Here is a 114,044-nt window from a genome sequence, read left to right on the forward strand (position 1 = left end):
ACCTCAGAGTCATACAGCAAACAAGCAGCAGAGCAGGGAGAGGTCGCGGGTCTTCTGATACCTGATTCCGTCCTTGTTCTGTTACCCCCTGCAGTCTCCCTTGTGCATCTTCCAACTTCCCAAACCTTCTGAATGGCAAGTGACAATCAATATTTGTTGATTTTATAATCTCCAGTTTCAACCCCTGGATACTGTCCTGCTACCATAGGGACCTGGTGTTGCCCTGCCTTTTCCATAGGCAAGAACACGTTGTGTTGGAAAGAGCTGGGTGGGAAATCACATGCACCGGGCTCCAGTGAGCCTCTGTCTTCCACCAGCTGTGTGACCTTGGGGAGTCACCTCCTCCCGCACATGAAGGACTGGGCAGCATTCTGTGTCTCTCAGATTAGGTGCTGGGTTTTTGTTGTTGTTGTTTGTCTGTTTTTAACTTAGTAGGCCCTCAAGGCTTTGTGGGAAATGTAATTTGTAAAAGTTAAATAACTACACGGCAGCCCGCCATCCCAGTGCCTGGGCCTCCCTGGTTCTCCCCCCACCATCCCCCCACCTTGCAGTAAGGGAGGTGGCTGCATTCCTGAGCAGGGACACCGCAGGCCAGCTTCCTTCTCCAAGCTGCTGCCAGGACTCCTTCATTATCCCCTCCCCACTCACAGCATCTGTAGTACCAACTGAAGAGAAAAACGTGTTTACCTGTTTCTAAGACTGAACAGGACCTCTGCCAACCTTGGGGAAGGACTCAGTCTTTTTTAAAACTCAGCCACGTCAAAACTAGTGCAATTCCCCATGTTAAATCATTAAACATTCCCATAGTCTTATGTTCTTCAGCCAAAGGACAGGAACATCCATGCGGGGCAACAAGGTGGGTGAATCGTTTGTTACCTAGAAGGAGAATGCGCCTGGGACTTTAGGGCACTGGGTGCCTTCTGGGTGACAGGTCTGAGGAGGTGGGCTTTGCTCTGGATTGGATGCTCTGAGGAAGGGCAGGTGATTCTGTAACCAGGTGTCTCAGTAAACCTTGTCTACAGGGAGTGGAGCCTGGGGCAGGTACGAGCAATGATTGGTGAAGTCAGTCCTGTGGCTGGGACAGGGCGGGGGGAAGCTTGGTCATTTTGCGGCTTGGACAATGTTGATGCTGCCATTCAGGTTCAGACACGAGGATGGAAGGATTCTGCCTTGATGATCAGTTACACACTGGCCTGGTCTGATGCTGATGGTCTGTGCGATTATTTACATTCCACAGGAGAACACCAAGCTGCGGGGACCAGGCCTGCTCTTGGCTGTCGGGACTGCTTTCTCTTCCTCGGGGACGATGTCAGCGGACAAAGCTCAGCACTCGTGGGACTTCCCTGGTGGCGCAGTGGTTGAGAGTCCGCCTGCCAATGCAGGGGACGCGGGTTCGTGTCCCGGTCTGGGAAGATCCCACGTGCCGTGGAGCGGCTGGGCCCGTGAGCCATGGCCGCTGAGCCTGCGCATCCGGAGCCTGTGCTCCGCAACGGGAGAGGCCACGGCAGTGAGAGGCCCGCGAACTGCAAAAAAAAAAAAAAAAAAAGGAGCTTGGAGAATGGCCCTGAATCAGACACCAGAGGCACGAAAGCCCCAGGGGCATGTGGGCTTGCATTGTACCAGCAGAGACACCACACCGCAGCCATTGCTGTCCTTCAGGCAAGAGGGTCACCCACAACCTACATCAGCATAGCAATCACATTTGCTGAAAAACCCAGAAAACTTGGGCTTTCTCTGAAGCATCTGACTCAGGTGAGAGAGGAACTAGAGAACAGGGGACAAGCACAGCCAGGCCCGGGAACTCAGGAGGGGAGGTCGCGGAGGCTTGGGCTCTGGGGAGAGAGAAGGCACGGGTGTGATGCTTCTTCTCCGAGAACAGACGTGGCCAGCCCAGCGCTGCCGAGTCTGCAGGGCCTTCGTAGGGAGTCTGAGCAGGACTGAGAGCTGGGAGCGGTGGAGCAAACCTGAGAACCAGGTGGTCACCTGTCACCAGTCGGCCCTTCGGTCGAGGGCCAATTCCTTGGGGCTGTCTCTGCTGTTCACCCACTGTGTTCGTGTCCTAGAGCTGCTGGAAAAAATGACCACAAACTGGCTGGATTAAACAACAGAAACTTATTCTCTTACAATTCTGGAGGCCGGAGTCTAACATCAAGGTGTCAGGGGTGGTTCCTTCCAAGGGAGGATCTGTTCACGCCTCTCTTCGAAGTGGCAGCCGGCAACGCCTGGCTTGCTTGGCTCAGGGCGGCGTCTGCCTCTGTCTTCACACGGCCTTGTCCTCTGTGCCTGTGTCCTCTCTTCTTCTGAAAGGGACACCAGTCATGAGATTTAGGGCCCACCCCAAATCCAAGACGGTTTCACCTTGAGACCCTTAACTAATTATATCTGCAAAGACCTATTTCCAAACAAGGTCACATTCTGAGGTTCTGGGTGGACACGAGTTTTGGAGGGACACTGTTCAACCCAGTATACCCACAAAGAAGTCTGGGGTCATTGGTGTCCCACAAGGTTGAGGTTCTGAAGGTGATGCCCCTGCAGAAGTAGACCCAGGGGCCGAGTTCAAAGCCCTGGCTGGCACTGGAGGCTACTCAGTGGGTGTCAAGTGCTCCAAGGAAATTGCTGCTGCCACCCACAGGGCCCATCCTGGCCAAGCTTCCAACCTCCCGGTGTGGAGGGCCACTGGGAACAAGGCCAGCAAGGCCCCACTGGCCCCTCTGCCACGGCTCTGCAGCTTGCCTGGTCCCCCTGCCCAAGCTGCTGCTAACGGCCACAGCCACCTGGGCAATCTGCCAGGCCACCTTCCATGTCCTGTCCAAGCTACAGTGTCCTCACCGCTAACTCCTGGAAGACTTTGCTCAGAATTTGCTCTCTTAGACCCACTCGAGATCCCGGGATGAGAACCCAGACTCCAGATATGGGGCTACCACGCAGCATTATCATATAAGAAAAATCAAGGGAATTAAACTTGAAAAAGAAAGGGGAAAAAAAGGACAATCAAGGGGCAGGGAAGCCCATGGCTCCCTGCAGGGGACCCTGCGGACCCTCAGGCTCCCTTCTGCTAAGGGAGCACGGCAGCCACGGAAGAAATGAGCACGAGATGGAACGCTCGGAACCCTCTAGGCACAGAAGTACGAGGATGCTACCTTCACCTTAAAAGCATACGAGGAAATCCCCTGGAGGTCCAGTGGTTAGGACTCTGCTCTTTCACTGCCGAGGGCTTGGGTTCGATCCCTGGTTGGGGAACCAAGATCCCGCGAGCCACGTGGCGTGGGGCGTTGGAGAGGAGCGTATGAGACACAGTACGGTTCAGGCTGAGACAAATCAGAAGAGACATAAAAATACCTCGTCTGCTTGAATGAGAAACAGGACACAAAATCTGATGGTGCTCCTGTTGCCTCACAGGTGTCCTGAACTGTCCCAGGGCACCCCACTTGGGCACAGCTCCTGTTAATGTTAGTGACCTTGTGGTCACTGGGCAGTGCCAGGAGTCAGGCGAGAGGCCGGCTGGCCGGGGTCCCTGCAGCGGACACTCACCTGCTTCCCTGGGCCACAGGAGGCTGATGGCCTGACGCTGGGGAGACCAGAGAAGCTCCTCCGGGGCTGGCTGGAGAGACAGCAGAGCTGGAAAGTGGACCTAGAGGGATGGTGGAAACTGCCAGTCTCCTGGGGTTAGAAAATCAGGTGAGTTTGGGGCTGGTGGACACCGTGTATGGAGGGCCTCCAGGTCCCCCCAAGCACAGGAGGCTCTGTGGATGGCGCTGAAGAACCACTGTGTGCTGGGAGAAACGGCCACAGGTCAGAAAAATCCTCTGGGCCAGAGGGTGGAACGCAGTTGCATGGGGTGGGGCTGCGGGCCGAGACCCAGTGATCCAGGTGGGAGGCCCACTGAGGAGCCTGTCACCAGGTTTGGGGACTGCCGGGCTGTGAGAGGGGGAACCTGTAGGAAGAGTCCTTCATCCTGGGCTTGAGCATCTGCCAAAGAATACTGAGGGAGCAGCCCATTCAGGAGGCAGGCAAATGATGAGTTCACTGTGTGAAAACTCAAACAAAAAGAATCGCTGAAAATGACCAGATGCTACAACCCTCAGACTTCGGGAACCACCCGCTCCTACCCCATCAAACGGAAAAAAGTAATGGGAGCTGATAAGAAAACAAAAATTGTCATCCTGGACGATTCCAAATGGGGACACCACTGCCAAGACCTGAGCCGAGTGACCCGACAGTCTGTTCACAGCCCAACAACTTCCCAAGGCCTCTTCACACATCGCATACTTCCTACTCCTGCATGTTCTAGAAATGTCCAGAGGAAACATCTGCCCCAGAACATGACATCACTAATGTCACAGTCCATATTTGGCATAAATCTATTTAGCAGACACTCGCTCTCACCTAGTAACCTGGTCACTGGCAAACTATCTTCTTTCCTCCGTGATTGAACTGCCCTCTGAGCTCAGCCTGCGGTCACATTCCCAGCCAGGGACTTCACCCTTTCCCAGACACATCTGAGAGGTAAAAATAAAGCAACATAACGGAGAACCTGGGTTGTGAGAAGTGGTGGGTGGAAAAGCCGTGTGCAGAAGCTGAGGGTGGAGGCCAGCCACGTGGATTCTGTCCCCTCCTGGGGAAGAAAACCCCGTCAGAGCTGGAACTAGAGCAAGGTGGGGCAGGCAGTGACACTTGTTATTTCTAAGGCAAATATAGGTCATCCCCTTCTTACACACTGGGAAGCAGAGGTCCAAAGAGCCGCTGTCAGCCTTGGGACAAACTAATAAATAGCAGAGCCAGGCCTCAAGCCCAGGTCTGATTCAGAGGCTCGAAGCCACACCTGCCATCCACAGCGGGCCTAAATATTAAGGAACACACGAAACGCCTCGATCCAGGAGCTGGGGCTGTTTCAGGCTTAGCGTGAACACAGCAGACAGATCCCTCCAAGTTGCAATTTCTTTGGACTCTGGCTAAATGCCATTTGTATTACATTTCGTTCACTTTGTACTGTACCAGATCCATTTAAAAGGGCCTTTTCCCCTAAATGGCCGTGAAGCATCATTAAATATACGTGAGCACGTGTATACACACGCGACATGTAAGCGCGACAGGTGTTCGCACATGGGTACAGGAAAGACCTCTATCTTCTATGTCCTTGGCGTAATTATGTTAACAACAAAATCCTATTCCTAACGTAGTAACCAAAAAGAGGTGGGGAGTTGAAAAAGAAACTCAGGACAGTGAATGAAGCATCCGTGAAAAATGTCACCTGTGACAGTAAAAGGTTCTTACTAAGAGGAACACCCCCATGGGTTACTCGGCCGCATCAGTCGCTCTACAGAGGGACACGGGCTGCCTCCCCATATTTTTCTGTAGGTCAGTGGCGACCAGGGTGGCTTGTGGCTAAACACATCACATCAAGAGCTTATCCCGCCGCCGACGGCTGCGAACAGCGCTTACCTCTGCGTCTGTGGCAAACCCAGATGCTGATGTCATATGAGCCACATGCTGGGAATTGCCTGGGCTCATCGGACAGACAGACTCACCTACAAAACCCAGGTGAGTTGTCTGAGAGCATCAAGACAAAGGACTTTGTAACGATAAATGCTGAGGAATATTTCTAGTCGCCTGTTTTCCTCCAAATCGCAGTCAAGCTAAAAGGAATGAAAGCAGCTGTCAGATTAAATGTTTTGCTTTCTCACGGCGGCATGATTTTGTAAGATATTCAGGTTTGGGGTTTGTTTTTAATTTAGTGCCAAATTTTAAAAACGTGAATACCTTATAATAAACTAAATCACACGCTGAAGCTGTTACTCTCTGTGGAAAGAGCTCGTTTCATACATTTGTGAATCAGTTCTTACAGCCCTTATGAAATAGACTGTGAAATTGTGATTTACAAGAAATATATATTTGGTCTCCAACCCCTTTCCTGGCACACAGCTCCTAAAACCCTTGTAATTTCCTTTCTAAGAGCTACAGGGACATCTTTGTTATATTTAGTTTTGTTCCCAGTTCCTGAAATTGCTACAGAGCATAAAGGTGAAATGGGTATCTTTTGTTGTTCCTAACAAGTCCCTTTCAAGCAAGCCAGAGTTTGCGCTACTGACTGGGGGCTGGGGCTCCTGGGTGGCCTCGGATGTGAGCTGGCTGCCTGGGGAACCAACCACGTGATTGGAGGGGTGGGACTTTCAGCCCCACACCTCAGCCTCCAGGAATGGAGAGGGGCCGGAGGTTGAGTCAGTCGCCAATGGCCAATGATTTAATCAATCATGTCTGTGTAACGAGGCCTCCATAAATATTCCCGGACTATGGAATCTGAAGAGCGTCCAGGGTGGTGTCCCCAGAGAGGACATGGAAGCTCCGTGCCCCTTCAGTCACACCTCGCCCTGTGCATCTCTCCCATCTGGCTTTTCCCGAGTTGCACCCTTTATGTAAACCAGTAACCTAGTAAGCAAACTGTCTTCCTGAATTCCGAGAGCCCCGCTTGCAAATTAATTGAACCCAAGGATAGGGTTGTGGGAACCTCCAACTTACAGCCAGTTGGTCAGAAGCACAGTTAACAACGTGGGCTTGCGGTCGGCGTCTGAAGTTGAGACGGTGGGGGCAGTCTTGTGAGACTGAGGCCTTACCTGTGGGATCTGACTCCAACTCCAGGCAGACAGCGTCAGAACTGAGTTACACGGCAGGACACCCAGCGCCGCAGCAGAACTGCTTGGTGTGGGAAAATCTCCATACATCTGTTGTCAGAGTGTCGTGTGAGCGTAAAGGAGAAACAGGGACTTTTCCCCAATAATGGGCTCCTTAACCTTCCAAAGAAATGCCTTTATTTATTTACAGGGTTTAGGAAAGGAAAAAAGCTCTAGAAAAAGGAAGTTTCCAAAATAGGTCTTCAGCAAGGGTGGGTGCAGGCTGGAGTTTTGCTCTCACTGGTGGTCACTTCCAGGTTGTGAGGACGGTCCTCCCGGAGTCTCTCGATCGGCCCCCTCTGGGCCCCAGCGACTGGCCTGGCCGACTCCTCAGCTCTCGGTCAGCCCCGTCGCCCTGTGCCAGCTCCTCGTCGTACCTAGAAACAGAGAAGCATCTCCAGGGCTCAGCGGCAGTGTCGCCATGGCTGCGGTGCGGCAAAGGCCTGTCACCCGGAGAAGCAGCCTGGCCCCGTCCCACACGCCTCCAGCCCACCAACCACTGCCCCAGGCCATGGAACACAAGTACAACTGCCTCAAACTGTTACTGTGGGCGGTCCCCACCCCTGCAGCTGACATTTTATACAGGCCACCAGACTGAACTTGGCAATGACCCCAAGGAAAGGAATGAGACCTCAGGGTAGCGAGGGAGAGAAGTGAGGTCTGGAAATACTTTACACGCAGCATCTCACTCAGCATCTGTGGGGCGAGGATGACTAACCCCGTTTCATACAGGGCACAGGGTGTGGGTGGCCTGCCCAGGAGGAGGCCAGGACAGGGAGAGGCCCTGCAGCTGGCTCACAGGCAAGGCCAGTGCCGCCTCCACCAGCTGTGACCCCCCACCCCTCCCCCCCACCAACGTTCCTGCGTCAGGCTGGCGCGGCGCTCAAGCACGGCCTGGACAGAGAGTACAGCCTGGACTCTTTTGCATCAGAAAGAACTGGCCTAGAACCTCAGCGTCCCTGACCGTTTTGGCATCTGGGTGATCCTTTCTTGCCGGGGTGGGGCCCCTCTTTTGGGGGTCCCATGAGGGTGGTGAAACCCGCAGGACCTGTTGTGGACCCTGGCACCAGGCAGGCTCCAGCAAACAGGGTCTCCTACCCACCCCCGCCGTAGCTTCACAGCACCCTCCTGACTCAGACCAGGAGGCATTATGATTCCCACTTCCTGTTTGAGGAACGTGGGGCTCAGAGGGGTTGACTCTGTGCTCAAGTCACACAGCTGGTACACGGCAGAGGCAGGATTAAATAAAACCCAGGAGTCCGGATTCCTAATTCGGAACTTTTTACCCTGTAGCTCAGAGCGTGAAGTTCCTGCCACTGTTGAAGTGTGTGCGTAGGTATCACTGCTGACCACACCCTGACCGAGGAGCCTCTGTGACACGTGTGAAGACGTTCACATCAAACGTAGACGGTGCTAAGATGCTCAGTTATGTTGCGTTAGCTACATCTTGCTGACTTCTGGGAGAGCGTGTGCTTCCGTCATAAGCTCATTCCCAGAGCCAGAATCCGTGGGTTGAGTGTGGGTTAGAGGCTCTGAGGTTGAAGAACACATTTCTGCATTGGGCTTCTGGTGGCAAACGGGGCTGAAAGGGGAGGGGAGGGAAGAGGAAGGCCAGTCGCCGAGTGTTGTCTACGCGGCAGGTACGACGGGGTTTCCCTCTGCCAGACGTAGATGTCAGACCACAACACATGGGCCCCCCTCTCCTCCCCGTCTCCCTACAGAGAGACGAAGCTGGACAGAGGACTCCCCAGGGACACTGGCGGTTCTGCCCGTGGGGGGCTCTCCTGGAAGCCACCCTGGCCCCTCCCCTCCCCCAGGGACTCCCGTTCATATGTCATCACTCTATTGCCTGTGCGCGTCTGCAGTACCGACCAAAGGGCTGAGTGACCCCTCCCCACCCCACCCCCCCGTCTGCTTCACGGTCGTCCCCAGCATCTCACTCGTGGGGTGGTGTGCAATAAGAATCTGCTGAATAAACAGAGGGGAGACCCACAGGTGGGCTCCCAGTTTCACTGGGTATTTGTGCAGCTTAACAACAAAATGAACTGAAATGAGCGTTTGGCAAGCAGCTGGCAACCGGGACTCCCAGGGATGGTGTGCCCACGGACAGAGCGGGTGTGGAGCAGAGTCAGAGACCGGATGGCTCTTCTCAGGCCCCTCCTGTGCTGGTGGGCTGCTCCCCTGGCCTTCTGACAGGCAGAATCCACTCACTGTCAGGCTTCAGAGCATTTCTTTTTTGAAAGGCTGTAAAAGTAGAACGGGGCCCTGGAGGGAGCAGATGCAAGGTGCCAGGCCCTGCGGCCCCAAGGCCAGGACGGCGAGCTGGGGCAGCGGCAAGAGCGCCTGTTTCTGGGTGCCACACCCGGGGCGCCGGCACCCTGGCTGGGATGCTCTGAAGGGCACTTGGGAGCACGCAGCGGAATGCAGAGAGGCTGGCACGGCAGGAGGACAGGGCGGTGCCTGTGACGTCAGGGCCCACCCCACGCGGCCCCAGGGCTGTAAGCCCACCCGGGACTCTGACAGGTCGTCTGAAGCACCGGGAACAGATCCCGAACGGAAGGATTCAGAACTGTCGCCCCGCGCTGGGGCTTTCCTTATCACCTCATCTGGGGAGAGGGTGGCTGAACGGATTGAGGGGGGCCCACCTTTTTGTCTCTCCAAGTAAAAGCACTGAGGCTTTGGACCACTGCGTCTTCAACTGGAAATGGAGCGTCTGCCCACTCCCTCAAGGAGGCAATGGGTTGATGGGGGCAGAGCGTCCCACAGGGCCCTCACAGCCCGCCTCCCCGCCACCCTCAGCTGGACCAAGGTGGACCCACCAGACCCTGGCCAGACTCCTTCCCCACACAGCCCCCCATCTGTCTCAGGACTGGGCCCACGAGGCCCTCCATCACAGTCTGATGTCCGTCACCCGCGTGTCACCCTGCACCGCCCACAATGCTAACCTCCGAGGCTCTGGATGGGCCCCATCCTGGCCCCACCAGCAAACTCTCCCTCCCTCTGCGCACTGAGAGCTCTGTCCATCGTCAGCAATGGACACAGCACCTCCCATCCTCCACCTTATCCTGGAAGGTCCCCTTCACCTTCCTGCTCGGCAACCTGGCTTCCCCTGCAGCCCCTGGAGTGGGCCTGTTTTCCCTCCCACTCTGGAGGAGACCCTCCCACCGCAAACCTCCTTCCCAGGTCGGCAGAATTCACCACGCTCACCCGGCCTTGTTGGTCACCTCTAATCCTCCGTGTCACTGCCCCTAATTCCTTAAGATTCAGGCTCTCGGCTCACTGTTGCTGGTGACCGCAGTGACCAAACAGATGGGACCCCGACTCCCTGACCTACTGCCCTCTCCGATGACCTTGTCCTCCACCCCAGCTCAGCCCCGTTCCCAGGGCACCCGACCTTGCCATGTTTGGTGACCGCAGCCCCTGCAAAACCTCGGCCGCCAGCCTCACTTTGACCTCTGCCCCTTCTCTTCCCAGTTCACTGTCCTACAGCCCTGACCCCATGATCCCTACCCACCCCCGCACTGTCCTCATCTGCTCACACCCTCATGCTTCCTTGCCCTTCTCCCGCACCTGGCGAGCACCCCACCCCGGGCACTTCCACCCTCTGCCTACTCTCTACCTCACCTACGCAGCAGAAGCGCTGGAGGACACAACCGACCGGCCAACTGGTCGCCCTTTCGGTTCCCGACCACCCTTCCCACGCTGCACACTTATGTCCACATGGCAGCAGCGCTACCAGCCAAGAGCCTGGGATCTGTGCGCTGTGTAAAGCTCACTCACCACTTCTCCATTTTTTAAAAATGTTAAGTTAAACGCACATGTTTACTTTTACAGGATCATGTAATGTGATCCTAACATATTCAGTCCTACGGGTTGGGTGCTGTTCCCCTCTCTTCCTGGCTCCCCTTCCCCGGCCCACACCCCTGCAGCAGTGGTGTCCATGCTGACACCCTAATGCATGTCCCTCCACGCCTCCGGGCCCGTCCACTCTCAGAGCAGCCACCACACGTGGAAATGCCCATCACACCGAGGGAGGAGGCACGGGACCACTGCCCGTTTCACGTGGATCACATCAGGCACCCTTTCCTGCACTTGCTTTCCTCCCGGGCCCCCGGCACAGCCCCAGGTCAGTCCTCTTAACGTCCACTCACTCTTCTATGGTGAGAACGAATTGGACTTGCTCGACCACTGCCCTCCTGATGGGTTCTCACTTTCCCCCGCTTTATGTCACTACCAACGTGCCACGTAACCCCTCTGAGCCTTTGCTTCCACACGTGTAAGATGGAGCCATTGACAACCTCACCTCACAAAGTTGCTGGAGAAATGAAATGTGTGTCAAGCCCTCAAATGCTACGCTTCTTTTCCTCTTACCACCATAAGACAGATTGTATCATCCTCATTTAAGAAGATGTACACACGGAGACTCAAAGAGATCGATTAGTTCCTCAGTGCCACACAGCTCTCGGGGTGGGCCAGGGCGTGGCCCAGGGCGTGGCCAGCCTCTGCTCCACGGCCGGTGACCAGCTCCCGCTGCCCCAGCAGCAAACGTGGCAAATGCTTCATTAATGTTTCTCAGGCACAAGACCAGACCGAGGCCTGGTTCAGCACGAAAACGCTTGTCTGCTACAAGATCTATCCCATGACACCAAAAAACAAAATACTCTACCCGATAAGGTGAGTCCACATATACCTAGAAGATCCCAGGTGGGCCCTGGTACCCCCCAATCTGACACACACGAGGCCAGCTGCACAGACACACAAACTTACAGAATTTCATAATTGCCAAGGACTTCCTTTGGGGGTGACTTGTTCCATTTACAGTCTGGAATTTCGCCGTTAGGGACGGCGATGTTGAGGGTGTCATTAATCAGGTTATACTTAAGGATTCGGTCGTTGGCCGTGCTGGAGGTGAGGGATGGGGACGCGTTCACCTACGAGAGGAAAGAGAACACAGCCTTTGGCTGGACAGGAAAGAGAACACAGCCTTTGGCTGGACCACTTACTCGCCTGGAGCGAGGGCGCGACGCAGATAAGGTTGTGATTCACACTGTTCATACCTAACACCTTCAGGGAGCATTTTGTGATCTATTTCATTAGCTGTTAGGTGAAATACAAACGGTATTTAAGGACAGGATTAGGAACAGAAGCTACAAATCCGTCACCACGCAAACAAAAGTCGTAGGTCAACGTCCATCACAAACGTAATTTCAGCGTATACCTGTGTGATGAGCTCTGTCCTCAGCACCAAAAGCTGCCCAGAGCTTTGCTGGAATCAGTAACCCAATGACCCTGACCAGGCAGCATCGTGGGTCGAGTAAAAGGAAAAGGACCCTTTCTGCTGAGAGAGTAAGTACTAGCTCACCAACAAAGCAACATTCTGACCAGGCCTCTGAGGAGGTCAGCCAAGTCACAAAATCCACGTGTTAAAACATGGCCATTTACTCCGCCGAGAGTCCCACGGGCCCTCAGTCAGTACCTATTTACCCTTATTTTAGGCACAGTTGTAATGACTTTGGTGGGCTGTTTTCTCAGGCCGTGAGAGAGAAGAGACAGCAAATGGGCAAGTTGTTCAGGCTTCCCCGCCCAGTAGTCAGACTGTGTCTTTGTGCCGCCAGCAGGGTGGACCTCGGTTGCCCCTGAAATTACCACTGTGGTTGATCGTATAATACTGTAATTCTTATTACAAATATGCTACAGTTAAGACCTGTTATTATTTTAGAAGTAATGTTCGCAATTAAGATCCTAGTTCATCAAGGAAAGCTTGAGTTCCATTCAAGTTATTTACTCTGTTTAAGATGGAGGGGAAAAAAGCATAAATGTGTTATATCTAAGGACTGACCTACCTGTCTATCTATACGCACATTTATCTACACACACACACACACACACACACACACACACACACACACACACACAGCTCGCCCTCCCGTAACCTGTTCTCCTGGCAGCTCCCTGCAGGGCCCCCACTGACTTCCCTACAGGGGACCACTCACTTGCTCTTGTGACTCAGCTTCGCCTGCAAACAGGACTGAGCTAAAGGGCCTGAGCCGTCCCGTCCACATGGGTGTGGTGAGAGGACACGGCACTCAGGGGCACTAGCGGGGAGATGAGTCACCAGAGTGGAAGCCTGCACCCTTTCTGCCCGTCCAGCCCTGCGCCCCTCAGAGGCCTGAGCCCCTCTTCCTGGCAGCAGAGCAAAGCAGGACCACCCGGCAAGGTGGGCTCCGTGTCAGGGCCTCAGACGGGTGTGCCAGCGCCCGCTGCCACTGTCATCAGGAAAAGGGTGTATGAACCTTGCCCTTTCTAGAACAGCCATCACTACATCCTGTCTACGCCTTGAAACGGGCATATGAGTCCACTTCCAAACTGCGCCTTCCTCCCAAGAGGATAGCGTTCCTTATTTCCAGACAGAACGCTACGGCCTCCCAAGGGCTTCCGGGTCTGTGAGCTCCTTTCCTGAATGGGAACAGTGTCCGACAGGGCCAGGCCCCAGGACCTGGGCTCACCCGGAAGCACCCATTCGGAAGGGGGAGGATGGCTCGGGCTCTGTGGGCTGGGCTCGCCGGAGGTGACAGACCGGGAGTGTGTATTCCCCAACCATCAGCAAACCGTCAGACCTGGACATCTGCCCCCCCATCCTACCGCGCCCACCGTGGCCTGGGAAACATCTAGCTGGGGCCGCGGAGCCTGAGGCAGAGGCACCGGGAGGGTGTGGGGCGACCAGGCACGCGGGCATGCAGCGCGTGGGTACCTCGATCAGCCAGGGCTTCAGCTTGTCGTCGATGATGATGTCATAGCCGTAGCACTCAAAGCAGTGTTTGTCGTTGTTCATCACCGGCTGCAGGGAGAGGACCGGCGGGTTACAGAGCCAGAACTGGGGGGCCCAGCCGAGACCCACATCATGGAGATGCGGGATGTTAAAGCGGCAGGACCCTACTCACGGTGGTGATGCCAGCGGCTCACTCCTGTGACCAGCGGCTCCCCATCTCCGCCCTCTCCCCTCCCCCCTTCCTCTCCGTGTTCCTCCCGCAAGGTCAGGGATGGAAAGGGGGTTCGTGAAGCAATCATCGTCTCCACGTCTCATTCATCAGAGGCCTGACGACCAGCAATGAAAGTCTCCGTCGGCACAAGACTTTCCTCAGAGTGGACAGAAGTCCAGCTCCAAGCCCAGGCACCCAAAGTTCAGGCCTGTGCGTCTTACACACACACACACACACACACACACACACACACACACACACACACACAGCCCACCAGGCTGTCAGTCCCTTCACAGACCCCTCGAGATGCAGCGTACGAACCTCTGTTCTCTGTGACAAAAGTCAAAAGTCAAATCCACTTACTTAAAATTTTTCGATTGGGCTTCCCTGGTGGCGCAGTGGTTGGGGGTCTGCCTGCCGGTGCAGGGGGCGCGGGTTGGTGCCCCGGTCCGGGGGGATCCCACGTGCCAGGGGGTGGCTGGGCCCGTGGGCCATGGCCGCTGGGCCTGCGCATCTGGAGCCTGTGCTCTGCAGCGGGAGAGGCCACGGCAGTGAGAGGTCCACGTGCCGCAAAAAAAAAAAAAAAAAAAAAAAAAATTTTGGATTTTCTTAGGTTTTTTTTCTTTAATTAATTTATTTATTTTGGGGTCTTCGTTGCAGTGCACGGGCTTCTCACTGCGATGGCTTCTCTTGCTGCGGAGCGTGGGCTCTAGGCACACAGGCTTCAGTAGTTGCAGCACGTGGGCTCAGTAGTTGTGGCGCACGGGCTTAGTTGCTCCGTGGTATGTGGGATCTTCCTGGACCAGGGCTCGAACCCGTGTCCCCTGCATTGGCAGGCGGATTCTTAACCACTGTGCCACCAGGGAAGTCCCTTCTTCTCAGTTTTTAATTCCATTTCAAAAACTGTTCTCCAAGTGCATAAAAAAGCCACCAGCGGCTTGTTTACAACACAGATTTCCAGGCTGCCCAAGCTGCCTGGATTAAACCCTCCAGGAGAGGCCCAGCCAGCAGCAGTGCTACGTGCTCCCCGGGGACTCTCATGCACCCCACAGCGAGGGGAGCACACAGACGCGACTGTGAGGATGGTGAGGCCTATTCATACGTTAGTGGATGCCTGGACTCTCCCTAAAACACTGGATTTAGAACAGGAAACGTCTAAGGGGGAGAGAGCCCAGTGCAGCCCCACTCACTGGAGGAAAACCAGGCTGGGGGGCTGTTTCATCACGTGGAAATTTAGCGGAATTGTTGCATTTCCACTGAAAGCCTGGTGTCCTAACCAGGCCAGCGTACACACCACTGTCCCCCAAAGCCTCTGCAGCACAGAGGGAACAGAGGACAGTCACTCACCCTCTGTCATCCCCCAGCCCCCCTGTCTCTGGCCCTCTGAGCATTCTGCTCCCGAGCTCTGCCTCTCGGCCTCTCCGTGGGCCCCCCACATGGTCCACACCCTGCACCAGGCCCTCCCCACGAGTTACCGCAGCCTCCTGTTTCCCTGCCTGCCTCTCCCCTAGATTCCCCGAAGGCAACAACCTGGTAAAAACAAGGTGACCAAATATTTGCTAAATTAATAAAAACTGAAAAAATAAATCCCTGCTCCCCAAAGCCTCAGAGCCTTAGAAATCCAACAGCTTCTCAGCTCAGGAGGCTGAGGCCCAGGAGAAGACGCTCAGAGGCGCCTGGCGGATCCAGCCTCGAGACAGGCTGTGTAGCCGGGGCCAGGACACAGGCCTGTGGGAGAACTCTTTCTCAGAGTTCTGCCCATCAGGCCAGGACGGGAGCGGAGGCACTGGTTTAATCAGGCACTGAGGCTCCCACATCGCCTGTGTTACAGCCGCTGCCATTTACCTTCCCAGCCCGTATGTTAGCCTCCGCGGAGCGCGTTCACACAACCAGCCTGAGACACCAGGGTCGTGATCCCAACTTCACAGAGGACACCCCCGAGGCCCACGGAGGGCAGGCACTTGTGCCACGTCGCCAGGAGGCACATGGTGGCTTCGGCTTGAAACCTGAGCCCAGGCCTCCCCACACATCCGCATCGTGACCCCTGAGACACCTCTCTCCAACCGCTAACTAGACTAACTAGACCCTGGGCTCTTCCCCGCCGAGTCCTCCCTGGGGGCCCGAGATGCAGACTGAAGGCACAGGCAGGGCTCATCAGCGCTTGGTGACACAGGAAGAGCTCGATTCAAGGCACAGCAAAGCCAAGGTGTCCACTGAAGGGTCACCTTTCCTGTCCATAATTTTCTTTACACAGTTGTTTCAACAAAGCTTTTCACGTACAGGGGAATTAGTATAAGTTGGCATTTTCAAAGATAAAAATGGGAGAGCAAATTCCCCAGCGGTCCAGTGGTTAGGAACTGCCGTGGCCCAGGTTCAATCCCTGGTCGGGGAAGTAAGATCCCGCCAAGCCGCACAGCACGGCCAAAGGGGGAAAAGAAAAAGTGGGGAGAGAGGGCCTTAATCTTCCACTGAGAAGGTTTCACATAAATCTTTTCACACACGTCCACCTCGCTGCCAAACCCACATCACACTTTCTCCAGAACAGCAATCTCCCCGCGTTTCCAACTCCAGCAAGCGCAGCTCTTTTCACAGCCCCTCAACGCCGGTGTGTGGGCACTACTGCAGTCTGCCCACCGCTACCTGCACCAGAAATAGCGGCCTGCGTGCTGGTGCTCCAGGGTTTATCCTTTGCTTTCCCTTTGAAAATAGATGCACACCTGCTTTAGAACGGTGAAACGAAACACAAAACCTTCAAACCAGACAACAGATATGAGACTTGAGTAAAAAAAAAGGGAGGCTCTCTCCAGCCCTAAATGTCTATGAAATAGCAAAGCAGGAAGCCTAAAAATCGGGAGGCTGCTGAAAAGTCCATCTCCAAAGCATCAGCTTATGACAAAACACTCATTCTCGACTCAGTGGGCACAGAAGAGCCGACGATGACGTCACGAGGTCCCTGCCCTTCTGTAGCGGTTCCAGGGCCATGGCTGCAGCAACGCCAGCCAGGAGCCAGCCCCTCTCCCTTCCCGAGACCACCCTGGCCTCTGGCAGACGTGTAGGAGGTGAGACCATAAGAACAGCTATTTTTAACAAAAGAGCCACCTGCACCCCCAAATCCCAAACTCTTGCTAGGCCTGCGTGGTCTCCTTCGCTCCCTCTGCTCCCAGGGCGCCCCGCCCCGCCCCCAACACCCCTGGGACTCACCGCCACAGCCTTCAGGGACTGCACGATGATCCAGTGGATCTCGTCGAACAGCCTGCTGGTCACCTCCTTGCCTCGGGTGCTCTCCAGGTAGAGTCGCAGGTTGTGCACCGTCCACTTGCCCCCGTGGATGTGGTTGTAATCCTCCTGGCCACAGAAAAGGGGATGGGGCCCCAGGCAATGCTCCCAGAGGAGCCCAGCGCTTGCTCTCACCCTTGTGCATTTCCTGGTGCCCCTTGGTGTGCGGGGGAGGGGGGCGGGCGAGCACCCGGGAACAAAGCGGATGCGCCCTGCCCCTTGGGGATCTGGGCCTCCTACACATGCGATTTTTTAAAATACAGTTGTCCCTCGGTATCCACAGGGGAGTGGTTCCAGGACCCCCCCTTGGATGCCAAAATCCTTGGACGCCTAAGTCCCTTATATAAAATGACATTGTATTTGCCTGTAACCTACACACATCCTCCCCATCTCCTGTGTACTTTAAATCATCTCTAGATTCCTTATAATAGCTAATGTGATGTAAATGCTATGTAAATTGTAAACACAACATAAATGCTACAAAAATAGTTGCCACTGAGCAGCAAATTCAAGTTTTGCTGTTTTGGAAATTTCTGGAATTTTTCTTTTTTCTGAATTCTCTTTGTTTGGTTGCTTCTCGCAGCTGGCAGGATCTTACTTCCCCAACCAGGGATGGAACCCACGCCCCCTGCGGAGGAAGCGCAGAGTCTTAACCACTGGACTGCCAGGAAAGTCCCTTTTCGAATATTTTCAACCCACGACTGCTTGAACCCACAGACGTGGAGCCCTGGGATATGGAGGGCCAACTAATCAACTCTGCAGTATTCTCATAATCAATGCTTTATCCCTCACAGTGCGTGCTGTGGAGGGAGTGCCACCCAGACACCCCTTCAAGATCAAGGCGCTCCTCCTTGCAGCAGAGACCCTTTCAGGGAGCTGCCCTTGGTTAAGAGGACCTGCCTAGTCCAACCCCTCCTCGGGCAGCCCACAGCCAGTGAGGGGTTGGTGCCTGGGTATTGGCCCCTGTCTCCGTCTGGGACAACTCTTCAGGGGCACCCAGCTGCAGAGCGCGCTGAGGTTGGCTGGGGCCCCTGCTGCAGCTGTGTCCCCACTTGACCCCCCTCTGCCCGATCCGGCTCCCCCCAACTCCTGGCGTTGCCCATGACATCGTGCCCCATTAAACCTCCTGCACGCTCATCTCTGCCTCTGTTTCCTGGAGAAGCCAACCTGGGACACACCGTGCCCCGGGCACGATGGTTTAAGAGACCCACACGTGAACCTCCCTCACAGCATCCCAGCTGTCTGAGAGACTCGGGCTCAGAGAGGCCCCGTTACTTGCCCAAGCTTTCATCCTGGCTGTGACAGAGCTGGGACTTTAGCCCAGGGTTTCCAATGCCAGTTCAGTGCTCTTTCTACTTCTCTGACTCTGAACATTAATTCTCCACACACTGCCCCTTTGGAGGCAAAAAGCTAGAAAATACTGACGTGTATTAGAAAGTTATGAGACGGAGATTTCATTTTCTAAGTAGAAAGTTGGTAACTGTGAACTAAAACAAAATCAGCCTAACAAGGAACAAACTCAAAGCAGACTCTGTTTACACATAAAAGCCAAGAATTATCCATATCTTTAAAAGCATCTTTTCAAGGTCAGAGACAAATTCCTTTTACATGTCAGTTCTTACTAAAATGCCTCAAAAGATGAGGTGCCCAAGCTTGTTCACCTCAAACAGGCTCTCAAATATATTATTTGGTGTTTGTATCCCTAAAAAAAAAGGACTGTAGCCCTAAATAAATTATAGGAAAAACTAGGCTAACTGTCCAGCAATACCTTTTCTTTTCCTATATACAGATTCTTTTTACTATCAAGAAAAATTTGTTTACTTAAAAAAAAAGTTCCAGAGGCATAAAGTGTACACTTTATGAAAACACTGTCTTACATGTGCATAAATATAAAAAGTATAGATACAGGGCTTCCCTGGTGGTGCAGTGGTTGAGAGTCCGCCTGCCAACGCAGGGGACACAGGTTTGTGCCCCGGTCCGGGAAGACCCCACATGCTGCGAAGCGGCTGGGCCCGTGAGCCATGGCCGCTGAGCCTGTGGGTCCGGAGCCTGTGCTCCACAACGGGAGAGGCCACAGCAGTGAGAGGCCCGCGTACCGCAAAAAAAAAAAAAAAAGTATAGATACAAAGTAATGATACAAAAAGCGCCTGCTTTTTGGCAGTAGGAAAGTTATTTTATCAGAGTTATCTCAGAACATTTTTCTCCTATCAACGTGCAAACACTGCGCATTTCAGGACCCACCCTGCACCCTGGGAAACCCGCCAGCAGTCGTGGTTAAGCCAGCCTCCTGGCAGGCCCCAAACCCCACTCCCGCACTCTCAAGGCAGCACTGAGGTCTCCTGACCTTTCCTGACACTCAGTCCTTTGCAATCTGCCCCTCTGGCTGGACTCTGAGCTTCCTGAGGGGAGGGATGTGTCTCATCATCCTGCCCGAGAGTGCAGGGCGGTGCTCTGCCCCCAGGGGCCCTCAGTGGACAAGCAGATCCACCGGTCCACAGCATTGCTGTGTTCAATATAACATCTATTCTCTACGCAATGCTGAAGCTTTCATTCAAGGGTGAAACGGACGTTTCTCGGAGTAACCTGTTTCTTACATTAAAAAGCGAAGCATTTAGAAATAGAAAGAACGTGGAGAGCACTGCTGCTTCCGGTGCCCGTGGAGATGCCAGGCTGAAGACAGCCTCAGCTCTCCCCTTCTGTCTTTTATGCTAACACATATATATGGAATTTAAGAAAAAAAAATGTCATGAAAAACCTAGGGGTGAAACAGGAATAAAGACACAGACTTACTAGAGAATGGACTTGAGGCTATGGGGAGGGGGAAGAGTAAACGGTGACAAAGCAATAAAGAGGCATGGACATGTATACACTACCAAACGTAAGGTAGATGGCTAGTGGGAAGCAGCCGCATAGCACAGGGAGATCAGCTCGGTGCTTTGTGACCGCCTGGAGGGGTGGGATAGGGAGGGTGGGAGGGAGGGAGACGCAAGCGGGAAGAGGTATGGGAATATATGTATATATATAACTGATTCATTTTGTTGTGAAGCTGAAACTAACATACCATTGTAAAGCAATTATACTCCAATAAAGATGTTAAAAAAAAATACTATATATAATACCATTCAAATGCTAAGCAAAGGAAACCTGGTATAGTTATATTGTTTTCAGGGAAACTAGACCATAAGGTAGTAAGTATTGTTAGAGATAAATAGGGTTACTTCATAATAATAAAGGAAGATATAACCATTTTGTATTTTTATATACCTAATAAGAAAGCCTCAACATATATAGGTGAAAAACTGACAAAAGAAAATAGGTCAATTCGTGCGATGAATTGGGAGATTGGGATTGACATATATACACTAATATGTATAAAATGGATAACTAATAACCTGCTGTATAAAAAAATAAATATAATAAAATTCAAAATAAATAAATAAATAAAATGGTTTATTTTCCTTAGTGATGGAAATAGTGACCTCGTGTTTGATGTCCTGAGAAGGCTCATCAGATGGGACCCTCCCAACTTCAGTCTGGCCCCCCCAGGGTGAGGCGGCTTAACAGGCCAGCACATCATGCCCTGTCCTCAGGGCACCAAGGGGACTGGAGGTCGGTCACTGTCATTTCCCACCCCTGCCCAGACTTCACAAAATGTGCTACTTGGTTATGAAGGGTGTGGCGTCCCCAAATGGCTGACAAGTTCTGTGCTGTGTCACCTGAGAGACCATTTCCCCAAATTCTTACGAGCAAGGCCTTGGCTGAGTCACCCCTTCCCCTCTAGCTGTGAGCACCGTAACGGCAACGCTCTCTCACTTTGCTCGCAGGAAAACCCGAGGGGCAGGTGAACTGGGGTCAGCCCCACAGGGAAGCCAGTTGCCACGACCAGGACGGTAAAAACCAGGGCTCCTGTTTGAGAGGGAGGCTGGGTGACTTGCCCAAGTCACCCAGAGGTTAAGTGATGGGCACGGGATTGGGCCCAAGCTGGTCTGACCAAACCTTTCAGTAGTTTACTCAGAAAAGCTTGTTTTCTATCAATATTTACCCTCTTTCTATTCAAATGATAAAAAGACTAGGGTATTCAGGCTTCCATTCAAGCAAGACCCAAATAGAAGAGTCTTTCCTATAGAAATGAGACCTTCAGGCCTTGTTCGCCAGGACTGGATTATAGCCCCAAAGCCTGCACAGAACCTACCACGTCCTGTGTCCCAGCCTCCGCTGGCCTCTACAGGGCCCTCTCACTCTACCCGCCTTGCATGGGGGCTCCAGCTGCCCCAACTCCTTTCAGCTCCTGCGATGCTCCTTCCTGTCACGGGGCCTTGGCACGTGCTGTGCCCTCTGCTAGAATGCTCTTTCCACTCCTCCACCCAGGGAACCCCCGCTCAGACTTCAGCTCTCTGCTCAAGGCCACTTGTGCGCGGCGGCCTCCGACCACCTGGACTACAGGCCCCTTCATTCCAAGCTCCTCCAGGCCTGCATCTCTACCTGCAGAATGCGCATCTCAGTTGCAGTGTGATTATTTGATGACTGCCTTCCCCCCACAGGCTCTAGGCTCCATGAGAGTAGGGGTGAAGGAGGTTTTTGCCCATAATTGTAGCCCTCATCATGGGACCAACCCAGACAGATGCTCAGTACCTGGTCTTTAACTGAATGACCAAGCACAGGTTCTCTCATATAATCCTCCCACAAGCCCCACAAGGTAATAATATTATCTCCTCTTACAACTCGAGAGACCCAGGCTCCAAGAGTCAATGAAGTTGCCCAAGGTCCCAGAACTACTTGAATGCGGGACTTTCTCCAAATGCCCCACCCCCCGTGGGACAAGCACACTGGATATTTGGGGTTCCCCCTCCCAATCAGTGCCAGAGCATCTTAAATACAACTCTTATACCAACCCACCCTCTCCTGCAAATAGAAAAATGAAGAAACCCACAAAATCCTCATCAGTGCCAGGGCATCTTAAATTCAACTCCTGTACCCACCCAACCCCTCCTGCAAATAGAAAAACAAAGAAACCCATAAAATCAGTCCATTTCCTTAAGCTCAAGGGAAAAGAAACACTTACCCCGTGTTTCTGAATGGCAACGTTGGTGAGATGAACAAACATGTTGTCCAGCTCACTGGTACTCGGGGTGTATTTTACTGTGCAAAAGCGGCAAAATCCAAGTTTATACCTAAGTGGGAATTCAGATCAATTCAATACTCTGAGGACAAGCGTAAACAAAATATAACACTTTTTTTTCTCTTAAAAGAGCCGCTTTTTGTTTTAAACTTTTTAAACAGCTGCTTTGTTATTTTTTATGATTCTTTTTACATAATAGCTTTATTAAGATATCATTTACGTGCCATATGACTCATCCACGTGAAGTGTCCAACTCAACGGTGTTTGGTGTATTCAGAGTCGTGCAACCATCACCACAATCAATGTTACGTCTGCATCACCCCAGAAAGAAACTCTGCGACCATCAGTAGTCACTTCCCAACCCTGGTGTTGGGCAAACACTAATCTACTTTCTGTTTCTACAGTTTTGCCTCTTCTGGGTGCGTCATATAAACGGAATTGAACAACATGTGGCCTTCTGTGTCTGGCTTCTTTCTCTGAGTATCTTTGTAAGGGTAAAAGAGTTGCTTTTTGTTTTAAAGATTCACATTCGTGTCAAAGCTACTGCCTTACTCAACATGGATCACATGCCAGGCACTACGCGTACAAGGAGTTCGACCAACCCTTGCAAGGTCTCCGAGGAGTAGGAAGTATCGTGTCAAAGCACGGTCTTTTTTTTTTTTTGCCACAGCGCGCATTATGTGGGAATCTTAGCTCCCCAACCAGGAATCGAACCCGGACCCCCCGCAGTGGAAGCCAAGTCCTAACCACTGGACCACCAGGGAATTCCCAAAACTCAGTCTAAAGAAATGGAAACAAAACTCCGGCTCTTACATGTAGCAGCGCAGTGGGCGGTACGTAGACACCAGAACATACAAGCGCAGGTCAAACTTCCTGCCGCCGATTAGTAATGGGTTGTTAATGTACAGAGAGATCACGTAGGCTTCCTTGGTAGACTGAGTCATGAACCTGGGCATGTCAAAGTCGAGGTTAGATGCAAAGACCAGAGGTCTCATAGAGAACAGACTTCTGGTTGCCAAGGGGGAGGGGGTCAGGGAGGGATGGATTGGGAGTTTGGGGTTAACAGTTGCAAACTGTTATACATAGGATGGATAAACAACAAGGTCCTCCTGTACAACACAGGGAGATACATTCAAATATCCTGTGATAAACCATAATGGAAAAGAATACAAAAAAGAATCTATATATGTATAACTGAATCACTTTGCTGTACAGCAGAAATGAACACAGCATTGCAAATCAACTGTACTTCAATAAAATAAATTAAAAAAAAAAAGACCAGAAGTCTTTAGTCGGCTGGTGACAAGCTTGCTGCCTCTCATTAAATGAGAGGCCAGTTCACGGGGAGAAAACGAGGGTGGGGGGTATCCACAGAGGAACCCCCGGGTGCTGGCATCATGCAGTCAGACTTAAATGCGGGACACAAGGAGGCATCCCTGCCACTCCTGGGAATTCAGGGGAGCCATCGGCCCACCCGGAAAGGATGGCACCAATGGTGGCCTCCAGGCACTTCCCGGCAGTTAAGGACCTCGAAGAGGCAAAGAGTGAGCCTTAGAGTAAACCTCCTGGTGTCCTCCGTTCTGAGGGGCACCCAACCCAGAGAGGAGACCTGACTGACGGTCACGTAGGTCTTCTCTACGCTGACCGCACACACTGCCTGGCGCTCGGGTCCATCCCCACCTCGGCCCCGTGAGGCTGGTGCTACTTGTGTCCCCAGTTTACCCGGATGAAGAACCGAAGAGTCTATACAACAAAACTCAGGTGGTGAGTGTCAGACAGGGGTTCAAGCCCAGGCACCCAGGTGTTAAGCATGTGCTTCGCCACCTCAGAAGCACCAGGACTGGACGGGTCTCCCCCCAGCTTTCAGGACAGAGAGCGGCCAGCGAGGCTCCCTGCTCCTGTGACCTTACGCCAGTTTACCCACCATCCCCAGGTGAGATTCTACGACTGGTGACGCTACAGTGGCCACAGAGCCTTGTCCTGCTGCCACGTGTATACCTGAACAAATGCTGCACACCTGGAAAAGCAAGCAAGGGCCCCCCCTCCACCCGTGGCAAAGCACACGCAACGGGCTCCCCCACTTACGAAGACGTTTTGCTGTCCCGGGACCACTTTTTGATTTGCGAGAGCTTGTTGATCAGAAAGATGCCCTTTCCCTGGGCTTTGCCACAAGGTTTCATGATCCAGGTGCTAGAGGGGCTTTTCCTGAACTCCTCCACGAACAGGTTGTAGTCGGCAGGCAGCATGTAGGTGACGGGGACGAAGTCTGAGGGTAACAGAGAGGGGACAACGGTGAGCCAGCCCGCCGGGGGCCACGGACAGAAAGATGCTGCCACTGCCTCTTCAGGGCCTGTTTCGCTCCCTCATGCCCCCACGCAGCATCTCACAGGGCCAGGGCTTCTGCAGCTCGATCCCGGTACGACGCAGGCGAACCGCGTTTTATTTTGCTACACAGATAATGCATTTTTTACAAACTGAAGGTTTGTGGCAACCCTGCGTGGAGCAAGTTAATCGGCACCATTTTTCCACAGCATTTGTTCACTTTGTGTTTCTGTGTCACGTTTTGGTAATTCTCACAGTATTTCAAACTTTTTCATTATTATCATGTTTGCTATGGTGATCTGAAATCAGTGATCTCTGATGTTACTACTGCAAAAAAATTACAACTCACTGAAGGCTCGGATGATGGTTAACATTTCTAAGCAATAAAGTATTTTTAAATTAAGGTATGTCGGGACTTCCCTGGTGGCGCAGTGGTTAAGAAGCCGCCTGCCAATGCAGGGGACACGGGTTCAATCCCTGGTCCGGGAAGATCCCACATGCCGTGGAGCAACTAAGCTCGTGCACCACAACTACTGAGCCTGCGCTCTAGAGCCCGCAAGCCGCAACTACTGAGCCCACGTGCCACAACTACTGAAGCCCGTGCGCCTAGAGCCCATGCTCCACGACAAGAGAAGCCACCACAATGAGAGGCCTGAAAACCGCAACAAAGAGTAGCCCCTGCTCGCCGCAACTAGAGAAAGCCCACATGCAGCAACAAAGACCCAATGTCGCCAAAAATATAATTAATTAAGTAATTAAGGTATGTACATTGACTTTTTTTTAAGACATAATGCTATTGTACACTTGACAGACTACAGTTTAGTGTAAGGATAACTTTTACATGCAGTGGGAAACCAAAAAATTTCATGTGGCTTGCTTTTATTGCGGTATTCGCTTTATTTTATTTTAAAACTTCATTCTTTTTATTTGTTTACTTATTTATTTGGGGCCACACCATGCAGTTTGCAGGATCATAGTTCCCTGACCAGGGATCGAACCCGGGCCCCTGACAGTGGAAGCGTGGAGTCCTAACCACTGGACCACCAGCGAAGTCCCATTGTGGTAATTTGCTTTATTTTGGTGGTCTGGAACTGAACCCACCGTACCTCTGAGGTCTGCCTGTAATGAGTTTTCTCTTTTAGCTGTGTGCTAAGTACTTTACAAATCTGTATCATTTAATCCCCACAGTAAACTGTAAGATAGGTATTGTTATCATTCCCATTTATCAGATTAGGAAACGAGGCCCAGAGAGGTCACTTATGTACTTTTCCCCACGTGTGCTAAAGGGATTCTGAAATTACCCAACAGCCCAGCTTTTCTCACCAGACGGGGCAGGGACGCACTGTGCTCCCCAGGCATTGCTGGACACAGTAATGGTCCCTCCTGGCAGTCTGTAACTCAGGGAGTGTCCCCCACGCCCACCACCTCCTGTGCACATTCCCAAGGCACTCACACAAACTCAGATTCCAAGTGGAGCCCCCTCCCCCAATTCTGGAGATGCCTGGAATGAAAGAGGTGCCCACAAACACGTTCATCCCTCAAAGCCAACAGTCACCATCTCGCGGTCTTGTGCCACTGGAGAATACTCCACTATCTATTTAAAACGTGAGGCCGGTGGAAAGGACACAAACCCAGGTAGAGGTATTTCCCACTTTCGTCCTTCTCTGCCAAAGGACTCCCTTCCTTCTCCAGCTCTTTCCTGTATCTCTTGATGTTTTTCACCATCAGATCCTTCCGCGTCAGTTCATAGTGGTTCGGGAAATGGTTGACTATTTGATCATCTGAGAGCCGGTAGCCAGTCTCGACACTAAAAACATTGCGGATGGTTTGCACACTCATCCTGAAAGAGAAGCACAGAAGGGATGTGCAGGACAGAAGCTCAGAATGTGTCCATGTGGAGGCGGGTGTCATTAAAGCCCGGGGACTCCTGACCAGGAAGCACGCTCTCTCAGAGCTTACCTGTCCCCAGCCCGGCACCGAGCCAGGTGCCTGGCCCACAGCAGCAGGCTGTGTCCGCTGACTGTACCTCAACTATCTGAGGCAGGGGCTGTTTTGACTCTGCCCTGATTGGTTGTACTCTCTGGCACAGAGTAGATGCTCAATAAATGTTTATCAGTTAATGATAACATTGATTTTGATACCCAACTAATGAAAGTCAGACTCTGAAGTCAGGAAACTCATTGACTCAGTATCTGCACCCAAAGTCAGGAAGGACAGGGACCCCCTAAAACCAAAACCCCACGGACTTCCCTGGTGGTCCAGTGGTTAAGAGTCCGTGCTTCAACTGCAAGCGGTGCAGGTTCCATCCCTGGTCAGGAACTAAGATCCCGCAAGTCACGTGGCAAACCCAAAAAATTAAAAACAAAAAAAAAAACAGGGGTTATTTAAGGACCCTGAGTTGGCATGTGATATTCTTGGAGAGACCCCTGACAGGCCAGCTAAATCGCGAAGCCCCCAGTGAAATGAGAGTTGAAAGAGAAATAGATTCCTTCTCATCCTCTAAGAAAGCCAGTCTCCCTGCCACACCTGTCTGACTTCCCTAGCCACCCCCAGAGAAGCAGGAAGGACAGAAGGGCTGGCACCCACAAGGGAGTCCTGGAGTCACAAGACAAGGCAAGGTCCTCTCTGTACTCCCTGCCCCCAACCCGCCCCCTCCCCATAGCACCAACCAGAGGGTTTCTTTTGATTCCATAATCATTAGAACAAAAGGATTAAAAGGATTAAAAAAAAAAAAACAACACTGTTTATTACGGGAAAGCTCAAACACACGAAGAAGTATAGAGAAAAGTGTAACAGAAGCCCGTAATCCAGCTTCAACAGTCACCACGAGGCCAGCCTTGCTTTGCCTGTACCTCACAGCACTGGCTTATTTTGAGGCACTTCCCAGATACCATATCATTTCATCCAAATTATTCCTGTTAGAATCTCTAACAGTTAAGGACTCCTTTTTATATTATATGATATGCTATTTTACACTGTTATCACAACTTAAAAAAAAAAGGAGCGCAGCCAATTCCATTTTTTTTTTTTTTCCTGCACCACGCAGCTTGCAGGATCTTAGTTCCCAAACCAGGGATCGAACCTGCGCCCCCTGCAGTGGAAGCGCAGAGTCTTAACCGCTGGACCGCCAGGGAAATCCCAGGAGCAGTAATTCCTAAATATCATCAAATATTACTCAGTGTTCAAATCTCCCCAGTTGTCTGATAAATATTTTTTTACAACTTTTGCAAATAAGGGCCAGGCCTTCTGATTAGTTGTTCTCTCTCTCACACATCTCTTTAAATCTATACATTCTCCCCCACCCCTCCTTAATTTTTTTCTAGGCAATTTATTTGTTGAAGACACCGGGTATCTGTTCTGTAGGGGTTCTCACAGCTTCCTTATTTATCATGCTCCCCAGGGCCCTGTACTTCCTGTAAGTTGGGAGTCAGACCTAGAGGTCTGATGAGCTGCAGGCTGATGGGGGCAGAGCTGCGTCCCAGGGTGGCATCCAGCCGGAGAGCCTCTCCCTTCGGGATGTCAGTGACTAATCAGCTGCACTGCCCAATAGAAAATGTGACCCACAGCTGAGTCACATAGTGAATTTTCTAGTAGTCACATTAAAACAAAAGTTAAAGGGGGACTTCCTTAGTGACACAGTGGTTGGGAATCCGCCTGCCAATGCAGGGGACACGGGTTCGATCCCTGGTCCGGGAAGATCCCACATGCCGTGGAGCAACTAAGTCCATGCACCACAACTACTGAGCCCGCGTGCCACAACTACTGAAGCCCGCACACCTAGAGCCTGTGCTCCGCAACAAGAGAAGCCACCACAATGAGAAGCCTGAGCACCGCAACGAAGAGTAGCCCCCGCTTGCCGCAACTAGAGAAAGCCCGCGTGCAGCAACGAAGACCCAACGCAGCCAAAAAAAGTTAAATGAAAGAGGTGAAAGTAATTTTAATGTATCTTATTTAACCTAATATATCCAAAATATTATCATTTCAACAAATTACCAACATAAAAATTTGTGATGAGGAATTTTACATTTGTTTCTTCGTACTAAAACGGGAGCGTACGTCACACTCCGGCACATACGTCTCTGTCTGGACCAGCCACACTTAAATGTCCTATTGTCCTGTGGTCAGCGGCCTCCGTCCTGCACAGGTGTAGATCCTTAGGCCATGAGGGGTTGCAAAACAGTGAAATTCTCCTTTTTCATTCCGCCTTCATTTATCGGCAGGAATATTTCTACAAGGAGAAACTTCCCTTCGTCAACAATTTAGGTAACCCATGAATGGTTCGTACAGGGAAGACTGAGTAAGTGTGTGACTCTTTCCCTTTACCAGTTTTCAAAATAGTGAGCTGGTTCCCTACCACCCGCAGACGTGTGGTGAGCTGTGTTCTGGGAACCTATCACTGCAACACGAATTACCCAACGTTAGCTACTTAAGACAACCACCATTTTATGATATCTCGAGGTTTTGTGGGTCAAGAATTTGGGCAGGGCTCAGCAGAGCGCTCTGCCCCAGGCAGCACTGAGGTCGCTGGGTGGGATTCAGCCGGCTGGTCTGGGGGCCCCGAGAAGGCTTCTTCCACATCCGGCACCTTGGCAGGCGTGGCTGGAAGGTGGGTGCAGCTGCAACTTCTCCAGCACAACGGCCCCGGGACGGGCAGGCTTCTCACGTGGCAGCTCAGGGCTCCCGCAGGGGGTTCCCACACAGGAGGAGGAAGCTGCTGGTTTCTTAAGGCCTGTATCACATTGACTGGATCACACTGACTGCATCCCACTGGCCAAAGCAATCACAGAGCCCACCCAAGGTCAGGAGGAGGGGAACGAAGACCCCATCTGCAGAAGGAAGTGGTGTCAAAAACTCTGTGGCCATTTTAACGTGCCACAAATTATGTGGGGTTTTGTTCCGTTTCAGTTCTTTTGGGGGGCATTTTTATGAACTCATAGATTCAAACATGATTCATGAGTTTCAGTCTGCTGTCATTATTCTTATGGAAGCTCTAGGTGTCCCTATTTGGGGCAGAAGGAACTCTGCAAGCTGTCTCCTGAGTTTTATTAACCTGAATCCAGCAGGCCTCGACGACGTCCTCGCTTTCCCTTAAGACAAGCTATTCCAAGCTCACCTTGTACAATTCTTCCTGAGGCCCAGCATCAGGCATCTCTCCAAGGAACAAAGGACCCTTTGTTATAAATAAATGTTCACCTACTGTGTAGCCTGATTGTAAAAAGGGTCCCAACTGTCCACCCCTCAACTCCCATCGGGAGGTGAAATATATTTCCCCTTGAACTGGGGCTGACCTAATGCCTTTCTTTGGCCAAAAAGAAGGGCAGAGTGATGGTGTGCCATTTCTGAGACTAGCCCCGAAAGGCCTTGAGAGCTGCCACCTCCCTCTTGGGCCCCCGACACCACCACGAGCCCAGGCTAGCCGGTTGGAGGGATGTGAGAGATTTGTGGAGAGAAGCCCCTGTCGTCCTAGCCAAGGGCATCCTAGACCAGCCAAGCCTCAGATGACCCACCAGGTGACAGCAGATGTTTGAGTGAAGTTCTGCCAGACCAAAAGAACCGCTCAGCCAAACCCACAAACTCCTGTGCAGCAAGAAGTGGTTGTTGTTTCAGGCCCCTAAGTTTGTGGTGTTTGTTACTCACCATCAGTTCGGCAATGGATAACCCATACACCCCCTCCAGGAGAGCCAGTGTTTACCTGTTTCTCACTCCTTCTACTTCCTGCCCACATGCAAGCTGTTTTCGCATAGTTGTTATCAGAATACAAATACAATTTTGTAATATGTTTTTCTTCACACTTACTGTTATTCAGTTTCCCAAACTGCTTTATAATCATCGCAATTATTTCAATGGCTGTACCGTAATCCACTTGGTTAATCTATTCACCTTTCCCCAACCAGTTAATGTTTAGTTGTTTCCAATATTCTTCCCTAACCAATTTTTAAGACCCGACAGGACACTTAGTGCTTAAAGCATGAGCTCTCAAGATATCTCAAATATCCAAACTTATCATACTGTTTAGCTCTTTTCTTCTCCGTCATTCTCTTGTTGGTTAAGAAAAGCTCCAAAACGCTTCTCGGCATGAAGAAGCAAGCATTCAAATCCCCACCCCCCCACCCCCATCCCTGGCATGTGACCCCCTGCCCAGAGAAGCCGAAAGAACGCGCTGAGTTCTGCTGGGCCCCACAGCACTGGGCAGTGGGACACCAAACAGCAAGTACAAAATACTGTCCTGTTCAGCCTTCTTTTCAGAGCTCCCATGAAACAGGGCTCTGGATAAAGGATTTCACTTTACCTTTGAGAAGAAAGAACGTAAACTTGACACTAAACCATACACAGGCACTGAACTACTCCATAAACACCCTTCCTCTCTGCAGTCCACACTCCTGAAGGGAAATTAGGTTGCAGTTTGTTTGTTTGTTTGTTTATTGGCCATGCTGCCTGGCTTGTGGGATCTTAGTTTCCCAACCAGGGATCGAGCCCAGGCCCTCGGCAGTGAACGCGCAGAGTCCTAACCACTGGACCGCCAGGGAGTTCCCAGGTTGCAGTTTAAAGGGCAGGTGACTTCACTGCTGCCAGGAGCAAAGCTAGGGTCACCTCTCCATCCACCGCTGCAGCTGGAGGCTGGGTGCTGCCTACTCTGTGCCCAGGCCCGGCCAGGCTCCGGGGATGCTGACATAAGCCAGGCCAGGTCCTCATTCTCCAGGGGTTCACAGTGACACTGGAAGAGGGGACAGGCCGGGAAATCACAAATCACGGCACTCAGCATTTGCTGCCACGGCACCTGAATAGAGCAGCCTGGGAGGGCGCGAGAGGCAGAGGTGGCTTCCAGGGCAGGTGTGCTGGTGCACAAAGGACAGTGGCAGCACATGCTGATGGGGCGCCCGCCATGTGCCAGGCGCTGCCCCGAGTTCTGTGCTTCACTGCTTCCTTGAAACCTCAAACAACGGTATTTGCAGAGAGAGGCCAAGTCCTCTGCTAACAGCCACACAGACGGCAGCGGAAGAGCCAGGGCTGAAGCCACGCGTGGCTCTGGCTCCAGGGTCTGGACATGTAACCCCTGGATGCACTGCGTCTCCAAATGGGGGGCTGAGGAGGCATAGAAAGCGTAGCACGTACACAGACGGAAAAGAAAGACCGTTTCAGCAGCGGGTCAACAGGGGAAAACGCGCAGCCCGCTGCACCGGCGGGGACCAGGGGAGGAGCGGGGAAGGGAAGTGGCTGAGAGAAGCCGAGTAACGTCTCTCAAGGTGGCGGCAGGGAGAGTGAGTCCGGGGCAGGGGATGTACAGGGTGACAAAGCCCCTGCCGACCCCGACGTGTGCCCCCACTGGCCCCCTGCCCCCTCAAAGGTTCACTGCAGTGCTCTGGACCCAGGAGCTGCACAGGGTCAGCCAAATGTTTAGCTGAGGAACCCAGCAGGGATGTGGAGGCCGCCCCGAGGGAGGGAGCAGACCAGGCCTGGACCAAGGAGGACACAGGACCTCACCCTGAGGAAGTGAGAGGCGAGGAGAGGAGTCTAGGAAGCCTCCAGGCTCCTAGCTGGGTGGTACCACCCGGGACTCAGGGCCCACACACTGCTTTTCCAGCCTCACGCATTTCTGCGGTTTCTCAGTCAGTCCAGCCGGCACCCTCTTGGCCTAACGGGAGGGAGGTGAAAGGAAGTCCCGAGCCCTCCCCACAGCCCTTTCCCCAATCTCCTCCCCACACCACCCCACAGGATGCTGACCTCCCCAGCGCACCCCGAGGTGCCAGGCAACAGGGCACCACTGTGACCAGCACGAACTGGAGGCGGGTGGGGCTCTGGTTTCTCACCCAAATTCCCACTGCCGTGTAACCACACTCAGCCGTGCTGAGACATCCCGGGACCTCCTGATAACCAGGAGCAGGGGACGCTCCACCACGTATACTAACCCAGGGCCTTCTCCCCGCGCGCACGAAGGGCCCGGATGAGCGAAGTGTAAGGGGAGGCGGCACGATGGCGTGGGGTCGCCTGCACAGGACAGTCCGTGCGCCGGTATGGGATTAACCGCGCTGATAAACGGGCTCTGGAAGACAACCAAACCCTGGTTTATACTTACCAGTAAAAATTCCAGTCCTCGTTTTCTGTCACTTGGACCCATCCTCTCTTTTCAAAGTTATTTATCAGCACCGACTTCTCGATATCAGTGACCCATTTCACTTTTCCTGCCATAATCCTGGAAGAGATCACCTTATCGGAGCCATGAAACTTAACAGCTCACGTCCCTTCGCCCAAAGGAGTCCTCTACACGAGGCGAGCAGACGTCCCCCACCCCCAGCTCAGTCCTCCCCACAGTGGCTCTCAGCCAGGGCAGCTCACCCCCGGGGGACATCCGGCAATGCCTGCAGCACTTCGCTTGCCAGCACTGGGGGTGAGGGATGCTTCTGGCATCTGGGAGCAGAGGTAGGGATCCTGCTCAACGCCCTCCGACGTACAGTATGCCCCCCGCCGGCCCCCGCCAACAAAGCATCCAGCCCCAAAGGCCAGGTGTGCTGAGACTGAGAATCCTCGTTAAGCAGGAAATAACGGCAACACACGCCGAATGGCAGCTGTGACTGGAACCACGAGGACAGGCACGAGGACAGGCACCACTGTGAGAGCGGAGGCAGCGGGGAGGCTGCCCTGAGCAGGGATCCTGGAGCTGGCTTCTGACGGGTGGGTGCGAGTACTCACCCCAGTCTGGGCACCCCCCGTCCCCTCAAGTTCTGCCTATCTCCCTGCTGCTTCCGGATTCGCTTCACCAATTCACTCTCTTTAACTGTGGGTGATCTTTTTTAATATCTATCTATTTGTTTATTTATTTTGGCTGCATCAGGTCTCAGTTGCAACACGCGGGATCTTTTTAGTTGCGGCATGTATGTGGGATCTAGTTTCCCCGACCAGGGATCAAACCCGGGTCCCCTGCTTTGGGAGCATGGAGTCTTAGCCACTGGACCACCAGGGAAGTCCCTAACTGTGGGTGATATTAAGTGTTTGTCTCACCACATCAATCCTGGTGAACAAGCAACGTGGCTCTCACTGTACTTAAAATACGCAGCCCCCTGGCCCTCACCTGCTTTTCCAGGTACATCTTGTGCCACCTTCTCCCTCACCCGCTGTTCCTGCCACATTGGACTTCTCTGCCCACCTCCTCTTCTACCTCAGGGCCTTGGCACATGCTCTGCCTGCAGCACTCCGCCCTGCTCTGCCTGGCCAAGCGACCGCCCACCAGTCTGCCAGCATAAGTGAATGTCACTTCCTCCACAAAGCCTCTCTGACTCTCCAGACCAGCTACGCAGCCCCTTGGCACCCTGCAGTTCTGTCCTTGCTAGAGGGCAGGAGCTGGCTTTCTTTGTCACTGCTTTGCACCCAGGGCCTGGCACCGTGCCTGGCATGCAGCAAATGATCACTTCAGAGAGAATGAGTGACTGTGGTCACAGGCCTGTCAGTACCACCATGTGACTTTGAGAAAGTTTCTGGACTTGTTTCCTCCTTTGAATTCTCATTTTCAAACTGCTGGGGCAGCCCAGGATTCCAGGCTCCCACCCCAGCGCCGACCAGAGACGGCTGCATTTGTTACGCTTCTGTGTACCTCTTCACAGAAGGTGAAGGGCTTTCAGGAAGGGCTTCTGTGAAAAACTGGGCTTGAAAGCCGGGGGACCTGAGGAGCCTCGAGGGCCTTTTATGAAAGGAGGCACCTCCCCCATGGACTTATAATAGCTTCACGTTTGGGGCAACTTAACCGGGCAGAAAAGGCATGGGACGTAGAGATGGGGACCCAGGTATGTGTTGCTTGGGAGAGGAAAAGAGAAGACACTCTCATGATAGAATCCACCAGGCGGAGCTTGGGGTGCTTCCACCCAGCATCAGCCCACTCCCTCCTCGTGTTGCCCAGCAAGGCGGGTAGTATCATCGAGGCGGGACTGTGGTCAAGCATAGGTCCCGGAGCTTGGGTTTGAGGCCCAGCTCCACCGCTCACGAGCTGTGTGACTTTGGGCAAGTTACTTAACCTCTCCGAACTTGTTTCCCCCTCTGTAAAATGGGGATAACAACAGTATCTATCCATGTCATAGGCTGGAGTGAGAAGTAAATGTGTGAACACGTGTAAAGCACCGAGAACGGTGCCTGGCACGTAAGAAGCACTCAGGAAGCATCTCATACGATTGTCATTATCCCCGGTTTTCAGATGAGGACGCTGAGGCTCAAAGGTTAAGAGCCTGTGTAAGAACAGACCAAAGGGACTGATGGTGGCTTGAGCCAAACCTAGGGTGACCCTACCCTAAACCTCTTTCCACACAGCCCAGCCCTTCCCTCTGTGAACTTGGCCTTCATCAGGATGATGACAACGCCCACAGGGTCAAAGTGAGGAATAAATGGACCGCTCTCTGCAAGCTCTAAGTGCCACGTGACAGCCACATAAGGTTGCTGACTGATCGGTCATGACCCACGTGCAGGTCAGCAGCCACCACACGGAAATGATGGCAGAAGCACCACAGAAGCCGAGTCCCCGTGTGCCGGTAACTCATGTCTGTACCGGAGCAAACCCCGCACGCCTCACACCCTCTTGCACTGTCCAGGCCGACTGCTGAGGGGAGTTTACTTTTTCACCACCGGTGATTTGCACATACTGCGTGTGTTACAAATTGAAGTTTTGTGGCAACCTTGCATCGAGCAAGTCTGTCGGCACCATTTTTCCAACAGTATTTGCTCACTTCGTGTCTCTGTGTCACAATATTCTTGTAATATTTCACACTTTTTCATTATTATATATGTGCTACGGTGATCTGTGATCTAGTGATCTTTGGTGTTACTACTATAACTCACTGAAGGCGCAGGTGATGCCTACCATTTTTTAGCAATAAAATATTTAGTTAAGGCATGTACCTCTTTTAGACAAGTTGCTAACGCCCAATACAGTCTGCAGTACAGTGTAAAGATAACTTTTAAATCCAGTGGGAAACCAAAAAACTCATGTGACTTGCCTTCTTGCGATAATTCGCTTCACTGCGGTGGTCTGGACTGGAATCTGAAGTTATCTCTGAGGTCGGCCTGTATTTGATTTCAGTCTGAACAGCCCTGCATCCCTGACCAATCCTGCTCGTACTCTGCCCCCTAGAGTCCAACTGCAGACACAGGATTTCGGTGAGAATCACCCCCAAGCCAGGTAGCGCCTACACCACAACCCACACCCTGCACTTCAAGCGCCAGTCTCACTGGGCGACCTCACTCCCGCCACAGCTCCCACCTGGAGATGACGCAGAAGTAAGAGCAACAACACAGAATAATGATAAAGGCCATACTTTATACGTGTGCTGCACTTCAGTTATAAAATAGTCTGAAAATACTTCCAAGGGTACACTCCTAAACCCAATAAGGCCGATGGGGCAAATATTCTCACCTTCACTTTACTGAGCAGGAAATGGAGCCTCCGAGAAGGGTAGGTTTCCTCTCGGCCTCCTGCACCCTCCACCTGCTGTGTGGACAAGTGGTCACCAAGGAAAACATCTCAGCCCGGACCTACCATAGGTACTTATGGAGCCACCGGGAACATCCAATTTCTCTTCAGTTTCACCAAATTTTGACTCGGATTCTTACCTAAAATAAAATACATAAATGATTGGCACAAAAACAGACATAGGGATCAATGGAATAGAATAGAGGGCCCAGGGACTTCCCTGGTGGCGCAGTGGTTAAGAATGTGCCTGCCAGTGCAGGGGACACGGGTTCGAGCGCTGATCTGGGAAGAGCCCACATGCCACGGAGCAACTAAGCCCGTGCGCCACAACTACTGAGCCTGCGCTCTAGAGCCCGCGAGCCACAACTACTGAAGCCCGTGTGCCTAGAGCCCGTGCTCCGCAACAAGAGAAGCCACTGCAGTGAGAAGCCTGCACACCACAACGAAGAGTAGCCCCCGCTCACCGCCACTAGAGAAAAGCCCACGTGCAGCAACGAAGACCCAACGCAGCCAAAAAAAAAAAAAAAAATGTATTAAAAAAAAAAGATTAGAGAGCCCAGAAATAAACCCACATACATATGGTCAATTAATCTTTGACAAAGGAGGCAAGGATACACAATGCAGAAGACAGTCTCTTCAGCAAGTGGTGTTGAGAAAGCTGGACAGCCTCGTGAAAATCACTGAAGTTAGAACACACCCTCACACTACACACAAAAATAAACTCAAAATGACTTAAAGACTTAAATATAAGACATGACACCAAAAAACTCCTAGAAGAGAACATAGGCAAAACGTTCTCTGACATAAATTGTACCAGTTTTCTTAGGTCAGTCTCCTAAGGCAATAGAAATAAAAGCAAGAATAAACAGATGGGACCTAATCAAACATAAGCTTTTGCACAGCAGAGGAAACCATAAACAAAATGAAAAGACAACCTATGGACTGGGAGAAAATGTTTGCAAATGATGCAACTGACAAATGCTTAATTTCCAAAATATACAAAGAGCTCATACAAGTCAAAAACAAAAGAAAAACCCAATCAAAAAATGGGCAGAAGACCTAAATAGACATTTCCCCAAAGAAGACATGCAGATGGCCAACAGGCACAAGAAAAGATGCTCATCATTGCTAATTACTAGAGAAATGCAAATCAAAACTACAATGAGGTAACACCTCACACCAGTCAGAACGGCCATTATCAAAAAGTCTACAAATAACAAATGCTGGAGAGGGTGTGGAGAAAAGGGAACCCTCCTACACTGTCGGTGGGAATGTAAATTGGTGCAGCCACTATGGAAAACAGTATGGTGGTTCCTCAAAAAACTAAAAACAGAGTTGCCATATGATTCTGCAATCCCACTCCTGGGCATGTATCCGGAGAAAACTAATATAATTTGAAAAGACACATGCACCCCAATGTTCATAGCAGTACTATTTACAATAGCTAAGACATGGAAACAACTTAAATATCTATCAACAGATAAATGGATAAGGAAGATGTGGTATGTATATACAACGGAATATTACTCAGCCATAAAAAAGAATGAAATAATGCCATTTGAAGCAGCGTGGATGGACCTAGAGGTTATTATACTAAGCAAAGTAAGTCAGAAAGAGAAAGACAGATATCATATGATATCACTTATATGTGGAATCTAAAATATGACACAAATGAACATATCTATGAAACAGAAACAGACTCACAGACATAGAGAACAGACTTGTGGTTGCCAAGGGAGACAGGGTAGGGTAGGGAAGGATTGGGAGTTTGGGATTAGCAGATGCAAACTACTATATATAGGATGGATAAACAACAAGGTCCTACTGTATAGCACAGGGAACTAAATATATTCAATATCCTGTGATAAACCATACTGGAAATAAAAATGAAAAAGAATATATGCATGTATAACTGAAACACTGCTGTACAGCAGAATTTAACACAACATCGTAAATCAACTATACTTCAATAAAATTTTTTAAAAATTAGGGGGAAAAAAAATTAGGGGAACTTCCCTGGTGGTCCAGTGGTTAAGAATCCACCTTCCAAGGCAGGGGATGCAAGTTCGATCCCTGGTCGGGGAACTAAGATCCACATGCCGCAGGGCAACTAAGCCCGTGCACTGCAACTACTGAGCTCGCGCGCCTCAACTAGAGAACCCATGCGCCGCAAAGAAGAGCCCACATGCTACAACTAAGACTCAATGCAGCCAAAAATAAATTAAAAAGAAAAAAAAATTAGGAATTTCCCTGGCAGTCCAGTGGTTAAGACTCCATGCTTCCAATGCAGGGGGCACAGGTTTGACCCCTGGTTGGGGAACTAAGATCCCACATGCCATGCAGCCAAAATATTAAAAATGAGAAAAAACATTAATACACAGAGAAATGTACATAGCACAAGATCAAGAGGTGTTCTAACAGTTCATGAATACAGCCAAATGGTAACTAACCAGAACATTCAGTGGATGGCGTCTTCTGTTTAAGTGCCCAACGGAGGATGCCTTGGGTTCCTCTCTTGTCGTGATAAGTACTTCTGAATTAATTACTTATTGGCTCCCGCTGACCTTCCCAAGCTGCCAGGCCACCCCTTCACTTCACGCAGCCCTTGCTCTGGCTGAACGCACCCCCCTCTGCTGCTCCGTGCTCATGTGCTCGCCCGCGAACCTGTGCCCGCGCTGTCCCTCCATCCTAACGTCTCTCTCCACCGCTCTTTATCCAGCTCCACCAACCACGCGGGGCACAGTTCGAAGGCCACTTCCCCCAGGGGGCCGTTCTCATCGCCTTCACTGGAATTAGTGTTTCCCTCCTCGGGACCCCCTGCAGACCCTTCCTGCCATCCTTGCGGGCACTCAGAACTTCCCGACTTGCGTTTCAGTTCTTTCTGTACGTTCCTTCCATAAACGTGTGAGGCGAGGGACTCTCGTAGTCACCCGTTTCCCTCTCAACCCACTGATTCTAGATTTAAAGGGGAGTATTTGAAGCGACGCTACAGTCCATTTGCCCGACCCCATTATCTCCAGCCCTTCAGCACATGAGACGCAAAAAATGACTGCTTGTTGTGTGAGTGACTGATGGACAAGTCCTCAAGGCTGGGTGCTTGGAACCCGACTCATTGCTTCCCTGAAAATGTTATGGGTTGAACTGTGCCCCTGAAAAGATACATTGAAGTCCTAACCCGGGTGCCTGTAAACATGACCTTATTTGGTCAAAGTATGGTCTTTGCAGTTACGATGAGGTCATTCGGGTCAGCCTTAATCCAAAGACAGGTACTCTTATGAGATGGAAAGTTGGACACAGACACACAGGCAGGGAACGCCTTGTGAAGACACAAGAACGGACAGACAGACAGAGGGAAGGCAGCCATGTGCAGATGGAGGCAGAGATCGGAGGTAAGGCTGCAACAAGTCAAGAAATGCCGGGGGCTCCCAGAAACTGGAAGCTGCAAGGAGCCCTCCCCTAGAATCTTCAGAGAGAGCACGGCTCTGCCAACACCTTGATTTCAGGCTTCTGGCCTCACTGCGCCACCCAGTTTGGGGCACTTTGATACCACAGACCTAGGAAACTAATACAAGAGATAACCATCCTAAACACTAGGGAAAAAACGAAGCATAAGAAATGTACACCCATAAGGAGGTTTACGTATATATATTTGGGGAACAGAGCACAGTAAAGTGCTGAGCAAGAAGACAAGACAGTCATTTACGGTTAAAAAAGGAAAGGATGAAGGAAGGCCCCCTCTCCTTTAAAAGAACCTCTTTTCAGAAATGCACCAAATCAATGTGGAAACCGCCACTGAGAGCAGATGAAAAGGCAGCCTTGGGAAGAGCCAAAGGAGGGAGGGCAGTTCCCTCCACACCCGAGGCTTAGAGACCCAGCTCGGTTAGAGACGCATCTGAGCCATGGAGCCGCCGCTGCGGATCCTGGCAAGTCCTCCCCGGGCCTCAGCCTACCCAGTGAAATAAATGGGAAAGAACTGACTCACTCAGTTACAAAGCAGAAAATACCACACCATTGTAAAGCAATTATACTCCAATAAAAATGTTAAAAAAAAAAAAAAAAAAAGAAAGAAAGTGACAGCTCCTGGGCGGTGCTGCTGGGATTACTGCAAGGTCAGGTGGGCGTGGACCTGGCACACAGCAGGTTCTCCAGACCGTCAACTGGGTTTGAAACGAGTGCATCAGGCAGAAAGAGCTTCACCCTGAAGCTGCCCCCGATTTCGGCTCCGCACGCGCCTCCTTTCCAGCTCCTCCTCCCGGAGGGCTTGCCAGGCCCCGCCCTTACACAGTAACTGAGTACGTATTTCTATCATCGCTGAAACAACAGCTACCACTCCCCGAACACCAGGATGCATCAGGCCCCGGGCTGGGTGGTGTGTGTGTAGATCCTTCTCTACTGGGTACATAGTTACGGCTCACCTGAGGCCGGCAGGCAGGTACTCTCCCCACTTACAGACGGGAATGTGGATCTTGGAAAGCAAGAGGCAGAGCAGAGACTGCTGCCGTGGTCACCCGCACAGTCTCCCTCCCACACGCGGGTGTCAACCGTCATTACATGCGTCCCCCTTGTCAGGCGTCATCGACCCCACAGGGCAGGGGGTGGGTCCCCCAGCACCCAGCCAGGGCCAGGCACAATGAGGGGGCTCAGGTATCATCTGTAGAAGACTAAGGAACCAGCTGGCCAATCCCCACATTACGGAAGCCAGGGCTGACGCCTTCCCAACCCTAGGAAATACTAAGCCTTATCTATTTATCAGGTAAATAGAGAAATACCTGATGTCAGATTGTTTTCCTGTGGCTTCCTCCTAAAATAGAAAAGAAAAAAAAAAGTGGAATTAGCGGTATTATGTGATGAACTTGACACGTTACCTCTCTACTGGTTCATATGAACTGACACCTCAGAATTTTAAGCCACAGGGTCAGCTACTTTCAAACTGAACATCATAAAAACCTAATCAGGAAAAGCAGAGAGTGACGTGCTGGTCCTCATGCTGCTCACAGCTTGAAGTCAGAGTGGGCTGTCACCGCCTGAGGCATGTCAGCCTCGGAAAGCCATCCTAAAACCAGACAGTTGCTGGTTATTTCCAGAACACCGTGGGTCCCACTCCTGGGGCAAGTGGGCAGGATCTTCACAAGCCTGAGAACAGGTTTCCGCCGGGACATCCCTGGGCGTCCGGGCCACCGATAGTGTAGTTTCTCATCCATCCACTGGGCACCAACAGCCACTCCGTGCCAGGCGGGTGACGGGAGACGGAAAGCCACCCGGGACCAGGGGCTCCTGGACAGTCCTGATCCAGCGAAGGCAAGAGACGCGTTCAACCAGCGGCAGCCCCAGTGGAAAAGTGCTTTAACAACCTAACAAAATCCAACCTCAGTCCTGGGGAGGAAGTAACCATCAGTCCAGTCCAGCAGCAAATCATGCCCGCTCCACCCCCAGAAAATTCCGGATCCGTCTGTGTCTCTCCCCAGCATCCCCACAACCCAGGCCACAACTGGCTTCCTTGGCCCCATTCTCACCCCATGGCAACACATTCCCCACCCAGCAGCAGACCAATCTTTTCAGACACAAAGCAGATCTTGTCACTCCTTTCATAAGCCTGCAGCGGCTTCCCACTGCACTGAGAATAAACCTAGCAGTCCACCCATGGCCTGCAAGGCTGGCCCAGCGTGACCCGGGACCCCCATGCCTCTCGGGCCTTGTCTCCCAGCGCCCTTCCCACCTGTCTTCCCTCTCCAGGCGCCAGCCTCTTTCAGCTCGCCACACCCGCCAAGCGGCATCCAGTCTTAAGGCTTTGCTCTTCCCCCACATCTGGCCCTTTCTCCAAGGTCAGCTCCTCAGACTGGGCTTCCCAGTCTCAATCCTCCCCCTTTACAGAGCTGTCACTTTACTTCTCCGTGGTGCTCACGTTGTACACAGTTGTTTAGTCGGCGCCAACTCAAAGCATGGTCCGCGGACCAGCAGCATCCGCATCACAACCTGCAGCTCGTTAGAAATACAAACCTTCCAGCTGCCCCCATGCACACGCAAGAGTGTACACATTCAGACTCTGGGAGCGGGGCCCAGTAATCTGTGTCTTAACAAGCTCTCAGGCGATTCTTATGCAAGTGCAAGTTTGAAAAGACCTGGCCTATGAGACTCCCCTGGTGGTCCAGTGGGTAAGACTCCATGCTCCCAATGCAGGGTGCCCGGGTTCGATCCCTGGTCAGGGAACTAGATCCCGCATGCCTGCCACAACTAAGAAGTCCATATGCTGCAACAAAGATCCCGTGTGCTGCATGCAACGAAGACCTGGCACAGCCAAAAATAAATAAATAATAAATAATTTAATTTAATTTAATTTTTTTAAAAAGGGACTTCCCTGGTGGTGCAGTGGTTAAGAATCCGCCTGCCAATGCAGAGGACACAGGTTCGATCCTGGTCCAGGAAGATCCCACATGCCGCGGAGCAACCAAGCCCGTGCGCCACAACTACTGAGCCTGCGCTCTAGAGCCCGCGAGCCACAACTATGGAGCCCATGCGCCACAGCTACTGAAGCCCACATGCCTAGAGCCTGTGCTCCGCAACAAGAGAAGCCACCGCGATGAGAAGCCCGCGCACCTCAACAAAGAGTAGCCCCCGCTCGCCGCAACTAGAGAAAGCCCACGCGCAGCAACAAAGACCCAACGCAGCCAAAAATAAATAAATTAATTAATTATTTTTAAAAAGAAAAGACCTGGTCTAGTTCATGTATTTGGTTCCTTGGTGACTGTCTGTCTGACACAGATACGTCACATTGTGAGCAGCAGTGCTGTGCCACGTTATCTCCTGCTGAATCCCAGCACCCAGAACAGCGTCTAGCAATAGCAGGCTCTCAACCAATACGTGACGAATGAACAAAAATAAAGACGTGAATTCCCTCCACACACACACAGTCAAACAAGCACTGTTTGTGCCAAGCAGTGAAGTAGGCGCAGCCCAGCCCTACAGGGGCTGTAAGTCCGAAGGGGGAGACCCAGGAAACCATCACCCATAAACACTTCCACAGCTTTACCCTGGTGAGAAATAGGAGGCCGGGAGTTTAGCTGATTTCCACCGAGCGAGGGAACATCTTGGGAAATCTCTGTGCCTACAACCCCAGGAGGACAAAGCTCTGCCAAGAGGCCTTTTACCTCCTGGAGTTATGACTACTCCCAGACAAAAGTTAGAACAACCTCTGAGGAGAAACAGCGGCGGGCGGGGGACTCACCCTCATGGGAGTCACTTCACTCTTCCGGGTCCAGCCATCGGAAAATGGGAGCAGTCTCTGCCCTCATCCCCCTACCCCAGACACTTTGATCACTATCAGTTTCAATAAAGTCCCAGCTGGGCTTCCCTCGTGGCGCAGTGGTTGAGAGTGCGCCTGCCGATGCAGGGGACACGGGTTCGTGCCCCGGTCTGGGAAGATCCCATATGCTGCGGAGCGGCTGGGCCCGTGAGCCATGGCCGCTGAGCCTGCGCGTCCGGAGCCTGTGCTACGCAACGGGAGAGGCCACAACAGTGAGAGGCCTGCGTACTGCAAAAAAAGAAAAAATAAAGTCCCAGCTAGGCCAGGATCCTAGGACACTTGCATCCTTTTCCAGCTAGTTAAGTCTTTTTTGAAAAGGCAAAAAAGAGCCATCTTTAAATAAAGTAACAATATAAATGACTTCACATCAGTGCCGTGCAGCATTCAGTCGCAGCTGTGTTGCCCTGCCCGCCTCCTCACCCCCATGCTCCACGTACCTGTTTACCAGTGCCTGTAACTCCCTGAGTGCAGGGCAGGGCCAATCTTTTTGTACTGTCACAACCCAGCACCCAAATGTGCTCATTAAATATTTCCTGAACAAAGAACCGCTTTGCAAACAAACCTCCAAACGGCTTACAACGACCAGATACTTTTAGGTCTAGAATGAATCCCCTGTAATGCCACAGCTACTCTAGGAGTGTATGACTACCACCACCCCACCCCGTCTAATGATGGGAAAACAGTCCCCCAGAGAGAGGTGAGCAGGGCGGGGAACACTTATCTCCTGTCTCCTGTCCAGAGCTCTAGCCACAGGTACACCGCGCCCTGCAAGAAGCCAATAGGAACGATACAGATTGCAAATGAATGAAAAAGCCTAGGAACAATGAAATTCTGGGATAACCAATAATAAGAAGAATGCAATTACAAGGATCGAGCGGCACAAGTTAAGTCATAGGAACTCGGAGGAGGAAGAGGGGTACAGTGGTCAGCGCAGGCTTCCCGGGGAACGCGAGTCCAGCGAGCAGCATCTAAACCGCACCTTCCCGGCCCCGTAGACCAGGGCCCACAATCGTTCGCGCATGCGCACTCGCCCACCGGGCACGGCCACACCCTCGGTCCCCGGAGGCGGCGGCCTCGGCGGCGGGGCCTCACCTGTGGGCGCACAGCGCGGAGGAGCGCCCAGAAGCGCGGAGCACGGCGGCCCGGCGCCGCGGCCCGGCCCCGCCTCCAACCCCACTCGGCGCTCAGAGGAGGACGCGAACCGCTACCCAGCGCGGACAGGCTCTACTTCCGGGGCGGCGCCCTGGCAACCGAAGACGCGGCCTTGCCAGCGCCGCGACTGCTTCCGGGGTCAGACTTTCCCTGCCGGTCTCTACACCTCTATGCCGGTGGCCTGCTACGCCTGGCGCTGAGATCCTACGAGGAGTCAGTCGTCCACCCCCGGGAGCCTTGCAACCTTCAGGGCCCAGAAATGAGGTTGCGAGGGGTCGGGATCGAGCCTGATAGTGGGAGGTAGAGCGGTATGATGCCTGGGGCCCTGGGTCCAGTCGGCTCTTTATCCCCTCTGCTGCTCAGCTTCAGTATCTGTACAACTAGGACTGTTCATAGCACCTCCCTAGTGCTATTGTTGTAAGGATAACAAGTTGTGCTCAGCAGCCAGTAATCAATAAATGGCCTACTCAAAGGTAACCTCATTGGTGAAGTGTTCCCTGAGCGTGGGACAGGTTTAGGTCCTCAAACTAGATTTTTAAAACGCCTTCTGTTAGGAAGAGGCAGCCTAGCCTAGTGAGAAATTTAAAACTGAAGCCAGGGGAATTCCCTGGCGGTCCAGTGGTTAGGACTCCGCGGTTTCACTGCCGAGGGCGCGGGTTCAGTCACTGGTTGGGGAATTAAGATGCCACAAGCCGCGCACGCGTGGCCAAAAAACTCAGAAAAACAAGCCAGGCCTAGATTGAATCCTTGCTTCAAAATCTACTAGCTTTGTGGCTTTTGGCAGGTCACCGTCACTTCTCTTGCCTCAGTTTCTTGTCTGTAAATGGGACAGTAGCACCTATATTGAAGGGTTGTTGGGAAGATTATTTAAAAAAAAAAAGGCACAAATACTAATTGCTCAAATACTTGTTGAATTAATACAAAATAAAAGAGCATGTACCCCAGACATCTGTCAGCCATGAAAATGTACTTGAAGGCAGCATAAAAGAAGAGACACAGAATTTACATCCCTGCTCTGTTACATTCTAGGTGTCTGGGCACGGGAAAATCCCAGCCTTTTCTTTTTTTTTTAATAAATTTATTTATTTATGGCTGCATTTGGTCTTTGTTACTGTGCGTGGGCCTTCTCCAGTTGCAGCGAGCGGGGGCCCTCTTCACTGCAGTGCATGGGCTTATCACTGCGGTGGCTTCCCCTGTTGTTGCGGAGCACAGGCTCCAGGCGCGTGGGCCTCAGTAGTTGTGGCACGTGGCTTCAGTAGTTGTGGCGCACAGGCCCAGCTACTCCGCGGCATGTGGGATCCTCCGGACTAGGGCCTGAACCCACATCCCATGCATTGGCAGGCAGATTCCTAACCACTGTGCCACCAGGGAAGCCTCCAGCCTCTTAATTACATTTTTTTCATGGAGAAATGGGAATAATGATCTCCATCTCTCAAGAGTGCAAAAGTGTTTAAATTCCTAGGTGAATAGCACCTAGGAAGATGTTTAACATGTCTTACCATGTCCTGCCCCTGTGCAGAGTACATGCCACTCCAAACAGCGTCACCAGCAGCCAAAATACCAGAAGGCTTAGGTGCAGGCAGTGGGAGGAGACCAACAGCACAAGAGCAAACAGTAGGAAAAGTTCTAGCCAATGTGAAGAATTAACTGGGAGCTAGGTAGTCCCAGGAGAAAGACAGGAAACTAAGAATCTCAATGCTAATCTAATCATGTAAATCTAGTTAAAAAGTCTTTAAGGACTTTCCATTGCCATCAAGGTAACATCCAGACTCCTTAATATGTTATTAGTTTTAATGTAGTTAAAATCTGTTAACCTTTTTCCTGTATAGTATCTCAGTTTCCTGTTGGGCCTAGAAAGATCCGTCTTCACAAGTTGTAAAAACATAACTTATAAGAGGCCAAAACTACAATCAACTAAGTTAAATGATAAACTGAAAATGTGTCCATCATCTGACAAAGCATTAGTTAATATCCACAATATACAAAGAGTTTGCATAAATCAATAAGAAAAAAATACAAAAATTGGCAGAAGAAATGGAACCACAAATTCCAGAGCAGAAGGGTAAAGAAAGATGGTAAGTAAAAATATGAAAATATGCCCAAGTCACTAAAAATTAAGGATATTAAAATGTTTAATGAGGTATTTTTTACTGACAAAATTGGCAAAAATTTAAGCTACAGTTACAACTAATGTTAGAAAGGATATGGGAAAAAAGCACTCACATCCACTACTAATAGAAGTGAATATTAGCATAGCTTTTAGAAGGCTGGCAATTGGGCAATATTCATCAGACTTTTAATACATGTTTAATTATATAATCTTTAACCTATAAATCCCAGTTTTAGGAGTTTATTCTATAGAAATTCTCTCACAGGTAAACAAAGATATGTGTACCATAGCATTTAAAGCAGTATTATTTCTAATAATTAAAAACTGGGGGCTTCCCTGGTGGCGCACGGGCTTCCCTGGTGGCGCAGTGGTTGAGAGTCCGCCTGCCGATGCAGGGGACACAGGTTTCATGCCTCGGTCCGGGAAGATCCCACATGCCGCGGAGCGGCTGGGCCCGTGAGCCATGGCCGCTGAGCCTGCGCGTCCGGAGCCTGTGCTCCACAACGGGAGAGGCCTCAACTGTGAGAGGCCCGCGTACGGCAAAAAAAAAAAAAAAAAAAAAAAAAAAATTGGGAAAAATATAAATGTTTTTTAGCAGAAGTCTTATTGGCTAAATTAAAGTTCATCAATTTAATGAAATAGTATTTACCTATTAAAGGGATAAAGTGGATCTACGTGTGCTGACCTGGAAACATATACATAATATATTAAATGAAAAGTGAAAATTACACAACTTTGTATAGTATGATTTTAAAAATCATTAATATGTATATGCATTATATATAAGAGGCATAAAAAAAGCTTGAAAAAAGATATGCAGTTACTGTTAAGAGTCATTCTCTTCAGAAGTTGGCATAGAAAGTACTTTCTCTTCTTATAGCCTATATTTTTTATTGTCTGAATTTTTTAGTAGCACAAAAGTGTTATTTTTAAATTTTTTAAAGCTTCAATAAAATAAAGTTAAAAAACAAACTTTTGGGACTTCCATGGTGGTCAGTGGTTAAGAATCTGCCTTCCAATGCAGGGGATGCAGGTTCAATCCCTGGTCGGGGAACTAAGATCCTACATGCTGAGGGGCAACTAAGCCTGTGCTCCACAACTAGTGAGCCCACATGCTCTGGAGCCCATGCACCACAACTTCATTGTGTTGCAATGAAGAGTCCACCTGCCGCAACTAAAATAAAAATAAATAATAAATTAATAAATAATAAAAATAAATATTTTTAAAAATTAAAAAAATAAAATAAAAAACAAACTTTTTTCCATTTTGAAACAGTGGACTGAACATCTTTTCACACCCCAAAATCTCACTGAAATGGCAGAAGAAGAAATAGAAAAATACAATAGAAAATTAACTATCCAGGAATCTGAATACCAAAAACATGCAAATAAAGGAATTTCTCTAAAAGGTTTTGTTTTAAGATCATCTGTTTCTGGGAACTCCCTGGTGGTCCAGTGGTTAGGACTCGGCGCTTTCACTGCTGGGGCCGGGTTTCCATCCCTGGTTGGGGAGCTAAGATCCCGCAAGCCCTGAGGCACGGCCAAAAAAAAAAATCATCTGTTCCAAAATCATGCCTTTGTGGCTAGTGAGGATCCGTTTGTCATTCTGCGTTATCACTGGTGTTCTTAGCTCCACCAGGCAGGCAAGGGGGATTGCTCATATGGGGCACTCCCATCTTCCTCACATGGGCAGAAGGACTCAGGCAGGGGAGATGTCACCTTGGAGTATCACAGCACAAGTTATGGCAGATCCCAGTTTATACGTTTTGAAGGATAACCATTGTATAAAGTACTAAACTGCAATTGTTGGTTGTTAAATTCTTTTCAAAGACACATCTCCCTTTTGGTGTTAAGTTAGTTGAACTACAGACTGCATAAGTGATCATCTGCTAGAAATCCATGACATAGTTGGAAGACTAGTAGAAATACTCCCAATAGACAAAAAAAAACAGTGAGGAATTCCTGGAAGATGAGATAAGAACAGATAAACGGGCAACCCCAATAAAAATGAGGACAAATGCTCCCCAACGTGCAAAAGAGAGAAGTTCCACCCATAATCAGTTTTCTGAACAAAACTCTGAAATTGCCCTGAGATAAGAAGCAGTGACATGGACAGTTGGGCAGAAAATTAAGTAAGGTAATCACTGGTCGGTCTCCTTAGAGAGCAGTCCTCTGACACTTAGGATAAATCCATGTATCTTAGTCCATTTGGGCTGCTCGAACACAAAAACACCAGCGACTGGGTGCCTTCTAAACAACACATATATTTCTCGCCATTCTGGCGCCAGCAGATTCGGTGTCTGGTGAGGGCTTGCTTCCTGATTCCTGGATAATCATCTTGCTGAGTCCCCACATGGCAGAAGGAGTGAGGGAGCTCTCTGGCGGCTCATACAGGGACTAATCCCATTCATGAGGACTCCACCCTCATGACCTAATCACCTCCCTAAGGCCCACCTCCTAATACCATCACATTGGGGATTAGGATTTCAGCACAGGAATGGGGGGGGGGGTCGGGGGTGGTGAGGGGAGACATAAACATTCAGTTCAGTCCGTGAACCTTGAGAATAGTTCATAAAAGAGAGAGTTCAGACACTCAGCCAAAAACATTAAAGACCAAGAACATTCAAGAAAGGCACAAAATTCAGCAAAAGGAAAATTGAATGCCAAGGAAACAGTTAACGCAGTTAAAATACTAGATCAAGAGTCAGCAAACCACTGGCCGAATCCAGCCCACTACCGGCTCCAGAAAGCTAAGAATGATTTTTACTTGTGACCGTTTGCAGCCGATTTGTTAGGGAACACACTAACTTTGGACCCCAATTAAGTGAAATTATCTCCTCTCCTGCCCCGCAAAGAAATCCATTCTTCTCATTAGTAGACCTGTATTCCAAAAACATTATGCTCAATTGTTATTATATTTTTATTTCATCAGTTAAAAAGTTGTGAATTTTTTAAAAAAGCAATGAAAAGCTAGGAAGAATATCAAATAAAACTTATATTAAGCAAGAAAAATAAATAAATAAAAATTTAAAAGTTGTGAAAATGTGTGGAACTTTTAAGTGGCAGAGCCTGGATTTGAACCTAGGAAACCTGATCGTTCACACTACTGCCTCCCTGAAAAACAAAGAGCCGCCTTCTGGAGAGACGGCTGCACTTTCAAGGTGATGCTCTGAGCTTTGCTTGCGGGCATTCCAGAAACCTCCGCACAACCCCTCCCTGGCCCGTGGAGCGCTTTGCGCCCATCATTATTTACGTTTAGCGCCATCTAGTGGAGCCAGCGCTAACCTGGAGCCCGACTGGCCGGGTTCACACCCCACTGCTGACACTGGTCCCTCCTTGGTTCCCGGCCTCAGTCCTTAAACCCAGAATGTGAATGAGAACGGGAGGATCACAGATGGTGTGTTTACCGCTGGCTCATAGTAGGTGTTCAATAAACACTGTTTCGCGTATGAGACGTTCCTTCGATGGCTGATTTCTGAGGCTGGTTCCTTGGGGCCTCGGTCTGCCGGGGGAGACTTGAAATACCAACTCGGCGATGGCCGGGGCCCCATCTTGGGGTGATATGGCCCAGCCCCTTACCAGCCTCTGCTGTCTGTGGCCCTCTCCTCCCTTGGCAGGTGGCCCCACTGCTCCTCAACCCCCAGGGAGGGGTGCTGTTGCCATGTGGCCCCCATACCCTTCTCCACCCCCAACACAGCACATCCTTCACCAGCTCTTTCTGAACGAGGTGGATGGCAAGGTCTGTCCAGGTGTCTTTTTCACTAAGAACCACCAGCCTCCCATTGGCTGAGGGGCAGAACCAGCTACATAATTTGTAGGACGCCGTGCAAAATGAAAACGCACGTACCCTTGTTCAAAAATTATTAGGAATTTCAACACAACTACAGCAGCATTAACCAAGTGAGGGACCGATCTGAGCTCAGGGGCCCTGTATGGCTGCCCAGGTTGCAGGCCTATGGAGCCCGCCCCTACTTTGTGCAGGATACCACCCTAAGATCTTAGCCGGAAGTCCCCTCGTTACACCCTCTCGAGGACCCTGCTTGGTGAGTAGTGTTATCTCATGTTTCTTTTTAATGCGGTAAAATACACACAACATAACGTTTATTATACTAACCATTTTTAAGCGTACAGTTCAGTAGTGTGATAAAGTATATTCACATGGTTGCATAACCAATCTTTAGAACTCAATCATCTTGCCAACTGAAACTTTTCCCACTAAACACTAACTCCCCATTCCCCTCCCCCCAGCCCTGTTGACCACCATCTACTTTCTGTCTCTATGAATCTGACTACTTCAGGTGCCTCACGTAAGTGAAAACATTCAGAATTTGTCTTTTTGTGACTGGTTTATTTCACTTAGCATAATGTCCTCAAGTTTCATCCCTGTTGTAGCGTGTGTCAGAATGCTTCTTCCTCTTTAAGGCTGAATAATACTCCATTGTATGTATTTATCATTTTGTTCATTCATTCATCAGTCAATGGACGTGTATTTGAGTTGTTCCCACCTTTTGGCCATTGTGAATAACTCTGAACATGGGTGATCGAATATCTGTTCAAGAGTCTGCTTTCCATTTTTTTGGAGATATTCTCAGAAGTGGGCTTGCTGGATCCTATGATAACTCTGTGTTTCGTTTTTTGAGGGGTGTCTACACCATTTTAAGTTTTGAGGCACTTTATTTTTAAAAAGCTGGTACTCAAGTACATAAGTGAATAAGAACTTAAAATTCATCATATGGGAATTCCCTGGTGGTCCAGTGGTTAGGACTCTGTGCTTACATTGACGAGGACCTGGGTTCGATCCCTGGTCGGGGAACTAAGATCCCCCAAGCTGCGTGGCTCGGCCTAAAAAAAAAAAAGTAAACTTCATCATACATTTATTTCATTTTTCAGTTTGGCCTTCTAGTAAATCTTTAGCATCACTGATTTTGGGCTGCTATATAAAGGGATCCCCCCGTTGTCATGTGATTTAAAAGCATAGCTCGTTAATAAACATTTCTTATTTTTCCTTTATTGGCAGTAGGCCTTACACTAATTACCATGCTAATGCTGCCTCCCATTTTGTCATTTTGGGTTCAAACCCACCTCTGTAATAACCACCACAGAAGGCACATTTTGGTAGACTTTGAAAAACTTGAGGCTTCATGTGTTTCTTGGCTTGCAAAGCATAAGACAGCCTACAAGGGCTTCCCTGGTGGCGCAGTGGTTGGGAGTCCGCCTGCCGATGCAGGGGACACGGGTTCGTGCCCCGGTCCGGGAAGGTCCCACATGCCGCGGAGCGGCTGGGCCCGTGAGCCATGGCCGCTGAGCCTGCGCGTCCGGAGCCTGTGCTCCGCAACGGGAGAGGCCACAACAGTGAGAGACCCGCGTACTGGAAAAAAACAAGCCTGCAAACTCTGCAGCAGCAATGGTCAGTCCAACCGCTACCACTGTACTGGCTGTGGCTCCCCTGGCTCCACCCCGAGCGAGGTTCATCCCAGCCCAGAGGCCTCGACCACCCTGGCTACAGCATTTCACACCCCCGCCAACAGGGCACAAGGGTTCCAATCTGCCCACGTCCTCACCAATGCTTATTTCCTGTTGTTGGGTTTGTTTATTTATTTATTTAAATAGCAGGGATCCTAATGGGTGTGATATCCCCACTCTTTAATATGGTATCTGAAAAAAAAATGGAATCTGAGGCTTGAAGGCACTAATTAACTTGCCCAAGGCCATGACGCCCATTACTATTATCAATCCAGCTGTGACTGGCACTGAATGACCTGCCTGACTCATGCTGCCTCCAAGGGCGGCTTGCCATTGTCAAGGTGCCAGCCAGAACCATTCAAGGATTTCGATGGAGCCCCACCCCAGTTCCCTGAGGCCATGACGAACCTGCAATGGCGCCCAGCATTACTACAGAACCAGCACCAACCCACCACCCTGCTTAGGCTCAGGCCAGCCAGCTGGCCCTGCCCTGCAGGTACACAGACCTCTGCTCCCCCCACCTTACTGGGGTCCGTAGTACCCTCACCCCGGGCCCTTGCTGCGTGAGGCCAGAAGGCCAGAACCAAGATCCAGACCGAGCATCCGCTAGGGACTGAGGAAGGGACTGGACACTGGAGCCCAGCTCTGGTTCTGTCACACCCATTTCTGGCCCCAGGGTGAGGGTGGGGGGAGGGGAGCTGCCTGGCCTGGGGCCAAAGGGGTAGAGTCCCTGTGGGCTCAGAAATGGGTGAAAAGGGGGCTTCCCCGGTGGCGCAGTGGTTAAGAATCCACCTGCCAGTGCAGGGGACACGGGTTCGAGCCCTGGTCCGGGAAGATCCCACATGCTGCGGAGCAACTAAGCCTGTGCGCCACAACTGCTGAGCCTGTGCTCTAGAGCCCGCGAGCCACAACTACTGAGCCTGTGTGCCAAAACTACTGAAGTCCGTGCACCTAGAGCCCGTGCTCCACAACAAGAAAAGGCACCGCAATGAGAAGCCCATGCGCCGCAACAAAGAGTAGCCCCTGCTCGCCGCAATCAGAGAAAGCCTGCGTGCAGCAACGAAGACCCAACACAGCCAAAAATAAAAATAAATTAATTAAAAAAAAAAAGAAATGGGTGAAAAGGGAATTCCCTGGTGGTCCAGTGGTTAGGACTCCATGCTCTCACTGCCGAGGGTCTGGGTTCAATCCCTGATTGGGGAACTAAGATCCCATAAATTGCACAGTATGGCCAAAAAAATAAAAGGGTGAGAACAGACCCTCTTGGGAAAACCCGTCAGGAATAGCATCTTTCTTGATACTGTGGTTGCCCAAGAGTGGGTTTGAGCTCTGTTTAGAAGGCAGCACCAGCATTAGAAAACAAACATTGTCATTATCATTTGAAAGATAATTACAGGGCCCTTACCCCAAGCTTGGCTTCAGTGGGACAAACACAGGTCCCTTGGGGGAGAGGGACCATTAGCGCATAAGCGAATAAGTACTTATGTACTATTTGTGGACAAGAAACACACACAGGCCCTGTGGGGCCAGTGATCTCTGACCTCTGCAACCTGTTCCGGCTTCCTCCATTTCACTCCTTTGTCTATAAGTTTCTCCTGTCACTTCCTCTTTCTCTCTTCCCTTTTTTTTTTTTTTTTTTCCTCACTAGCATGGCTTGAGGGATCTTAGTTCCCCAACCAGGGATCGAACCCGTGTCCCCTGCAGTGGAAGCGCAGAGTCTTAACCACTGGACCACCAGGGAAGTCCCATCTCTCCTCCCTTTTTTTCAAAATCGGTGGTGAGTCTACTCTGGGCCAGGCCCCTTGTGGACTTGTCCTTCCCCTCACCCTCCGCCACGCTGCTCCCCACTCAGGCAGAAAACACAACCCCGAGCACCTTGGTTTCGCATCTCGTGCCTGTGTCCCAGGCCTGGCCCTGAATGCCCTGTGGTCCTGTCCAGAAGCCCGGGCTGCGGGGCCAGGGCCCAGGCTCCCCACCCAGCCCCCAAGCCAGGGCTGGCACAGGGTAGCTGAAAGAGGGGTAAATCCGCAAGCAGGTGGCGGGGGACACATGGCTGCTTCAGGCTTCAGCCTTGTCCCAGCTACACGCCCCAGGGGGCTCATGGACCCAGCAGAGGGAGGAGAGAATCCCCAGGGCTTTGAGGCTGAGAGGGAGTTCAGAGGTCAGAATGCCTGTCACCGCACAAAGTGGACGCACAGACAGCTTCTGGAAAGAGCCTTCCGTGCCCAGAGCCAGTGGGCGGGTGAGGGCAGCTCCTCAGAGAAAAGCCACCTGGGCTGGGGCGGCACTTCTGCAGGGCCCAGCTCTCTTCTGTGCCCACGGGAGCTCTCTCTTGGTCTTCATGCTGGGCTCCCCCCCACTGTACCCCAGCCGGGGGCAGGTGTTCAGGCCTTCCGCCAGGTAGCGCTGAGTAGGTGTTCAGTCAGTGATAGAGGAAGGAGCCGCCCCACCACAGGCTGTGGCTTTGGACGCCTAACCTGGGGTGCTGGTGCGGGTCTCTCCTCTTTCAAATGGAGTTACTAGTAGATAACGAACCAGCTTGGGGGATGGGCGCTGCGAGGACTAATGCAGGGGAGGATGTTGAGGACAGTCCAGGCACAGAGGGCGGTTTCTATCATTACTGTTGTTGTTATTGTTATCCATCATTAATGAAAAATAGGCCCTCAGGTGAGGATCACATGCCGTGTGTGTGTGTGTGTGTGTGTGTGTGTGTGTGTGTGTGTGTGTGTGTTCACCCACAGCAGGACCCAGGTTTGGAGAGTTGGGATGAGGGTCTGGAAGGGAAGGGACTAGAGTCTAGACCTTCTCTACCAGACAGATCTCAGATTCCTGGGGAATCTGCCCTTCCCTCCCTCCCCACCCCTGCAAAAGGGCCCCAGCACAGACACAGAAGCCCCCGAGGGAGACTGGGCTGATCTTCCCAAGACTCAGGGTCCTGCACGCCCCCCATGCCCAGTGCCCAGTGCGGCTCAGGAGTCGAGCCCTTGCAGACATTCTTGCCTCAGCCTCCTCCATATGGCCCAGGCGAGGGCCACTGAAGGATGGAGGGAGCTGGCAGGTGCCAGAGGGATTTGAGCCCAGGTCTGCGGGACTCTGCATCTGGGGCTCTTTCTTCCATAGTAGCTGGCGGCAGGGGGACTGTGGACAGACAGTTCTGTGAACTATGGAGGCTGAGAAGTGGGGATACAGGTAAGGGAGGCTCAGGGAACCCACTTATGGGGCCGACCAGGACCAGTCCCCTGCGTGTCCCCACTGCCTGCCTGTGTCTGCTCGTCTCTGTGCCCCATGGAAGGTGACCAGTAAGGACTGGGAAGAAAAGGCCTGAATCTTGATCCTTTTCTTCAGGTCTGAGCTCGGGTCTACAGGCTGCTTTCTGGGCCTCGGTTTCACATCCCGTAGTGTCTGTGCACATGCCCTTGCAGCACTGTCACTGGAATTCAACAAACTGTGTAAGGCGCACGGACCCGAATTTATTTTATTTATTTATTTTTAAAAAATATTTATTTCTGTCTCCTTTCTTTCTTTCTCTCCCTCTCTCTCTCTCTTTCTCTCCCTCTCTCTCTCTCTCTGCACTGGGTCTTAGTCACGGCACCCAGGATCTTCATTGCTGCGGCATGCAGGTTTCTTAGTTGCAGCATGCCTGCAGGATCTAGTTACCCGACCAGGGATTGAACCTGGGCCCCCTGCATTGGGAATGCGGAGTCTTACCCACTGGACCACCAGGGAAGTCCGCGGACCCGAATGCAATATGCCCTCGTCCCTCCCTTCAGCCCAGTACACCACACGCTTTACCCCCACTCCCCGAAACTCTACTGCTGGCCGCTGTTTATAGACGGAGGGTGTGGGGAGGAAAACATCTGGAGGTGGCCAACAGGGAGGGCTGGTGTTGGTAAGGAGGTCATAGAAAAGTTCCTGCCAATGAATTAAGCTACCCAGCCTCCCATGGGAACATGAGAACGGAAGCCCCGTTCACACCAGGGTCTCCGCATCGTCCCTCTGTGGCCTTGGAGGCTGACACCGTTATCCCTGTTCAGCACAGACGGAACCTGAGGCTCATGGAGGCAAGGAGGCTGGCCCAGGCCCCGCAGTTCTCCTGGGGCCCACACAGACCTGGGCCACGTCCCATAGAAAATGTGCAAGGACATTCTGGCCCAGGCAGACATTTGGTCCTGAAAGGGCTGCACTAGGTTTCATTTCTTCCCTCAGATCCAACATTCCCACCCTCAAAGGCACTGGGGTGTCAGAGGACTCAGACCTCTACGCCATTGGCTGAATAGTTTTTCCCAGTTCCAACCACTCCTCTAGACGCTGAGTCCCCTGAGGGCAGGGGCTTTGGACACCCTCTGTTGTCCCCAGAGATGCTGCCCAGGGGAGATGCTAAGATTCCAGTTGGGAATGAACAAATGAGGGACCTTGAAGCTGGACGTCAGTCACACCTGAGTTCAAACTGGAGTTTTATGGTAGACCCGGCCTGTTGCTGAGCCTGTCACCTTGCTCGTCTGGGAACTGGGCTCATAAAACACGCTTCCCCAGATTATAGAAAAAAGAAATAAATGCTGCAAGGGCTTCACAGGCTGTGCACGCCAGCCCAGCACAGGCAGCTAAGCATCTGTTTCCAACCTCGACCAGGTTCCAAGCCGGGGCCTCCGCTCCAGAATTCTCCTTCCCCTGAAGCGCATTCGACTCACTGACGGCTCAGCCCAGTCCTTGCGGGGACGAGTATGTCCCGCCACCTGGCGGGGCTGGCAGCTCCCTCCCTTCCGAGGCCAAGGGCCAGACTAGCCTTTCCTGTCGAACGCCCACAGTTCAGCTTTCCGATCTCCACACCTTTGCTCATGCTACCCCTTCCGCCCAGAATATCCTTATGTGAAAAACCTGGGTCAGAGAACACATGCATCTGTCATGTTTTGAGACGCTGACCAAGCTGCCCTCCTAAGAGGCGGCATCCAAGTGTATTCCCAAGAAGACAGGGTCCCCGCAGCTTTGCCAGCGCTGTGTGCTATCAAAGGCTTAGATGTTGGACAGTACCGTTATTGCTTTATTTGCACTTCTTCTGTTATTAGTGGGGATATGGGAATACATACACTTCCTCAGAAAAAAGGACAAGTCTTCAGACTTTTTTTTTTTTGCCTCACATTATGGCTTGCGAGATCTTAGCTCCCTGCCCAGGGGTTGAACCTGTATCCACGGCAGTGAAAGCACAAAGTCTTAATCACTGGACTGCCAGGGAGTTCCGCGGAAGAACTTTAAATACAAGGAAATTGTTTCCTGGAAATTCCTTAGCAGTCCAGCGGTTAGGACTCCACGCTCTCACTGCCAAGAACCCAGGTTCCATCCCTGGTCGGGGAACTAAAATCCCACAAGCCGCACAGCACAGTGAGGCCAAAAAAAAAAAAAAAAAAAAAGAAAAGAAAAGAAAAGAAGGAAAGAAATGATTTCCTGTGAGAGAAACCATCCCCAAATGCTGTCTCCCAGGTCCTCCTTGCTCTTCCAGGCAGGAGAAGCGGAGTTGAGAGAGTGGTAATTAACAGTCATGAGACAGGGAAACCCAGGGCCTGGAATGAGAAACTGGCTCCTGAGTCGGGTGCACCATTTCACCTGCCTGGCCTCAGTTTCCTCCTCTGTAAAGTGGGACCTTCAGTTCTTAGCCTGGAGGGTTGTTGTGAAGATGAAACGGGATGGCAAAGGAGAAATTCACTTATCTGTGAAACAGATGGCTACTGAGGGCCCAGCATGTGGGGTACACGGCCTCCCGTCTCGGGGTACAGACCAGGTCTTCCTAGGGGCTTCCTCCCCCAGAGCAGAGGTGTGGACAGCAGCTGCCGCTGACACCATGGCCAGCCGTCCCTGCTGAGTGCCGGCTGAGGGAGCTGCTAGGGCTGCTGTTATTGTTTTGAAAAAATCTGCTATCATGCTGATAAACTCGGCTGTCAGAAGGGATGTTATTTCTGGGTGAAAGGAGATTCTGCAGGACTGGGGCTCCTTCCTGCCGGCACCCACGTGGGCCTCGTCCCTCCCGCCAGACCCAACTTGAGCGATAACCTGGGGCCTTGAGTCTGCTCCTGGCAGAGGACGGTGGTGGCCGTCACTGCAGGATGTCCACAGCCTGCTGTCCAGGGCCTCTACAATGCTTCAGGAGCAGATATCACCCCCTCCCTGACCCCGGATTCCTGGAATTGTCTGACCGAGTGGAGGCTGTTCTCTGTCCCCCTGACAGGTTGCATGAGATTAGGTTATTTTGGTCACACGGGCCATTTAGTCTTTTGGTCCTAGCGCGTGTCTATTAAATTGTCGTGGCTCTGAGCTGAGCGACCTGGCTGGTTAAGCCTCATAATCTGCTCTGAAACGTGCTGGTTCTGTTTTCAATTGCGATAGTCCCCTTGTCACCAGCACAGCTGGCCCCTCTGGCTCCACCGCGGGCTCAGCCTGCCAAGCACCCCTGGGAGCTGTAAACCTGGGTCTTGACTAAAACCCTCGCTCTTGGCCGTCTCAGGTCTGATCATTGTGCTTTGTAGTGTCAAGTTTTCATTCACGTACCCAAAAGTGCACAAATCTGTAGCATTCACCTCAGTGCATATCCACAGGTGCAGGTACCCCTGCGACCACCATGCATATCAGTCCAGAAAGTTCCCTCATGCCCCTTTCCAGTTAACAGCCATCCCACCTCGGGAGGTGCCCACTAGTCTCACCTCCATCCTGTAGATTAGTTTCGCCTGTTCTTGAACTTCATATAAATGGATTCATACGGTATGTTCTCTCTTGTGTCTGGCTTCTTTCACTGTTAAAAAGTTACTGTTTTGGGAATTCCCTGGCGGTCCAGTGGTTAGGACTCGACAATTTCACTGCCGAGGGCACGGGTTCGATCCCTGGTTGGGGAACTAAGATACCGTAAGCCGCACGGCAAGGCTAAAAATTTAAAAAAAAAAAAAGTTACTGTTTTATGACCAGAAACATAATACATGTTTATGGCAAAAGTTACAAGTAATGTACAAGAGAAAGAAAAGACCAGTGAGTGATACCCACACCTGTTACCCAACCTTGACCTTCTAGTGTGTTCCTTACAGAACTTTCAAGGCAAATGAAAAATACCCTTCTACGTAAGTCAATTCACATTATACTTATTCTACAGTGTTTTTATCTCATTTAACACAGCACAGGTACAGATGTCTTTCCGTGTTAGTACATGTGGGTCTACCTCAGACTTGCACGTTATATTCATTAGAAACGAGTCCCCAGGGAATTCCCTGGTGGTCCGGTGATTAAGACTCTGTGCTTCCACTGCGGAGGGCACGGGTTCGATCCCTGGTTGGGGAACTAAGATCCTGCAAGCCGTGTGGTATGGCCAAAAAAAAAAAAAAAAGAAGAGTCCCCAGATCTGACCCACATTCAAGGAGAACAGAGCTGCCATCAGCTGAGACGGGGAGACTGTGCGAGAGGTAAGTTTGGGGGAGACGAGTTTAATTTGGCTGCATTGGCCTGAAGTGCCTCTTACATATCAGGAAGGGAGATGGAGAAGCTTCTGTGAAGTCTACTGGTTGTCCACTTCTGTTCTCCACTGCTTTCCTGGGGGCCTTAGCCATCTGCTTCCAGGCCCCTTGGTCCCCGCTCCTGGTGGCACTCTGCTCCTGGCCGGCTGTGGCCTCCCTCCAAGGCCGGAGGCTCTCCTTCATTAGGCGCCCCCGCCAGCTCCTCGAGTTCAGAGGCCCTCTGAGCTGGCTGGAGGCTAGAAGGGGCCCAGGAGTTCAGCTGCCTGGAGCTTGGGCGGCGCTGCTGGCCTTGGGCCAGCTCATTACAAGGGGTTTGCAACAAGCAGAAAATTTTAAGGGACCAGAGGGGCAGAAATCCATCTGCCTATTCATGGCTGTGAGGAGGCACCTGCCAAAGCTTTGGCGGGGAAATTGAGTCCCCCCAAAGAGGTGGCTGGGGTAACTCTCTTCTCTGGGTTTCCAAGATGTTATTCAAGCTGCCAAGAACCAGCCTTGACTTTCAAAAATCATCTTAGTGCCATCGATTCTTGTCCCCAGGGGCCTCCCCAGGTGGCACCCAGGGACCCCACCCCACTCCGATGACTTCCTCTCCATCTCCACTGGCCCTCGGCCGGAGACCCACCACACACCAGGCGCCAGTCCTTGGCCTTGACCTCGGTCACCCCTGCAGTCCCTGGGAGTTCTCGGAGAGGCCGAGTGCCCTCAGCTGTCACACAGCCTGGACTCCGGACCCTGAAGCCTGGGGTCCTCGTGGCTACACCGGTCACACAGCCTTGCCTGGCCCTGTGTAGAGTCAGTCTACACCTGCCTGGCAGCAAGTCTAGGCAGGGCTGGCCTGATCCAGGTCTCTGAACCCAATGCCCAGGGGAAACTGAGCCGGGCAAAGGTTCAACTCCCCCGCCCGGGACCACCATCACCAGACTCCGAGAGGGACCAACGCCCATGGGCTCCTTGTGAATCCCCCCACCTTCCCTCACAGCTCCAGGGACAACCGTGTAAATATGCATCCTCACCCCCTACCTGGGGTCCTACAAGGAGAAGCCTCACCCTCCCCTCACACGCCTTGCTAAGGAAGAGAAGGAGGCCGTGAGCAATTTTAAAATGTCGTTCAGAAAGCAGAAACTAACACACCACTGTAAAGCAATTATACCCCAATAAAGATGTTAAAAAAAAAAAATGTCGTTCAAGGGGGAGAACTGTCTGCGCGTCTGAAAACCGAGGGAGGGACAGAGGGAGGAAACAGACCAAAAATAGACGAGCGTGTTGGCCCCAGAATGCTCACCCTCACGCATTCGCTTGCTCTGCAGGTATTTACGGAGCACCTACTACAAGAGCTGTGAACAAGCCAAGTCTGGCTTAGTCTCACTGGGGGGCAGGGAGCCAGGCAATAGACAAGTAAACAGGTAAATACATATGCGAAGAGCAGAAGGTGCTGTGAAGGAAGATAAAGCGGAGGGGGGGGGGGGAAGAAGGGGAGCAGTAGCCCCACCGACCACTGGGTGACTGGAACAGTCGTGATGTATGAGTTGGGTGTCACCATCCCCGTTCCCCAGAAAGTGAGGGAAAGTGGAGCTCTGATGCATTAGGCCAGGGAAGGGAAGGTCCCGTCTCTCATCCCTCAGCATCCACACCTCTCTACCCTGCAGCTCAGCTGGCCTCTCTGAGCCTCAGTCTTCTTACCTGTAAAATGGGGATGTAATAAGGTTCCCAGAGGCTTCACAACAGCTCTGTCCACAGAGGGCCTCACTAACTGGAGGACAGTGAGTATGGCTGGGTGGGGAACACAAAATAAAGGAGGCGGAGCTTTGGGGGAGGGGCAACCTGGGCACTGTTATCAGTTGGATGGAGGCTGGGGCATTCCGTTCAGGAGCCCTGGGCATTCTCAGAGACTCCGAGGCATCATTTCCTCTCTAATACCTCCCCACATGGCTGCCAGATTCCAATTCCCAAAGGTCTATTCCCTCTTCTGCTCAGAGGCCTTCCATGGCTCCCAGGTACCCACAGGGCAATAAGGCCAAACCCATTTTTCTGTTCCAGTTGGAATCCAGCCCCTTTCCAGGGTGCCCTCAAATACCTCCTCCTCCAGGAAGCCTTTCCTGATATGCTTGCCTCCTCTCTAGGATCCCAGCTCTTAGTTTTCCCTCTCCTGAGCTCCTGTACTTCCTGCCTAAGGCCCACTGTGAACTCTATCCTGGTTCTGTCTCACTTGGAGCAAAAGGCGCTTGCTGCTGTCTCTGGCTCAGCTCTGGCCTGGGACGAGACCAAACATACTTTTCTTCCTCTTCTTAGAATAAAAAGTGATGTATTTCTGATACTAGCATAAGTTAATGTACTTCTGTATAGAAAACCGGGAAGATACAGAAGAACACAAGGCCAAACATTAAACCGCCTATCAACCTTATGCCCAGAGATGATCACTATTCCCATTTTGCAGGGCTGTATTTCCTTCCAGACTTTTCTATATGGATTTTTTTTTAATGTGGGATTGTACTGGACACACTGATCTGTAAAGTGTATTTCATTTAATAAATGACGCATCTCCAAGATACAGTTTCTTTTGTGAATATGTCAAACTCTTCACCAGTTCTTTCTTTCTTTTTTTTTTTTTTTAATTTGACTGCACTGCACGGCTTGCAGGGTCTTAGTTCCCTGACCGGGGATTGAACCCACACCCTCGGAAGTGAAAGCACGGAGTCCTAACCATTGGACTGACAGGGAATTCCCTCAAACTCTTCAGCAGTTTTTAATCCCTGTCTGCAATAAGAGCCTCTGGGTTTACCCATCACCTACTGGGTACCAGGCATCACGCTGAGGGCTTCCTGTGTGTTCATCCTCACAGCAGCCCTGGGAGGTGGGAAATTTCACAGAGGATGGGACTGAGGCTCAGAGAGGCCCAAGCACCTACCTGACGCCACGCGAGTTTTAGGTGCAGAGTCGGGATTCTAACTCAGGGCTGTGTGGCCCCGAAGTCCCAGCCCTCACCCACCAGGCTGCAGGTTCCCTCCCCAGAAAATGCTTTTACCCCAATTGCCATTTTGTTTCACTTCAGGGGGTTCACAGACCCCCAAATCAGACAGGTCAGAGAGACCTGGGTTCAAGCCCTAGCCCTGCAATCTCTTGGCTGTGTGGTCACGGACCTCTTAGGACCCATCTCCGAGGCTCGGTTTCTTCATCCGTGAAGTGAGGAGATCTACCCTTCAGGAGGCCACACAGCCTCTTGTCCTGGGAAGGTATCCCCACAAGGTGTCCACCAGGTGGGCGTGGGTGGAATGTCACCGTGAGGTTGCTCTAGCTCCTGGCAAGAAGCTCAGGCCCAGCTCAGGAGAGAACCTCGAAGCCCTTTGATGGGTCCCTCCTGATATTACAAAGTCCCTGTCAAAGCTGGAGGATTTTCCAGATAAGGTGTCCCAAGGCTGGGACAATAGTCTGGGATGGCACGTGGAAAGACAGCCATTTAAAACCTGCTCTGGCGTCTGGCTCCACAGGTGGGTCCTGGATGCCAAGGCCAGCACTCGGCAAACGTGCTTGGCCAGCCCTCTCCCTGGGGCTCCCACCTGCCCTCTCCTCCCCTCCTGGGCCTTGGAGGAATGTTCTCATAGGAATGTTCTCATCTCTCTGCAAGGCGTCCTCACTTCTCTCAAGCCTTTGCAGGAAGGTTGCGTCCTCACCGAGGCTTCCCTTGACACCCTGGTTAAAAGACCCACCCCGCCCCCACTCTTCACACACTGCCTGGCTTTACTCTCCCTCCTTGAGTGCACGCTGTGTGCCCAGCTGCCCAGAGCTCTATTCTCCTGTCACTGGTTTCTCCTCCACTTGGATGTGGGCCCTGTATTAATGCCATGAATATGTCGTCTCTAGATCCCCATCACCTACCCCCCTGCCTGGCATATGGTAGGTGTCAATATTTGTTAAATGGATGATCAAAGAAAGTCACAGTAAGGACAAAACTCAACCCTAAGTTGGAGCAGAGGGTCTGCTGGGTCATGGATCCCTGAACTGCAGAGAGACATGGTCATGGCCTCAGCAGCAGGGGCTTGCCTGGGGCTCGGAGAATCCGGAGGCTCCAGAGCAGGCAGCTCTTCAGGAAGGAGGCCCCCAGGGAAGGAAGGGACTGCCCACGGGATCGTGGTGTTTTATGACGCAGGATCCACAGCCTGATGGCCTTGGGACAGGCCAGCAAATCCCGATGGGGAAGGGGAAGGTGAGGCCCAGGAGGTTTGGAGGCCAGCCATGGAGGGTGGAAAGGACACTGCAGCAGGAGTAGGGAGACCCAGGCTTCAATCTGCTTCTGCTGCTCAAGGGCTGGGTGGTCTCCGGCAAGTGGCTGGCCTCCTTTTTCAGAGCCTCAGTTTCCTGATCTGTAAAATGGGTCCACAAGGTCTCTCTTGCCTGTACATGGACCCTTTGTGGGTATACGGGTGTCTGTAACATGGGACAGTGGTAAGAATTACAGGTGATAATAGAAAGTGCTTAGCCCTGGGGTTGAGGGATCTGAGGAGATCCTGGCAGCTCCTATTGTTATTGTTACTGCTATTATCATTTGCCATCTAATCTCTTCTGGACTGATAGGAAGGCAAGGCCTTCTACAGGCTCAATTCCCATCCAAAAGGCTTTTCTTCCTCCTGTCCGTTTGATCTGCATATTATTTGGGGACCTTGCAAGGCAAATATTTTCACCCACCCCCTCCTTGGGCACTTCTATCCCCCATCTGTCCCTAAACTGTCCTCCTTCCTCCAGCTGTTCCGCTAATGTTTACTGAATGCCTACTCTGTACCTGGCACCATGGCTTCAGCCTTGAGACCCCTCTGGAAGCATTCTTACACACATAGATGAGACCATGCCATTGCTTCCCCTCTGAGTCTGTTTTCTCATCTGAAGAGTTGCTTTTGGAGAGAGGTCCCTATTTTGGAGGGCTCCTCCCTCCGCCTGTAAAGCACCCTGTGGCTATTAGCAGCCCAGGGAAATCCAGGCTTTGTAGGGCTTGGAGTCAATGTGATTTGGGAGGCCCTCAAAGAAAGGATTACAAAATCAGAAGAGGCCAGAAGAGAGGGTGGGAGGGGCCTTGAAGCTTAAACTCTGCTGGGAGTTTACTAAACATTTGATGATTATCTCCTCTGATCCTCCCTATAACCCTATAGGGTGGTGGTGGGGGGAGGGGGCATGCCATCATCCCATTTCACAGATGAGAACAATGAAGGAAAAATCCATATCAGTGTCATCACTCCAGAGGTGGGAAGAAGGGGTGAGGGGATCTCCAACAGGTAGCAAATGGCAGAACTAAGGCAAGGGGAGCTCCCCGGACCCTGCTGTTTCTCTGTTCCAATAGGCAGCAGGACTGAGGTAAACAAGCTTTGTTTTGTTCCTGGGACAACAGCTACTTTGTAACCCCAGTGCTCTGCTCTGCATTCCTCCACCTCAACACACCCCAGCAATAACAGGTTGGGGACTCGAGACCCGACACCTCCTTAGCCCACCCCAGGGCTGGGTACCACCCTGCCTGGACCTTTTCTGATTTCTCCTCCCTCCCCCGAGGCTTTGGGGGCCCTTCTCTGCCACTCATCTCTCCCTAGGCCCAGGAGCGCCAGGGCAGGGCGGGCTGCCCCCACTACGGCGATGGGAATGGAGGTGTGATGGATGGTGCAGCTGGAAGGATGCGGGGTGGGAAGGAGTGGGGCAGGAAGACGCCAGGCTTTGGTTGAATGCTGCTGATGCTGTTTCTACAGAAGTTTGAGTCTTAGTTTTCACATTTGTGAAATAGGCTTAAAAACACCTGACGCCTGATGGTTGCCAGGACCCGGGGGAGGGAGGAATGGGGAGTTATTTTTTACTGGTGTATTTTTACAGTTTGTTTTGAAAGATGGAGAGTTATGGAGATGAATGCACAACATTATGAATGTATTTAATACCAGTGAACAGTACACTTAAAAATAGTAAAGATGGCAAATTTTGCTATGTGCATTTTACCACAGTTTAAAAAATTGAAGAAAAAAAAAACAAAACCTAACTCCTGAAGCTGCCAGCACTAAGAGCGCCAATATTTGAACGCTGAATTCATGCTGTCATTTAGCAGGTCATTAAGTCCTCTTTGAGCCTCGTGGGCAAGAAAAAAGCATCAATCCCCTAGGAGTTCTTTGAGGATATAAAGATCCTGGAATACCCACCCAAACGCAGCCAGGGGATTCATCCACAAATATTCCCCAGAGCAAACCAGCGCACGCGACAAAACAAACCTGCAGACCGCAGGAGGCAGAAAGACAGTAAACAAGTAAACAGATCACACTTGTAGCAGCTCTGTTGCCATTCGGACCCGACTGGGTCCTGGAGTCCGTGCTATTGGCCGGGGAGGCGGCCCTGAGGGCGGGCCGGGGCGGGGCCCGGCGTTTTATATGGTCGCGCGCGCGGGCCCCTAGCCGTAGACAATACGCCTCCCGGCTCGAGCGCTGCGGCCGCCGCCACCGTCACCGCCATTGCCACCGCCGACGCGAGGTGAGTCCGAGCCCTGCCCCCCCTGCTGTGACCCTAACTCCGCTGGCGTCCGCCCCTCTGCCCAGCCCGAGCCCGGCAGGTAAGCGCCCGGGGGCTGCCCTGGGCGCCGGCTGGAAGGTGGGGGACCCGTACCCAGGTTTCCCTGTCCCGGGTGTTACTCGCGGGCGACGTCTGGGGACCCCGGCTCCGAAACACCTCCTCGCTGGCGGGGGCTCCAGTTCCCGGTTGGCGACCGTGGCAGCCGGGGCCTCTGCGGGCCTCAGTCTCCGCATCTGTGCAATGGGGCGGCCCCTCTGCGCCGCGCCCCGGGAACCCGGCGCCGCATCGCCCCGCTCCTCCCTCCTGCGCGGCCTCCGGGGCCGGGCTCCCACGTCCTCGGGGGACGGGCCAGAGAGCGGGGCTGCCAGCCCAGGGCCGAGGCCCAGGGCCGAGACGGTACAGCCGCGCGGCCACCAAAAAACGGAAGATGGCGTCGAGCACCGGTCCCCGCTGACCCCGGGGCGCCCCGGAGCCGCGCACCTTCGAGGGGCCCGAAACCGGCCGGACTCGGGACGCGGGGAAGTCCGGAACAGGAACTGCGCGCCGAGCGGGCGCGGCGCCCTCCTCCTACCCACGCCCAGTGCAGGTGCGCCGCGCGGGGAAGGCGCCCGGCTCGCTTGTGTAAACCGGGGACCGCCGGGCGCCGCGGCGCTGGAGGGGCCGCCGGGCGCGTTCTATCCGGTGACCAAGAGGGGTCCAGCCGCAAGCCCCGCGCGGCCCCAACCAGCCCTGGGGGTGGGGGTGGGGTTCCCCGGGCTCGTTACCTCCTGGGTGTGAGTCGTTTTGTAAACCGTTCATTGTTACTGTAATTTTCGCCAGAAGGAGCCACCCTGGGGGCCGGGTGTTGCTGCTGTTGCTCTTGCTGCCGCTGCTGTTGTAACATTTTTCAAGCACCCATGTGGCTTGGTTTTCTGCGCAGGCTTTGCTCCAGCTGCCCAGGAAGGGAGGAAGGGAGGAAGGGAGGGTTATCGGTTTTATCCTTACTACGCTAGGGAGGGCTCTGTGCTGGCCAGCCTCCAAGGATGGTAGGCCTCATTTTACAGATGGAGAAACTGAGACATAGTTCAGGAGGCATTATGAGCCGTTTCCTAGAAGCCAGGCCAAACTCTCCACGCAGCCACTTTCCAGCTGTGTTGTCTTAGACGGGCTACTCCACCTCTGAGCCTCAGTTTGCTCATTCTGTAAAATGGGTCCGTGAGGTTTCCCAACAGGGACGGAGGAACACCACCCCCAAGTGTTGGTGGCTGTTACTGACTTCTCTGGAGTTAACACTTTAATCTTATTTCTACTTATTTTGGACATGCCCTTGGAATGGGTCCTTAGGAACAGCACTTTTTGGGTGATTTGCACCTGGTCCCTAAATGGCCCGGATTCCAGTCTTAGCACCTGGCTGCTGGTGCTGCTTGTCTGTGTACCCCCCCATCTCCCCTCCCTTCTCATTCCAGGATTTGGGGATTTCCCACCGTTTTAACCTCAAGGTCACTGTGGCTTCTTCAGCCTTACCAACATTAGACTGTACAAGTTTATTTTTGCTTGGGTTTGGTTTAAAATGCCTGAGGGGTCTGGAGAGGGTGGCTTCCAGAGTGTGAGCTTTCAGGGAGTGCCTCAAAATGTCCTTTAGCGTCGGGAACTTTTTTTTTTAATTTCTTTTTGGCTGTGCTGGGTCTTTGTTGTGTTGCTGCGCGCGGGCTTTCTCTAGTTGCGGCGAGCGGGGGCTCCTCTTCGTTGCGGTGCGCAGGCTTCTCATTGCAGTGGCTTCTCTAGTTGCGGAGCATGGGCTCTAGGTGCGCGGGCTTTAGTAGTTGTGGCACGCAGGCTCAGTAGTTGTGGCACACGGGCCTAGTTGCTCCTCAGCATGTGGAATCTTCCCAGACCAGGGATGGAACCCGTGTTCCCTGCATTGGCAGGCGGATTCTTAACCACTGCAAGGGTGGGGAACATATTTAATCTACCTTCTAAGATGGCTGCCAGGTGGTCTTTCTTTTTCTTTTTTTGGTGGAACTATGTCAGCAGGAATATTTCTCCAAGCATCAGGGATTCTGTGTGGCCTTGCATGGGAGGGATGGAGTGATGTACTTAGCAGCACGGTCTTTGTGCATGTCAGACTCATCATCTCAACTCAGTTGCTTCCTTCTCTGAGAAGTCTTCCCTGACTACCTGATCTAAAGCCACAGCCCTCCCACTCTTCCCAGCGGTCCCTCTGGCCTAGTACCTTTTTTTTGGATAGGTAAGAAGTGGATTTATTTAGAGACATACACATTACATAGACAGCATGCGGTCTGTCTCAGAAAGTAAGGAACAGTCTTGGGAGAAACACTCCGGAGTGTGGGCTGGCCTAAGACTTGACTATACTGTCTTCAGGACACTCAAGACAGTGTGGGAATTATGTGTGCTCACTTCGTGTGATTTACACTAGCCTGTAGTTCCATTAGAAGAGGAATTTAGAAAGGTCACACTCATTAGAGCATCTCCAGTGCCCGTCACAGCCTGGGCACTCTGGGAAGAAGCTGGTTAGACGGTTGTATGTATGTTTATTGTAAATTTTCTTAAGTGGTTAGTAGGTATAAAAACTGAGCTGCAAAGAAAGTAGAGAGCAGTGTTATAGTCCATTTTTTCACATCCAGTCCTCTAGTAAATGGAAGGGGGCACACCGCGAAGGGCTCCATCCATCGGTGGGTCTTGACCCTGACCTCGGAGGTGTTTTCCCCTCTCCCTGGAAAGCATCCTGTTTTTAGTGAACCCATTAAGTTTGTAGACAATTAATGGCTTCTTGCTTCCCCTGCCGTGGACATAGTGGATCCCACGAGAGTCCGGCTGTTTTTTTCTTGGCTCAGAACAATTCCAAGGGGTTTCAAGGAAGTTCCCGGCACGCTCGGGATTTTGTTGTCGGCGGCCACCAGGAAGCCTGCAGCGGGTCTGGAGTGGACGTGTGCAGTCGTGGCTTTGTCCTGCCGCGGGTTGGTTGGGGCCGGGCCCTGGATGTAAGCAAATAAGTCCCCGGTCCAAGTCCCTCGTGGGCCCTGAGGCAGGCAGGAGAGGCCAGGCCTGGTGGTCAGGGCACTGGGGCGGCTCGCGGAGGGCAGCTGATTATCCTAGTGTCAATATTAGGATGTGACGACACAAAACACCCGCTGGGCCTTGTCAGGCACTGCTTGGTAAACCTGTTTTTCTGGAGGTGGGAGAAGACACGGGGTCGCCCAGAGTCTGACAGGAGATGCAAGCTCTGGGCCGGAGCGGGCAGCCCCACGTGGCTATCTGGGGAGGGTCACTTGTGTCTGGCTTGGACCTCAGAGCAGGCTCTGAGTCCCGGCAGGGAGATGGGCCGGATTTCCCGTGTGCCAACAATGACGCATCCGGGAAATCCCAGCTCTGACACAGGGTGGGCATGCGCCTCTCCTGAGCTCCAGACTCACCAGACGAGAGCTTCCCATTAGTGAGCGCTGACCGTATACCATGCGTGCAGCCTCTGCCTCCTCTCAAAAGGTGAGGCTGTCCAGTCCAGGGTGCCCCAGCCAGGAGCCGACTGTCCTGTGAGCCCAGTTCCCTCATTCTATTGGACATTGTACTGTCTGGTTCCCACTGGGCTGTCCCCGCTCACAGGGTTCCTGCTCTGAGCCAGGGCAGATAGACAGGTAAACATTTAATGAGACCCGTCATGGGCTAAGTGCCTAATCCAGGTCTGTTTACGCAGGATGCTGGGTACGGAACAGATAATTCTGTCCTGGAACGAGGTGGGTTCTGGGCTGGGCCTGGAGGAAGAAGCAGGTCCCTGATGCCAACCTGGGGAAGGCAGAAGGAGGGTGTAAAGGTGGGGTTGAGGGTGTGAAAAGGTGGGAGTGGGGAGCTGAGATCTGTCCCAGGGAGGAAATGGGAGCCCCCAAGGCTGCTGACTGGAGCGCTCCGTGACAGGATCTCGTGAGTGGTTGAGACGCCACAGCGCTGGAGGGAGACCCAGACCTGAAGAAAGCAGGGCGTAGTCCTTCACTTAAATTCTTCTTAGGTACTTTAATTGAAGTATAGTTGATTTACAGTATTGTGTTAGTTCCAGGTGTACAGCAAAGTGATTCAGAAACAATATATATTTAAAAAAATTTTTTTCCATTATAGATTATCACAAGACACTGAATGTAGTTTCCTGTGCTATACAGTAAATCCTTGTTTATTTTATATATGATGGTGTGAGGACTTCCCTGGTGGTCCAGTGTTGAAGACTCCGCGGGGTAGCGGGTTCAATCCCTGGTCGGGGAACTAAGATATCCCGCATGCCGCCTGGCGCGGCCAAAAAAAAAAATAGTATATGATAGTGTGGATCTGTTAATCTGATACTCCTAATTTATCCCCCCCTTCCCCTTTTGTAACCATAAGTTTTCTGTGTCTGAGTCTGTTTTGTAAATAAATTCATTTGTGCTGTTTTAGATTCCACATATAACTGATATCATGTAATATTTGTCTTTCTCTGTTTGAGTGTGATAATCTCTAGGTCCATACATATTGCATATTGCTGCAAATGGCAATACTTCATTCTTTTTTATGGCTGAGTAATATTTCATTGTGTATACACACACACACCACGTCTTAAAACCAATCATGTGTTGATGGGCACTTGGGTTGTTTCCATGTCTCGGCAATTGTGAATAACACTGCTATGAACATTGAGGGTGCATGCATCTTTTTGAATTTGAGTTTTCACCTTTTGTAGATACATGCCTAGGATTGGGATTGCTGGATTCTATGGAAGCTCTATTTTTAGTTTTTTAAGGAAACTCCACACTGTTTTCCATAGTGACTGCATCAGTTTACATTACCAAAAACAGTGTAGGAGGGTTCCCTTTTCTCCACACCCTCTTCGGCATTTACTGTTTGAAATACATGCTCCTTAAACTGCAGACCCAGGCGGTATCTTGGCACCTTTCCTTTCTAATGGTGATGGAGAAGCACAGGGGTGTCAACAGGACTTGGTTGACTGGGATCCCCTCCGACCTGGCCTGCCAGGGTCTCCTCACCATGTTTCCCCTGCCTTTTTTCTGTTCAATTCATTGAAGTGTGTATTCTTACAAAATACCACAAGCTGGACGGTTCATAAGCCACAGACATTTATTTCTCACAGTTCTGGATTCTGGAAGTCCAAGGTCAGGGTGCCCCAGACTTCCTGTATCCTCAGTGGAGGATGGGGAAGGGAGCTCTCCTGGGCCTCGTTTAGAAGAGACGAAACCCACTAGCAGAGCCCTCATGATCTGTTTGCCTCCCAGCGGCCCCACCTCCTTTTCCCATTACTGGGCATTAGGTTTTCAACTGAGGAATTTGGGGCGGGACAGAAACTTTCAGACCTCAGCAAACTGGTTGAAAACCATTTCAAAATTAGTTGTCAAGAGAATTATTAATCTTTTACACTTTCTCTACAGTTTGTTTTTTTAATGGATATTTGAGCAGGAAAGGACAGAAAAGAATCTGTCCCCAATGCTTGTTTTACAAGTGAAGAATTAGGGGTCCAGAGGGGCTAAGGAATTTGTCCAGAGTAGCACAGCCAAGCTGGAGCAGAACCCAGGTGTGCGCCCAGCCCAGGGCCCCTTTGCTACAGCGTTTCCATTCATAAATACTGTGTAAGCAGTGAGAAATCAACATCTGCATAAACAGCAGGTCCTTAGCTTGCTCTTGTCACTCACAGCTAATCGTGACTTCTTTCCACGCTACCCAGAGGCCCCAGCTCCTTCCATTTGTGCGGGGCCAACCTGCCCAGGTGGGGAGGAGAAGAGGGCGCTGGTCTTGCATCGTTCTTCCCGCTGACATTCCGGAGCTCATCGGGTCAGGTGCTGGGGACCTGGAGCCCAGTCAGCCCTGAGCAACTCCAGCCAAACTGTGACCTTAAACTGCGGCCAAGGGTGTGTCCTGGGGTTGAGGCCAGATTTAATGTAGCTCCTCCCACGTATGTGTGTGACAAGCCCTTCCCGGTTCCAACCCTGAGTCCTGACGGAGGCTGGACTCTAGATGCAAATAAAAAGGGTGTGGGGTTACTGAGCGAGAAGCACCGGGCCCAGAGTGGGCAGCCTTTGCCTGAGGCCACCCCAGCCTCTTGCTCGGTGGCTGGCAGTGTTTGCGCCTGGTCCCAGGTGGCTCAGGCCAGCACCTGTGCTGGGGTTCAAGGTGGAAGGAGGGCTCCGGTGCTGCTGCGGCAGTAGGACTTGAGGGGGGTCCCTTCCAAGCTGCAGCTTTCTAACTCCTGCCCACCCCACAGGTGAATTTCCAACCTTTTGCTTGAAATAACCTTTCCCTCTCCTTACTTTCCTCTCCCTCCTTTCTTTCCTCTCTCCTTGTCCCCCAGGTATTTCTCCTTCACTTAAGGGAAGTGAGCCCCACCCACATCAGACCAGCTGCTTGGGACATCTGCAGGTTCATAAGTCTGGACCTCTCCTGCCAGGTGGGGAGGGAGCGGTGGTGCAGGGGCGGGGAGTGGGGCTGGGAGGGGTTGGATGCCTGATTCCTGAAACAGACCTTTAAGACAAACATCAGTATCTGAGACCGCAAATTAAAGCTATGAACTTGAAACAGTTGCTTTTGCTTTATTTTCTGAATCAGTGATACCAGCATATGTTCAGGAAGAGGAAAACATTTATAGTAAAAATTCAGTCTCCTTCCTACCTTTGTCCCAGAGAGGCCCCTTCCCCTCTTTACTAATCGCCTTTCTCCTTCAGGAGATGCGCTCACGCAGGTGGAGGTGTTTGTCTTTTCTTCTTACCCCTGTGGCAGCACAGTTAAGTCGTGCCCCCTGCTGTGTGCATGCACCTTCAGGATCTTGGCCCAGCAAGATCCTGCCAGGTACAGGCCGGCCTCACTGGAGGACACATTTCCAGAAATTAAAGGGTTGTGTGCATTTGTGACTTTGGTAGAGACTGTCAAACTGGCCCCCAGAGAAGCAGGGGCTAGCTGTTTCCCGTTCCCTTCTGGGTCTGTTGATTTCTTAACCAGCTGTGGAGCCCCTGCTAGGTGGCAGAAAATGGGCAACAGTGGTATCTTTTATTCCTCTGAACAGTCCTGGAGGCTGTGCCGCTTCTGTGCTGGAGAGCCCTCTCTGGTTCTGGTCACACAGCCGTGGCAGAGCTGGGACTGGAAGCTGGGTCTGTCTTGCTGAGGTCAGGGCTTTTCCACTTGATGCTTTGAGCATTGGGTGCTCTGTAAGCCAGGGCATTGCCCTGCTCATGGAGGGGGCGGGAAGCCCCAAAGGAAAAGACTGGGGACCAGGGCTTTCCAGCTGGATCCACCCAGCAGCCACTGGCCTGGCACCCAGGACTGCATTTACCAGATGGCTCTGATGTGGTCCCAGAGGGGTCATCACCTGTTCCTGCTTTGCTGCAAGGCCTGCAGGGACAGGGGGAAGGCTGGGCTTCGGGCAACTGAGGGTCCCCCCTCCAAAGAGGGGGCAGCTGTTCCCATCTCAGTGTGTGTGTGGAAGAGACACAGCCAGTGACACTGCAGGCTGGCTGGTCCAGAGCCTGCCCTCCCTTCCAAGCCCTGCAGGTGTCCTCATGGCTGTGGGGACAGCAGTTTGCATCTGGAGCTCTGGAGGAAGATGGGTTTCCACTGAGTGTGCAGGAGGGTATGTGTGGGCTGCAGCCTGGGTGGGTGTGCCTTCCTTTCACCAAAGAAGGGTTTTAAACTACTCATTTGCAAATATGCTGGAAAAAAATAGATGCTTGAAACCAGTCCAGGCTCCTGGATCTGCAGCTGCAGTGACCTCAGTACTTGGCTTTGTTTAGTCATTCGACAAGCATTTATCTGCTCTGTGTTGTGTGCCAGGAAGCAGAGATTAACAGTAAGGGCAGCTTCTTTTTACGTGTTTTTTTTTTTTGGCCACACCATGTGGCTTGCGGCATCTTAGTTCCCCCACCAGGGATCGAACCCGGGCCCCCTGCAGTGGAAGCTCGGGAGTCCTAACCACTGGACCTCCAGGGAAGTCCCAGCTTCTATTTGTCCCCCGTGAAATGGCTATTGCTAGTGTCCTCATTGAGGAGTGAGTAAGCTTGGCACAGAGGTTGACTTACCCAAGGACACCCAGCAGGGACCAACAGGGATGTCAAAAGGAGACTGAGGATGGCCAGTGGCACTGCCCAGGCAAAGACTAGAGGCTTGGCACGTCTGGGTACGTGCTCTGTAGTGTGGTGGGAACCAGGTCCAGGATTGGGGTGGCAGGGCTAAGGCGACCAGGGGGAGAAGAGGGCCCTGGTAATGGTGTAGCATGTCTCCCGAGGGGACTGGGGAGCTAAGAGGGGGTGGCAGGGTCAGATTTGAGGCTGCTGAGTGGAGATCAGATTGGAGACCCCAGCAGGAGCAGGGCCAGACAGGAGGGACCGGCCCTGGGCCTCCACTGGGGTGATGCGGTAGCTGGGAGGGACCAGAGCTGGCAGGCTGCCGTAGGGACCCTGCCCCCAGCTCTCTGGCCACACTGTTCTCTCGCTCAGATCTAGAGGCCCAAGGACAGCCTAGGCCTGACTGCTGATTCTCCTCCATTGATACCAGCCAGAACCTTTGCATTGGCTAGAAGCAAGAGGGCAGAGGACTTGGATTCAATCTTCACTTCTCTGACTTAGATACGGGATTAAGTGGGGAGCATTTTAGAGTTAATCCATGTACAGGGAGGGCTTAAATCACTGCCTGACAATAGTAGATACCCAGACATGAGCCAGAATTATAAGACAATTAGTGCTTGTTCTTGCCTGGAAGAGGAACCCTATTATCTTGGGACCATTATCCCCATTTAACAGATAAGGAAATTGAGGGTCTGGCCCAAGATCTCACTGCAGGCGAGTGGGTGGGTTAGGACGTTAACCCAAGATCCCCCCACCTGTCCTGGAGCATCCGTGCAGGGCTCAGATGATGAGCAAGGGGAGAAGAGAGTCTGGTGTCTTTGTTCTCTTCCCAGGCCAGCCCAAGAGAGGTCCGGAGGGGTCTGGGGACCCACATGAAGGTGCAGACGTGGGTCCTGCCCCCAAACAGTTCAGTCTGGTTGGGGAGGCACCACTCCGTTGCTCAGCCATCCGTGGAGCTGGTCAGACACAGCACAGGCCTCACCCCCAGCCTGGCCAAGCTGCCAGTAGCCACTGTCCCTGGTCAGGCACCTGCCTGGTAGGGCCCCTCATCCCATTTGGTACACAAGGTGCCCGGGATTCTAGGCGTCTACTGGGGACGAGGGATATTGAGAAGGTGGGTCAAGGTGAGGTTCAGGCCATGTGCCCAGTGAAGTCCCCTTGTGACCCCTTGGGAAGGGGTGTCCACGGGACCATAAGCCATCCCTGGGAAGAGAAGAGCCCCGTGCTCAGGGGGCTGGGGAGGGGGGGAGGGGTGAGGGATCAGGGAGACTGATACAAATGACGTCATCTCCCTGACGGGGTAGCTTTCCCTGGAAAATAGCCATTTGCATAGACACCCTGGGGCCTGGGGCCTGGGGCCTGAAGGCAGCAAGAGCTCCTGGTCCCAATTCCTGAAATGCCAGCCTAACACAAGGTCAAGTTCACAGGGCTTACAACCTGTGCAGTGTTAAAACCTGTCTCCATTTATCTGGGTCTTTTTTTTTTTTTTTGCGGTATGCGGGCCTCTCACTGTTGTGGCCTCTCCCGTTGCGGAGCACAGGCTCCGGAAGCGCAGGCTCAGCGGCCATGGCTCACGGGCCCAGACGCTCCACGGCATGTGGGATCTTCCCGGACCGGGGCACGAACCCGTGTCCCCTGCATCGGCAGGCGGACTCTCAACCACTGCGCCACCAGGGAAGCCCTATCTGGGTCTTTTAAGTCCGTTAATGGAATTTAAAATTTTTGTCCATAAAGATTTTAAGCATCCTTTCTTAAATTCATTCCTGATCAAAACCCTTATATTTCTGTAGATGTATTTATTGTCTATAATATTTTCTAGTTGCCTTGTAGGAATGCTGTTTTTTGTATGTTGATCTAGCTTGTTAAGACTCATTTACAGTTTTCTTAAGGTAAACCTAACTTAGTTGAGCCCACCCCGCCCCAAAGTGGTGTCCATGCACCGCCCCAACCCCGCGGGGGTCCGGGGCCTGGGAGTAGGATTTGTGACCTTGGTTCAGCCTCCCCTAATCAAAAGGGGAAGGGCTGAAAGTCACCCCTGGCTACAGAAGTGGCTTCAAACCATACTAGTTTTGTCGTCTGCTTTTTCCTCAAGGATGGCCGGTGGATCTAGATTCACCTCATGGCTTTTCACCGATACCCAGCAGTCTCTAGAACAAACGTGTGAAGATTTAGGCACCCGGAGTGGTACCTCTGCTGGGTGTGGGGTCTTAGGAAAGTCCCCGTGACCCTCCCTGCTGGTTTGGGGGAGTCGCTGGGTCAGGCCCTCTTAATACTTTGCCTGCAGGTGCCCTCAGCAGGTGGCAGCACCCTTCCCCCAGCCCTGCCGGGGGCCACCCTCCCTCCACCCACCAGATCTGACCTGACAGCTCCTTTCAGCCCACAGGGGAAGGGGCTGTCCTGACAGGTGCGGGTGGCATATGTCAGGCCGGGGCTCTTTTGTGGCCTTTGTGGCTGTGTTTACACGTCTGGTCTCTCCAGCCCCAGCTCCTGCGGACCTGCCTTTCACACTGAGCTTGCATCTGAACAGATGTAAAACTGTTTCCCTCTCAGGAAACTGAAACAGCCATCTCTCTTTGATACAGATTCTGGGCATTTATTCTCTCTGGAACAGTGCTGTCCTTATGTGGTTTTCTTTCTCAAAGGCCAGAGTGCCCCAGACCCCCCAGATACCTGTCTGCGCCCTTGATGACATCATGTCCATCTCTGCATGCAGTTTGGATGCACTGTGGAGAATAACTTGTCTAGACTTGCCCCGAGACACCTGGAGGACCCAGGAACCTTAACCTGTGTGCCCACGAGCCCCTGCCCTGTCTTTCTTTGCATTTCCAGCCGTCACCCTTTAATGCTGAAAGCACGTGGTAAGCGCACGCGTGCTTGTTTAGCTCCGTGTCTCTGTGCCCGTGCACGTCCTGCCTGCAGTCCACTTCAGGGATGAACGCTGGTCCACTCTGGCCTGGGGAGCAGGAGACTTGGGTGTAAGCCCATTAGTTATTAATACAATTAATTTTTTTTGGCCGTGCCCCGCGGCACGTGGGATCTTAGTTCCCCGACCAGGGATCGAACCCGTGCCCCCTACAGTGGAAGCGGGGAGTCCTAACCACTGGACTGCCAGGGAATTCCCTACAATTTATTATTATTATAAGAATAATGGACTGAAGTACAGAGGTCATAACAGTGCCTGTTCCCCCCGTGTTCCAGGCTCTGCTCAAAGTACTTAAAGGAGACTCCTTCATTCCCCAACAGCCCAGTGTGTGTGGGGGTACCTTACAGATGAGAAAACTGTGACATCACACAGCTGCTGAGTGGAAGAGCTGGGATTTGAACTCAGGCCCTTTGGTTCTTCATTCACTATATTCCGGACTGAAGGCTGTTTGATACAGTGTGGGGTAGATTCTGGTGAACACGGTCACAGGCCTCACCGGCTATCACAAGCGATGATGTGAACATGTAAACACAGCTGCCCAGGCTGTGTCTGCTCCCTTTCGGCCCCCATGTCAGACTTCTGAGACCTCATTGACCAGAACTGGGTGACATGCCCACCACTAGCTGCAAGGCGTGCCGGGAAAGTGAGAACAGGAGTGTCAGCCTTAGATGAACACAGATCAGGGCCACCCCCAAAACTAGTTCTATTAGCAAGGAGCCAGGGGAGTGGAGAGGTGAGACATCAAGCGAAGAAAGGAGGTTATAAAATACTATGTAAGGAGTGATCCCTTTTTTTTTCTTTTAGGTTCTCATTAGTTATCTACTTTATACACAGTAGTGTATATATGTCAATCCCAATCTCCCAATTCGTTCTGCCCCACTCCCTGCCCCAGGAGTGATCCCATTTTTGAAAATACGTGTGCTGCGAATGTGTTTAGAAACTGGCAATATCCCTCTGGGAGTTGGGATTGTGGGTGACTTTTCCTCGTGTAGCTTGCATTTGCTTTTTCTGCTCGAGGGGCGTAGCAATTGGAAGCTGGCAGAACCCAACGAATTGGCTCTCCTGCTGGAGCCCAGCCTTAGGCCACTGTGACACCAGACACTTGGGTTTTTTAGTTTGACTACAGGCCTCTTGGGGGCCCGTATTAGAAACATACGTTTGTAGTCTGATTTGCTCTTTTTTTTTTTTGGCCGTGCCCCACGGCTTTCCGGATCTTAGTTCCCCGACCAAGTCCTAACCACTGGACCGCCAGGGAATTCCCTGATTCTCTTTTCACAAAAAAAAAAAAGAGAAAAAGGCAAGGGCGCTTATGAGTCTTCTCCAAATCCCTGAGGGGTGTATGACAGAACAGAGAGGCACGGTGACTTGCCCAGAGGCACACAGCAAGCATACACAGCAGGATTCACGCCGGGGAAGCTAGGGTAGAGGTAAGGTGACTAGTGAGTGACACCCCAAAGCATCCAGTCTACTTCTTTTTTCTCCAGAGAAGAAATGTATCAAGCAAGACCCCTCTCTAGGAACCTCTTTTTGTACACCTTCCTGCAAAACCATGGCCCTGGCTTCCTGGATGACCAACGTGAGGGGCTACCCGGCGTGACCAATATCTTGGAGTTCCACCCTGTCTCCCCCTACAGGTAGGTCCCAATTGCCTCTGGGCCCTGCCCATCCCCATTCCTGGTCAGTGACCGTGGCCGGGTGGTTAGCAGAGCCTTCTGGGTTCTCCAGACAGGGCTGCAGAGTGGAAATTCCCTGGGCGTGGTCACGCAGGCAGGTGCCCTGGGCAAGGCAGCTGTGCTCTGACAGCAGCTCACAGAGGGGCCCCTCAGAGCACCCAGCATATTCATAGTCCCAGGATGGCACTGGCCATCAAAATGACTCAAGCTTGTGGCCTTAAGACAGGGTGCCTCCTGGCCCTCAGGACCACAGTCACCTCAAGGCCTCTTAAGAGATGGATTCAGTTTTAGAAAGTCAGAAGGAGGCCACTTCAGATGCAGACCTGACCTAGTTGTCAGGGCAGCCAGGAAGAGATTGTCCCAGCATCAGCACCAGGGTTCTGGATGCTTCCCCCTGCTTTAGGCCTCAGGAATCGCTTAGCCGTGAGGTCCTGGACTTGGGGTTTGGGACTGGTCGGGACTTTAGGGCTGGAGGGACCTGAAAATCTGCCACCTGCCCTTCCACGCTGCATCTGTAGATGGAGCCCGGGGCAGTGTTGTCCTGACTTGAACCCAACCCACTACCTGATTGCCGGCCAGCCCTCCCTAGCAAACCCCTACCCCAGACTGGGCAGATGGCCAAGGCTAGGCTGGGAGGGGCTCAGGGTCCTGGGAATTCCCAGCCAAGTCACTGGGATGGAATGTGGGCAGCCCGCTGAGACCAGAGCTGAAGCTGGCCCAGGTGCCCGGTGGGCGTGTGCACGGCCCCGCTTCCATCAGGGACTCATTCAGTGAGAATGGGGGGGCCTAGACAGGGGCCAGGTAGCCCCCCCTTTCTGAGAAGGGGTGGTACCATCAGAGGTAATCTCAGGATTGGGGTCCAGGGGACATGTGCCAGGGTCCCTCCCAGGGTTCTCTGGGGCACTCAGTCATCCTGGGAGGGGAAAGGGAAGCTGACTGCTGTCACAGGCTCTCAGTGTCTCCCTGCACTCCCACAAGGGGGGGCGGTGGGCACAGGCTTCTCCTGGGCAGCCCTCTCCCCGGGGTCTAGGACTTGCACTCCAGGGGAGGGGACCCCACGGGCTTCTTCTGAAGGGGTGTGTGAAGGTTCCCTGCCCCCGAACCTCGCGACGAACCTGTCGGTCTGGGGCTGTGGGTCACCAGCGCAACAGCTAGCTCCCTGTGGCCTCCCTGCAGTGACGGCCCCCATTACTTGGCCATGCAGCTGGCCTCCATTGCTGACGAGATGGAACTGAGGCTGCTGCTACCCCAGTTCGTCGAGCCCATCCGGATGACCGTGTACAGGTGACGAGCCCCTGCCCGGCCCAGGACCCCCACAGACCAGGGCTGGCCCCCGGTGGCTCCGCTCCTGGGCAGCCCTGAAGCCCGCAGCTCCCCCTTCCCCCGCTGGGTCCCCAGCTCCTGGAGCTGGCCTGGGCCACAGACCCCGGCGCCTTTCTGTCCTCCCCTCATCGAGCCGAGGTAGCCCCTTTCCAGCAGAGCCTTGACTTAAAATGACAGGAATTGCTGAGTGAGCCAAGACGGAGCTCTGTGCCCAGCCGTGTGGGCGGAGCCTTCTGCATGGGACGGGCTCTCGCGTGAGGACTCAGCTTCCGGGAATCGCCGGCTTCCTTGCAGGTTCTCGGAACCTCACAGAATTGCCCAGGTGGGGACAGAGAGACCCTACCACAAAAGACCAGGATGCAAGCTGACACGGTCCCTTGGTCTCCGGGGAGGCAGCCTTCCTCTGAGGAGCCCGGGCCTCTCAGAACACGGCTCCTCCTCCCCTGGACCTGCCTCTGGGCCGGTGGGCAGCGGGGCGTTGCCCTGGGTCCGGCTCCGGGACGCAAGTCCAGACCCCTAGCAGGATGACTACAGGACCACCAACAGCCCATGGAGAGAGGCCTCTCATTGGTGGAGGCGCCCAGGGAAGGGGGATAGGGTGACAGTTGTCACCTCCAGTCAAGGCCGTCTCTGCCCCTGTTCCTGCGTAATGGCCCTGCCCCCCTTTGTCTTACAGCTTGTTTTTCCCTACAGCCACATAGGACTGAGGGACGTTCTTAGAAGTTTTATGGTGGCTTTCACTAACCTCAGGGAGAACAGAAGCCTCTGGAGCTTCCTGACCCTCAGGGACAGGGTAAGCCTTGATTCCATGACCTTGACTTACATTCCTGCCAGTGGTGCCGCTGCTCCACGGGGCATACCCTCTCTGGATGCCACAGTCCGCACCACTCCCTACTACCCGGTCCTGCCTGCTTGCCCCGTTTCTACTGCTGCCTGGTCCCAAAGGCCTCTGGGTTTGAGACTCTGGCTTGTGGACCAGATGCACGAATCCTTGCCTGCTTCCACACCTGAGCCGTGCTTCTCCCTCTGCCAGGAATCGCCTCCATGCGGCAGACTGGTGGCTCACAGCGGCTCCTTGTCCTGAGCAGCTTCCCTGACTGCTCCCCTTCCCTCCCCGCCAGCACAGCAGAACGGCCCCCACACCAGTTCCCGGCAGACAGGCAGCCCCTGGTGGGCTGGCCTCCGCTCCTGCCGTGTCCTCAGGGCCACTGGCCTCTCCTACCCCTCCTGTGCCCCTCGGCTTTCTGGTCACCTCGCCCCAGACCCCCCCCCCCGCCCCAGTTCTGAGCGGAGCGCTCCCCCCCCCGCCCTCGCCTGCCTTGTCCCTGCTGGGTGTGGAGCGAGCAGGCCTGTTGCAGGCTGGAGGTCCTCACTCGTCCCCACCTTCATCCCGCAGGTGTCCCCCAGCCCGTGGCCCGAGCTGGCGCTGTCCCTGCTGCTGGTGGTGACGCTCAGCTGGGGGCGCCGCCTCCACTGACCCGCTGCTGGCCCGCGTGGGGTGGGGCTGGCCCCCCGCCCGCTCCGCCACCACCCTGGAGGTGGCCTTGTCGGTTTGGCTGGCTTTTAACTGTTTTCTGTTGCCCCTTTTTTATATTTAAACTCCGAGTGCTGGGACACTGAGGTTCACACTAGTTTTTCCCTTGTTTTTGTAAGAGAAATGAATTTATTTTACCTCTGGGGTCATTACTGGTTAATGACCTGCTCTCCTGGCCCCAGCCTGCTCTGCGGGGGCCTGTCCTGAGGAGGAGCCTCCCTCTCTGGGGTCGGTCAAATAGTGCGCAGCGGGGGGAGTGCTGGCCACACCCCCGTATCCGTGATGCCCGTGGCAAAAAGAATCTGCTGGAATAGATTTCTGTGGGGTGAGGAGAGCTCAATAAAATGTTGGTTTCCAGACAGCCTCTGGTCCTCTCCGGGGGTTTGCAGAGTGGGCTGCATTTTGCCTGTGGGTTGGGGGAGGGCAGGGCGTGCTCCTGGCCACCTGTGCACCCACGTGTACCACACAGCCTCCTGGCTCCTTCCTGCACCTGCAAATGCTGGCGTGTCTGGCCCAACACAAGCTGGTTCATCCCTCCTTGTCATGCCTTAGTGCCTGAAGTCTGCCATTAGGGATTATTTCCTTTAGGCTGTCAGTGCCTCCTGTAACTGGGCTGCCTGCTCTCCCCCCATCTGCTTAGCCAGCGCTTCCTTCTGGAGCAGTGCAGTCTGTGGGGATTCTCGCAGCGGTATGGTGCGGAGAGGGGGCTGGGCAGGGGGCACCAGGGGCAGGATGCCAGGCCTCCCACCCTGCGGGCTCGGCCCACCCCAGACCTGGACCCAGTGCTGTTTCTAGATCCTGCCAGGCCATTTTGCCTCTCCCCACCCCCAGTCCCCTACCTCATGCCAACCGTGGGCTGGGGTGAGCCACCTTCTTCCAGCTCCCCCACCCACATTCCACTCCCCCAACCCAGCACCTCCTGCAGCCTCGTCTTCCTGCCCCCTCCTGAGCCCAGGGCTGGGGAGCCTTCCCTGCCCTCCACTCAGCCCCGGAGCTGATCCAGCAGATGCAGCTGCCTCTCCACCTTCCAGCCAGGCTGGTCAGACCCTGCCCCACTCCAGACCCCGCAGGAGATGCATCCTGCCCACTCCCCCAGCACCTTCCAATCCTCATGACTGAGGGGACCACGCGGCTCCCAGGCCTTATGCCACAGCTCCCCAACGTCTGGCCCTTCGCAGCTTTAAGGCCTAACTTCACTCCCTTTCCTGTGTAAGGTGTCACTATGTCAGGCCCTCAGAACCTCACAGGGTGAGCCCAGAATCTCCCAATTCCCAGGCAATTGCTCAGATGCCCCATCTGTGGCAGGCTGTTTCATCTGGAAAGGTCACTTTCTATCCCAGACAAGTACCCCATCCCCACCAAGCTTATAGACCTGGAAGTGATCCCAGGCCTCACCCTGTGTGGATGTACTAACTCCAAGGCCCGGGCACCCACTGTAGAATCAGAGTGGCCAAGGATGTGGCAAGGCTAAAGCCAGAGGCACCTCTTCCAGGAAGTCCTCCCTGACCACCCAGCTTGCTCCATCCTGAGCTCTCAGGACAAACTGCCCACCCAACCATGTACCCACGTGGTTGCGGCCAGGGTTGCCTGTGGCTTCTCCAGGAGTGTGGGGCTCCTCAGGGAAGAGACAGACTGGAAACACTACATGGGGCCCCCAGGTGGCAGCTGATGCTGGCTGGGCAGTGGCCTCTCCCTGCAGGAGCCTGGGGATACATTCCCCAGGGTCATCCTGTCCTGGGGTTTGCAACATTCTTCCCACCCATGGGTATCAGGAGCCCCCACTGTTCTACATCAGCTCTGGGGCAGGTTCTGGGGATGTGAAGACAGCATGGGTGCCTGCCTCAGATCTCACACTCATTTTAGGGAAGGAAAAAATGCACATAAATCAGCCAAGAGTATTGTCGGATGTGTTCTGAGGGCCCCAAAGGACAGAGAAAATGACGGGGCCTGCGGTGGGTGAGAAAGTCCTCTCTGAGGAGGGGCTGGGGGATCCGGACTGCAGTACAAAGGCCCTGGGCTGGGAGACAGGCCTGGGCATGGAGGCAGACTGGCCAGCTCGGGGCAGCGTCTGACCCACTGTTGTCTCCCAGTTCACACAACCCTGGGGCCTTGCTAGCTTGCTACAACTTTAGCTCCCACGCGGTGCTCGACCTCCTGAGCAGATGCGGTTCTGGCCGTTTGGGCCAGCACTTCACTCTCATCTGCTCCAGACAAGCCCACCCGACTAGGGGCAAACTGAGGCCCAGAGGTAGGGGACTTGACCAAGGGGACCCAGGCTTCCGTCACACCAGGGTCCTCCCACCCCAATCAGATTGGGATCCAGTCAAACCCGCTCCAGCTGCTCCACATGGCAGTTTCCACAGTAGCGGAAAGACGCTCAGCCCTTAGGAGCTGAGAGTGGCTTCAGTCTGAGTCAACAGCAGTACCAGAAAGCACTCTCCAGTCCCTAAAAGGAAGAGCCAGAGGCCTGTCCCTCTCAGGCAGAGGGCAGGGGCCACCCACTGGCCTCATGATTCCTAGAGAATTTCCACACAATGCCCCCCGACCTCCTGCAGCAGTTCTGTGGCAGGCCCCGGGGCACTGCCGCACGCAAAGTGGACACACAGACCACGGGAGGGGAGCGGTGCCCAGTTCCAGGTAGACCTGGGGAGTCAAGTGGCTGGAAAGAAGCAGGCCAAGGTTCTCCACGGACATGGAACCAGAGATGTGGTGGCAGGTGCGAGTCCCAGCTCCTGCGGACCGAGGACAGCACTGGTGTCTTCCCCAAGGGCACAGGAACTGTCCAAGGTCCTGTCAAGGAACAGGCTGTAGGGTCCACCATGGCCCCCAGGCCCTCACCCTAGGACTCCTCCCAAAGCTCCCTTCACAATCCCCCGCCTCTGTCACTTGTCCAGATTCAGGGTCAGCAGGGGCAGGGCAAGGGCCTGCCCACCCAACCCTCCAGGGCTCCTGAAGTAGAGATGCAGCCCTGCCCACCTGCGTCCCTGAGTTCCCTCCTACTGGGCAGCCCTTGAGGCAAAGAGCTATGTCCAGAGGAGCAGTAAGGCCTGCAGACCGGCCCTCCACCGCTCCTCCGGCTCCCTTGCGTGGGGCTGTACCCAGAGCTGCCCGCAGACGAGCCAGACACCCACAGCCTGGGCCGTGCAGGGAGCTTGCTTTTTCAGAGCTCTCAGCAAAGGGGATTCCAACAGCCTCAGCATTGTTCAAAAACAATAACAAAGTTCTCTGTGAAGGTTTGAAATTTTCTAAAACTAAGTTTGAAGAAATATAATAGTTCTTTCTTCATTGTGCTCCAAAGAGCACGCAAACCCAGGCCCTGCTGAAAATTGGGTTCTGTGGCAATATATGCAGTGGTTCTCAGCGTGGAAGGGCTGTGGGAACGTGTGGGCATGTTTGGGGTCACAATGCCCGGAAATGCTACTGGCATGTAATGGCTAGGGGCCAGGACAGCTGCCCACAAGCGCGGGACAGTCCCATACAATGAAGACGAGTTCTGCTCAAAGGCCAACAGGGCCCCAGGTGAGAAACACAGAACTAAAAATGAGAAACCCTTAGGAGTTTGGGGTTTGAGTTTGAATCACTTTGCTGTACACCAGAAACTGATACAACACTGTAAATCAACTAGACTGCAATTAAAAAAGAGAAACCCTACCCAGGGTTTGACATGTGCCTACACAACAGCAACATTTAAAGACAAGCTCAGGGGACTTCCCTGGTGGTCCAGTGGTTAAGAGTTCCCCTTCCAATGCACGGGGTGCAGGTTCAATCCCTGGTCCGGGAGCTAAGATCCCACGTGCCTCGAGGCCAAAAAACCAAAGCAAAACAGAAGCAATAAAGACTTTAAAAATGGTCCACATCAAAAAAACATAAAAAAGGGCTTCCCTGGAGGCGCAGTGGTTAAGAGTCTGCCTGCCAATGCAGGGGACATGGGTTCAAGCGCTGGTCCGGGAAGATCCCACATGCCACAGAGCAACGAAGCCCGTGTGCCACAGCTACTGAGCCTGTGCTCTAGAGCCCACAAGCCACAACTACTGAGCCCGTGAGCTGCAACTACTGAAGCCCGCATGCCTAGAGCCCGCATTCCACGAGAGAAGCCCGCGCACCGCAATGAAGAGTAGCCCCTGCTCGCCGCAACTAGAGAAAGCCCACGTGCGGCAACGAAGACCCAATGCAGCCAAAAATAAAAAATAAATTAAAAAAAAAACAAGCTCAGGGGTTTCATTCCCAATATGGTTTTCCTACTATTGCTGAATAATGAAAAAAATCCCCCAAGAAGTTTAGAATGACTCGTATTTAATATTGATATTAGGAGCAGAGAGTCTGCGCCCTGCTCCTGGTGTGGAGCAGCTAAGGACAAGCTCTGCGGGTGGGCCTGAGCCGAACCAGGCCCCGGGCACACAGCAGGCACTCCACGACTGCAGTCTAAAGGGATGACTGGGGGTGGGGGAGGAAACAGGGCCCTCAGCTGCCCTCCCCGCACCAGTCCCGCCTTGCTAAAGGACCCTCTTCCCTACCAAGGCAGAGGCCACTCACTCCCTGGCATACAGGAGGCACTCAATACTTTCTGTGCGGTAAGTAAACAGATGGGGCCCTGGGTCTCCCAACTGTTGAGTGAAGGGGTGGACAGATGGCTGCCAAAGCCCACTGGGTCCTAAAGCCCTTCAACCTCAGTGACGAAGGAGCTAAGGCTTTGGCCGTGTGTGGCCCGAGGATGCTGGGGCAGCAGAGGAGCCCGTCTGCCACTGGTCAGCCTTGTGGCCATGCCACCTGCCCACGGCACCCACACAGCAGCAGGCCAGGCCTTCCCAGTCCTCAGAACACACCTGCCAGCCAGGTCGTTCCCGCCCCTTGTACAGAGGAGCCCCTGAGCCCGCGAGAGGTGGAGGGGCCTGCTCAAGAGGCAGGGCAGGAACTCACCAGTCTTCACAGAACCGTCACGGCTGCATCTCTCCCCGGCACTCGAACGTGTTTCAAGGGGGGAGAAATGGACTGTGTCATGTAAAGAAATACTCGTTTTCAGTGCTTTTTATGTGGCGCTCAAAGCACTCTGCAAACAATCCCTCCCGATCACGTGCAGGCGGCGGCCTGGCTGGGCTCGGCCCACTGGAGCCCCTTCGGCCTCCTCAGCCACGCGCCCTCCACGCCAAGGTCCTCGGGAGGCCCCTACAGGTTCTAGTGCAGGTCCTCGTCAGCCTCCTGCACCTCCACGTGACTGTAGGACCTCCAGGCCTGCAGGTTACAGCTCTTCAGGATGGTTCCCAGCTGCTTCCCAGGTCCTACTTCAAAAGTTTTGGGGAACTCGGTGCCTTTCTTCCTCTCATATACGGCGTGCATCGTCTGCTCCCACTTCACCGGGGAGACCACCTGCCGGACCAGCAGTTTCCGGATGTGTTCTGGATGCGTGTATCTACTGCCGTTAACGTTTGAGTGGACGGACACCAGAGGCTTCCTGACATCAATTGCCTTTAAAACTTGTGCCAGGGGCTCCAAAGCTGGCTCCATGAGGCTGGTGTGGAAGCCACCGCTAACCGGCAACATCTTGGTGCGTCTGAAGTGATACCTGGAGGAATTCTTCTGGAGAAACTGCAGAGCCTGGAAGCAAAAGAAGGGACGTTGACGTTTAAGCCAAGCAAATCTTAGGGGAAGAAACAGAGAGGCAGTCACCACTGGCTGATGTCACAGTCCTACGTATAGGATCTGCTTATCTCTACACACCAGCACCGGTTATTCCATCCTGCACGGCTGCCAAGTCAGTGTCCCAGAAGCCCTCACCAGCCCGGTTGCCCCAGGCAGCCTCTTTGAACTTCTTTTAGTTCATCCATAAAATGAGCACAATTTCACCTACTTCATAAGATTGCTGGGAAGTGATCAAATAGGAGGTATCTGATGAATGAAAAAGCAGTATCTAGTAAGTGTCAGTTTTCAATTAGAATTCTGCTACTCTTCATAATTTTTTTAAGCCTGTTTTCTTGTTACTCCATAACCTTCAAGATGAAAATTCACAAGATTCCAGCCTCACTTCACAATCTAAGGTCTGAAACCCCTCATCTGGGCTCCTCTAGAGAAGACAAGAGCTTGATTAAAAGGGGCCTCTGGGACTAACAGGCCCCAACTTAGAACCACTTGCAAACATCTTTAGAACAGTATATAGAGACCCTGTGCCCTCGGGACACAGCCCAAGGCCTACCACCCTGACAGCCCTTCACTGGGATCCACCAAAGGCCTTCCCATGCACTAAACCATCTGCCACGTCCCTCCAACCTGACACCATCCACGGCCTGCTCAGAAGCTGGGCCAGCTGCTCCTGACGACTCAAGGTAAGTCGTGGCAGCTGCGTGACCTTGGGCACTTTACCTGTCAGTGCCTTAGTTTCCTCACCTGTAAAATGGCGATAACAACAGTTACGTCACAGGGCTATGAAGAACTATGCTCAGTATACAAACCCGATAGAGGGGCGGTGATTATTAACTTGTTACCAAGCCCATCCATGTCCACCGGAAAAAATACAGCAGGGTCTGGAGTTCCCTGGTGGCCTAGTGGTTAGGATTCCAGGCTTTCACTACTGTGGCCCAGGTTCAATCCCTGATTGAGGAACTGAGATCCTGCAAGCTGTGCGGCACGGCCAAAAAAAAAAAAAAAAAAAAAAAAATACAGCGGGGAAGCTATTTGTGCCCCGAAAGGGGAGGGATGAATATCTCTGGTTGGATGGTGCTCGTTCGTCCCTCTCTGTGGGCCCCGCCCTGCAGGAGCTTAGCCTGCTGCCCAGGCAGGGCCAGTTCAGCCCGAGGCTCATCACGTGTCACTTCCCTCTGCCGTGAGTGAGTCCATCTGTTCCACCCCGAGGCTGCTCAGCCGCCTGAGCCTTGGGGCGAAATCCAAGTGGAGCAGAGCCCAGCACAGCGAACTGTCATGGAGTGTGAACCATGCATCTGGGAAGCACGGAGGGGTCTGGGCTGTCACTGCAGCAGAGTCTAGCCTGACCTGACTGACCTGGTGCTTCACACCCAATTCCACGCTCCATCCATCCCCACCTCACTGAGGGATGCGCCCCCAGAGCCCCTCTGAACAGGAGACTCTTGGGCTTCACAGCCCAAGCCTTTCCCACCACGCCTGGACACTTCTGATCACCGTCTACGGAGACAGCTGCTCGGGGGCACTTCTGCACCACCGCCACGGTCTCTAAGTGCTTTCCATGGGAAGCCTCTGGATTCATCCAACTCAAGTCCCAGGTCAGGGCCACAGGAGTCAAGGACACAGCCTCGGGGTCCAGAGGCTCCTGTGGCTGGCTCTCAGGCCAGGCATGGGTCTAGCAAAGGGCAAGGAGTTTTTTCACATCCACTGTTGGGAAAGGGACTCACCTGCTCAGGGGACTCTGCCCGCACCTAAGCTCTTTGCTGTAGCACTTCCAACAGCACCAAAAGCCAAACCTGGGAATCCCAGGAATCGCCACCTGCACTGGATGCCCATCTGTCTGGGAGCCTGGGAGATTCCTGCCTTGACTGGGGGGCCCCTCCTGGCCCACTTATGGGCTTCCTTCCAAGGCTATTAACGGGAATAAGCAACCAGCTCCGTGATTCGCTTGGGGCCACCGTAGCTGGTCTTCCCGTCATCTCAGAACTGCCCCAGAGGCTCTCACTGATTCAGAGGAGATACGTAAGGACAGCGGCGTACTGGCAAGGCCTTAACAGGGAGATGAACCAGCATGGTCAAGTGGAGGAAACTTGGACTTCAGACGGACGTGGACGGGAGCTCTCACCCTGCCTCCACCACCACTAAGCCCTTGGCCCTCTGCCTCACCTCCCCGGTGTAGAGCTCCCGTCCACAGAGCACAGGACCAGACGGAGGACCGGAGGAGACAAGATGGGGAAGCACCCATCCGGTCTGCACTCAACACTCCCCAGCCAGGCACATGGTACAGAACTGCCCCTTCCGTCAGGCGCTCCTGTCTGCCTGGGATGCCCCTGCTCTTGGCAACCTCATCCTCCAGGCACCGCCTCCTGGCACCCTGGTAGTCAGCCTGACCCTTACTGTGCCCTGAAACCTGGAGTCATCCATTCACAGCCAGCCTTCCTTTGACAGCAGGAACCCCGGCTGATCCGTCCGTGTGTCCTCAGTGCTTGCCACACAGGAGCTGCCCGAGAAAGGATGTCTGGGGCAGCAGTGAGTGGAAGGATGGACAGAAGGAAAGGCTGCAAAAACAGACACCTAAGAAAAAGTAGAGCAGGGCAGAGTAACCCAGCAGGAAACAGCTTCTCTCTCCAAAGAAGCAACTGGATCATAGGCTGTGAGAAGCCCAGAACGTATCACAGGAAGGCCCTGGAGATCATCTGGCCCAGCCCCTTTACTTTCCACGTGGGCTGGAAATTTGCCCAAGGTCTGTACGTGGTGGAGCGGAGACAGTACCCCAGCCTCCTGCCTCTCCCTGCAGTGCTCGCTCCACCACACACCCCCCTGGCCCCCAGATGCCTCCCAAGGACCAGGGCTGGGCAGAGCACCTGTTACGCTCTGTGCGCTCCCAGGTGTGGAATAATTCCAACCTTCTGGACTGGACGGGGGTCTAGGAAGGTTGCTCCCGTGAACACCCACCTCCAGGTGTCCTGAGATCACCCTGCAGTCGGGAAAGAGGTAGCTGGACACCTCGCACACGGGGTTCTCTATGCCCAAAGTCCTGCAGTGCTCCTGGGCCTCCAGACAGGCAAAGGTGAACTTGGACTGAGGCTGGCCGACGACAGACAACATCCCACTGGGGACAGCTTCCGAGGCTTCCTGCATGGCCTCAGCTCGGATTTTCACTGCATACAAACCTACCCAGAGAGAAGTGCATTTGGAAAAATCAAGGCACGTAATGGAGAAGAGAAGCCCAGACCCAAAAAGCAAAGCACAAATTCCACACTGTGTGCTGGAGACCCTGATATTGGTATCCATCACCAGTCTACAAGCCGCAGTTCTACGTATCTGAAACCATACATATATGGTACCACCATCATCAAAAGGCAGGGTGCTGTCCCTGGCACAACCTCAGTGTCCACTGACAGATGGATAAAGAAGACGTGGTACATATATATGATGGAATATTAGTCTAAAAAAGAATGGAATAATGCCACTTGCAGCAACATGGCTGGACCTAGAGATTATCATACTAAGTGAAGTTAGAGAGACAAACACCATGTATCACTTATATGTGGAAAATAAAATACGACACAAACGAACATATCTACGAAACAGAAACAGACTGAGATATAGAGAACAGACTCGTGGCTGCCAAGGGGGAGGGAACGTGGGGGGGGAAGGATTGGGAGTTGGGGATTAGCACATGCAAACTATTATATACAGGATAAACAACAAGGTCCTACTGTAGAGCACAGGGATATACATCCAATATCCTGTGATAAACCATAATGGAAAAGAATATGAAAAAGCATATATGTATAACTGAATCACTTTTCTGTACAGCAGAAATTAGCACAACATTGTAAATCAACTATACTTCAATAAAATTTAAAAACAAAACAAAAAAGAATGGACTGCAATTACTGGACAGCTATCATCCTGGTCCTGGGCCAGACCAAGGAGCGGTTAAGGGACCAATCCAGGGTTTGATGGGACAACGAAGTCTGAGGAACAAACCCTGCACCCTTTCTCTCTAACACACCTTCGTTCACCCGGCACCGTATTATGTCTGTACTGGACTTTTAGCCCTTACACAAGCAGAACTGTGGAGCAAATACATTAAAAGCCTGTGTTAACAGGCAGGAGAGAACCCACAGGAACGTGGAAACCCTCCCAAGCAGGCATTAAATAACTATGCAAATTGTCAAGTGAAAAAACACAGAATGTCAATAATCCTGCAAATTACATACACATAAAACTCCATTTGTATAAAACAGTTTTATTAGGATGTGGAAATATGAAAATTTTTTTCCACTTCCTTGATAATGCTTCCTTCCTATAATGCTTTTTTAAAAAACAATGAGGTGAATTTCACATAAAATATAACCAGTTTCAAGTGTATAATTCAGTGGTATTTGTTTTGTTCATGTTGTACAACCACCAGCTCTAGTTTCAAAACTTTCCATCAGCCCATAAAACACCTCATTTCTCCTTCCCTCCATCCCCGGTAACCTCTAATCTGTTGTCTCTCTGGATTTATGTATTCTGGACATTTCATATAAAAATATGTGATTTTTGTGTCTGGCTCCTTTCACGTAGCATGTTTTTGATGTTCATCCACACTGTAACATCAGTATTTCATTTCTTTTTATGGCTGAATAATATTCCACTGGATGGATCGACTACAATTTGTTTATCCATTCATCTGGTTATGGACATTTGGATCATTCCCACCTTTTGGCTATTATGACTAATGCTGTTATAAACATCTGTGTACAAGTTTTTCTGTGTGGACATATGTTTTCATTTCTTAGGTATAGACCTGTGAGTAGAACTACTGGGTCACATGGTAATTCTATGCTTAACTTGTTTTCCACAATGGCTGCACCACTTTACATTTCACCAACAATGTGTGAGGTTCCTACATCCTTGTCAACACTTACTATTTTCCTCTTTTGGTTTTTAAATTAAAGCCACCCCAGTGGGTATGAAGTGGTACCCCACTGCGGTTTTGATTTGCATTTCCCTAATGATTGGTGATGTTGCACATCTTTTCATGTGCTTATTGGTCCTTCGTATATCTTCTTTGGAGAAATGTCTATTCAAGTCCTTTGTATTTAGCTATAAGCAAAAATGTTTACATGTTTATACACAAAAATCTTAAGAAGTGGAACTGATATGGCTCAAGATCAAACACTGATTTATTCTTTTTCACTTAATGAGAATCTATTGATGATCTACCACACGACAGGCACTGGAGGTACACGAGTGGACTAAGAATGCACATAAGTAGTGGGAGACACTAAAGCAAGAAGATTTCACAAGACTACAAGAAGAAAGAAATTCCCTGATGAACCCTCCAAGCTTAAAAGGGAATCAAGGTGAAGTCTGGTCCTCAGGTCCCATTGTCACCCCCACCCATGGCTCCCTTCTCTATTACCCCTGGGTAGGTCCAGAATTATTTTTGGTAGTGCCCCTTGTCCTCAGTAAGCCCAGCAAGACAATACCCCATGCATAAAACCGAACCTTGGGACTTCCCTGGTGTTCTAATGGTTAAGAATCCGCCTTCCAATGCAGGGACGTGCGTTCGATCCCTGGTCACAGAACTAAGATCCCACATGCCACAGGGCAACTAAGCCCATGCGCTCTGGAGCCCACGCTCCGCAACGAAAGATCCCCCATGCCACAACTAAGACTCGATGTAGCCAAATAAATAAATATTAAAAAAAAAAAAAAAACCAAACCTCTTCCTATGTACCTTCACAAAATTCCATGGCTCCAGCAAACACTAGGGCTGCAAATTCTCCCACACTGAATCCAGCAGCAGCAACACAGTTCTCAATAACCTGCAGTGACACATGCAGAAGAACATGAGGCCAAGTTCTCAGGCGAGTTCAGTCCGGGGCTCTGCACTTTCAAGCTGACAGGGGTTCAGCAGTTCAGTGAGCCAGGTTCTGCTGGCTCCAGCTAGAAGACAACACACAGAAGTGGCCTTGACTATCACTGATCCAGCCCTTTACTGATGAGGAACTTTAACTGGCAAGGCAAGTTAAAGCCTACTCGCGGACTCCTTGGTTGAGCTGTGATGCCAACCCAGGGCTCTGGATTCTCTTGCTTCTGCCCTGGTGCTGCCCCTCAGGCAGATGGAGACAGAGGACGCTAAGTACAGAAGTTAAGAGCATGACCTTCAGAGTCACCTCTGGATTTGATTTTTAGCCTGGGAGAGTTCCCTAACGTCTGCGCCTCAGTTATCTCATCTGTGAAATGGGGAGAGCAGCAGGACCGACCTCACAGGGCTGCTGAGAGAATTACATGGAGATAACACCCCTAAATCGCTCAGCACAGACCTGGCCCAGGACAGGCACTGGATGAATGTTATTATCATGACTCGACATGACCACTTAAACTAATTCCTTTAATATCTCTGAGTCTTCTTTCCTTACCCACTAAGTAACAGTACTTACCTCACAAGGCTGTTGTGAGGATGAAATGGGGGTAAAGTACCAGCTTAACATTTACTGTTGTGATAATAAATATTAATAGCAATCATTTCACAACTTCAAGTGAACTGATACTTTCAGGTATCACCTTCTCAATGACCCTTCCTTTAAGGGTGAAGCTTAATCCTTCTAAAATCATTTAGTAATTAATTAAATGATTAAGGATCATTTAAAATCGCAACCCGGCCCTCCACTCCCTGGCCCCTTTCCCTGCTCTATTCTTCTTTCTGAAACACTTATCTTTAACACACTACGTAATTTACATAGCATATTTATTCTCTATTATCTATCTCCTTGCCCTAACATGCAAGCGCCCCAGGCGCAGGGATCCTTGTTTTGTTTGTTGTAGGCTGTATCCCCTGGGCCTACAACAGTGCCCGGCACGGTGGGAACTCAGTAAGGATCTGCCGAACAGATCAGACGTTGGAGCACGCCGGCCTGGCAGGCTGGAGCCTCGGCTGGACCGCGACCTAGCTGTGAGAGCTCGGGCAGAGCCCATTCTCCCCGGCCTGCCACCGGGCCTCGGGCCTCACCGCGGGCTGCAGGTGATGCAGTTTCTCGACGGCGGCCAGCGAAGCCACGAAAACGGCGGGCTGGCAGTGCACGGTGCGGTCCAGGGCCTCCTGCGGCCCATGCAGGCTCAGCTCCAGCAAGTCGTAGCCCAGCACGCGGTGGGCGGCGGCGTAGAGCTCGCGGACGCGCGGGTAGCGGAGCAGACCGCGGCCCATGCCCACCACCTGGCTGCCCTGGCCGGGGAAGAGCAGCACTGAGCACTGGCCCGGCAACCGCCGCACCGAGGCCTCCCGGGGCCCTTCCACCGCCGCTGTCGCATCTCGCAGCAGCTCCTCCACGTCCACCGCGCCCGGGGGAGGCAGCAGGAAGCTCGAGGCGCCGCGGCGGCAGCGCACGCCCCGGCCCCAGGCCCACGCAGCCCGCGCGACCCGTACGTTCATGCTGAGGAACCGGCCCCACGCGCGTTACCAGGGCGACCGAGGCCCGACTGCGGCGGCGCGGCGCAGCGCAGCGCGGCGCGGTCCTTGACGCATTTCCTGCCGGCGGGCAGAGGCACCGCTGGGCGGGAAGAAAGGTTCCGCTGTTACCGCTTCCGTCCCTGCTCGGAAACTGTCGGCTGTGCGTCGGGTGACCACACGCTTACCTAAACCTCTGCAGGAAAAAATAAAACACGACACCGCACCACAATGAGCCCTCAAACATATTTATTAAGTAAACAACTCAATGCAATGTAATATTCAACCTAGCATGGGAAAAGTACTTGAAACGCTTCCACATTCTTTCTTGCATCTGATTTTCCCAGCACTGTCCTCTTTGATGTTTCCTACAAACCAGACACGGTGCCAGGCACAAAATAATCGTCCAATTAATACTTGTCCCGTTGAACAAAGCCCTGGATATTTTTCAGACATTAGTCTGTTTAATTCCTCACAGCAACGCTGTGACGAATAGGTGCTATTATTATCCTTAGTTTACACATGAGTAGACAAGGGCTCAAAGACAGGTGGTTAGTGACAAAAGGAGGACTGGAAATTGGGGGTGCAAGGCTGGGTCAGAGAGAGTCTAATTCTGACCTCATCTCTAACTACATCCCTTTACGCCCCCTGCTCCTCTTTCATTCCCTGCCAGCCTCTTCTAAGGAGCGCAGGACACACACACACACACACACACACACACACACACACACACACACACACACACACACACACACACACACACACACACACACACACACACACACACACAACCTCACTCCACACCTCAGAATGAGGAAGATCTAGGTAGACCTGAGGTAGGAGATAGATGGGCCGCTGGGCTGCACAACTGGGGTTTGTCAAGTGGAGTAAAATTGAAGCTTTGTTCTCACCCAGGCACTCCAAGGACAAAGCTAGTGGCAGAAGCTGAGCTCTGCTAAGGTAAAGAGATAAGGCGCCCACTCCTGAGGTCAATAAAAACTTCCCTGTCTGCACATGCGCAGGAAGGCTCCTTGGGGGTCAGAAAGGGAGCAGCCGCCACCCCACAGTATGTGTGGACATACACCCAGCTAGAAGGCCTCTGCAGTGGGATCCATCTTAGCAAAATGTTGCACATGCATGTTGTGGAGGGTCCTGGGACCCATCAGCTGTGAAAAAAGAAACGAGATAATTGGCCAAATGTAAACCAAGACCCGAAGAACTGTCCTATATACGTGATTTAAATCACCTCTTTACTGAGCTCCTCATTCAGGACTCCCACACTCCTCTCTGTGGGTATATTTCTGGCTAGCTTCTGACTTACTGGCCCCTCTCATTAGAGAGGAGGCTGGTAGCCTTTCCCTCCAGGTGTGTATTTCTGCCCTGCTTCTGTCTTAAACAAACTGTTTGTCTGTGTGCTCTCCCACATGTTATGCTGTGTCTCTAATAATAAACTTTGTACCTGATTTTACAGTTTTTGCCTCCTTGAAACACTCTTGCTTTAAAATGGGGGAAAGAGCTAGGGCCCCTTTGCTTCTAGTCTCTAGGCCCTCGTGGTCTAGCAGCTACGATTCCTGGTTTTCATCTAGGCTATCCAGGTTCGACTCCTGGGCAGGGAACTACAGTCTCTTCAGGACTGCTCACTGCTGTCTCTCCGAGATCAGACTTACATCATCAAGTCTACTACAGTGAGCTTGTCCTGAGAAAAGAATCAGATGAGCTCTCAGGTCATCCGCAGCAGCCTTGCTTTTGACACGGAAAAGGAGGAAGTGAGGTGCATATCCAGCAAGAGGAGATTAGTTAAATAAATGATGGCAAATCTATACAATGCTGTGGTGATAAAAGATATGGAGGAGGTTTTCAGGTTAAGACATGAACAGAGCACACGCTGCCTCCAGAAGCACATAAACCCAGAGGAAAGGAATCTTTTAAAGACATAAAACACAAGGACAGGGAGAACAGGAACAGCAACAGAATCTCTTCAAGCTGGAAACCAGGATGAACAGTATTATCTGATTCAGCAGACTCCAGACGGCCGAAGCTGAGAACCAACCCTCATTCATACAACAGAATCCTTAAATGCTTAGGAACTGGTAGCCCTAGGCACTTCTAGATCTAAGGGCCTTAAAAAAGGCTGAAACTGGGCTTCCCTGGTGGCGCAGTGGTTGAGAGTCCGCCTGCCAGATGCAGGGGAAACGGGTTCGTGCCCCGGTGCGGGAAGATCCCACATGCCGTGGAGCGGCTGGGCCCGTGAGCCATGGCCGCTGAGCCTGCGCATCCGGAGCCTGTGCTCCGCAACGGGAGAGGCAAAGGCTGAAATTAAGAGAACTATTTGAAGGTGTCTTTGAAGAACAGTTAGCTCTTTAGATGTCTTCCCTCTCTTTAGCCCCTGGGTGATACCCCTCCCTCATTCTGGCAAATGCTTAGCTCTGGAAAGGGCTGGGCAGGCCAAGGATCATGGTGAATGTGGGTTCTCTGCTGAAACAGGTGGATACTGACTGCTGAATGCAGAGATCTCCTCCCATGCTCCCAGAAATGTGCCACCAGACCCCTACCCTCCAGGCAAGAACTGGAGGGCCTTGGGGACTCTGACCAGTACAAGAGGAAAATGCTGAAGATATTGACAGTCCAGGAAGTTACCAAATGACCAACAAGTTCAACTTACAGTGAAGCTAATTCAACAAATACCATCCAAAGACTTATTTTCCTTTTTTCTTCTTATCATGAGCAGCCAGGCAAGGATGCCCAAGCATCTGAGGAAAGCCTCTTACATACAGAAAAAAATAAAATAAAATAACTACAATGCATAGGAATCAGAGACTATGATGAGAGAAGAAAATAATTGTTTTAAGAAAATTATCCTTGAGAGTTGAGAGGTAAGAGAAGACATTGCATCAGTGAAAAATGTACAGGAAGTTTTAATTTTTTTTTTATAGTTTTTTTTTTTTTTTTTTTTGGCCACGCTGTGCAGCATTCCAGATCTTCCCCAACCAGGGATTGAACCTGTGTCCCCTGCAGTGGGAGCATGGAGTCTTAACCACTGGACCACCAGGGAAGTCCAGGAAGTTATTTTTTTTAAAAAAAAGAACCTTGAGAAAACAACAACAACAAAAATCCCTTGGAAATAAAAAAATAAGATAGCTGAATTTTAAAAAATCAATAGAGGGCCAAGAAGAGAAAGTTGAGGAAACATCACAGAAGTTTACAGAAAAAGAAGAAAGCAAACCATGAGAAGCAGGAGAGGAAGGGAAGTTAGAAGACAAGCCCAGGAAGTCCAGGGTTCTGAGTAATAGGGATTCCAGAAAGAGAAGCGAGAACATGGAGGGAAGGAAATCATCCCCTCTAAAAATCCAGTTTCTGAAAAATAAAAGATATGAGTTTCCTGAGAGCTGGAACATTGGATGAAATTAGACCCACATCGAGGAATATCAGCATGGAATTCCAGGACTCTGAGGACGAAAAGCTTAAAATCTTCCAGGAAGAACAAAGGGGGTTGCACACAAAGGCTCAGAACACAGAATGGCTTCAGTCTGCTCATCGCACCATGGCAGCTGGAAAACGGCGTGTCTCCACGATGCTGAAGGACAATGATTTCCGACTTTGAATTTTTACTCAGTCAAACATCAGTCAACCACAGGACAGAGTGCAAGATCTCAAAAAAGATACCTCCTACGTAGCCTTTCTTAAGACTGCATCCTTGGGGACTTCCCTGGTGGCGCAGTGGTTAGGAATCCGCCTGCCAGTGCAGGGGACATGGGTTCAAGCCCTGGTCCGGGAAGATCCCACATGCTGCGGAGCAACTAAGCCCACACGTCACAACTACTGAAGTCCATGCGCCTCGAGCCCGTGCTGCGCAGCAAGAGAAGCCTGCACTGCAATGAAAAGTAGACCCCGCTCACCGCAACTAGAGAAAGCTCACGCGCAGCAACGAAGACCCAACGCAGTCAAAAAAAATACATTAAAAAAAAAAAAAAAGACTGCATTCTTGGAGGATGGGCTCATCGCCAACACAGGGGGACCAGGAAGGGCGAGATGTGCTGTCCAGGAAATGAGAAGCCAGCTACCACAGAGGGGTCAAGGCCACCCCCAGGCTGGTGGTGAAGAGAGATCCCAGGATGACCTGTGCACCAGGCCTTCGAGCAGCCGGTACATCAGAGATGCACAGAGGGCTGTCATCACCAAGTTGCCACCTGTCACTGTCCTGCCTGTTTAGGAACTGAAATGTCTGGTGAGCCTGGCCTAGATTCCCGTCCACACTTGGCTGTCTTGATCACAGGCTGATGAGACCCTGTTCTCCCTTCCACATTCTGCTGCCTGGCTCAGTGAAGGACACTGTTCCGTCTCACGGAAGTGTCCACCCCCGCTCCTGAGGTCTGGACACAGGTGCAGTGAGCTCAGAAGCAAGAAGACACACAGCCCATGCCTCTATTTCATATTGAATGTCCACACCACAGCCTGGCGGGATGGGCCGACAGGGGAGCTGCACACCCAGCCTTACCCACCAGCTGCCCCAGAGGGACTCCTGTCAATGCTCAGGGAGGCTGAGGCCAGTCTGTGCCCCAGCGGTTCAGTTCAGTTTCACCTTCGTAGGGGTCTTCCTCTGCCCCGGCCATCGTGTCCACTCTCTCCAGCCAGCTGCATGCTGCCCCTCAGCTGTTTGAAGCGAATCAATATAGGGCTCAGGGAGACATACCTAAGGGTCTTAATAAAACTCTAAAGGAAAGTAAGGGCGTGTTTAACCCAAAAGTCAAGACAGAGGTGACCTCTGGAGTGGCAGAAGCAATCCCCAGAGAGAGCGCCAGGAGGTTCCTAGGGCACTAGGAATCTTCTTCTTATTAACCTGGGGGTGGACAGACGGCATCTTGTTATTATTCTAAAGCGCACATGTGTTAAACGTAGACAAATTTTTGATAATGTAGAAAGAGGTTTCTGATTTATTGTAAGGGGAAGAAAACAAATTACAAAACCAATTATTTCATGAAGGCATTCTTGTAAAGAAACATGTGCACATGCTTAGAAAAAGGCATAGAAAAACTCACAGTGTTGACTGTGCTTGGGTAATGGGAGAGAGGGTGACTTTTTTCTTTTTGCCTGTATTTTCCAATTTCCTTACAATAAATATGAATTATTCATGTAAGAAAGTAAACACACAAAATATAAGAAAATACTGTACTCAAATCACACTTAGAATTGAGAAGCCTAATGAATGACACAATAGTTAAGAGCTCAGGCCCTGGACTGCAGGGGTATAAATCCTGACTGCATCACTGACAAGCTGTGTGACCTTGTCACCTCTCTGAGTATTCTCTGGGGATTGGGAGGGTGTTTTCCATGTCTCCTTCCTCGATCGACTGAGGCCGGGGGCTGGGTTTGCTTGTGTTGTACCCTCCAGGGTTGAGCCCAGAGCTGGGCAACCTGTGGTGCTCAATATATACATCCCTTGAGCTTGGCACGTGCCAAATGCGCAGGAGAGGCTCCTATGCTCAGTGCTGTGAAGTTCAGAGGTCACTGCCCGATTAGAGTGGGGGTGGTACAGAGTCAGGGTTCTGGAAGAGCTTCCTGGGGTGACACTGGGGAGCAGTCAGACTTGGACACATGGAGTGGCCCAGGGTGGGAGTGAAGGATCCTCTGTGCAGGGGGAACAGTGTATGCAAAGGCACGGAGGTGGGATAGGGTCAGGCAGTCAGGGCCTTGAGTGCCGGGTAAAAGGCTTGGACTGTATCCTAAGAGAGCCACAGAGGGTCCCGAGCAGAGGAGGGGCATGGAAGGGGCTCCCTGGGGGCCAGCTAGGGAGGATGATGGCCGCTGCCCCAGGCTTAGGTGGGGTGTGTGGGGTTGGGCAGAGGGGGGCACAAGTAACGGGAGGCTTCCCAGCACCCCAGGAGGGGCATCCACATCTCATCTAGACCTGCAGTGTTAATCCCTATGGCAGCCACTGGCCCTCTGAACTGCAGGGGCTCACCTGTGAAAAGGGCGGGCCTAGTGTGTTTGTTCTCTGCCCGCCCCCTGCACCGGGCCCAGCAAGTATTTGGGACCAGAAATCGCTGCCTCCCAGGATGCCCCGTGGGCCTTGAGCCCTGCAAGCGGGAGGGGAGAGGCGGGAGGGAAGCTGCATTGCCTCCCCGCCCCGGGTCTTCCGGGGCAGGCGGGTTTGCCGTTCAGCCGAGCCACTGGGCACCTCCTTACAGGAAGCGGGTGAGGGCTGGCCGCTTGCTGGGAGGCGTGGCCAGACCAACTTCATGAGGAACAGTAGCCACAACGTGTGGGCCCGTGGTACCTTGAGGGATCCAGGAAAATATTTTCATTTCTTTTAAAATCAGAAGAAAAACGTGAAAAGAACCCAGCCTGGATTATACCTGCCTTTATACAAACGCGGTCAAAGGTAGAAGAGGTCCATGAAGGCAAAAAAGGCAGGGCCTCGGGAAGTCAGACTTCAGCCCAGGAGCAGCAGGCAGGGTTCACCTGGGCCTCCCGACCCCCACCCCAAGTGTCCAGTTCGGGCAATTGTGGTTCTGGCAGTCTGCGGGCCCCGCCAGGCCAAGTCAGTCAAGGGGGCAGTGACAGGCCCTGGGCTGCAGTAATAAAGCAATGCATGCAGATGAGGCGGTGAAGTGCTCAAGGCCTGGGCCTGGACACGCTGTCCCATCAGGGTGACCCTGGCCAACTGGAGGCCACCTCTGGGCTGTGATGGTCACTGAATGCCAAGCGCCTGTGGTCTCCTGCGTTACCATGTGGCATCCTCCTTAGTCCCACCATGCTGTGCCCATTTTACCGATGAGGAGATGGAGGCGGAGGGAGCCAGCCGCAGAGAGGCTGGGCCAGGGCTGCCTCCTGTCCTGGGGCAACAGCTAAAGGAACTGGGGCTCTCCTCCGGAGATGGTGGCCAGGGTTGCTGTGTAGAAGGATGTTCAGGGCTCTGCCGTCAGGCGACGTAATTGCCCTCTCTGAGATCGGTGATCTCTATCGACCCACTTTACAGATAGGAGAAATGAGGCACAGGAAGAGACGCGACCTGCCCGCAGAGCCGGCAGTGTCTGCGCGGCGGGGCGGTCACGGTGGGAAGGAGAAGCGGCCGGGAGGCGCGCTCGTGCCCGGGGGAGGCGGAGGCGCGTCTTTCTGGCAGGGCGGCCAGAGGAGGGAGCGCCCCAAGCCGCGAGGTTGTCGGCGGCCGCCGCCCGGGTTTCCAGCCAAGCCGGGCGGGGCCGGGGTGGGCGGGGCCTCGCGGGCGGGTCCGGGTCCGGGCCCGGCCCCCACCTCCCGCCGCGCAGTACCGTTCCCCTAGCGAGTCGTCGTCGCCGGTGAGTGGGTTCGGGGCTTCGAAGGGGCGGCGGGAAGGGGGCCCCGTGCGGCAGCGACCCACGACAGCGCCCGCCCGCCGGCGCGGGGCCCGAGGGGAAACTGCGGCGGGAGGTGGCGGGGACCGAGGGGGCGGCCGGGGAGCAGCACTAGGGACCCGGCTATTGGGTCGGCCGGCGGGAGGGGGGCGGTGACACCCCTCCCCCCGGCCCTGGCCTCAGCGGTCGGCGCTCCTGCGCGGCCGGGTTCCGGCGGGATTGGGGGCGCGGAAGGGGGAACTTGGGCACCCCCGCCCCGCCGCACCCCGCTGGGCCCTCGGGTCCCGCGGGAAGCGGAGCCGCGGGAGGGACCAGGCACCCCCGCTTCCCGCCCAATCCGGTAGTTGAGCAGCCGCGGCCGGCAGAGGGCGGGAGTGGAGGAGCGGGATACCTTGAGGATCACAAAGTGCCTGGGAGACCTCGGGCTCCTGATCCACTTGAGACACCCCATTTCTAGGGAGGAAACCCAGGCCAGAGAAGGGGAAGTTATTTGTCCAAAGCCAGTGAAGGCCCCGCGGAGCCTTAGGACCGGGTCCCTAGATCCCCGTCAAGTGCTCAGATGCACTGTAACCTACACGTCCCGGTGTGGGCTGGGCATCCGCTGGGACTTGCCTGTCCCCTGCCCCTCCTGCAAAGGAGCTGGGAGCCCAGGTGGGAGGGGTCGTGTTGTTCCTGGAAAACGGGGTCCAAAAGGCACAAGCAAGCAGGATTTATTCCTTCCAACAAGTAAGGAGAGCGCCTCGGAGCTTTCCCAAAAAAGTGTCTCCCCAAACAGCCAAACTGGGGAAGTTTTAAGCTGCCTATTCATGAAGGGGCTTGAGCAGAGGAGAATTCAACATAGAATTGGGGCAGAGGTCTATAGAGTCCAAGCTTTAGTTGATTGAAGTTACGACGGGTCAGCAAAGGTCAGCTTTTTGTCCCTTAGATTCCAGCTGATCTGGTAGCTGAGCACTTGGGGTGGGGGTAGGGAGATGTGTTTAAATTCTGCAAAACAGCTCAAAAACGTGTTTCGGGGTAACCTTTACCACTGAGACGGAACTGGGAGTCTTTACAACTGACTTATTATCTTTGCTATTGTTATTTCTCTTGCCTGATAACAGTTGTCTGTTCTTTCATTCCCTTAAGATTATTAGAGGCCTGTTCAAGGGCAAGCCCTGTGGCCAGGCTTCGATCACAAAACGGCTTAGGCCTAAAATGGCTTCTCTTGTGTCAAGAAAGCCATGCACGGTTCTCTTCCTTGGGGGGCACTCGACCCTATCTGCTTACAGGGGGGCTTCCAGCTGTGAACACATGGCTGAGTGCCAGAGCCAGCCTTGCCGAGGCCTGTGGCCTGGCCCGGATTGGGAGCCTCTCGGGCTGGCCTGCTAGGGCACGATGGTACCTGGTACCAGCCACATGCTGCAGGGTGGACGGCAGGGGCAGGGGCAGGACTCGAGCCTCCCCTAAGGATGTGTAACTGAGGGTATCCCAAAGGGTCACGGCCAAGGATGAGGCTGTGTACGAGGAGCACGGCCCAGAGTGCCTGGTGCACAGCAGGCCCACGGCCCAAAGGCCAGGCTGCTTGGATGTGGGCCGAAGGCCCCAGTGTCTCTCTGGGGAGTGGCGTGGGGAGCCCGACACAGGGCAGCGGGAGGCCAGGGGCCGCTCCCAGGAAGCAGTATCTCTTGTCCACTGGTCGGGAAAGGGGCTGAGGAGAAAGGCTCTTCGGGGAGCAAGGAGACAGGCTGCTCAGCTTCCGCATTGGGAGCCTCAGACAGAGCCCTGGGCCTCCAAGGGAGCCTCTGAACTGGGGGGAAACTGACGCTCACCCAAGAAACTGCCCAGGGGCACAGAGCAATGCAGCTGGGGTTCAAATGCTCGTGGTCTGATTTCAAAGCCCTGCTTCCTCCACAGTGCATGCCCAGAGGAGTGTGTGCCTGGAATGTGTGTGTGTGTGTGTGTGTGTGTGTGTGTGTGTGTGTGTGTGTGTGTGTGTGTCTGCCTGGCCATGACTGAATGGTGTCCAGCTAGTTCAGCCAGAAACCAGAAACCGCTGACAGTGGATCGCTGAGCGGGGGTAGGGGAGGTGCTGACAGGGGGCGAGCGTACTTTGTGCCGTATACACTTTTGACTTTTCATTACTTCATTTCTGAATCTGTCTCTTATTTATATTTTCTTTTACTTATCTTTGATTGTGCAAGCAATGCCTGAGCGTGCTCTCTGTCTCAATAGTCATTCTCCGGAAAGCAGATTCCCCCTTGTCACCCCCAGCCCTACCCCATCCCAGACCAGCTGGGTTTCCAGACCTGCTGTCTGTTACATTGGATACTTTCATAATGAAAAAGATTAACAGAAGTTATAATGAAGACGATTAGCTGTGAGTCATTTTAAAAAAAAAAAAAAGGAGCCTTAAAACAGGTCCCTGAGACCATCGGTGGTGGCTTGAAGGAGACATAGGACCCAGGAGGGGCTGGGTACAGCCCAGGAGGTGGGGACCAGAGAAACGGCAAAACTCTGTTCTGTTTCTGAGCAGCAGTTGCTGTCACCTTCTATAGGGAGGCCTCAGAGAACAGAAAGCTCCTCCCGAGGCCCACTGCCGCCACCTCCCCTTCACAGACGGGGCCGCAGAGGCCCAGGAGTGAAGCATCGCTAGGAGAGAGATCCTAGTCTCACCCCAGGGGCAGGGAGGATTCCGATCCTGAAACTGCTGTCCGCGGGCCCAGCTGGGACCTGAGGCCTCGGCGGGGCTGGGACCCTGGCCCTGGTGCTGGGGAGGGAGAGTGAGGCTGTTGGTCCTGAGAGGATCCTCTGGCACCCAGGCAGGGGGTGGAATGGCTGAGGTGGGGTGGGAGTGGCCTGAGATGAGCCCTGGGCCCCCCGCAGGTTTCTGGTGCAGGGCTTAAGGGCCTTGTCACGATGGAGGAGGAAGCTGAAGAGGGGAGGTGACACAGCCCATCGTTGTGACTGGCTGTGTGGCCCAGAGCTGAGGCCAGCAGACTTCCAGATCAGGAGCTGGAGGGGTGTTTCAGGAAGTCTCAGAGTCACCCAGACCTGGAAAGTTCTGTGACTCCCTGTGCCTCGGTTTCCTCATCTGGAAAGTGGAGCCCACTATGGAGGCCGAGAGATGTGGAACTCGGGGCCTGAGAAGAGAAGCAGCTGGCCTCACCCCTGCGGCTGTTGTGAAGCCGCGATGACCCAGGATGAATACAGCCGGGCCCTGCACCAGGCTCCGCCCCCCACCCCTCCCGAAGGCCTTGCACGGTCTCCTGACCCCAGGGCCTCCGCTCTCTGCTTTGCCCTTCTTGGCCGTAGTTTCAGTGGCCCCAGGCCTTGAGGGCGGGGCCTTTTGGAAGCATTTTCACCCACTGAGCGTTGGGTGACCAACCGGCTGACATTTTCTCAGCCTTGGGTCTGCGCCATGTGGCTTCTTCTCCTGGAGGCATGAGTGGTCCCCAGCACTGACCCCCACATCCCCTGGCTTATCCGGACCTCCCTTAAGCCTGCCCACAGCCCCACGAGGCACACAGGGCAGGTTACACCCACCTGATGTAAGGGGAAACCGAGGCCCAGAGAGGAGCTTTGGCTCGGCTTCACCAAGAGAACTGCAGGCAGGGCCGAGGTGGGCGCTTAGTCACCTTCTGACGGAAACAGATGAAGGGCGGGTGGGTGGCTTTGCGTCTCTGCCTGAGCCCTGCGCCCCCTCCCGGCCACTGGAGTGGCTCTAACCCAAACCCTAACCCTAACCCTAACCCCATCACGGGATGGATCTCCCTCAGGCCTGCTTGGGCCAGCTGCCCCGCCCTGCCCCACCCAGCATGACTCAGCTTGGTGGGTCCCCTAATCGGGTGATTCAAGAGCCTGGCAGTCCCCGTGAGGCCCCAGGAAGCTCTTTGCCTGGGCTCTCTCCTTGTGGGGCATTTGACCTACCTGTTTTCTGACCCTCAGGCTGGGCAGACCCTTTAATCCCCTTGGCCCAGTGGTGCATAAACACAGCAGCCTGGAAGGCTGAGCAGAAGCGTGGGCTCAGGCCTTACTCTGTCACCACAGAGGGGAGAGCCACCACCTCTTCCTGGGTGTGTTTGTTCTGCACAGCAAGGGACCAGGGTGGTGGGCTCTCCAGCCCCGTCGGCTGGCACGCTGGGGATTTCCCGGGCACCTGCTGGGTGCCGTGGCAGGGTGACACGAGTGCCCCTGCCCACAACGCCGTGGGGAGAAGTAGGGACCCAGGCTACAACGTGGGTGAGCCTCGAACACACGCTCAGTGAGAGAAGCCGGACCCCAAAGTCCACATAAGGTGTGATCCCATTTGTGTGAAACGTGTGGAAAAGGAAAATCCACAGGGACGGAAGGCAGATGGTGGTTGCCAGGGGCCGGGGGAGGGAGGAACGGGGAGTGAGCTGATGGGTGGGCGTCTTTTGGGGTGGAACTTGGTAGAGATGGTTGCACGACATTGGGAAATGTACCAAATGCCACTGACCTGTGCACTTTAAAATGGTTCATTTTATGTTATATGACTCTCATTTCCATTAACCAAAAGCAATAAGAAATAGAAAACAAATAAATCATCAGCAAACTCTGAGGGGTCTTGATGGCAGGTGGGTCAGGGGTGGGGCTTAGGGACCGAAGCAGAGACTGTGCGTGTTAGTGTCCAAACCAGGGTCCTTCTTTTCTTTTTTTTTTGTTTTTTTTTTTTTTGCGGTACGCGGGCCTCTCACTGCTGTGGCCTCTCCCGTTGCGGAGCACAGGCTCCGGACGCACAGGCTCAGCGGCCATGGCTCACGGACCCAGCTGCTCCGCGGCATGTGGGATCTTCCCGGACCGGGGCACGAACCCACGTCCCCTGCATCGGCAGGCGGACTCTCAACCACTGCTCCAGAAGGGAAGCCCCTTCTTTTCTTTTTAATGTTTCATTTTGAACTAATTTTAGACTTGCAGTAAAGTTACAGTGGTAGTGCAGAGAGTTGCTGCGTACCCTTCACCCAGCTTCCCCTAGTGGAACCAGGAAATTCACACCATGCCGGTAACCCTGCTAACGTGCTCAGCTGGCCCAGGACCCCATCTGTCTGGGATCCCACATTGCGTTTAGCTGTTATTTGTCCTTAGTCGGTGACATTTCCCTCCGTCTTTCCTTGCCTTTCGTGACCTTGACCCTTTCCAAGAGTGCTAGAGCGCAGGCCACGTATTTGGTCGAATGTTCCTCCGTCTGGGATTGTGACGTTTTCTCATGATTGGACTGGGGTTTGTGTTTGGGGCACGAATACCAGAGCGAGTGTGTCCACCTCTGTGAACCGTGTCATGTGTCTTACACTGGTGGCATTAACCTTGGTCACCTGTAAAAGGAGCACTGCTGAGAGGGAGGGGGGCCATTCTTTTGGGACAAAGTGGGCATAAATTGGGACCTTCCTGGGCAAAGGCACAGTTCAGCCCCCGACCCCCTGGGCCTCCGTGTCCCTACCTGTGTGTGAGAGTCAGTGCGAGGTGAAGCCCTCCCACCTGCCCAGCTCAGGTCACGGTCCAGGGGAGCCCTCAGGCACTGAACACAGCTTGTTAGCGCTGCCGAAGGGCTGTCACTTGGCTGCGGGTTCAACACGTTTATTAAGCAGGCTGAGCAGGGCTGTGCCCCATGGCGTAGGTGAGAAAGCCGGCTGAGGTGGCCTGGGCTCCCCCGAGACGACACAGTGGTGGCTGGGTCCCAGGGCTCCACATCCACCTGGCAGCAGCACGGGGCCAGTGCTCTCCTGGCCCCGGGAGAGGTGGGCCTTCGTACTGTGGTGAGATCAGACCCTCGCCCCCACCCCAGGAACACTTGTGTGCACCCTGGAAACCAGAGGGCCGGGGGGTGGGGTGAGAGGGGCGGGGGGAGAAGCACAGGAACCTTTACTTGTCACCAGCCAGCCCTGGGCAGTGTTCGTCCTCACGGCTCATCTGTGCAGTGATCGTGGGGAATGAGCTCGCTGTCCCCACTCGACAGGCGAGAAAACTGAGGCCCAGGGGGGGAGGAATCAGAGTCACTAGATGGCAGAGCCGGATTCTGCTGGATGCCTGACACTCTCCGACTGTTCCTTTTAAAATTATGCTCATTATAGACATTTCGGAAAGCAATAACAAAGCGTCGTAAATCCCTCTGCTGAGTGTGGGCCTTAGACTCCCAAGCTACCCGCTTGTGGAGGGGCCCTGGGCAAACGCCCCCACCGCTCTGCACCATGGGTCCGTCGGCAGGTGGGATAAGATGGTGTGGGACCCTCAAAGGGTGAGGACAGAAAGACAGTGTTTGGGTCGGGCCTGGGCCTGGGCCAGGCTCACAGCCGTTCCCCAGGAAGTGTTTGTTTTATGAGGGTGATGGCTGCTAACGTCTTCACGCACTTGTTACCGTTTTTAAAATGCATATCCATTTTTTGCTAAAATTGGGATAATTCTGTATCAATTTTATATTCTGCTTTCTGCACTTAATGTTATGTTGAGGACAGTTTTCACATCATTAAAGAGTCCTCCAAGCTGGACTTGGGGGTTGACCCATCCTTAACAGTCGCCGGTGTTGGGCACTGAGGTTGCTTCTGCATCTCACGGAGCTTTGTGCCGCCCCAGGCCAACCGCTGCCCCTTCTGCCCTGGGCAGCCTTCGCCCTCCACCCGGAAGCCCCGATGGCTCCCCACTGCCTCCGGATACGCACGGCCTCTTCCGGGTACCTGCTGCCCTGTCTGCCTCGTGCCTCTCTCCTCCCCCGCCGCAGTCCCCTCCCGTGTCCTGGGAGAAAGTGCTCCGTGCCCTTCCAGCACCATCTTCTCTCTGATCCCGGGTCGGGGTGCCCTGTCTGAGGTCTGGGCCTCTTCCGCTCCATCCGCCGTGGGTGCCCAGCCCCCACCCCAGCAGGCCGTCCTGCAAGTTTGCTGAACGTAATCCATCTGTGTGGCTTCTTATCTCCTACAGACACTCCTGCTTCTCCAACTAGAGTCAGGGCGTGTTAGCAGGAGCTCAGCCCCTTCATTTTGTGGTGGGGAAACCGAGGCCCAGTTGGGGGTGCTGATAGGCTTGGGGTCCCACAGCAGGTTAGGCAGAGCTGGCCCCCGACCCCAGCCCAGGGCCCCGCTTGCTGTCTGGCTGGACTCTCAGCCCCAATGAGCTCAGCTCCCCGGGAGCCTTGAGAACTGCGGGGCGCCTAGTAGGTCCTCAGCGCAGACCTGGGGGCTGCTGGGCAAGGGGGAGTGTTTGACGAGCAGAACGGAGAGACCTGAAGATTGGGTCCCCTCTGTCCCTGCCTGGGGGCCTCCAGCCCTGGAGGTGGTGGTGACAGCATCCAGGCCTTCCTTGCCCTGAGCCCCGTCAGCCTCTCAGGGCTGCTGAGGGGCCCTCACCAGCCTTAAACTCTGTCCCTTTCCACCCACCACGTCCATGGCCCTGGGCGTCAGGGCCCAGCAGCTTTTCGACCTGGGCAGAGCCTGACCCCAGAGTGCTGTGTGACCCCAGGGAGGCTGTTTTCCCTCCCTGGAACACAGGGAAGGGGAGGTGATTTCAGGGTGGGCCCGTGGGATGATGTACAAAGAGACCCCCCTACACTGGGCTGGACCCAGGTCGGCCACGTTGATGTCCTGTTCATTTGCCGGAGGCCACGGTATGTTGGTGGGGAGCGGGTATTCGAGCCAAGCTCTGTCTGCTACCTGTTGTTGCATGAATGACGAATGACTGAATGAGAAGTATTGGAGCGTCAGGCGCAGGGTGTGGACCGAGGCGGCATCGCATACCGCCTGGGGAGGGGGGCTGGGCAGCCTTCTTGGTGGAGGGGACCCAAACTGGCCGTGATTGAGGCAGCAGAGAGGAGGGGGCACTTGCCAGGAGACCCAAGGTCAAGGGTGAGGGTGAGAGCGCACAGGAGCCTGGCAGGGGTGGACGTGCAGCCGACAGGGCAGCCTCGTGGGTGGGGGTGGGGGTGGAAGCGCACTCCCTGGGGCCCTTGGGCTGGGTGGGGCTGCAGGGCGGACTCAGCACCGGCCCCCCAACCTCACACATCTTTTCTGCACCTCCTGCTGTTCCATCAGTTGACTGGTTGATCCATGAGTGATGAGGGGCTGGTAACAGACCCACCCCGGGTTTGTGCACAGTAGGTCCTCAGGAGACGCCAGGGGAGGCCCCGCCCCAGCTCTGGAGCATCGCCGCCTCTCACCCCAGCCCTGTCTTCTCTTTCAGAACTTTCCGGAACAGCAGCTGCAGCAGCAATGGCCCCGCCCTGGGTGCCCGCCGTGGGCTTCACGCTGGTGCCCAGTCTGGGGGGCTTCCTGGGCTCCCACTATGTCCGCGGGGAGAGTCTCCGCTGGTACGCTGGCCTGCAGAAGCCCTCGTGGCACCCGCCCCGCTGGACGCTGGCTCCCATCTGGGGCACGCTGTACTCGGCCATGGGGTAGGTGGGCATGGGTGCTGGCCTGGCAGCTGGACCTGTCCACCTGCCGGGGCAGGCAGGGCAGGGCGAGGCCCAGGCCCGAGGGCAGAGCTTCTCCTCCAGAGTGGGAGCTGTGCAGGTGTTCCCGGGGCAGCGGGTACCACTTCCTGGCCTCGTTTGGCAAGTGAGGGTGGAGAAAACTATGGGGCCTGTTGGTTGCACAACTGAACATTTTCCTCTGGGGCCTTCTGGGAGGGGCGGGCAACCCCGTACTGGCATTCTGGCTGTTTTCACAACAGCAGGCTGAGGCCGGCTCAGTGTGCAAAGTTCAGACGTGGGCATGTGGATGCTTCCAAGGTCGGTAGCAGTAAGAACAGCAGTAATAGTAGCCATCTGTCGAGCACCTGCCCGGTGACAGGCTTCGTCTCGGTTAATTTTCACGACCCCCCCATTCGACAAGGGACCTCCCACAGACACAGAGCTTTGGAGTCGAAACCCTACAGGATTTCCTGGACTAGACCCAGGAACTGCCACCAGGCAAAGCAGGACTGGATGGGGGAGTGCCCCCCCCACGCCACCCCCCGGTGGCTCCAGTGGGAACCGCACCCAGGAGACTGGTCGGCTTCCTACCCTTCTCTGGAAGGTTCCCTGCATACTGGTTCTGTGCCAGCCCAGTGCAGGGTGGGGCTGCAGAGGGCAGGTAGCAGAGACCAGGCTGATGCCCCAGGGTTCTTTTTTTTTTTAATTTAAAAAATTATTTATTTATTTTTGGCTGCGTTGCTGCACGCAGGCTTTCTCTAGTTACGTCAAGCGGGGCCTACTCTCCTTTACGGGGCGCGGGCTTCTCATTGCGGTGGCTTCTCTTGTTGTGGAGCACGGGCTCTAGGCGCGCGGGCTTCAGTAGTTGTGGCTCACAAGCTCAGTTGCTCTGTGGCATGTGGGATCTTCCCGGACCAGGGATTGAACCCGTGTCCCCTGCATTGGCAGGCAGACTTTTAACCACTGGGCCACCAGGGAAGTCCGCCCCAGGGTTCTGATGGGAGTAAGATAGTCCTGGAAACCTGGGTGTCACCTGGGCCACACCCTCTGCCAGCCCCAGGCCCTCCTGCATCCTGCTTTCTCCTCCCAGTCCCGGCCCAGGCACCACTGTTTCTGCCTTAACTTGCTCCAGCCTCCAGGCCTCCCACCGCCATCAACATCCTGATGGAGCATAAATCTGGCACCTCTCTTGTGGAACCCCGTGGAAACTCCCTGTGGCCCAGATAAGGTCCAACCCCTCACAGAATAAAAAGCCCAGGCTCTGGCCTCAGACCACCCGGGTTCAAATGCTGACTCACCTACTGATTGCCTGCCACGAGCCCTTAGCGCTTTGACTGTCTGTGCCACAGTTTCTGCACCTGTAACATGGGAGTGGTAGTACTGCCCATCTCATGACGTTACCATGAGAATGAATGAGCTAATGCTCGGAAGGAGCGGTGCCTGCGTGTGTAAATGCTGGAGGGCATTAGCTATTATTATTGGTGGTGTTATTGTTGTCCTTGTGGCCCTGAGAGCCCCATGACCAGGCCTTCTTCTGCTTCACCTCCCCAGTGCCCCCCAGACTTCACCAGTAACATAGGCTCACTCAGGGGTCTCGTGCATGCCTCTAAGCCTTTGCATATCCTCGTTGCCTCCCCCTGGCAAACTCATACTCATCCTCTAAGGCCCAGCCCAAAAGTCCCATCCTGTTTACTTGCATGCCTTATGTGCTTCCCCCTTTATAGAACTGATGAAGATAATAATGTCAAATATTTATTGAGTGTCCCATGTGCCAGGTACTGCCCTACGCACTGCCAGTGTATTAAGTAGAATCTCCACAGCAACCCCGTGAGAAACAAAGGCCCAGAGAGGTTAAGCAACTTCCCTGAGGCCACACAGCAGTCAGTGGCAGGGCATGCCTGAGCCATCAGTGTGTGGTCCCAGAAGTGAGCTTGGCTTCTAGCCCTGCAGGGAGGCTCATGGCCTCTTCCCTGTTGGTGCCCTGACCGGCAGCCTCTCTTTCAGGTATGGCTCCTACATGATCTGGAAAGAGCTGGGGGGCTTCTCGAAGGAGGCTGTGGTTCCCCTGGGCCTCTACGCTGGGCAGCTGGCTCTGAACTGGGCATGGCCTCCCCTCTTCTTCGGTGCCCGACAAATGGGTTGGGTAAGTGTGACCTTGGCTTGTCTCCCTGGTCCCTGGAGACGGCCCCTCCCTTGGGGGACATGGGGCATCACATCCCAGACGCCCAGGGTCAGAGTCTAAGGGCGGGGGCAGGGGAGGCACTTGGCTGCTGGTTCACGTCTCCTCAGAAGCTCTTAGGGGACCAGGGCCCCTCAGCTGCTCTTCTTCCAATGCAGGAAGCCTTGTGGGGCTCTGATGGGTTTAGGGGCCGTTGGTATAGGAGAACCCACATTACACCTGGTGCTGTGCACCCCACACATGACATAGTCAGGGAAGGCAATTGTTCCCATTTTACAGATGAGGAAACCGAGGCAGAAAAGGGGGAGGGGCTTGGCCAGGTCACTGAGAGGCAGATGGAGAGTTCCCTCAGGCATTGTGGTGGTGGGCAGCTGGGACACACAGCCCCATGGGTACGTGGAGCCTCAGGCCTCCCTGTCGTCCCTCTGTGTCTGTGCAGGCCCTGGTGGACCTCCTGCTGATGGGTGGAGTGGCGGCAGCCACGGCTGTGGTCTGGCACCACGTGAGCCCACCGGCCGCCTGCCTGCTCTACCCGTACCTGGCCTGGCTGGCCTTTGCGGCCACGCTCAACTACTGCGTCTGGCGGGACAACCAGGACCACAGCCGTGGCCGTCGGCTCTCGGAATGAAGGCGCCCCGTCCTCCGAGAACTGCAGCCACTGCGGGTCAGGCGTTGCTGGTGGTGGTGGCCCCCGGGCTCTCCTGGCCGCCAGGCTGCCTGTGTGTCCGGTCTCAGCCCAGGGGTCACCAGCAGTTTCAGAGGTGCTCCAGGCCGAGCCCCCACCCCAGAAACAGAATCCTGTGCTTTCTGCACTGCTCGAAGCTCGCTGTCAGAATGTGGAATTTTATAAGCCAAATAAAGTTTTTCAACCTCCTGGCAGTGGCCTTTTTACTTGGGGGGGACCCTTGGCCGTGGGGAGGGCGAGGGGCTCGTCCTCTTGCTGGATGTGTCCGGGTTGTACCATCCAGATGACGCTGGGCCCGGCCGGGGCTTCGCCACAATTCTCGGGACCCTTCCAGGAGCGGAGGTGGCCCGTCCAGGGTGGAGCAGCAGACACTGGCATAGCTGCAGCTGAGGAAGGAGGCCCTGCCCACCTCCTTCACGTCCAGGAAGCCCAACCCAGCCACTTGAAGGGCACAGGCCCACAGCCTGCCTGGTCCAATGCCTGACTCTGCTCGGGCGCCAAGAGTGGTCCTCTGCTGGCCTCAGCCAGGATGGGGTTGGGCCCAGAGCAGGGGACACCGACCAACCTGTCCCTGGGGTGCTGGGACTCATGCCAGCCTCACCCCGTCAGGGACAGCCTCGCAAACACTCCATCTGGGAGGGGAGGTCAGAGGCAGTATTGGCCATGCCCCAACCTAGCAGACAGCTCCTCCCTGGCCCAGGTCCACCCAGATTTGGAGGTGTCACTCCCGGCTTCGAATTGGGGGACCCATGACCTGTGCGGGCAGCTGTTGGGAGTGGGGCCGGGCAGAGCCTCTTACCCAGGCTGCTGCTGGAGCGCCGACTCCTCGCCCTCTGAGTTCCTACAACCTGTGCTGCGCCCGGCAGCAGACTCCTAGGACCAGGGCCGGTCCAAGCTGCTGGCCTTTTTGTTGCTTGTCTGTTTGGTTTCGGTCATTGAATAAGTTAATTCAAATTAAGTAAAAATACAATTTCCGTATCTAGAGCTCACACTCATT

The 114,044-nt window shown here is 53.1% G+C and overlaps 4 protein-coding genes and 1 pseudogene across 9 annotated transcripts; 2 read left to right on the forward strand and 3 right to left on the reverse strand.

The window, feature by feature from the left end:
* Window positions 1–6,824: 6,824 nt before the first annotated feature.
* TTLL1 (TTL family tubulin polyglutamylase complex subunit L1) lies at window positions 6,825–44,328 on the reverse strand. Of its 3 annotated transcripts, XM_082666421.1 has the most exons (12): window positions 44,207–44,328; window positions 40,584–40,615; window positions 35,881–35,954; window positions 32,440–32,556; window positions 25,997–26,205; window positions 24,129–24,309; window positions 22,857–22,991; window positions 21,987–22,095; window positions 16,850–16,993; window positions 13,420–13,506; window positions 11,436–11,599; window positions 6,825–7,045 (listed from the first exon to the last, which is right to left on the reverse strand). In XM_082666421.1, the coding sequence occupies exons 4-12, from the start codon at window positions 32,550–32,552 to the stop codon at window positions 6,916–6,918; spliced, it is 1,272 nt and encodes a 423-aa protein (XP_082522547.1). In that variant the 5' UTR covers window positions 32,553–32,556; window positions 35,881–35,954; window positions 40,584–40,615; window positions 44,207–44,328; the 3' UTR covers window positions 6,825–6,915. The 3 variants fall into 3 exon arrangements, with proteins under 3 accessions (XP_082522547.1, XP_082522548.1, XP_082522549.1); XM_082666422.1 differs by lacking the exon at window positions 35,881–35,954 and having other exon boundaries at window positions 44,207–44,322; XM_082666423.1 differs by lacking the exons at window positions 35,881–35,954; window positions 44,207–44,328 and adding an exon at window positions 43,980–44,099.
* A 6,927-nt stretch (window positions 44,329–51,255) lies between these two features.
* Window positions 51,256–51,848, reverse strand: LOC309829947 (mitochondrial import inner membrane translocase subunit TIM14-like; annotated as a pseudogene). Its single transcript has 2 exons — window positions 51,757–51,848; window positions 51,256–51,550 (listed from the first exon to the last, which is right to left on the reverse strand). The product of its transcript is annotated as a mitochondrial import inner membrane translocase subunit TIM14-like (transcript).
* An 11,664-nt stretch (window positions 51,849–63,512) lies between these two features.
* On the forward strand, window positions 63,513–81,427 carry BIK (BCL2 interacting killer; the record flags this gene model as incomplete). Its single annotated transcript, XM_082666199.1, has 7 exons — window positions 63,513–63,527; window positions 64,897–64,951; window positions 65,737–65,812; window positions 78,340–78,489; window positions 79,705–79,812; window positions 80,545–80,644; window positions 81,248–81,427. The coding sequence occupies 7 exons, from the start codon at window positions 63,513–63,515 to the stop codon at window positions 81,326–81,328; spliced, it is 585 nt and encodes a 194-aa protein (XP_082522325.1). The 3' UTR covers window positions 81,329–81,427.
* Window positions 81,428–85,695: 4,268 nt separating this feature from the next.
* Window positions 85,696–94,456, reverse strand: MCAT (malonyl-CoA-acyl carrier protein transacylase). Of its 2 annotated transcripts, XM_082666511.1 has the most exons (4): window positions 94,029–94,456; window positions 92,754–92,841; window positions 89,972–90,189; window positions 85,696–86,977 (listed from the first exon to the last, which is right to left on the reverse strand). In XM_082666511.1, exons 1-4 carry the CDS (start codon window positions 94,446–94,448, stop codon window positions 86,558–86,560), a joined length of 1,146 nt encoding a protein of 381 aa, XP_082522637.1. In that variant the 5' UTR covers window positions 94,449–94,456; the 3' UTR covers window positions 85,696–86,557. The 2 variants fall into 2 exon arrangements, with proteins under 2 accessions (XP_082522637.1, XP_082522638.1); XM_082666512.1 differs by lacking the exon at window positions 85,696–86,977 and having other exon boundaries at window positions 90,098–90,189; window positions 92,740–92,841.
* Window positions 94,457–101,617: 7,161 nt separating this feature from the next.
* Window positions 101,618–113,230, forward strand: TSPO (translocator protein). 2 transcript variants are annotated; one of them, XM_082666866.1, is made up of 4 exons: window positions 101,618–101,758; window positions 109,955–110,165; window positions 112,176–112,326; window positions 112,802–113,230. In XM_082666866.1, the coding sequence occupies exons 2-4, from the start codon at window positions 109,984–109,986 to the stop codon at window positions 112,988–112,990; spliced, it is 522 nt and encodes a 173-aa protein (XP_082522992.1). In that variant the 5' UTR covers window positions 101,618–101,758; window positions 109,955–109,983; the 3' UTR covers window positions 112,991–113,230. The 2 variants fall into 2 exon arrangements, with proteins under 2 accessions (XP_082522992.1, XP_082522993.1); XM_082666867.1 differs by having other exon boundaries at window positions 112,188–112,326.
* Window positions 113,231–114,044: the final 814 nt, after the last annotated feature.

The sequence above is a fragment of the Grampus griseus genome (assembly GCF_964374135.1).
Source record: "Grampus griseus genome assembly, chromosome: 11".
Lineage (NCBI taxonomy): Eukaryota > Metazoa > Chordata > Mammalia > Artiodactyla > Delphinidae > Grampus > Grampus griseus.

Bases quoted from the DNA above. Each gene is read 5' to 3' on its own strand.
- TTLL1 (XM_082666421.1), bottom strand. From the start codon at position 32,552: ATGGCAGGAAAAGTGAAATGGGTCACTGATATCGAGAAGTCGGTGCTG. The intron at 22,992-24,128 runs GTAAGTGGGGGA...TGACATGCCCAG, and splicing joins CGGGACAGCAAAACGTCTTC to GTTCATGACTCAGTCTACCA. The intron at 7,046-11,435 runs GTAAGTTTGTGT...CTCTGTTTCTAG, and splicing joins CTTGGCAATTATGAAATTCT to GTACGACGAGGAGCTGGCAC.
- TSPO (XM_082666866.1), top strand. From the start codon at position 109,984: ATGGCCCCGCCCTGGGTGCCCGCCGTGGGCTTCACGCTGGTGCCCAGT. The intron at 110,166-112,175 runs GTAGGTGGGCAT...CCTGACCGGCAG, and splicing joins ACGCTGTACTCGGCCATGGG to CCTCTCTTTCAGGTATGGCT. The intron at 112,327-112,801 runs GTAAGTGTGACC...GTGTCTGTGCAG, and splicing joins GTGCCCGACAAATGGGTTGG to GCCCTGGTGGACCTCCTGCT.
- MCAT (XM_082666511.1), bottom strand. From the start codon at position 94,448: ATGAACGTACGGGTCGCGCGGGCTGCGTGGGCCTGGGGCCGGGGCGTG. The intron at 92,842-94,028 runs GTGAGGCCCGAG...GTGTCACTGCAG, and splicing joins TGCATCACCTGCAGCCCGCG to GTTATTGAGAACTGTGTTGC. The intron at 90,190-92,753 runs GTACATAGGAAG...CTCTCTGGGTAG, and splicing joins AGCCATGGAATTTTGTGAAG to GTTTGTATGCAGTGAAAATC.